At 41.8% G+C, this 144,179-nt stretch overlaps 2 protein-coding genes and 1 long non-coding RNA gene across 3 annotated transcripts; 2 read left to right on the forward strand and 1 right to left on the reverse strand.

Annotated features, from left to right (window-relative positions):
- Positions 1-5,476: 5,476 nt before the first annotated feature.
- On the forward strand, positions 5,477-14,226 carry HINT3 (histidine triad nucleotide binding protein 3). Its single transcript, XM_054980540.1, has 5 exons — positions 5,477-5,804; positions 9,233-9,350; positions 10,519-10,588; positions 11,329-11,455; positions 12,894-14,226. Exons 1-5 carry the CDS (start codon positions 5,613-5,615, stop codon positions 12,939-12,941), a joined length of 555 nt encoding a protein of 184 aa, XP_054836515.1. The 5' UTR covers positions 5,477-5,612; the 3' UTR covers positions 12,942-14,226.
- Positions 14,227-14,647: 421 nt separating this feature from the next.
- On the reverse strand, positions 14,648-17,051 carry LOC129330548 (uncharacterized). Its single transcript, XR_008597059.1, has 2 exons — positions 16,945-17,051; positions 14,648-15,478 (listed from the first exon to the last, which is right to left on the reverse strand). It is a non-coding gene; the product is annotated as an uncharacterized LOC129330548 (long non-coding RNA).
- A 92-nt stretch (positions 17,052-17,143) lies between these two features.
- TRMT11 (tRNA methyltransferase 11 homolog) lies at positions 17,144-61,580 on the forward strand. Its single transcript, XM_054979831.1, has 13 exons — positions 17,144-17,232; positions 18,683-18,748; positions 24,298-24,371; positions 24,921-25,002; positions 25,099-25,191; positions 26,467-26,601; positions 27,552-27,708; positions 31,486-31,566; positions 33,028-33,192; positions 39,489-39,561; positions 41,481-41,612; positions 43,013-43,133; positions 60,988-61,580. Exons 1-13 carry the CDS (start codon positions 17,158-17,160, stop codon positions 61,117-61,119), a joined length of 1,386 nt encoding a protein of 461 aa, XP_054835806.1. The 5' UTR covers positions 17,144-17,157; the 3' UTR covers positions 61,120-61,580.
- Positions 61,581-144,179: the final 82,599 nt, after the last annotated feature.

A 144,179-nucleotide genomic window follows, 5' to 3' on the forward strand; every position in this document is an offset into this window, starting at 1 on the left:
CTTCTGAGTAAGGCTCTGGCTGCCCTAGAGCTTCAGGAGAAACGAGGAGGGGAAGAGACATCTAGTGGTACCAGTAGGGATTCTTCAAGACCCAGAGGGTGTAAAGAATTTTTCCCAAGGGGTGACACCCAGGAGAAGGTCTTCCCTTTTCCGGAATATTTTGAAAGACAATTAAAAGCAGAATGGGTCTCCCCTGCCTCTAGCAAACAATGCTCAAGCGCCCTTAAAAAACTGTATGCATTACCTTCTTATGCATCTGAGCTTTTACAGGTTCCTCGAATTGATGCCCCGGTGGCGGCGCTTCAGTCACCTGGGCTGTTGTCGGAAGATGGCCAAGGCTCAGTCAGAGACAATCTGGATAGGAAGGCGGAAGCGGCACTCAAGAGAGCGCATGAAGCAGCAGCCATGGCGATTAGAGCATCTTCCACCGCGTCCATCGTGTCCCGGGCGGCAGTAGTCTGGCTGCGCAAGTTAATCCAGCTGCTACCTGAAAATCAAAAGCGTCTGTTAGAAGGGGCTAGTAGAGTCTTAAAAGCAACCACCTTCACGGCAGATGCTACTCTGGATGCTCTCACCTTCTCGTCCAGAGCCATTGCCTCTGCGGCAGTGGCTAGAAGGCTTCTCTGGTTGCGCGCATGGCCAGCTGACATCAGATCCAAATTTATCCTGATGGCGTACCCCTTCCAGGGGGATAAACTGTTTGGAGATGCCCTGGAAAAGGTTCTCATCGAGACCAAAGACAAGAAAAAAGCCTTACCCAAGTCGGTGAGACGGTATGACAAACGACCCTTCAATAACCAGTCCTTTCGTACACACCATTCCTTGGCGAGACCACGTCCAGATTCCAAACGGTCCTCCTGGAGTGCCAACAAACAATCGTTCAAGAGAGCTAACTTCGGTTTCAGGTCTAACAGACAACACCAACAACGAGGGGAAAGGCAGGACTTCGACTCCAAAACTCAGAAGTCCTGACTCACGGCCGCTTCCGGTGGGGGGAAGACTACAGTTCTTTCTCCAATCCTGGGTGGACTCCAAGGCGGATGCCTGGACACTGGAAGTAATCTCAAAGGGTTACTCCATAGAGTTCAAGTCGCACCCACCGGATCGCTTTCTGTCATCCCCCCTACGCCGAAACCCTCAAAGGAGATCCATCACCTTAAACGCGGTACAACATCTCCTGAACATCCAAGCAGTCGAACCTGTACCTCGTCAAGAGCAAGGCTCCGGTGTTTACTCCCTATTCTTCACCGTGCCAAAAAGAAACGGAGACTGGAGGCCCATTTTGGACTTAAAGTTCGTAAACCGTTTCATAAAGCTGAGGCACTTTCGCATGGAGACTCTAAGATCTATCGCGGAGTCACTACGACCCAAAGAATTCCTCACCTCCATAGACCTCACAGAGGCATACTTACACATTCCGGTTCATCAGGCCCATCGCAGATTCCTGAGGTTTCATGTGAATGGTCTCCACCTTCAGTTCAAAGCCCTCCCATTCGGACTTGCCACAGCTCCCAGGTTGTTCTCCAAGATCCTGATCAACCCCATCGTTCGACTGCGGGAGAGGGGGATTCATATACATCCCTACTTAGACGACCTGCTACTCAGAGCAAGCTCCAGGGAAAAGGTGGCGGCCGACACACAGACCACGGTTCTCTACCTGCAAGCGCACGGTTTCTTGATCAACTTATCAAAATGTTCTCTTCAGCCTTCTCAAAGACTGCTTCATCTAGGAATGTTGGTCGACACCAGGAAGGGTCGTTTTTACCTACCACCGGAGAAGATCCAGAAAACCAAGGAGATGACCGCTCTGGTGCTGAGCCGCAGCTCCGTTTCTCTGATGTCGCTCTCCAAGTTGATGGGAACCCTCGTAGCGAACTGCGAGGCCCTGGACTGGGGCCATCTGCACACACGGGAACTCGTGTCCTTCCTCAGACCGTTCCAATCTCTTATTGCACTAAGATGCGATCGACAACTCACAGTGCCCTTGAAGGTCAAGTCCAGCCTCAGATGGTGGACCTCAGCACCCAACCTGCGGCGGGGGAAGTCGTTCCTCAATCCTCCCAGGCTGCAACTATTCACCGATGCCAGTCTCACCGGCTGGGGGGCAGTTCTGAAAAACCGACCTGCTCAGGGTACGTGGTCTCCGGAAGAGACTGTCCTGCCAATCAATCTCCTGGAAGTCAGAGCCATTCGCCTTGCTCTCGCTTTCTTCAGCCAAGACCTCGTCGGCAAGGATGTTCTGGTACGAACCGACAACGTCTCAGCCAAGGCATATATCAACCATCAGGGGGGCACTCGGTCCCCCATGCTGCACAGAGAGGCCATGAAGATCTTACACTGGGCGGAAGCCAATCTCCTCTCTCTGCAAGCCGAACACATCAGGGGCGTGACCAACATTCAAGCGGACTGGCTCAGCAGGCAGTCCATCCACCCAGGGGAGTGGACACTCAAGAAGGAGGTTTTCCATATGATTGTGGAACGTTTCGGGACACCGATCATGGACCTGTTTGCCACTCCTGCGAACTGTCAAGTTCCGAGGTTTCTCTCCAGGTTCCTGTACCCCCAGGCAGAAGGGATAGACGCTCTCTCTACTCGGTGGCCCAAGGGGCTACTGTACGCCTTTCCACCGATCCCGGTTCTTCCCAAACTTCTACGGCGGATAGCGGAACGTCAAGCGGAGGTAATCCTAGTGGCTCCATGGTGGCCTCGGAGACCCTGGTTCTCCACGATACAGGCACTGACGATTTCCCCTCCGATGCAGCTACCAACGGTACCAGATCTTCTGCATCAGGGCCCGGTGTGGCATCCCCATCCAGAATGGATGTGTCTGACCGCGTGGAGATTGAGAGGCAGTACCTTACCAGATTGAGGTACCCTCCGCAGGTGATCCTTACCCTCCTGGCGTCTAGGAAGAAATCAACTATTAGGCTATATAACACCACCTGGAAGGCCTTCGCTCGCTGGGCTAGGAGGAAGAAGGTTAATCCTCTGCGCCCATCCATCGTTATGATCCTGGACTTTCTCCAGCAGGGCCTGGAAGCTGGACTCAAGCCGGCCACTCTCCGCAAGCAGGTAGCGGCTCTGTCTTCGGTCTTTCCTGTCCTGGAAGGTTGTCGACTCTCCCGGCATCCTCACATCCAACGCTTCCTCAGGGGTGCGACCTTGCTAAGCCCCCCAGTTGTTCATCGTTTCCCTACTTGGAGGCTTCACGTTGTCTTATCGGCCTTAACCAGGCCCCCGTTTGAACCTCTCCATTCAATTTCCTTGAGATGGCTAACCATCAAGACTATTTTCCTGGTAGCTGTCACGTCAGCGAGGCGGATCTCGGAACTGGGGGCTCTGTCAATCAAGCCCAACCTGTGCATTTTTCACCGGGATAAAGTGGTTCTCAGGACTGACCCCACCTTTGTTCCCAAATCCTGTTCCAGATTCCATAGGGCTCAGGAGATCAATCTGCCATCTTTCTGCCCTAACCCTTCTCATCCTAAGGAAAGGGACTGGCATACCCTCGACGTTCGTAGAGTCCTCAAGTCGTACCTATCTAGGACTGAATCTATCAGGTGTTCCGACTCGCTCTTCATCAATATTTCTCCTCCCAACCAAGGGAAAAAGATGTCCTCGGCAGCCATTGGGAGGAACATTCGGTCCTGCATCACGGAAGCGTACAAGGCGTGCAACAGAGAAGTGCCTCAGGGAATTACTGCTCATTCGGCAAGAAGCGCGGCAACTAACGCAGCATTCCTCAAGGACGCCTCCGTGGAAGAGGTTTGCAAGGCAGCCACCTGGTCATCAATTTCCACATTTGTCAGACACTACAAAATGAACATTTTCAATTCAGCGGACGCTGCCTTCGGAAGGAGAGTTCTCCAGCACGTGATGTTCGACGGGGAGCCTCTCCCACCCGGAGAAGATTAACTGCTTTGGGAGTACCCAAGATGTCCTCCGCCTCAGAGGGAGAACGGACCTTTGGACACTTACCGTGAAGGGTCCTTCTCCTCTGAGTGCAGGAGGACATCTTGCCCCTCCCAGGCTCCCCCGTCTCCTGTTACTCCTCTCTGATACTTCCTTATAAACGACACCTTTCCGGCTGGAATTTTCTGTCTCTCCTTCCACTCTCAACATGCCGCAGTCGTTTTTTCTCACTGTTTTTTACTTAACATAGTTCTGCACACCGACTAAGTTTTTTCCTTTTTCGGGTCGGGTGCAAGTTTTTTCTTCTTGAAAGTTCTAGTATTTGATAGTTTTTTCTTCTACTGCTTTGTGGAGTCACCAGAACTGGAACAAGGGGGCGTTCCTAGGCTCCAAGAGGAAGAGGAAGAGCTATTTTTTTGACTTCCTGCCTCCCTGATTGGGCAAAAGGAAACAACCCAAGATGTCCTCCTGCACTCAGAGGAGAAGGACCCTTCACGGTAAGTGTCCAAAGGTCCGGTATCTCGATTCTAAATAGTTTCAGATGCTCCTAAGAGATTCTGAACTTCTTTCAAAGTGGGGGGGGTTCAAATGGATGGGCATGGAAAAAATAAATTTATACCATACCAACTGCCTTCTGAGTAGACCTGCTTTGAGCTTCGTCTGACTCTCCCCCACACCTTCCCTTATTTCTGCATCTTCATAGTCACTCTCACACACACACCCTCCCTCCCTTTGTCTCAATCACAGAGACCCCTCCTTAACTGTCTCAGTTCAAGCAGGAAGGAGGGAACAGCTGCCTGCAACACCAAGTTCAGGCTGTCCCAATATGTGCCAAGCCTATTCCTTGTGATGTCTTTGGATGACAGGTAGAGGGAAGGCAGCAGTACCAGCCAGTTTGGGCAGCAACGGTTAGAATCCTGTCCACTGGTTTAGGGGGAGCAGGAACTAAGAGACAGTGGCTGCATGCAGCGTTGACGCGCACACTAAGCATCTTAGCAGAAAATTGAGAACTGGACTGGAGACCTGGGGGGAAGGAAACATCAAAGCATAGGCTGCATCAGGCTGCTTGCACAGGCAGGAGTCAAGTGGCTAAAGACAGTTGCTCAGGCCTCATCTTTTGCCATTTGTGTCTGAAAAAGGGAGCTCTGACTCTCAAAAGCTTACACTTTGAAAATCGTCTTGGTCTCTGCAGAGTAGGATTGCCAGCCTCCAGTAAAGGAGTGGAATTTGAGGCTCAGACAGCTGTGTGTGAGGTTGCTTAGACCTGCTCACCTCCTCACCCCCCACCCTCCAGGCACAGCCGTGACTCCAAACAATCATAAGAGAAGCCTCCCCTTAGGAAAGCCCTGAATTGCTTGACGCTTGGGGAGGGTATGGGCAGTACTGGTCTCCGTTCCCTTTAGAAAAGGGACTCAGCCTCACCTACTTCTCCTTTTCTCCTATTACAGAGGCTTTTACCCGGAGTGGACGCTCTAGCTGAAACTTGTCTTCCTTCCATAGAGACTAGGAGGGAAGAATGCTAGAGCGTCCCCCCCCCCCCCCCGTCCCCCGGCAGCCGGCTTGGCAACGCTCGGCACCCGCCTCCCTTTCCCACGTGAAGGGCTGCCTTTTTCTCTGCGGAAGGGCCAGGGCGGAGCCGCCGACCTGTGTTTGCAGCCGGTTTTGCCTTCGGGAGGTCAGCCTGCAAAGCGCGAGGACCGATGGCCGGGGAAGAAGGTGGCAGTTCGGGCTCGTCTCCTGCTGCGCAGCCCAGTCCCGAGGGCGAGGCTGGGGCAGGTGCAGCTGGAGAAGAAGGCGGCGGTGGTGTCAGCAGCAGCGGCTATGAGGGCAAGTGCATTTTCTGCAGGATCACCCATGGAGAGGAGCCAGGCACCCAACTGTTACCTTGCGAGGTGAGACTGCTTTCTTATCCCCTCTCCCCCGGCCTTCTGAGCCTAGAAAGGCCAGGAGTCCTCCCTCTCTCCTGCCGAACCCGTTTGCCTGCGATGCTCGCAGTGGTTCTGGGGAGCGACCCTGGGCTTAGTTTCCGTCTAGGCAAAGGTCACATCTCCAGCCCCCAAAGAGGAGCCTGGGCTATGGCGACAAAGGAGCCCTCGTTTCTGGCCTCAGGCCCAGATCCAGTTGCAAATGGGTTCTGAACAGGGATGTGCTACTTCTCGGCCCGTCTCAGTCACGAAGCGATCTGCAGTAAGAGAAACTACATTGCATGAGACGGTTTATTGAAGATCCATGGTCCAAGCGTCTACGTATTGCTTTGTATTTGCAAATTCTTTGTATTTGCACATTTACTTCTGATACAGCCTGTGAGTCTTGAAGGAAATATAGTGCAAGGTTGGTGGTAGGAGGCCGAATAAAAGCAATGAAGGGAGAGAAGGGCAAACTGGAAAGAAACCTGAGGGAGGGACAAAAAGAAGATCGCAGAGAGACTGCAAGAGAGGGAGAATGGGCGTGGGGTATCAGAGAGGCTGTCAGGGACTTCCTGCCATCCAGTCACACTGCATTGGAAGGCCTGTGAACAAGATCTAGTGTGATTCTCTTAAAGCCAGGGAGGAGTCCAGTTTGGTGAAGAAGGGATGATGACCCCGCACACACACAAACACACAGTAGTCTTTTACCTGCTATTTTATCATTTGTTGTCATTAAGTGTAAAGTGACTTGCCTTCAATTTATTTTAATATCTTATAGCCAGCTGTGTACATACAGAAAATATTGACCCTCTATTATAGGCACAAACTGCAGCATAAAATATCCTTTCCAACTCCTCCAGTTCCATTTTTCCCACATGGAAGTTGGCAGCCATCAGGAAAACATTGCATTGCTCTCTGATTGGAGGTTGAGGAACTGAATGAGGCCGAAGCCACTTTCACAACAAAGATGATTTGCAGTAGGTAGGAGTTATTCAGGAGGGTGTATCTTGGCTTTGGGCTGTTGACATGCTATTTATATACAGCAATACTTCTTTTCGTTCACCACTTTCCACTCATATGATTTTGTTCATTTGTATAATTATGTTCACTTGTATAATTTAGGCTTTAGGCTGATCCTGCACTGGGCAGGGGGTTGGACTAGATGATCTGTATGGCCCTTCCAACTCTATGATTCTATTCTAATTATCTTCCAGTGTTCTCCTAGGAAGTAGTCTCTCTGGTAGACAGATAAACTGTGGAAATATTCATAGTGTATTTGAACTGGAGAACATAGCCCTTTAACTACTTTTCTTGGGGCTGCTTTGTATGTGACAAATATATTTCTTCATTTATACCCTGCTTTTCTCTCCAGTGGGGACCCAAAACAGCTTACTTCATTCTCCCCACTTTTATTTTTTCCTCACAACAGCCCTGTGAGGTAGGCTAGGCTGAGGGTGTGTGGCCAAGGGTCATCCAGCAATCTTCCATGGCAGAGTGGGGATTCTAACCTGGGCATCTCTGATCCTAGTTTGACACCGTAACCCCTACACCATACTGTCTCTCAAGCTAATTTTATAGAAAGCATTGCTGGGTGAGAAAGGAAGAAGCAGGGGAGAGGACTAGCCATGGGCTGCCTCCTTTATGCTCTTAGAGTGCAATCCTAAAAAGAGTGACTCCAGTCTAAGCCCATTGATTTCAATAGGCTTAGACTGGAGTAACCCTTCTTAGGATTGCAATGCAAATGTGATTGCTGGGAATCAAAAACGCAACTCTCAAGTTTGGTAATGGGGTTTTACTACTAAATAGACAATGCAATAGCTAGGAAAGCATAGACTAAAAAGAATGTTAAGGAAAAAACACGTAGCAAAACAAAGGGATGTTCACTTGTGCATGCTGCATGTTAGCAACGGTTAAAATCATACACAGTCATAGCCAACCAACAGCACAGATCTCCTAGATGTGCTATTATATGGTTAGGAGTGGGTGCAGAAATAAGACGTATGACCTGTTCTGAACAGCAAAGGGTCCACGATGGAAAGTTCTCAGAAATAGCTCCCAAAGGGTAGACGTGAGGGGTTGTATCTAGTACACCCACAAGCTGGAAAAGATGTCTCATCCACAGGCACGTAGGGTGCACAGGGCATTTCAGCAGCATATTAAAAGAATACAGAAAGGGGGCAGCAAGAAAATACTGGAGATACAAAAGAAGACTAAGGCCAAAAAGAAGGCTAACAACCAGTTAGATTTTGTAAGAAGAGCCAGAAAATAAGCCAAAAGGTAAGCAAAACAGCCATGACCAAAGGAAGTCAGTAAAAAAAAGGCAAATGTGAGGCCAAAAAAACCCCCAAGCTAAAAACACCTTTTGGAATGCCATCTTTATTCTCTGCTTTACCTATACTCAATGTAAATGAGGTTGATTAATATGGACACTTGGTACATGTCTAATAGGGTAATTTGAATTCATTCAGGATAGGATTGGAAATTTGGGGTACTTGGTTATGCAGCAGATAAATAAGAGGTAGGAGCTGAAAGGAGACAGAAGTCTGGATATCTGGGGATCAGAGTTGGTAGATTCCTTTGATGGTAAATGATAATGTACTGTTAAAAGACCGTATTTGATAAGCATTTCTTTGTTTTAATTAGGAGTTTTATATAATATAAAGACAAAACCTTAAAAAATTACATCAAGTAGTCAAACAAACAAAAACACCTAACCAACATACAAGAATAACATACAAATAAAACAAACAACATAGAAAGAAAAACTAAAAGTGATTTGATTAACTATCAAACAGCAGGTATAGTTCCTGTGCCCATAAAATGTGGATGGGGAGAGTGAGACCGGCAGAATCCTTTGTTCACAAGCCTCAGCGCTTTCCCTTGCACTGAGAGAGGGAATTCCCCCAGCCGTGATTCCAGAGAGTTGAATCCCTCCATGGCCCTACAGTTCTGATGACTGGGTCCGTGGATCCAGGGCTGCACTTAACTCTTGAGGGAAGGTGGCATCATGTACTGGGTACCCCTAAACCCATGGCATTAAATGATGGGGCTGCTGTTGGGGTATCAACTTTGCTGTGACAAAATGCCAACTCCAGGTGGTGATATATCTAATTCAGTGCATTAGCATATTTCATAACAAAATGGGTGCTGTCTATCACAGATGTGCAATACATCAACAACCTATTTTTTGAGACAATCCATGTTTTTGGACTTCACAAAATATTCCTAAATGACTATTTTAAGTTGTCTGCACATCAGCTAAGATTGTATTCCTGGAAGGCACTGTGAATGTGGCTTCGTTTACAGTCTGTGATACAAATTAATATATGCTTTTATCTCGCATCTCATTTACTATTGCACAAAGACCTAAATCTGCCATCTGAGTAACAAGCTTTCATCTTCTCCTCCATTAGCATGAAGACTTAGTATGCTTCCGAGATATCAGACCTGGAGCTCCGCATCATTACCTAGTGGTGCCAAAAATGCACATAGGAAACTGCAAGACTTTAAAGAGCGAGCATATCCCATTAGGTAAGCCTGAATGTAGGATACTTAACACTACTATGGAGAAAATAAAGGTAATCCACAATGAACAGTATTTCTTTATTTACAAAAATTTATCCCCCACCTTTCTATCCCATCAGGACCACCAAGGCAGCTTGGTGTACTTTGTGGACACAGTAGGGATCAACAGCTAGAGGCCCCAATACCAATTTTTCTCTTGAAATTTGGTGCTTGAGCAACTTGATTGGAAATAAAAAATATTCACAGTTCTGTTCACACTGGGCAATCTGAATCAGGAAGCTCCTCAGTCTTTACTGCTCCATCCTTTAGAGTTTTTTCCTTTGCCTAATGCTGCTTAAAACAGCAAAATTCAGTTAAAAGACTGATTCTCTAATCACCCTTGCCTTCCTTTAAGCATAACCAGTATATCATCTGGTTCAGAGCATACAAAAGTTATGTAACAATTGCCCAGAGCACATTTTTTTGGGATGAAAAGGAGTGATGGTGGCTTACCTGGTCCAGAAAATGCTTTATTAAAATAGCCTTCAGAAGAGAAGGAAGAATGCTGTTTTGAATTGCATATTACAGATACTCTTGCCTGTTGCGAGCCATCTAGCGTGCATGGAGCTCCTGCCGCTGAGCCTTCTTTGGCCTAAGTTTTTATAAAAGTCTTCCAGCCTCATTATCTTCTTTTATCACTCCTAGACCTGAGTTGTTATAGTAAATCTTAATATAAGATTATGTATGGTGTTTTTTTTTACTGGTGAATAACAGCTCTGCTACCAACTTTAGATACCAACCTACCCCATTCCTATTGTGAGAACCAGTTTGGTGTAGTGGTTAAGAAAAGTAGAACTCTAATCTGGAGAACTGGGTTTGATTCCCCACTCATCCGCTTGAAGCCAGCTGGGTGACGTTGGGTCAGTCACAACTCTTCCAGAGCTCTCTCAGCCGCACCCACCTCACAGGGTGATTGTTTTAATATACTTTGAAAACCGCTCTGAGTGGGTGTTAAGTTGTCCTATATAAATCAAATGTTGTTGTTACTGTTCTAAAGATGTATTTTATTGTCTTATAAAATAAATCAAATTGCTATTAGAGGGGTTTGCATTCAATTTGGATGTGTCTGGGATTGAGCTGTTGGACTTTAACGCTTTGGAAATCTGATTTTATTTTTTACTCCTGGATTTGACAGTGGAAAGAATGATGGCAGTTGGCAGGAGTATCCTTCAGCGAAATATGTTTACTGACTTGAATGACATAAGGTATGTTTACAGAATGGAAAACATCTAATGTGTTCATAAAAATAGAAAAGTATTGCATAATAAATAAAAAAGGGATGTGAAGTGGTTGTGGTTCAGCTGAGACTCTTAGGACTTATCATTAGGAGTTGTTTGCCCACCGTTCCTTCACTTTCAGTTCCCTATATGGAAAGCACAATGCTTTTAGTATTGAAGTATGACTCTCAGCAATTCCATTATAACACAGAACTGAAAGCTTTTTGTAACGAAGGCCAGAACTATTGCAATGTCTTTACATTTGCTTAAGGAAACCAGTATAGTGTTGAGTTCCTCTGTCTCTCTCCCTGCGCCGCTGCCCACCCTTATCTAAAGCATCTGCAGACAAAGGTGGTATAGGGTAGTTTTCCTACATTAGTGTAGACTAGAAAAAGCCAAGTAAAAGCAAAGGCTAGTAACTTCTGTATGGCACTATAGCTTGCAGCCAGGAGTGAACTAGTTAATAGAGCAAAGAAAAATAAAACAATGGAACTAGCAAATAGGATTTTACCAATAGAATGTACAGGTGCATTACATCTGTTCAATAATGTAGAATAGATGTCATAGGATTTCTGATAGGCATAAAGTTACTTGTGTATAAGAAGTAGCTCTGCTTACTTGGTTATAGACAGTTCAGTATTTATGTTCCTTATGAACTGCACACTTTCTGCTGCATTCTTATTTTATACTGCTAAATAGTTGATAAGCTTTTTCTCTTGTTTCTCAAGGATGGGTTTTCATTGGCCTCCATTCTGCTCAATAGCCCACTTGCATCTTCATGTCCTGGCTCCAGCCAGTCAGTTGGGATTCTTGTCCCGAATGGTATACAGACTCAATTCCTACTGGTTTGTCACAGTAAGTGCTGCAGTTTGGTGACTTCCCAGTCATAAGAGGCTGCTACTTCATTGTAACTTCTTCTTCATATTGCTTCCAGCCGTAGATAGACTGGTGTGAAATACTTGCTTATTCATAATAAAACAGGATTGAGGTTCCATTGTCCATATACATACAAGTCAATATGTCAGTATACTTATTTTAAGAACGGCTGCTCTGCTAAAACTTAACTATCTTTCCTGTAAAATACTTGATATTAATTCTGGAATGAAACTGATGTTGAAGTAACCCTGTTGACCATTCCTCTGCTTTAGTTTATCATTTTGATTTTATGCTTTGAGTTTGTTAGCCATTTTAGTAACCCTTGATTGCAAAGAGATGAAAGATAATTCAAGTTTCATGTAGAATGGCTTCCACATGGAGATTTTGCTCCAGTTCAGCATTCAAATTGGAGCTGGTATATTTTTAGCATCCACATATCATCCCCCAATTGTCTACCATCCAGCTTTCCCTTTACTTTACTATGATTTTTCCCAAATCGGGTTTGATACAGTCTGTTGGGAAAGAGCATGCATGTTTAATGTCTCAGGGATAGGAAGGTGCACATTTTTGCAGATCCCACCTACTTTGGCATCATTTTCCTTGTTACTGGATTGTTGGTTTTTTAAAAATTGGTAATTGACATATGGCTGTATAGTTTGTCAACAAATATAACAATTGATACATTGCTGTAGCATTATGGTATATGTTAGTTACTGATATTAAGCTACAGCAATATGTTGGTTACCCAATCTGAACAGTGAGGAACAGTTTGCTGTATTTTAAGACTATATGTCAATTGCCAATTTTTTAAAAGACCTCCCACAGTGTGGGGCTGAGGCAAGAAGGCATGGGAGGAAGCCACCATGTGGATGCGCCCTTGCTGCTGCATATGCAGAAGGATTTGCAAAGACAGTGAGTTCCATGGAGAGCCAGTTTGGTGTAATGGTTAAGAGTGGCAGGACTCTAATCTGGAGAACCAGGTTTGATTCTTCACTTCTCTGCTTGAAGCCAGCTGGATCAGTCACAGTTTCCCAGAGTTCTCTCAGCCCCACCCACCTCTCACAGGGTGATTGTCATGAGGATAATAATAATACACTTTGTAAACCATTCTGAGTGGGTGTTAAGTTGTCCTGAAGGGCAGTATATAAAGTGAATGTTGTTATTACAGAACTATCAACATATGGAAGTGACCTAGGAAACTGCCCAGAATTGATCAGGGGCCTGAATTTGGCCCAGAGGCATGTAGTTAGTGACCACTGCTACTATCTATTAATGTTGCTAATTAACTTTGAAAGACAAGAACTCTCACGACTTTTCTGCAAGTTTTAGAGCAGTCTGTTAGCTCCAAAGAGCTAATATCAAACTTCGGAAACTAAACAGAGAAGCACTAATGTTATCTCACACTTTGTCTTAACAGGCTGAGCAACTGATGGAAAGACTGAAGGCTGAAAGTGCTATGAGTTGAAAAGCACTCGTTTCTACATGACACTTTGGTTTGTGACCACTGAACATAATTGAAGACTAGTATTAAAAATGCTGCTATACAATGGTTGAACTAATGGTTAGTGAACATGGTATCCTAAAATTCTCAGGCAAATATCTGAAATAAGAAACCCATGAGCCCTCTTTAGAGCTTTCACGTCTACAAACCAGAAAATTAAGTGTTGAGTATCTTGAAAAAGCACATTATGAAACCTGCATAAGAAAATTTCATATGTGCAACTGGACTTTTTGTTCTGCAGGGATTCTGTGCCTATGCAATACATTAGCAACTCTTGGCATCACAGTGCTAACAGTAATTATGACTATTGGTGCTAAATCCCTTAATCACTGATGCATTTATATGACTAAGCGTAACAAGAGCTGTAAACAGTTACTTAGAACTATGCTTAATGAGAGAGATTATATTGTTGGACAAGAGTAAGATTGTTTGAATGTAGACTTGGTTTATCTAGTTACTTGCATATATTTAAAAATAGGAAGTGTATTACAGGGCAGATGAAAATAAAGCCATGGTTTCTTTGAACATGGGCTCTAAAGTACATCATGTGCAAACTGTTCATGGGGCTTATGCTAGGCCTAAACTTGTCCCCTAAATATTGCTCTAGAATGTAGAGGCATTGTCACAGACATTAGGGTGCATGTTTCATGCAGCAAGAAGCTATCACTGTGTGGACAGAGCTTGGCATCAGGTTTAGGGAAATATCAAAATGGCAAAACTGGACATTATTTAAGCCTTTCCGCAGCACATATTTGCTGTTTAGTTGACTGTTGTCTTCATAGTGACATTAACACTGCAATGTTCATGTAACTTAAGTTCTCCAACATTTCTCGAAAAATAACTTGAATGAGTACTGATGGCAAATGTGCATTACTTAAGCAACATAATTACTTCATCCAGTAACTATTTGTTTTCAAAGTACACCAGAACGAAACAACCACTCTTTGTCTTTCTCTGGACATTAAGAGTTTTAATCGTGTTCCTTGACTGGATATTTAGCATGTACTTTGCTACTAGAATTAACTTATTTCTGGTTGTTTGTTGAACTCATTTAGCGGACTTTACCTCCAGTAAACTCTGGGAAGGAGAGGGATGCTGTCTACCATGTTGAAAGGTTAAAAACTAAATGTTAAAAGTATGAATAGGCTACATATGTATTGTGAATGTGTGCTTCTGTAACAGAACTGTGAGTGTACATAATGGAAGCTTTAATCAGTTGAAACTGTTATAAAAAGGAACATTTTGAACATTTTTGTATCAGATTCTGAGCCAGAAAGCTGCTTATTATATAGTGCAGAATTTTTAAAGTATATATATACCTAAAAACATCAGGGCCCTGCCAAGTATAATGTAAAAACACCTGCACTTGCTTGCTGTAGCCTTGCAGTCTACTAAAACAAACTCCTGCATCATTCAGAACTACTGGGAATCCTACACCAAGTGTGTGAGTTTGAAACTAGCTGTTGCAAAACAATAGTTGGTTGCCCTGACGTACTTCTACGTAGAATCTTAAAGCTTGTCATCTTAAATGAATCACTTGAAATGACTTTAAAAGTGTTTTTAAAGGGAAAGTGTTAATTTCAAAGTTGGCAAAAAGTGCAATCTAAGTGACAGTGTCTTCAAGATCATAGTTGTGCTATTGACACCAAAGTATTTGGTTTATATCACTCCTATTTTGTCAAGCTTTATTCAAGTTTGCATTTTCAAAATGATAACTCACTGAATACAGCCCTCTCATGCAGTGTTTTTCAGACTCATAGAACAGAATTTGGGAGTTCTTCAGGTCTTATTGTTGGAGATACATAAGAGTAGACTAGAACAGGCTGATTGGAGAATTCATTAACAAAGGTATAAACTCATTACAAAAGATCTAGTTTCTATTCCTTTTCATTTAAATAATTTCTTCTCTGTTTTTGGCCAGCCAGCATTGATTTTGTTTAAGGCTTTTAGCTGTTCTCACTACAGCACACTACAGCAATTTCACTCAAGTAAGGTAATAATCACATGGTCATCTTTTCCTTGCCAAAGCATTTCACCTTCAAAATCAACCAAGCCATGTTTCCTTGCTCTCAGTAGAACACCTACCACCTTATTAGATATGGAAACATATCTTTCAAAGAGCTGTTTGAATGTTATTTTTACACGTCCATCCTGGCTTCTTTCCCCAATACTTCTTATGACCAAGCAGAGTTCTTCCACTTCTTTGCCTATGTGGGTGTGAGCATCTTTCCCCCTCTGTTCTGTTTTGGAGTTTTCAGGGGGTCTGCCATAGGCGGCATCTCCCCTTTGAACATGTAGAGTTACTGGCCTGGTGCTGCTGAATGGATTCCGTCTCTGATAATCAACATGATCTTCTGACCAGCTCTGCCAACCTCTTGCTAGTTCTCCCACAGTACCAGCATGGGTTTTGGCTGCCTTGGTTTTCTGTACTTTGCTTCCCTCCATGTTTCAAGGACATTTGATATACAAGAAGCAGCACTGCCCTGATATACAAGAAGCAGCTGTAGAGACAATACAAAAGACTTCACTATCAATTTATCAAAACAACAAGCAAAGCAGCTCCCATGTAGTAAAACTGTACATATGTTATAGCAGAAATTATTCCTGTCAACCTAAGATCTTTTTCATTATACATTTCTATAAAAGTGGGTAGAAAGCACATTGTAACACAAGTTTTAAACAAAACATTGATTTGCAGACCTTTTTCTTTGCAAGAGCTGATGGTTTTCTTATACAGAAAGCTAATTTTCAGTAAGATCCTAGGCATATTATTTACACAGAATTAAGTAGAGTTTCTCCCAAATGAATATGCACAATTTTATAGTCATGCAGCTTAGCACTCTGCATGCTGACTTAAAAGCAAGACCCATTAAAGTGATTAAAACTTTCAAGTAAATGTCCCTAAGACTTCAGCCATCAATGTTAGCCATATCTAAGCATCAGAGCATAAGCATAACTACTCAGTCTGGAAAAAGATGCATTTGGGAAAGCTGCACTTTACAATTCTTCAGAGGTAAATCTTATCTGCAAGCAAAACAAAACGTGTCTAGTCATTTCTGTTCTTGAGCATCTACTGCATAGAAGTTACAGTAAGCTAATCAGCATAAAGATGCTCTCTGAAGGATGAGGATTTCCCACTGCTGTGTAATTTTTATTTTTAAGGTGGAAAGATTATTCACTGATCTATTAGCAGAAAATATCATTCTACTGAGTATAAAATGGCAAAAAAAGAAACCCAATTTATAAAAATGTGTGTCCGTTCTCCAGTACAATTTATTTTCCAAGCTAGTAAAAATACCTTTGATTAGGATCAACTAGAAGTGTCAAGGCAGTATGCTTTCAAATTCTTTAGAAGCTCGCTGACAGCTCTTCTGTAGGAAGAGTTTGGCATACATTTAATAGCAGAGTTACTGCTATTCTTTCTCATCATTACATCGTTTAAAAGGCACATCAAGAACTGTTTTCAAGAACTGTGTAAACTACAGTAAAAAAACTGTCCAGGTAGGATTAAACTAAAAACCTATACACACTGTGGAATAAGCCACGCTGAATACAACAGGTCTTACTTGTGAATGAAACATAAGATTACACTATAAATAAATCAAGGTGTTAGGTGTCCTTACGAACCTCTAGGTTCATCTTTCACATGCAGGTCTTAAAATTTCTCATGAACTAGGGTAGAGCAGGACATCTTAAATACATACATTCCCAGCAAGTTGTATCCATGTAATTAACAATTGCAGCTGATAAAGACCAGCAGCAGGGTTCTTCCAAAACCAGTCTCAGGGAGTTCAACGAGGCTGACCCAGCAGAGCGTTTAGAAGATTATAGCCTTAACCCTTCGAACCAGTCCCAAATGGAAATAACTCCCCTTGACTCGAATGCTGCTTGACGAGCTCAAGACTGCTCCATATGCCCTACTGAAAACACATTGCTATAAGAAAGAATTACTTGCAATTATTCTCACCTCTCTATTCGGCTTTCTAAGACGGAGAAGGTTATTGCATCTCGACGACCCCTCCAGCCCAGCCGGCCCTCTGGAAAACTCTCCGCTCCCACATCCACCCGCCTCCTCCGCGGCTTTCTCCTCTCATTTCCTCCGGTCTGGTCCCGCCTCTCCGCCAGCCCCTCCTCGCTTTGGCCGCGCGCATGCGGCCCTCAGAGACGGCAACCGGAGGCTATGGCGCTGCCCTGCGCGGGACTGGCGCGCTACCTGCTGCTGCTGGCGCAGGAGAACTTGGAATTCAGGCTGCCGGTGAGTCCGGAACAGCACTCGCTCTGGGAGCCGCGGCTTGGGCCTCCTTTGTGGCACAGGCGGTTCCAAAGGCGCGGGACTGCGCTGGTTCCTTTGTGCCTCGCCTGGGTTTCCTAGCGCGTGTAGATGCTGTGGCGAACTTGTCTCAAAGCGGGGATGATAACAGCTGCTGGGGGAGGCCGTGCAGAAACGCTAGCCTTGAGTGACTGCATGGCCGCGGGCTCTTCCTCTGACTTATTCCCGCCTCCTTCGACTAACCTCTTCAAACCAGAGTTTTTTGTGTGGATGGAATATGATTTTTGTTCTGCTAGGCTGGCAGAAACGCAGCATCTAAATACTTCCCCTGCCCCGGATTTTTTAAACAAGCGTTGAAGATGAGAAAGGTGATGCCTGTATGGTAGGTTGGCATAAACCAGAGGTGTTAACCACATTTTGTAGGCTGGTGGACTGTGACTGCCATTGTTTTATGTATCCTACTGCTGAGAAAGATTTGGGTCCAGTAGCATCTTAAAAGGCCAACTAGATTGCCAGGATGTTAGCTTTCAAGAGTCAAAGCTCCCTTTGTCAGATATTTTTTTACTCTAAAAAATTCATATCCTGGAAATCTAGTTGATCTCTAAAGTGGTACGGGACCTGAATCTTGCTTTTCTATTACAGATCAACAGGGATACCCACCTGATACTGTCCCACTGTTGTAATCCCCTCGTTGTGGATTTGAGGAGAGTGGGAAATAGTGGTTTCTGACAACCCTGCAGTGTGGCTCCACTGTTAACTATCCCTATAGGGGTTTTGGAAGGAGGCACGACAATCCTGTATCACAACCTTCCCATGTCAGAGGCTGCCACCTAATTGATCTGTATTGGTGAAGTAGGACAAAACTGCAGACTTTCAGGCACACATACAATGCTTGCTGGTCCTGGTGACTTGGAAGATCCCAAGTTCAATTCCGGAAGTTACAGTTAAAAAGATCGTGCCATAGATGATGCAAAAGACTTCTACCTGCGACCCTGGAGAGCTGCTTCCAGTCTGAGGAGACAATAGTGACCTTGATGGCCAAGGGTCTGATTCAGGAGGATAAGGCGATTTCAGGTGTTCCTTATGCACACTAAAAAAATGTAATGGGGACATTCCAGCCAAAGTTTACATCTTTCAGTCCTGTTGATTTCAACAGTGTATTTCCCACGGCAATCAAATACTTTTATTTTGGCTGGAGTGTGTACTTTTTAAAAACAAAGTGTAATGGATTACCCAACTGTTTGGGCTTCTTGTGGTGTGTATTTCTGTTGAACTTACAGGTATTCTAACTGCTGTTTCCTTGAATAAATTTGTCTTTGAATATACATAGCAATAAACAGTTTGTTTCATGGTAAAACAGTGTCATAGATTTAATATTTAAAAGCTTCAGCTCTTCTGAAACCACTTAGCTTTATTTGTTCTGTAACATTTCTAGGAAATAAAGTCTCTGATCTTCCTCAATGGTGGACAGTTTATTTGTCAACAAGAATCAAAGCTAAATGTAAGTATTAAGTCAAGGATCTACTTTTCAACTATTTCAAGATTTATGATTTTTCCCAAATGTTTTAGTGGAAAAAAATATGCTCATAGGGCAAACCTGGAATCTTGTAGACATCATGTGTAGGGTTTCTGATTCGGGTAAAATACCCGAATCGGACCCGATCTGTAAAGATTTGAGATTCCTGAATCGGGGCCAGCATGCCGAATCAAATTCTGAATCGAATCTTCAGAAATCCTGAATCAAAGCTTCCCCAAAGCATTCAGGGTGCTTCGGGGCCCAAGTTTAAAGGGCCCTTTACCTGCCTCTTGCAAGCGGAGGCAGCGGGGCAGCAAAGCAGCGGTGACTCCAGCCTTCCCCACTGCCCTGTGGTGCCGCACACCATCATATCTGGCTGCCCTGCTGGCTGCTGCAGCCCCAGAGGAGGCGGCACAGTGGTGTTGGCAGCTCGGGCCCTCCCCGCAGCCCTATGGGCCTGCGCAGCAGCAGAGAAGGCTGAAAAGGCCCTTCCTGCACCTCAAATGGCTGCCACGGTGGCCATTTGAGGGACAGGAAAGGCCAGAAGAGGAGGCCCTGGCCTTTCCCACTGCCCTGTGGGGCTGAACGCCGCTGGATCCGGTCTTCCCAACCACCCTGCGAGCTGCTGCGACCCCAGAGGAGGTGGTACGGCAGCGGCGGCCATTTGAGGGGCAGGAAGGGCCAGAGGAGACGGCTTTTGCCTTCTCTGCTGCCCTATGGGTCTGCACAGCAGCGGAGGAGGCCAAAAAGGCCCTTCCTGCTCCTCAAATGGTCACCACAGTGGCCATTTAAGGGGCAGGAAGGGCCAAAGGAAGTGACTCCGACCTTCTCTGCTGCCTTGTGGGGCCATGCGGCAGTGGAGGAGGCCAAAAAGGCCTTCCCCGCCACCCTGCGGTGCCACGCGCTGCAGGATCTGGCCTTCCTGGCCACCCTGCAGGCCACTGTGTGCCCAGAGGAGGAGGTGTTGGTGGCTCCAGCCCTCCCCGCAGCCCTGCGGGCCCAGAGGAGGCAGTGGCAGCTTTGGCCTTCCCTGCCCTGCCAGGTAAGTGGGTTGGAGGGGACGGGGGGCTAAGTGGGGGGTGAGGGTGGGTGGGGGTGCTGGGAGAAAACCCAGCCCCCTGAATCACTTTGGAATGCTCCGAATCTTTACAGAGCATTCCAAAGTGATTCAAATACCGAAATCCAAAGCAGCTTGCCCCTTCGGGTTTTGGGTATTTCCGAATGTTTCCCAAATATTTTCGGGGTGCACACCCCTAATCATGTGCTTTATATGAAGTTAGATCTTGCAGGGATGATATTCCACCATTCTACGCAGATAAGTTGTTTTTGGATCGGGGGTATAAAGACATTTGGTTAAAATAATTTCAAAAATTGAATTCAGGAACACTGACATTCCATCTAAAACTGGAGATGGTTCTGTTGGATTTTACCACATTCCAGAGGAGCCATAAAGGCAGGGCCTTCCTGATGGTGTAACAGCCTATTAGTCCACCAGTGGCTATTAGAAGAAGTGTAGTAATAATACCTTTTTTCATTGTTTCACTGCAATAATAAACAGAGTTAAATTCTTCTAAGACAGTTGAAGTTAGCGGGCTTGAAATGATGTAACTGTTTAGGATTGAACTGTAGGCTACTCAGAACTTTAACAGTGCGAAAGCAACTAGATCATCTATTAAATAAAGAAATAATACTTTTAAAATGCTGAACATTGAAATTTAACATTTATACTGCAACTTGATTTGGGGGTTATGTTTTGCTATTTTATTGGATCTTTCAGCAGTGTTCAATACGGTCGATCATGATGTTTTGACTCACTGCCTCGCCGCTGTGGGGATACGAGGGACTGCCTTGCAGTGGCTTCCTCTTTTCTCCACGGTCGGGGACAGAGTGTGGCGCTTGGGGAGAAATTGTCATCCTGCCACCCTTTTCTGTGCGATGTCCCACAAGGGGCAATACTCTCCCCGTTATTGTTTAATATCTACATGCGCTCCCTTGCCCAGTTGGTGCAGAGCTTTGGACTGGGATATCTTGTATCTCCTCCCTTCCTTCTGTGCTCCTCCTGGCTCCCATTTTGGCTTGTGTTTGTCTTTTTTCTGCCATGGCTTGAGTTGCTTCTGCTGGCTCCAAATAAGCTTTTAGCATGGGATTTGTCGAACCGGAGGGCTTAACCTTGCCCCCACCAACTTTTCCCATTACTTTTTTTATGTATAGCCGCTTGGGAGCTTGCTTTCAGCTGTGACGGAGGTAAAGGAATCAGAGTGAGTCCTTTAGTTATTCACCATGTCTGTGCGACGTGACGCCTCCCCCTCTCCCCGTTACTGTTTAATATCTACATGTGCCACCTTACCCAGTTGGTGCGGAGCTTCGGTCTGGGATGTCATCAATATGCAGATGACCCCCACTTATATCTGATGATGGACAGCCAGCCCGACTCAGCCCCCGATGTCCTTTTGAAGCCGTGACTGGATGGTTGAAGCAGAGTCGGCTGAAACTGAACCTCGCCGAAGACGGAGATCCTGCACTTGAGCTATGGGTGTGTAGGTTCAGGACTCTGGCTCCTGACCCTCGATGGGGCGCCACTTGCACCAGTTCCGAGGGTTCAGAGCTTGGGGGTGATTCTGGATGCCTCCCTGAAAATGGAGGCGTAGGTCACAGCGGTTGCCAGGTCCTCTTTTTCCCATCTACAGCAGACCAGGCAACTTGTTACTTTCGACCCACGACTTAACTGCAGTGATCCAGGCAATCGTCATCTCTAGACTGGATTACTGTAACTCACTCTACGTGAGGCTGTCCTTGAGCCTAACCCGGAGATTACCGCTGGTCCAAAATGCAGCTGCATGTGTTATTGCAAGAGTGCCAAGTGGGACTCGTATAACACCTGTACTACGTCAGCTGCATTGGTTGCCAGTGGAGTACTGGATCAGATTCAAGGTTCTAGTGTTAACCTACAAAGCCCTATGCGGACTGGGACCAGTGTATCTGTGGGACCTCCTCTCCCTATATATTCCCCTGAGGATGCTCCGATCAGGAGAGAAACAGCTTTTGGTGGTCCCTGGCCCTAGAGAAGTCAGCCTAGCCTCAACCAGAGCCAGGGCTTTCTTGGTCCTGGCTCTGACCTGGTGGAACTCTCTGTCTATGGGGCCCAGGGCCCAGCCAGATTTGTTATCCTTTCGCCAGGCCTGTAAGACAGAGATGTTCCGCCAGGCATATGGTTGAGGCTGGGCCAGGCCTCCGCCGCCCCCCGGTAAGTAGGGAGGAGAATGATCTGAACCCTCCCAATTAGGTTGTCCATCATCCTGTTTCCACATTGTTTGAATCTAAATGTTTTAAATTGTTTTTATGGAAATATAATATTTATTGTGGCTTTTAAATGATGTGATCTGCCCTGAGCCTGCTTGCGGAGAGGGCAGAATAAAAATCTAAAATAATAAATAAATAAATAAACAATATGGTACAGTTAATAGTATGTAAGGATCACTGTGAGTTGACAGACAAGGAAGACATCACCTTTCCTCATCTGTTTGTTCACTTAGTTCAGAAAACTGGTGGGGCCCAGGATGCTAGCTGGTATCTTGATGGAGAGAACTATTCTTCTCCCCCAACGAGCTTTATTTTGCATTTGTGGCTAACTTTTATACATGGATACTTAGAAGTAAATTCAGCAAAAATAAGTTCCAGTAAATGAAGGGTGCTGTCCCCCACAAAAGTGTGCATAGTATTTCAACCTTAGTTGACTGAACACAGTGTAGAGACGGGCTGTCTGCCTGGAATGGAACATACTCCTACCCTCTGGACTTGCTGTTCGATGAGTTACATCAGTGTTACTCTCAGCAGGACTGTGTTTATTCTTTTTGGAATGGTTTCTCCCTCCCCCCAATTTACTTTTGTATTTGTTTAGTGTTGTCTTATGTTGGGGAAAAAAACCTTTCTAACCAAAATTATGAAAATAATTTTACACTAAGATACAAAGTATATCCAGCCTATATAATTTGTTTAAGTCCCATCTTATGAAGCGTGATGATGAATTCCTGCTGTAGCTTCAGCTGCAGTACTCTTGATAGGACTCCATTGCATACTATTCCCCATTGTGCTAAGGTTTTACCTGGACAGTTAATTCTTCCTCTGTGCCTGTAAAAGATCTATAAATGACTGGGCACTTTACTGATTTTTTTTGCTACACAATCTATCTAAATGAGAAAGAACTATTGACTTACTATTTGGTTTCTAGCCCATAATTGCTTGGCTTCAGAGCCAACATTCTAATTTCAGTTGTGTCTTCATATACCATATATCTACTGGAGGAACTGCTTGTGTTATCTTTTGTTTTGTTCCCATTGCTTTTGCTGAGTAGATGGGGCATATTTCAGCATGTTAAATAGAAACTTGATTTCATGAGCCAGTGACTAGTGCTCCACCGTATGTTATAGTGAGGTTTGGATGGAATTATTCCAGGAATAATCTCACCTGGTGTGCTGTAGATGTGGAGAATTGCTATAGAAGGAGCTTTTACCTGAGGAAAAGCTGGAATTTTGTCTGAGTAATGTAAGCTTTCTGCAGTATTTTCTTAGGACTAAAATGACAGAGTAAAAGTTGACAACCCTCAGGAAACTCACCGGTAACATGAAGAAGGCCTAAATGTTAGCAGTACTTTCTGTGGAAGAAAATAGACATATTATATAACGAGGACTCACATGCACAGTGGACGTGTCAGATAAGCATTCTAAACTTTCTTTCTCCCTGATTGATCCAGGGCCGGTGCCTCCATGGAGGCAACCCCGGCGATCGCCTCCAGCGGTGAGGTGCTGGAGGGGGCACCGGGGGCAGGGGCACACGCCGCGGAGCTGGCGGCAGCAGAGTGCGGGCGGCTGACCAGAAGGGATGGGAAGTTGCCTGTGCGCCGCCCCAGTCGCCTGGCTCACAGCTACTGCAGCCTCCCAGCTCTCCCACGCTGCTGCCAACATGCGCCCCCGGCCGGGAGCAGCAGTCATGGGCCAGGCGCAGCAGGCGTCTAGTGCGGTGTACGGAGCAATGGAGCGGGAGGGCTGGGAGGATGCACACGTGCCTCCCCAGCCAGTCGCCGTGCCTGGCTGGGCCAGCAGCCTCTCAGTCTTCCTGCCCGCCACCCTGCAGTCCAGGTGTGTGCGTGCGCGAGAGTGGGCAGGAGCAGTCCTGAAGCTGTCCCCCTATGCCTCAGGCACCAGAAATCCTGGTGCCGGCCCTGGATTGATCCATTAGTCCTTCATTTCTGCTGCCTCTGTGCCAGCTAGGGAAAGATAACAAAGTACCTTACAACATCTCCTAGGATGAGCAAGGAAAGGCGAGCTTGGAAAAGGACAAGACTGACAGTTTTCAAATAACATTTTATTCATCAGTATGCTTGTCTGTCAGTTCAGTGTTGAAGGCAAACTTGCAGTGCATGTTCTTTACAATCTTTCTTATATGGTGTTTGTCCTCTCTCTGTATTGTAGCAGTGTTAGCAATGTAGATTTAGTCATCCTGTCTTTTCCTTAGAACTGTTGCTCTTTTCCTTTCAGTCTCCATTTTGGATTCTAAGCTTGCTTTCAGAAGAGATGGCTAGAGGACTAATGAAGCGTACAGTATGTGCCAAGTAAGAATTATCCTCTTGCTGTCCAACATACACTTCTCTCTACCACTGAGGCCTTCCCCTTCCCACCCACTCTGAAGCACCAGTTTCTGTTGGTGCTGTTGTTCTAGAGGTATTTTATTTGTATTTATTTGTACCCCACATTTCCTCCCCCATGGGGACTCAAAGCGGCTTACATCATTCTTCTCCATTTTATTCTCACTACAACCATGTGAGTAGGGTAGGCTGAGAGAGTGTGACTGGCCCAAGGTCACACAGCAAGCTTTTATGGTCCTGTTAATCAGAGATGCTTTTAATTAGCAGCGTTGGGGATTGAACATAGAATCTTCTGCATGCTCTACCATTGCATGCAAAGCCCACGCTCTACCATTCTTCTCTCTCTCTAAGGACCACAGGTTACATTTAGATAGTATATGAAAATGAGACATCTAATGAAGGGAATATGAATATTAATTCATTTTTATCTATGAAGCTTTTAAGTCTGAGACTTCCAAGAGAACTAGGTATACATTTTTGTTGTTGATGTTAATTTGATTATTGTGACATTTTCAGGTCTATATTTGAACTGTGGGGCAATGGCAGATCTGTAGAAGAACTACACTCTTCGTTAAAGAAATATCCAGTAGAGAAGATGGTTTGTATAAGAGAAATATTGGGGGTGGGTGGGAGAGCATGTTACACAGCAGAGTATTCATCATAACATAACCAAAACTGCATTGTTTTATTTTAGGAACCATATCTGCGGTCAAACTTTACATACAAAATAAAGGTGCATGCTTTTAACAAAACACTAACACAACAAGAGAAGCTTGAAAGGATAGATGTAAGTAGATGTTAATCTTTTGAACTTGTTTCATAAATGTTTTTTACAGAGTGTACATAGTAGCACAAAAGCTTGTGTGCACATTTCATTGCTACAGCATTTATTTTGAAGTCATGATTTACATATTGGAATAGTTGCCATCTGACTTTGTAGCATCATAGGGGTAAGCTGCTCTTAACCTCTGACAAAAAGGAGAAATGGTCCAAGAATATTGTATAATTTAGCCCCTTTCTGTCCCCTAAATCCTTCCCCCCTGAGTCCCAAATTTGTGGGAAAGCTAAGCTGTACTTGACTCTTCTGGTAGATATACATCCACCCATATTGATTTACATTTAACGTCAACATTTATTAATCATCTGAAGTACAATTTTTACAAGTTTATATTGCATAATGCATAACTCAGTGGTTTCCTAAGAAGCAATAAGCATTTCTCCAAAAAGGCAAACTTTGCAACTTGATAGGGGTAGAGCAAGGTGGATCATCTGTGCTGAATGTGACCATCTCCTCTAAAGAGGCAGTTTTGCAGTCTGCAAGTACTCCAGTACTCTCCTGGACCAGAGGTTGAGCTGTAGCTTCAGCTGATATGCTAGCTGTGACCCTCCTCATGGTGAGCCATGAACGCTGGAAACAACTGGGATAAATTTTTACAATGCATTCTGGAAACTTCAGCTATATTATCAGAATTTAAGAGGAGAGGTTATATTGTAGAGCAGCTGTACTATCAGCTTCCAGGCCCAGTTCAAGGTGCTTCTGCTGGTTTAAAGCCCTGTAAGACCTTGGTCTGCTGTATCCAACAAGGGCCTTCTCCTACATTAACCCATTAAGTCAGCCAGTGTGTACTTTTTGCTGCATCCCCCATCTTTTTTCAGGAGTACAAGTTGTTATCGAAAAGTATGTTCTGAAATAGACTGCTTCAGCATTCTGTTCAGGTGAAACCTTTCTCACCAAATATTTTAGTTAATTAACAGTGTGATCCTAAACAGAACTGCACCCTTCTAAGCCCATCATCTTCTATGAACTTGGAAGGGTGTGACTCTATTTAGGGTTCCATAAATAAATATCTGGTTTTTCTCTTGGTCTGCAGCTGTTTGTATGTTTTAGATGATTTTATTTTATTGTTATTATTTTGTTTTTTATTGGAGGTAGGGGTTATAGGCATACAGCTGTAATCCCTAAACACTTCTTAGTAATTATTCCCCCTAAATCAGTAGCATCTGTTTTATGCTTCAGCATTTATTTTTAATTCATGTGTTTGTATTTCTCACTTTCATACAGTCTCTAGAGTTTTTACCATTTAAAGGAAAAGTGAATTTAAAGAAACCAGATCATATTTTTTGGTTTTTGGAAGATTATGGGACAGATCCAAATAACATCCCAGAACAGCCTTTTCATTTATATTTTGGTAGATGGGTGAGTAGATAATTACATTCATAAATTAATAAACAGCTTAGAATGTTCACAGCTTTGAGAGAAAGAGCTGATGATCAGTTCTTCGTATATTTTTATCTATCAATCAATAACATTTTGAAATATTGCAAACAATGTTGAGCATGTAAAGAAAAAGCAGAAGATACTTTTATATAGCTTAAGTACCCCTTTCATTCCGACAGATGCTTATTTTGTAATAAAGCTGAGCCCTTATAGCAATGTGGGCAGAAGGCAAATATTAATCCATCAGTGGGCAACCTTGTGCTTGCTAGATGCCAAACTTTTGCAAAGGATGCTGGACTGTGTGGCCTTGGTATTGGGGAGAAAGGTAAAATATAAATGAAGTAAATAAATAAATCCAGCAAGGCATATATAGGATCGTTTAATACCAATTAGTTATGCCTAACCTGTTCAGATCTTGAGGATATATGAGATGCTAGTTTTGTGTAGTGGTTAAGAGCAGCAGGACTGTAATCTGGAGAGCCAGGTTTGATTCTTCACTCCTCTGCTTGAAGCCAGCTGGGTGACCTTGGGTCAGTCACAGCTCTCTCAGCCCTACCCACCTGACAGGTGATTGTTGTGAGGATAATAATAACATACTTTGTAAACCCATCTGAGTGGGCGTTAAATTTTCCTGAAGGGCAGTATATAAATTGAATATTGTTGTTGTTGTTACTTCGGTCTGTCCATTTAAAACCCATTAGTGGACTGTGAAGATTCTGTTTTAGGAAAAAAAATAGACCATGTGACATAATCCTGCACTTGCACTGTAGGGTGTTTGGGGCTAGAAACCTTGTTAGTATGCTATTAATCGCCTTTTTCAAAACAGTATTGTCTTTTCCAAAACAGTACCATGTTGCAATATAGCTGTGTAAATATTTTTATTAGCACTCAGTTATTAAGCCATTCCTGGTTACTCCCCTTCCCAACAGATTGCCAATGGACAAAGGGACCTTATTGAGTCATACAGTGTAAAAAGAAGACACTTCATTGGGAACACAAGCATGGACGCCTGCTTGGCTTTTATCATGGCAAACCATGGAAAAGTAAAAACAAACGATGTTGTGTTTGATCCATTTGTGGGAACAGGTATCTGGTTTATTTTACTTCTTCAGGGGAGGAAATTAAAACTTTTATATATATATATGGCCTATCTGTATTTATGTTCAGCTTTCTCCCCAGATTCTTAGTATATAGTATATCGTTCCAGTAATGTAGACGAATCTATAAAAAGGGATGATGAAAAGTTAAGAAATAACTTGGCAGGCATGCTGGAGCATTGCTTGATCAGCAACATAAGCACTTGCTGGAATTCCACCCATGCAGTGCTTGAGTGGCAGAGCTGCAGGCCCTCACAATGCAGCTCTTGGAGAACAACACTGGGAGGGGGGGCAGTTCTTCAACCCTTTAAGGACTTCACTGTCACAACCGCCTCTGACATGGCAACCCTGAGTCTAGTCATTCCTTTGATTCTAATGCTTCAGAGCAAGATTGGTTGGTTAAGGTGTCTTTGCTCTGGGAAGCCTCAATTCCTCCCCCCCCCTTAGGAACAGTGGAGAGTTGTTGGGGACACTTTTTCAGGGGCCCATAGAGTTGGACCCTTTAGTCCAATCTTCTTGTAACTTGGACAGGAAAGAATAGGTTTCCTGCAATTTTGGTGGAGCTTGCACAAAAAACACACCTCACCCCCAGTCTCCCAGATAGGTTACGTCATAGGGAATAATAGAGCTGAATATATTCAGATTCCCAAATAAAACTCAGATCTGAATACAATACCAGTATTTTTGGCCCCTAATATCAAGAATATCGAATATATATGGTATTCTGGATACCTGAATCTGAATAATACTGGCTTTATTTGTGCGCACACTCCTACTGCACATTTAATCCAAATGCAACTACAAAAGGATCTTAGTTATCCTGATTAACAGTGCTTGCTTGCAGTGAGGCTCAAGCAAGTATTTTGGATATACTCTTGAGGCCCTTTTGGTGAATATACTTTAAAATCCAGATGTGATTTTTATTTCTATTTTGCCATTTTAAAGTATAGCCCCTTTTCTCCGTGAGACTACCAGTTCATAAGGGCACTTTTTACTACAGCAACCATCAGCTCAGTGCTTTTCTTCATTCTTTTCTTGTAGCAGTTCTGGTGTGAAATCTTCACAGCTAATTTCTCATCTGTACATATTAGGAAGAATGGGAAGAAAACAAAGTAGCATCATAGCATTTACTTCAGTCTTAATCATTAAAATCTAAGGATTAGAGGTGTAAGAGGCAAAATGGTCTATATATTTGGCATGCTAGGAGAGTTTTTTCTTCACTTTCTGTTTCCTGCACAAAGAGGAGGGATAAATTTGTAGTTTGCAGGGTTATTCTAGTTTAAGTGTCTTGTGGGAGAAGTACTGTACTATCTGAATTCTGTGACATTACCTAAATAACATTTTTTTTCTTGTGTGAGACTGCATTAGAATTCAACATGTGTCAACAAAACTTTTTTTTTTCTTTCGGAAAACATAGATAAAATCCTGCTTGATGTTCAGAAACAATCCTAAAGTTTAGAGACTGTGTGATAAGAACACCTGCATAAGTCATCAGAGTACCAAGATCTTGATTATTTTGTATTTTCTTGAACGGTTCCTTCATGACCGGCATTAGGCAGTGAATTAAAGAAAAAGGAAAATGCAGTTCACTGACTGAGCTACATTCCCCTTCTAACATTATTCTGCAGACAAGAGGTGCGAGGGAGTGCCTGTTTACTTAGATTAATGAACTTTAGCGGATTATGCCAGTAGGGGGAGCTTTTATTCCACAAATATAGATTGTGTGGCCATGGCGTTTTGTGAGATGCTGCAATAAAATGCACGTTTTGAGGCAAGTTTTGCATTAAGTAGACATGAACCTAGCTTGCCATAAAGAGAATCTAGCAGGATTTTTGCTCTTATGAGGAGGCTTTTTTTAAACAGAAGAAACCAGAAGTTCAAGGAATCAAATGCTGTGGATGGCCCTTCTCTAAGTCCTCTAGAGTTTTGTGTTGAGTTTAAAAAAGGGTTCTTGCTTTTGTCTGCAGCACATTTCACTTAAATCATATGAGCATAAAACAGATATTTGTGCCAGACAACCAGTTTTAAATGTTTCTTTTGCCTAACAGAAGTGTTGCCTATGCTACAAATCAAAACTTGCTTTTTAAAACATTCAGCTGTCATGGCTTCCCACAAGTACCACAGAGATTACAGCTTTGTGAAAATATTAAAATGCTATGTTAGTGATTCCCAGGACTCTTCCATAACTTTATTTCTTAGATTTTGAAGCAGGAAAACATATAAAATTTCAAATTTTACTAGTGATGTAGCCAAAGGTTACTGATTACACTGTCCACCTTTTGGTACCAAGCAAAACAACTGTAGCTTCCAGCACTGTAAGAATTGTTTCACAAGTAGCTGTGCACTTCTGTTTTGTGGGGTTTGCTGTAAGAGTTGAAGGGGGGGCTTCTGAGGAGCAGAGACATAGGCTTTCAGTATGCATGGAAGGTGCTTCTCCCTGCATATGTTTCCCTTCAGACTCTACAAGGGAGGCATGCGGTACCTGGGCACTTTTTTGAGGAAGCCAGACACATTTTATGTGAAAATTATTTTCCCTGCCTTGTTCAAGTTTATACTAAGCAGAAATGTCTATTCATTATTTCAAGTCTGTTTGGATTCTGTGGTCTATCATGGATAGTGGTGCAACTTGAAAGATTGAAGAAAATAGATTAAACCTGTTACGTTAGGCAGAGTTAATAACATCAGAAAAGCACATTAGTTACGTTGTGTTTTAGAGCCGAATGATTTTCCAGTGGTTTAAAAAACTGGAGGAAAGAAATTTCCAAACATCTAAAGATAAAGATTGGGAGTTCAAGCCCTTTTGAATGGAGTCTCAACAGTCCTGTGGTCTCTGTTATTCCCTTTAATGTACATTGCAAAAGTTATTTTTATATTCATGATTGTAGCACATATAAAATAAAATCGAATGTCTTAGATTAGAAGTATTGTATGAATACTTTAGCAAATAAATCCCAAAGATAAAATTTGTTGCTTATTAGCCTCTCAGATCTGTGTTGGGAGGAGGGGAGGAGGACTAGAACTCAGCTTCTGTTAAGTTGTGTACTGTTGGGGATGGGGGAGGTGCTAGGAGTATTTGCATGCATGATCAGACTCTGGAAAACTTAGAGAACACCTCCTGAATTAGTATTTATGTCAGCAGTAAAGCTGTAAAAATGGCTTTCAGTTAAAAATGGTTTGTAATTGCGAATTGTTACTCAATGTCCTTGGTTACATCTTCAAGGGTTTTGTTCCTTGCAGAATAAATTTCAGTCTCTTAAAGAATTTGCTATGTTTTACAGAAGAAGCTTTGTTTTGAAACAGAAGGTTACAGACACATAATTTATGTGCTGTAGACAAGCACTTAACTGGTGCTGCGTCGTAAGTTTTCCATGGTGAATCATTAAATATGTTGTTCACTCTTGATTACTTCAAATGATAGCTCTTTTAAGATGACTGGTACCTCTTTCATGCTGGAAACTGTATCTTAAAATTCTCTCTCTTAGAAAAGAAAACATTGTGAAGAGAAAACAAATGTGTGAATATTAACATAGTCCTGACTAATTAATTGCCAGCTAGCAATAAGGGGCAACAGTTGATATGTTTACAATCTTTTATAGAGATTGGTGCATACTTTTTTTTTTTTGGTTCAAATTTTTGCTGTATTGGGAAGATGCCTTGTTTCCCCAATGCAATGTATGTTTGTCAAACGCTTTTCATTGTTGTATTACCAAGTAGTTGCACCATCAACAGCAAGCTAAACAGTTTGTCTCTTTTCTTTACTTGGCAGGTGGGCTTCTTATAGCCTCAGCACACTTCGGAGCATACGTATGTGGTACAGATATAGATTATAGCACAGTACATGGATTGGGTATGTTCCCTTCAGTATTAAGGAACAAGAATGTAATTATTTTGCATATGGTAGCAATTTAGTGTGTGCCAAACAACCACAGAATCTTGGAAGAGAACCAGAGGTCATCATGTCCAAGCTTGCTCAGAGGCAGGACCATTCCCTCACCAGTTCCACGCATATCAGCCCAAGCAATCCAGTTGTCCACTGGCAACAAGCAGACTTGCCTGCACAAAAAAGCTGCACATGAAACTTCTTCAGATGACTTGAGCGAGAGACTCATTGTTCTTAGCACTTAGTTTTGGCTCTCCTGAGTTTTCAGTCACTATTTATACATACATTTAAGGTGACATGCTAGATATTTTAAATTTCCCATTACATCTGAACTAACCTATGCCTGTCTGACTTCTGTAAAGTCCTTCCCCCCACCCCCTACTTCTTATGACTGCTAGAATATAACTTGGCAATACTCCTAGTAAGGAGATTCAGAATCCCAATGACAAATATTATAGGCTAGAATTTAAAAAATCATGCAGCGAGCACCATGTGTTCTAAAACTCTTTGTTCTGGTGTGTCTAAAATAGCAATCTTCCACGCTGTGTGGCACATCTGATTTAAAAGAAAGGAAGTTTTAAAACCAATTGTGATATGACACAGGAGCCAATTGTTTGAATTCTTCTAGGAATGCCCAATGCACAGCAAAAATCTTTAGATCCCATTCATAATTTCACATTTATGCACTATGTTTTAAAATTTCTTAATTGTTAGATCAAGTGGGTTTTTAAAAGCTTTTTGGGAATGCCAGAAAAAGATTTCTTGAAAGGGTATAGTCCAGATGAAATTAATTAAGCCTGAAGGCCTATTCAGACTGCCATCTTAGTTTGGGCCAGCCATGGAAAATGTCTGCGTATAGCAGAATTTCCATTTTGAATTATTACTATAAAATGTGCCAGTAGGGAGATTTTTTTCCCTCTGTGGAGCCATATGGGTTCTTCACACAAATATGGAACTCATACAAGGACTTGTACAGAAACACATGGTCCAGATGTTTGTCTAGCTATCTCACAAGAGAGGGTGCACAGGTCCCCACAGTGCATGTTACACAGGGAGCATGTAAAGAGGAAACATGAGTTACTCATACTTCCCTGTTGCCATTTCTTTGAATTTCTAAAGCCACTGTATAATTGCAGAAGTGGTGCTATAATCATATACAAGTGAAACAGTATGTACTGTTACACTAGTCATCTTTCTCCTGTGGTACATACGGAGTAATTCTGAGTATCTCCTATTAATAATTGCTGTTGCAGAGCTATTAAACTTCATGAAATATACCTGTTTACTCAAGCGACTAATTTGGAGAAGTGCTAGCCAGAGTTTGTGTGTTAGAGTTCTAAATTATGGTAAGACTGAAGGAACATGAGAGAATTTTAATTCTGTTTGGAATGAAGTTAACTTGGCCTTTTCCTCTCCCACCATGCCTAGGCAAAGCAAGCAGGAAGAATCAGAAGTGGAGAGGGCCTGATGAAAATATTAGAGCCAACCTTCGTCAGTATGGCTTGGAGAATTGCTACCTTGATGTATTAGTTTCTGATGCATCAAAACCCATATGGAGGAAGGGAATGAAATTTGATGCAATCATCACAGACCGTAAGTTGATGCATACTCAGAAAGATACGTAATTGCAGTTTGTGATGATGGTGATAATGGAAGATTTTTACAAGCTTATAGTATAGTTTAGTATCCAAAACGAATAATAGGACAAAGAAATCCAGGTTGAGATTGAGAAGCCTACTGACTAGATATAAGGAACTAGTGGGCCAAGAGCCCTTTACCTAGTCTTTGCTGTCAAGTGAAATTAGGGCTTGCAAAGGCAGTTTTCAATAACATGGGATTGCTAGTGGAATGAAGAACTTCTTAATGTAAGCACCTTGCTGTTTTTACCGACTGCACCTTCTTTCACATTGATATAGGGATAGTCTTAGCCAAGTTACCTGAACTGCATCTCTTAAGCTGTTGTGGCATCTCCTTCTTGAAGTAACAGGGATCATAAGTGTGCATTAGAGAATTTGGTAGTCTGTACATTTAGGTATCACTATCAGCATTCAGTGGATGCAAATTCTTAATGTGATACATGTCCTTGCAGTATTTAGTTACGTTTTGCTTCTTTTTGGCTTCTGCTCTTGTGTATATGCTTTGGAGTTGGGCTTTGGGGTCATTCTCCTGCCCCCTGGAAGAGTTTGTCTGCATTCTGGAGCTAGGCCACAGTGTTCCTGCTGCATTTACTGTCTGAAATGTTGATCTGATTGAAAATGCTTAGGTTATAGTTTGACTGCCAGTGCAGTTGTCAGCCATGTATTACATGTTTCAAAAGTACTCTCTCTTTCATTTGTAGATACTATTTATTTATGCATTGGAGACCTAGAAAAACAAAATATGGGCTAAGAGAGGAACCTTAGAGGTCAGGAAACAAAAAGTACCTATTATTTAATAGAGGTGTGCACAGGAAAAAAAATTAGTTGATTCGGTTTGGTAATATCAAACTGGGGGAAAAAATCGGAATTCAGGGAATATCAAATTTATTCTCCAGTTTGGTTCAATTAGTAGTCAAACCTGCCCTCACACTAATAGGGAAGCTTATGAATATGAAATATCATAGGCCCCTCTCCTCATGTGTTTTAAACACAGACAACCTGCCTGGCTAGGCAGGATACCAGCTCTCGGCCAGGAGGTGGAAAAATACTGGAATGTGAACAGTGAACTAAGACTAGCTTTCAGCCCCACACCCCTGGAGATGTGCAAAAGTATACAACAAAAGGGTCTTCAGAAGCTCCTGAGTTAATCTTGTCATCCATCCTGCTGATCTGTTCCTTATCTCTTTTCCCAACTTAGGCTATTCAAAACCTGATTAGTCTATCCCATCCAGCATTAGGAGTCATCAATCATCTTTTACACCTTTAGTTCTGCACAGGAAGGTTTAATCAAGATTTCCCAATTTTATTGTTTCACCTCCAGAGACAGCCATCAAGTTATTATTCCAGTAATTATTGTTATAGTTATAACCTGCCCTGAGCCTGCTTGCAGGGAGGGCGGGCTAAAAATCTAATCAATCAATCAATCAATCAATCAATCATTGTTATATGCCCCAGGATGCATTCTGGTCTATAATTGGCCCGCGCATCTGCAAGTTCAGTGTGTGTGTCCTGGGCCTCCCCTACACACCCTTAGATTCAGGTCTGAGCTACCCTCCTTCTCCCTGCCATGAAGTGCTGGTTAGGGGTGTGCAAGAAAAAAAAAAAAGTGGATTTCCCTCTTCAGAATTTCCAAAGCGGGGAAAAAAGTCGTAAATAAGCAAATTGCTTATTGACTGGCTTTGGTATGCTCCGTAAAGATTCAGAGCACACCGAAAAGCTTTTAAACTTCCATCCCAGCCACTTACTTCACCTGATGGGGGGCAGGAGGGGGTAGTTTTACCTGCCATGGCGGCAAGGTACTTTTACCTGCCTCACTGGTGCACCCGCTCTGCCTGGTGTGAATGGGGTGAGGGAATTCTCTTGCTCCTCTTGCACCGGGCGGAGCAGGCACCCCCTTCCCTCCAGCTGACTTGGCCGAGTCAGCTGGATGGAGGAGGTGTAAAAGTGTAAAGCGCTCCCTATGCCGTTTGTGCGCTGGTGAGCTGGGCAGCGGCTCAGAAAGGGGTATTTCACCCCTGCAGCCTGGATTCAGCTGTTTGTCCTGGAAACCCCTGACAAGCAGCTAGTTTGGGGGTTTAAATACCCCTTTCCATGCCGCTGCAGAGCGGCACAGAAAGGGGCATTTCACCCCCGCAGGCTGGACTCAGCCTCTTGCCAGGGAAACTCCTGACCAACAGCTGATTCGGGGGTTTAAATTTCCCTCTCTGTGCCACTGCGCAGCAGCATAGAAAGGGGCATTTAAACCCCTTGACCTGAAGCTTCCCGGAGATATACAAATTGCTTCAGGAATCTTTGATTCGGGTTTCCGAAACGGCCCCAGTACATTGGAGCTTTTCCAGAAATCCTGAGTCTTTGCGAATTGGGTCCAATTCGGGTATTTTTCCTGAATTGGAAACCCGAATCACACACCTCTAGTGCTGATTGCTCAAGGCTGCTACTCTACAGTACATCCCCCTTCTCCTTTCCTAGACTAATAAATATAACCTGATCTAGAATCTCTGTCCCTTTTTCTTCACTGTTTTCTAGTTAGCTCTGTATGTGCTGTGTATTTTGTGCAATTGATCTTTATTATTTTCTAAATAACTCTATTGATTGAATATCCACCTGTCTATTAAAAGTTTCTCTAGAGGAACAATCTGGTGGCTTGGGGGGGGGTGTCATTTTTGGATCAAATTTCACCAAATTTGCGGGGAACCTACTCTTAATTGTCCTCTACCAACCCCCCAAGTTTCATAAAGATTGGACCCCAGGAAGCCATTTTATGGGTCCCCCCCAAAGATAGTGCCTCCAGCCACCTCCAATCTTCATTATTCTCTGTGGGGAAAGCTATGGGGGGTTTCCAGGGGGGTGGGGGTGGCATTTTCAAACAAAATCCACCAATTTTTTCTAGTAGACCTACTGCCCTCTAATGACATCCCCTCCCTAATTTTCATGAATATTGGACCACAGGGGGAGGGGACAGGTATTTTATGGCCTCCTGAAGAAGGTGCCCCCAACCACTTCCAATCTCCATTATACCCTATGGGGAAAACCTACAACTAGCCTATCTTAAAAACACTTTTTAAAAGTTCACAGTTCACAACTCTCTCAGGATACCCAAAAAGTACACCCAGACACCACTAGGTTAAGTTAACAAACTGAAGCACCCCAACAAACACCCACCTAGAAGAACAACCAACAACAAGCTAACACCTGACCAAACCAAACTTCTATGCCAACAGAAAACAACTCAGCAAAAAAACCAACCAAACTTCTGAAAAGAAAGCCAAACCAAAAGGGAAAACAGCCCCCTCAGAAGAACAAGTGAATTTAATAAAAGTAACAGGAACAGGAACAAGTGAATTTAATAAGCATACTCAGAATTTGGGGGCTCAGGGCTGTGTCCCACAACAGGATAAAACAACTCCCCCAGAAGAACAAGCAGCAAAATGAACAGTAAATATAACCAACTTAAAAGACCAGAAATCAAAGTCCCGTCTACACAAAAGCCCAACCAAAGCCCCTCCACACAGCAAAAAAGCAGTTTTTAAAATGCAAACGAAAAAAAAAAACTTTTCCCTCACCCCTATTCTTCCCAGACACCAGGCCAACCCCCTCCCCACAAAGAAAGAAAAAACCAGTAAGTCTATAACTTTCAAACCAGGCTGCAACCAGGAATCTACTCCACTCACTGGGCAACAGGATCCAGTCACAGTCCAAAACAGGTCAGGAGGGAAAATCAGCAGACGCAAGTAGGTAGTATCTCTCAATCTCCAGGCCAGAACAAAATGAAGGCTGACTGAAGCAAGCCTCCTAATTTAACTTCTTGCTGCAGTTTTAAAAAAGCACTCTCCTTGAGAATCCCATTGGCTACAAAAGGTGAGCTGCTGCAAGGATTGGCCAATCACACTCTCCCTTTTGCCTCTGACCCATTCCCTTCCCTTCTCCCCCCTCCCATTTGGTTAAAAAAAGGTAGGAAGCAGTGTTTCCTTACTGTTCCTTAGCGAAGGAACAGCAGAGAACAGTGCTGTTGTGCTTCCTGGTTACCAAATAATAATAATAATAATAATAATAATAATAATAATAATAATTTGATTTATATACCGCCCTTCAGGACAACTTAATGCCCACTCAGACCGGTTTACAAAGTATGCTATTATTATCCCCACAACAAAACACCCTGTGAGGTGGGTGGGGCTGAGAGAGCTCCAGAGAGCCGTGACTAGCCCAAGGTCACCCAGCTGGCTTCAAGTGGAGGAGTAGGGGATCAAACCTGGCTCTCCAGATTAGAGTCCTGCGGTTTTAATCACTACACCAGATTTGGTAAACTTAAACTTGCGTTCAGTAATACAGATTTAAGTTTAGTAGTACCGAATTTTACCAAATTAGGCAAAATTCAGTAATTTTTACTGAATACCAAACCCGAATTGCACATTCGTATTATTGAGTATTGGTCTTCCCCTGGAGTCAAATTGTATGCAGTTAAGAAGTAATACTTTGTTAGTTTCTAACTGGAGTTTTACCATGCTTTCTAGATATTTGCTAGGGCTGCTTAAGAAACAATGTAATATTTCTTGTAAAGCTTCAGAATCCAATTAAAGAATCCTTTAATCTCTTTCCTTTGATTCCATAGCCTTCAGTTTGCAAGGGTATGGTACTGGTCATAGCAATATTTGTGAGGGGGGAAGAGGCTTTTCAAAAGCTGAAGTGGAAATTAGTTCTCTAAAACTAATTTCAAGTCAGTGTGAATTAAACACTCCACTCTTATTAGTGATTTTGAAAATATTCCCCAGGGTGCCTTCAGAAAGTCTGAAGCATCATGGAAAGCAATAAATTCAGGTTCACCCAACAGTCGGTCGCTGTGCAATAATATCTTGACTTGAGAATGGATATTTAATATTTTTTTCTGCTTATTGCTAATTAATCTGGGTGGGGGGTTTTGTGCATTCATTCCTAAATCAGACAATAAAGTATCTGGCTCTCAAGGAAGGGACAAAGAGATGCTGTTTTATTGGGAAATGTATGATGATTTGTTTATTTTAGGCTTATTTGACCATATTTTTCTCCCCAAAGAGGACTGAAATCACCTTATAAAACATACAAAAATAAAATTTAAATGGACAATTTAAACAAATGGGGCTGGGAGTGGGAGGCTAAGAATATACTGAACCACCACCTGGGTTGGTCCTGGATCAGTGAGCCAACTCATGTAGGTCATAGGCTAACATCCAGGGCTCACGTTAAAAGGCTCATGCCTCTAGCTATGTCCAAGTTAAATACCTGCACACAGAGGAGCAACAAACTCAGCCAGAATCTTTTTCAGCTGCAGTCAGCAGTATGTTCCCACCTTTCTCATTCTAGTGTTTTATAACGAAGTGTAATAGATTTAAAAGTTAGTTTTAAAACTCGATCAAATGAGTTACAAAATCAATAATAAAAGATGCTTAATGAAATATTAAATTGATCAAAAAGATATTTTTATAACTTTTCAGTGTTGATTAATAGTTGGTTTAATTAATAAAAGGTTCACAGGAGCTCCCATATCATCAATATATCTAATTCTCAGCATGGCCAAATGAACACATAAACAGGTCTTTCTACAAACTTATAAAAGTCACAGGTTTGCAGAAAAATCTGAAATTAAAAAAATTCATTGAAGGTTTATACTGCAGACTGTTTAGAATGTGTGGGGGGAACCAATCAGGCGGAATATGCAAATGACCTTGAAAGGCTGGCCCAATCAGGGAAGAGTGACCAAGCTGGCAGTGGGCAGGGGTGCAAGCAGGGAGGAGCCTGCCAACCACACAGGAAAGCCAGGCCCCACAGGGAGATTGGCAACCCTAGAGGGGAAGACTGGGAGGTGTATTTTTACCTCAGGACACATTCAATAACTCCCAACAGCAACTGTTTAGAATGTTGGGGTGATGACCAATCAGGCTGCATATGCAAATTACCTTAGGGAGGAGTGGCCAAGTTGGCAGTGGGGGGGGGAGTAGCCTGCCAGCCACACAGGGAAGCTGTATGCCTATGGGAAAACATATTTTAACCCCTTCCTCCCCTTTAGGGTGCGAATTTCTTAAAATCCCTTCTTAGTGAGTCTTTACATCATGAAAGGAATGCTCTCCCCAAATTTCACGTTTCTGGATCCAAGGGTTTGGGCTGGGTGTCTAGTAGTCAGTCAGAACACTTGTCTTTATATAGATAGATTAATGATACTTTGTATTTAAAGGGGGTGAATAATGGATAGCTGCTTAATGTAATTGTTTTGCATAGCTCCATATGGTATACGAGAAGCTACCAGAAGAACTGGATCCCAGAAGGAAATGGCCAAAGAGACAGAAAGAGGGTAGGTAAGCCTTGGGTTGACAATACGATGTGTGAGTAGAAAGGCAGCTGTCGTTTCAGAAGCATTTTTCATTTGCTAAGCATGCTAGGCTCTTGCCAAATCACTGACAAATCTAACAGCACTGTTCTTAATTATATTATGTGTATGTAGCAACCACTTTGTTAATCATTCTCACACTTTGGGATAGATTGTGACTGCTATATGGTGGGAAACTATGGCCACATACAGCACAGCATGGATGCTACATGAACAATTGTGTCCTAGTGATTTCCATCTAGCATGCATTGATAGTTGTGGATAGAGAGGTGGCTGGAAAAACCTACAGTAATAAAGTTTTTTTTTCTGAATCTTTTGCACAATGCCTACTATTACGACTCTACGTAGGCCCGGGATAGCAGTTACTGACTTAACATTTGTCATACTATGAGGACAATGCTGCTAGATTATGTTATCGATGAGCTTTAATTCTACATTAGATATTACGGTCTTCCTCCCAGTGTGATTTGACTTGCTTTAAAATATTGATAGAAAAGGCAGTATCCTAAATTTTGGGGTTGGATCCTACCAGCTTTTTTGCTGGCAAAAGAGGAGTCTTTTTTTACTACCAAAGACGACCATGTTAGGGATTATGGGATCCACATGGACAAAAAAGAGATGGGAGAGATGCTGCAGTGAAGAGGGCAATCAAATGAAATCAAGCGGAAAAGCTGGTTGTATTCAGTCTTTGGAATGAAAGTGGCCTTATATTTCTTTCTGTATGAAAACCATGCAACTTTGTATTGTCGAAGGCTTTCACGGCCGGAGAACGATGGTTGTTGTGGGTTTTCCGGGCTGTATTGCCGTGGTCTTGGCATTGTAGTTCCTGACGTTTCGCCAGCAGCTGTGGCTGGCATCTTCAGAGGTGTAGCACCAAAAGACAGAGATCTCTCAGACACTGAGAGATCTCTGTCTTTTGGTGCTACACCTCTGAAGATGCCAGCCACAGCTGCTGGCGAAACGTCAGGAACTACAATGCCAAGACCACGGCAATACAGCCCGGAAAACCCACAACAACCATCATGCAACTTTCATTTTATTAGGAAGAATTTGTAAAATCATGTTGCTAATTTGACTGTATCTATTGTTTTTCAAATATTTTCTGTTTTTAACTTTAATCAATCCTCATCAAATTGGATTCTGAATTTCTGTGCAATTTGATTCCTGTATTGCTTAGCTGTCATTAAACTTTCTAAAGCACCAATTCAAAATTTTGGCCTCTATCATTTAAAGGCCTACATGGTTTGGAACTAGGGTATCAGAAGAACTGTCTTCTCCCATATGTTCCTGCCCAGGAGTTAAGCTCACAGGGACAGGCCCCTCTTCCCATCAACCAGCGAAAGTTGGTAGGTGGGTAGACAAAAGAGGGCCTTTTCAGTGGCAGCCCCACAATTATGGAACAGTATCCCAGGAAACATGCCTGTTCCCCCTCAGGAGGCAGCTGACAACTCTTTTTTTATTTAGTATGGATTTTGTTTAACCACTTTTTAGTGTATGGGTAGTTTTTAACAGTGTTTTTAATGTATTTTTATGTTTGTTCTGTTTCATATTATAAGCCACCTTGAGCTTACAATATGGAAAGGCAGCTAATAAACATTGAAATTACATGGTCTATCCAGTTTAGCATTGTCTTCTCTGAATAGCAGCAGCTCACTGGGATCTCAAATTGAGAAAGATATTTTCTAACATCTAAGGATGTTAAATCCTTTTACTGGAGATGCCAGAGCTTGAACTTGGAACCTTTTGCATGTGAAGCATATACATGACCCATGGTCTCTCATAAGTGTTCTCAGTTGTTCTGAATGTAAAGACCATATGCTATTTAAATAAATACAAATAATATTGTAGTTATTGCCAATTAATATTTTTTAAATACTACTTAGCACAGAAAATCACATCTCCATTTCTTCAAACTACCATCTGAGCGACATCCTTTTTGACCTATTAAAATTTGCAGCTGAGTACCTGGTGATTGGAGGAAGGTTGGTCTACTGGCTTCCTGTTTACAAACCAGAGTATGTATGCATTCAAAAATGTGAATGTATGGAATACCTTGAACATATGTATCTGCCTTGTTTTAAGTCCGACCATTGATCCATCTAGTTTAGTATGGTCTGCTTTGGAGCTCTCCAGAATCTCAAGTAGAAAAATAATCTTCCAAGCTACCTGAGATGTGTGCATCTGGAGATGCCAAGGATTCTGCCTGCATTTATAGTATGTGCTGTACTACTGAGTCATGGCCTTTTCCATATGTGGAATGTGGAGTATGTTGCAAGTAAGTTACTATTTCCAGCCATCTACATTGAAAGGTAGAAGAGAACTTTCCACTTGCCACAGTGTTGGAAGAGTTCAGATGTTTTAGTGGCTTGAGTACACCAAAACAGTTTCATGGACAGATGGAATTTCTATTCACAGAGTGTAACTTCACCATCTCCTCTCTCTCACAGGAACTTACAGTGCCTCTGAAAATATTGATCATGGGGTACAGGGAATTTCAAGGAACACCATGAGAGGGGGAGTTGTTAAAAATTTCCCTCTTGAGCATGCAAAAATTCTATAGTGGATCCAAGTCAATGTGTGGAGGGAGCGAACAGTCTGAAATTTTGAATGCCCAAGTTTCTATCTTAGCTGAACTTAGCGGCAAGTTCAGCTGAAAACTATTTGTTTCATTTGTATTTAGAATTGGTGATTTGAATTTGCTAAATAATCAGAATCACAGGGTTGGCACCTCTAGGGTCATTTAGTCCAACCCCCTGCAAAATGCAGGAGCTAATGGCAAGAAAGATGTTGTCCTTGATAAGCGTACTGTTGTCATCCTTTTGGCAGAAGGATGCAAAATACATCTTTTCTAAACCCAGTGTGCATTACTTATTGTCAGCTGTCAAATCCCACAGGATTTTAGTGGCTACTAAATGAGTAAATGCTGGTATAGATTAAATTACAAGTGAAATAATGTTCTTATTGTTAGAATTATTCATGAATAAAGAATGAAGTAGCATGCTGTAGGTGAAGTAGCATGCTGTAGGATACAAAATTGAAAAACTGGCAAACATTTAATGAAGGACAATTCTTACTTTAATGGTTCTTGTCAGAAAGCTTTACAAAAATCGTTTCAAACAACTTGAGTGTTAAAGTGGACTAGAAAGCTGTATGAAATATACTTCTTATGTATATAGTCAATCTCTCACCTGTACCATCTTTTCTTGTTTTGTTCTCCCTGTGTGCTACGCATATGGCCGTGGATTCTGAAAGCAATTAGCACACATTGTTTCTGGGAAATTTAATAAGGCTATGAACCATGTAGAAGTGTATAGTCTGACTCCATTTGAATCAGTGCCTCTGGCTGTTCTGTTTCAGATTCACAAGTTACAGTTCATAAGCTCTCACAACCCTTTTGACTGTTTATTTCTTCCAGATATACAGAAGAGATTATACCCCAGCACCCATGTCTGAAACTTATTAGTAACTGTGAACAGACACTTTCCAGCCACACGTCAAGACACCTGATAACCATGGAAAAGGTGAAAGAATTTGAGGTAATTGTTTTGATGGGCTTTCATGCAAAGTAGCAGCTGTCAGATTTGTAACAGATTTTTCTAACTATACAAACTTAGGGCACCTACCATAGCATTCTAAGTGTTAAAACACTATTTTTCCTGGTCCTGCTGCTAGTAAGATTTTAATACATTGTGTTTTAGAAGGTTTGTAAAACAGTCATGAATGTCAAAACAAGAAGTTAAAATACTTGCTGTGCTGATGAACCTGGACAATAGTGATTGAAGGCAGACTTTGAATCTTATTTTATCCATACCTTCGTGCATATGGTTAGCTTTTCTAAATATGCTTGGGCTTTTGATGTGGAGGCCATTTTTTAAGTTACATTTTATTGTTTTGATTTGAGGTGATGACTAGTTGCATCAACTACTGAAGTAACAAGAATGCTAAATTCTATTGCAAGGCATGGCTGTGTATCCTGTTGGAACCTATTTTTTATCTGAGATTTAAGGAAATGCACTACTAAATTCTGGTGATAAATATGAATTTGATGTTTAGAAGCATTGATTTAGCAATTCTATCTTCTTTAATGTTCCACTCCAGACATAATGCAGGAAAACCATTAATGTGCATTTTACTTGGATCTTGAATATTGTTAAAATAAAACTGCTTCTCAGTCAGTCTCCATGCTGTGCATCTCTAAGTGATTCCTACTATATAAAATTTGGAGGCAGGAGTACTTTTTTAGAAGTCTGAACACAATTCCAGAAACATCATGCAAAGAAATACACCTGTTTTTGTCTTCTGAATGGAGGAAAGTAGCTCAAAAATATTTTTTAAACAGAACTGATGTAAAAGGTTAACACAGAGTCTCAGTATATTCTTAGATGTGAAAATGGTTTGTAGAAGTCAGTGAGATAAATAATTGGGGCAGACTTGTTCAATTTGAAACATGCTTCCCTCAGAGACCTTTAAGGTCATCTCCAGGCAGCATCTTGATAGCGCTGTCTATCTGCAAAGTTCACTGACGTAGCGTGGCATCCTCCATGGTTGGTTAAACTGTTCTTTTCTTCTTTTTTTAAATAACATCTTAAAGATACAAATATTAAACTTTAGTTAAAATAAACCAATTAAAATACAGTTAGCACACTGTAGAATAAAATATCAGTTCATGGAAAAATAGTTTATATAATATAATATTAATTGTTAACCAACAGGAACATAGATAAGCCAATAAAACCTAATAAACTAGTTTATTGATTGTTTACTTTAAGACAACATTTGGGTTCTGTGGCTTATCAGTTATATCAGAGTATCTTGAATTGGTTCCAAACCGTAGCTCAAGGTTCCAATTTTCTATGATGTTACCCTTTAAAAAAGAGAAAATGAGAGAGAACACGGACTAAAAGTGCATCTTTAGGGTGTGTTGAGAAACATGATATCACAACTTAACTGAAACTAAGTAGGTATGGGATTGGTTAATGCCTCAATGGAAGATCTGGGAATCCTGTATAATCTAACCAGTTCTATGATGCAAGAAGGGCAAGATATAAATGCAATAACGTATGGATTTACTATTACAAGATGTAACATTAGAGTTATTTAATTAGTCACCATGTAATGGAGAACTTCATTTTGTCTACCCTAGATCAAAACATTAATTGGGTATCTCAAGTCCTAGAATTATCAGAGAGGGAGAAACAGAATTCTGTCTCTTTTTTTCTCTACCGTGTGCATCATTTTATAAACATTCATGCCTCCAAGATTTGTTTTTGTTTTCTATGCTTTAAAGTCCTAAAGTCTTCAGCTGTTATTCTTAGGGAAGGTGATCCACCCTTTGATTTTTTTTTTTTTTTGCGTTCCTTTTCTAGGATCTTTAGCACACTATGGTATCTTTTTTTAAATGAGGCAACCAGAACAATACATGGTATTCCCATCGTGGCTGCATCAGATGAGGGCCAGTTTATTTCAATCCCTGTTCTGATTATCTTTATGACATTATTTTTATGCATCATCCCAAAATGCAGGAGAACTACATGTCTTGTGTTCCTAGAGTTGGAAATTGCACCAAACTGAGCAATTTCTGCTTTTAATATACTGAGAGCAGAGCAGAAATGTCACCATCATAACATCTGATTCTTACCACATTTATCATACTCAGTACCATGTAAATATTTCCATAATATTTATTTGACTTCATTATATCTAGCCTTTCTCCCTGTTGGGAACCCAGAGCCTCTTACATCATTCCCCTGTCCTCCATTTTATCCTCCCAACAACCCTATGAATTATGTTAGGCTGAGGGAGAGTCACTTGTCCAAGGTCCCCAGATTGGGAATTTGAATTTGTGTCTCCCAGGGGGTAGGACAAAGCTCTAACCACCACATATTATTACTTGTGATTGTATATTTTTATACTAGCATATCTGTCTGAAACACCATAGTCTTATTCTGTGACCTTGTGCACTGCTAATGCAGCACTCAGTGCACATTATCTTGAATATTTTTCCAAGGAATTAATTTGAGGCTTAGAATGTAAACATAAGTTGAGGGATATAGAGGCTTGAGTGTGGATTTTTTAAAAGTAGTTCTGTATTTCACTTGACAGTTATATCCATGTTGATTGATCATATTATGAGATCTCAGTCTAGCTGAGCATATGACTGCCCATTATTAGGGCAACAAAAACATCAGAATGTTTTGGGACTTCCGGCTTGGAGTTCATGGAGGGCTGAAGCAGCTCAGGGAGCTGGGCTGTCCGTGCTGCTGTTTGTGAGGGCTAGTGGGGTGCCAACTGCCCATAGCCCCCTGTTCTCAGGCGGAGAACAGGCAAGTACGCTCAAGACCCTGAGAGTGTGAGGGTCTCGGCTGTGGGGGGGGGATCTATGCAACGATAACCCACCCAGCCTTGACACCCCGCTCATAGACGGGTGGCAAAGATCTCTGCAGTAGCTCTGGAGTCAAGTTTTTGGCTTACGACCTCCATACCCAAGCTTCAGCACTAAACTGGGAATACTGGACTATCGTAACTACTGAAACAGCGATTACAACCCATAAAGAAGATTTAATAAGGTAAAGATTGCTATCTCTTTATGTGAGAAGAAAAATGGTAAAAGAAACTGAATCAAATTAGAAGACAAAAATTGCAAAAGACTTTTAATAACTTACTGTGAATATTCCGGCAAAGTAACTGAGAAAAAAGAATTTTTTAGGGAAGAGCTAACGCGGAAAATAGATTATTGTAAGAGATAGCAAAGTGTGAGAAAGTTGAAACATCGCGAGAAACGCTGTGTCGGGAAGAGAAACCGGAAGTGCGTCAGTGCAATAGAAAGACTGGCTGGAAGCGGCCTCTGAGGAACCGGAAGAGGACGTGCGCCATTTTGAAGAAGGGAAAGAGCTTGACCTCAAATTGGGCGGAAGTAGGACATTTTGGATAAGGGAAAGGGCAGAAACTTCAAGTAAAAACCATAGAGAAAAGACGCCCGACATTTTGGATGCTAAGATCGCAAATTTTTAAAAGACTTTGTTAAAATTTGACGCTTAAGGTGAGGAAAGTAAATCAGCCACGCCACGGAGTTAAGGAAAAGAGCGGACTCGTGGGAGCGAGGTAAGGCAAGCCCCACGATGTCGAAGAAAGAATGGCAAACGGCGCTGGACAGTCTTGATAAAAAAGTCGCAGAGGGGAATAAGGAGATCAAAGATATGATGCAAGAGATTGTGAAAGACATTAAGGAGCTCAAAGAGACTTTTAAATCAGAGATGGTGGAGCTGGTTAAAAATATTGATGAGGTCAAGAAAGAATTACAGTCGACACAGCAGAAAGTTAAAACAGAGGAAGGTGAAACTGACAAGTTGGCTGTATCACACAGGATAGAAACCAAGGGTTTGAAAGAGAGAATGGCCGTGGTGGAATGTAAGCATATGGAAAAACAACTTAGATTTCGCGGAGTCCCGGAAGTGGAAGGGAAATCAACCCAAGAGCAGATTTCAGAAGTACTAGCAGAATTTTTGAATAAGGAACCGGAGGAAGTGGCAGCCTTTCTGGATGCGACATACAGAATCAACTCAAAATATGCAGCACAAAAAAACCTACCAAGGGATATAATATTCCAATTTACAACGAAAAGAACAAGAGAAGAGATTGTGAGTAAGCAATTTCAAAACCCTCTGGAAATTGGTGGAAAAAGAGTGAGAATAATGAAGGAACTTCCGGGGGGGGGGGTTGTTGGAGAGGAAGAAATACAGAGAACTAGTAAAAATGTTGAAAGAATTGAACATCAGATATAGATGGGAAATACCAGAAGGATTGAGTTTTAAGTTTTGTGAGACCAGAAGAACACTCAGATCTGGACAGGAGATGGAAATGTTCATAAAGGACTATGAAAAAGACTTACCCAAAAGATCTAAAATTTGATAATGGAGTGCAAAATTATATCTTGGAACGTAAACGGACTAAATTCACCTTGGAAACGTAAAGCTACTTTCCACTGGCTATCTAAACAACATTGTAATATAATTTGTTTGCAGGAGACACATATTAGGAAACAGGATGTGAAATATTTAAAATTTGCTAAATTGGGGAAAGAATTTGCAGCGGCGTCAAAGCAGAAAAAAAGAGAAGTTGTTTTATATATTAAAGATAAGCTGCAACCGAAAGTGATTTTAAATGATTCGGAAGCTAGGTATATAGCAGTGGAAATAATTTGGAACACAAAGAAAATACTTTTGATTGGGATTTATGCACGAATGGTGCTAAAGAGAACTTTTTTAAAGACTTACAGAACCAATTGGATGGACTGACATATGCTCAAATAATTCTGGCAGGTGATTTTAATGGAGTAACAAATTTGGATGATGATAAAAAAAACTAAAGGTGCTCATAAAAAAAGAGGACTTTTGCCAAAATCCTTTTTTGGAATTAAAGATCAGGAAAATTTGGAGGATGTTTGGAGAAGAAGTAACCCCAAAATAAAACAATATACGTTTTACTCGGCGAGGCACTCGACACTATCAAGAATTGATATGATCTGGGCCTCTAAAGATCTGGCGGTATGGACTAAGGAGGCGGAAGTAATGCCTAAGGTAGGCTCAGATCACAATCCAGTAATGTGGAAATTTGGGAAAGGCACCAAAAGACGAGGATGGAGGATAAATGAAGACCTGCTGCAATCAGAAGACAATATAATGCTACTACAAAGAGAGACCAGATTCTTCTTGGAGCTTCCGGTTTGGGATTCATGGAGGTCTAACGCAGCTCCATTTGTGGAGCTGACCGGATTGCCGTTTTAAACCGGCCGGAGGGGTGAAAATAACCCGCGGCCGACTGCTCTCAGGCGGGGAGCAGGCAAAGAACGCTCAAGACCCTAGGGTGAGTTAGATCTCGGACGAGGGGGGGCTCTACACAAGGAGTCTCCCCCCCGATCCTTGAGGTCCCACCTTGCGACGGGTCGGCTATAATCTCTGCGGCAATTTTGGGGCCAATTCGGCTGGCATAAGACCTACATACCCAAGCTTCGATCGGGGAGGGAAGTCGAGAGGAGAATTTAAGATCGAAACAGCGATTACAACCCGAGAAAGCTGGAGAGAAGGTAAAGATCGCTATCTCTTGAAACGGGACAGATTGACAAAAACAGAGAGGAAAGAAAGTAGACTTTTAAACTGCAACAGACTAGCGAAAAGGAGGTGAAGACTCGGCAGGAGTTGTATTTTAGAAGAGACTAAGTTTAAAGAAGTTATTACAAAAATCGGACTATTGTTTTGAATACCTGTGGTTTTGGAGCTGTGGGAAAAAGACACCATCGCGAGACCTGCTGCGGGAAGACGGGAGACAGGAAGTGCGTAACAACAATAGAGTGGCTGGAGGGAAGCGGCCCTTGCCAAAGGACAGGAAGTGGGGAATCGCCATCTTTGAAAGTGGAACGGTCGTGGCTTCAGCGGAAGAGGAAGTAGGCCATCTTGGATTATAATAACATAGAGAAACCATAGAGAAAAGACGCCCGACATTTTGGATATAAAAAATTAATTTTGGCAAAGATTGGGACATTTAAAAAAAGGAAAACGTTTAATTATACGCCACGGAGCTGAGGAAGAGAGCAGATTCGTGGGAGCGAGCTAAAGCAAGCCCCACGATGTCGAAAAAAGAGTGGCAATCGGCAATAGAAAACTTGGACAAAAAACTTATAGACATGATGAAAGAACTTAAGGACACGAAATTGGAGCTTATTAAAGAGGTCAAGGAAGTTACACAGACAGTAAAGTCGGAGCTGTCAGAAGTGAAAAAAGGTGTGGAAACGATTAGCAGTGAATTACAAGGAACGCAGCAGAGAGTTAAAACAGTAGAAGACGCGATGGAGAATTTAATAGACACGCAACAAACAGAGATGAGGCTGGTGAAGGGGAGGATGTCAGTTGCAGAAACTAAACACATGGAGAAGCAGCTTCGTTTTCGTGGTCTGCCAGAAGTGGAAGGGAAGTCAGCGCAAGAACAGATGACTGAGGTGTTGGCTGATTACCTGGGGAAGGAGGAGGAGGAAATTGTGGCTATCCTAGATGTGGCGTATCGTGTGAACTCGAGAATTGCAACCCAGAGGAAATTACCAAGGGATGTGATTGTGCAGTTTACAACTAGAAATATGAAAGAGAGGATTGTGACCAAACAATTTCAAGATCCATTGGAGATTGATGGCAAGACGATTATTATAATGAAGGAACTGCCCAGATCAGTGTTATTGGACAGGAAAAAATATAGAGTGCTAATTCAGACTTTGAAGGACATGAATATCAGATACAGATGGGAGTTACCGGAAGGAGTGTCCTTTGAGTTTGGAGGGGCAAAAAAACGCATCAGATCTGAGCGGGAGATGGAGAGATTTATCAAGGACAATGAAAAAGACTTACCAACAAAACCATGAATATGGAGTGTAAAGTATTATCTTGGAATGTAAATGGACTAAACTCACCGAATAAGAGAAAAAATATTTTTCATTGGCTACTAAAACAAAAATGTGATATTGTTTGTTTGCAGGAGACCCACATTAGAAAACAGGATGTAAAATATTTAAAATCTGGAAAATTGGGCAAAGAATTTGTAGCGGCTTCCAACAAGAAAAAAAGAGGAGTGGTGTTGTATATAAAAGAGGAGCTGCAGCCAAAATTTGTTATGAGAGATGTGGAAGCTAGATTTGTAGCAGTGGAATGTAATTGGAACTTAAAGAGAGTGTTGGTAGTCGGACTTTATGCACCTAACGGTGCAAAGGAAAGCTTCTTTGAGGACTTAAGGAAGCACCTAGACGATCTTGTATATGACCAGATAATTCTTGCTGGAGATTTCAGTGGAGTGACAGATTTGGAATTAGACAAAAAGACTACAAAAGCACAAAAGAAAAGAGGACTATTGCCAAAGTTTTTTTTTGAGTTGATTCAACAAGAGACTCTCGAAGACGTATGGAGGAGAGAATATCCTAAAACCAAACAGTTTACTTTTTATTCTGCAAGGCATCTTACATTATCAAGAATTGATATGATCTGGGCCTCAAAGGACTTAGCGCTATGGACTAAGGAGGTAGAAATAATGCCGATGGTAGGCTCAGATCATAACCCAATTATGTGGAAATTTGGAAAAAGGAGAAAAAGGAAAGCCTGGAGAATAAATGAGGACCTGTTACAGGAAAGTGAGAATATGGAAACACTGAGAAGAGAGACTAAGTTTTTTATACAATACAACGTGAATAAAGAAGTACCAACCAGTAAAGTTTGGGACGCGTACAAGGCGGTTGTAAGGGGCATACTAATGGACTTAAATGGTAGAGCAAGGAAAAAGAAAGAGGAGAAAAGACAAGAGATTGAGGAGAAAATAAAGGCCAAAGAAGTACAGTTAAAAAAGAGACCAGGGAAAAAGAAAATACATCAGGAAATCAAAATTCTTCAAGAACAGTTAACAGCAATGAGTAACAAAGAATTGGAGTGGAACCTTAAAAGACTGAATCAAAAAGCTTTTGAGGGTGCTAATAAACCTGGGAAATATTTGGCATGGCAATTAAAGAAGAAAAGGGAAAAGAAAATAATAAATAAAATTTGTGAAGAAAACAAAACGTATTTGGAGCAGACTACCATTAGCAGAGCCTTTTATAAATTTTACGCTAAGCTGTATAATAAAAAAGAAGTAAACAAAGAATCAATAGCATCATATTTGGAGAAAACCAAACTTCCAGAGATCTCGGAAGCTTGGAGAAATAAGCTGAACAGTGAAGTAACTGATGAGGAAATAAATATGGCAATACAATCCGCAAATCTAGGAAAGGCGCCAGGGCCAGATGGACTTACGGCTAAATTTTATAAGACAATGGCCAATGAACTGGCACCATTCCTAAAAGAGGTGATGAACGGAGTTTTTAGGGATCAAAGAATTCCAGACACTTGGAGCGAAGCGAATATATCATTGATCCCAAAAGAGGGCCAAGATCTGACTAGCGTGAAAAATTATAGGCCTATATCACTACTCAATAATGACTATAAAATTTTTGCGAAGATATTGGCGGAGAGATTGAAGGGGTGGCTCTCGGAAGTCATAGAGGAGGAACAAGCAGGCTTTTTGCCAGACAGACAAATAAGAGACAACTTAAGGACAGTGATCAATGCTATTGAATACTACGACAAGCGTTGTGACAAAGAGGTTGGTTTCTTCTTTGTAGACGCTGAAAAAGCGTTTGACAATTTAAACTGGGACTTTATGTTTGCCACTATGGAAAAGCTACAACTGGGAGAAAGATTCGTCAGAGCAATCAAGGAAATCTATAGAGACCAGACTGCAGCAATTGTAGTGAATGATGAATTGACCAAAAAATTGACGATTAGTAAAGGAACAAGACAAGGTTGCCCGTTATCTCCATTGTTGTTCATTTTAGTATTGGAGATTCTGATGATACAAATTCGACAAGATGAGGAAATACGAGGAATAAAAATAAAGGACTATTCATATAAGGTCAGAGCATTTGCAGACGACATAATGTTAATTGTAGAAGACCCACTGGAGAACATGCCAAAAGTGATAGACAAGATCAAGGAGTTTGGAGATTTGGCAGGTTTCTTCATTAACAAAAAGAAGTCAAAGATATTATGCAAAAACATGACTAAGCAGAAACAACAATTGTTAATGGAAACAACGGATTGTGAAGTAACTAGTAAGGTGAAATACTTGGGAGTTGAGCTGACTGCAAAAAATATAGATTTGTTCAAGAATAATTATGAAAAATTATGGACTCAGATAGAGAGAGACTTGATCAAATGGAATAGATTGAACCTGTCATGGTTGGGCAGGATTGCAGCAGTTAAGATGAATGTGTTACCAAGAGTAATGTTTTTGTTACAGACAATACCAATCATCAGAGACTCTAAACAATTTGAAAAATGGCAGAGGAAAATATCAGATTTTGTTTGGGCAGGCAAGAAGCCTCGAGTGAAAGTAAAAGTTTTACAAGATGCAAAGGAGAGAGGCGGAATGCAACTGCCCAATCTGAGACTTTACCATGATGCAATCTGCCTAGTTTGGCTAAAAGAGTGGATGACATTAAAGAATAAGAAACTATTAGCCCTAGAGGGATATAAAAAAATTTTTGGATGGCACGCATACCTATGGCATGACAAAGTAAAGGTCAACTCGATGTTCCTGCATCATTTTGTAAGGAGAAGTCTATTTACAATCTGGAAGAAGTATAGAACTTACCTACAAGAAGGAACCCCCTTGTGGGTGGTTCCATATGAGGTGATAGATCCGAGAGCGGTGGATAATGAACAACAATGTTTAACGTACAAAGAAATAACTAAGATTGAAGTATCTAAACTTAGAATAAAGACGCAAGAGGAACTATCACCTAACTATGATTGGTTTCAGTATAGACAGATTAGAGACTTATACAACTCAGACTTTGCAAAAGGGGGCATACGAACAGAGAACTCGGAACTAGAGCAGACCCTTCTTAAAGAAGACAAGAAAAGAATATCCAAGGTATACCAAGTATTGCTGAAATGGTATACTGAGGATGAGATAGTTAAAACACAGATGGTGAAATGGGCTATAAATTTCAATAAAGAAATAACAATGGAGGCATGGGAATACTTGTGGAAAACTACAATGAAGACAACGACATGTATCAACATTAAAGAGAACATTTTCAAAATGATCTATCGTTGGTACATGACACCAAAGAAGATTGCGCTAGGGAATTTGAATACTTCTAATAAATGCTGGAAATGTAAGAAACATGAGGGCTCCCTCTATCATATGTGGTGGTCGTGTGAGGTAGCTAGGCAGTTCTGGGGGGAAATAATAAGAGAAATGAGTGAAATTTTACAGTTTCAAATAAATAAGAACCCAGAACTCCTGCTGCTAAACTTGGGAATGGAGGGAATTCCAGCCCATCATAGGACGTTGATTTTTTATATGACTGCAGCAGCTAGACTTTTGTATGCGCAGAAATGGAAAGTACAAGAAGTACCAACTATTGAAGATTGGATCTACAAATTGCTGTATATGGCTGAAATGGACAAGATGACAAGAAAACTGAGAGATCTGGACTCAGGGCAGTTCAACACAGACTGGGAGAAGCTGAAACAATACCTGGAGAAGAAATGGGAGGTGGGAGGAAAACTGTGGCAGTTTGAGAACTACTGAAATATAATAAAAGTATAAAAGAGAGGGGTGACTTTACCGGGGGAGGAAGAGAAATGTGAATTTATAAGCAGTTAGATTAATTGATTGATTGAGATATATATAGATATGTATAGGTCAACTGATAGAGAATAATTAATGATAAGGTTTAAACATGAGGATTGACTAACTAACAATATTTTCTTTCTTTGACAAGATTTATATGCACCAAACTGAATGTATAGAAGAGTTAAATTGATTGAGTATCTGAGGAGTTATATAGAATTACCATAAAAAGTTGAAATGAGTAATATATAGAGAACAAATCAAATTGTTTGATTTAAATGTGGGAAATTTTTATGGGTTTATATAGAATTATTCAAAACTGGAAAATGGGATAAATTGTTTATCTAAAGACGTATAGTTTGGGTGTATAATAATTAAAGGAGTTAATGATGCACTGCTTAATATAATGGAGAATGTATATCTGTTTTAGACAGAGGAATTTAATAGAAGTAAGGGAAAAGGGACAGAGGGTGGGAAAGCTGTTGGAAGTCAACAAAAGGGGGGGAAAGGGAGGGGGTTAGAAACGAAAAATTAGGGGAAAATTGATTGTAATGTAAAAATAAAAATGTTCTAACCCAATAAAAAAATTTTCAAAAAAAAAAAAAAAGAGAGAGACCAGATTCTTTATACAATATAATCTAAATAAAGGTGTTTCGACTGACAAAGTATGGGATACCTACAAAGCAGTAATCAGAGAACTTTAATGGATTTAAACGCAAGAGACAAAAGGAGAAAAGAAGAAAAAAGGCAAGAAATTATGGAAAAGATAAAGGCCAAGGAGTTACAATTAAAGAAAAGACCTGGGAAGAAGAAGTTGTATCAAGAAATAAAAATTCTGCAAGAACAGTTGAGAGTAATGAACAATAAAGAATTAGAGTGGGAATTGAAAAAATTGAACCAAAAATCATTTGAAGGTGCGAATAAACCTGGGAAATATTTAGCGTGGCAATTGAAAAAGAAAAGGGAGAAAAAAGTAATAACTAAGATTCAAGAAGATGGTAAGACGTTAATAGACCAACTGGCCATAAGTAGAGCCTTCTTTAAGTATTATGCAAAGTTATATCAAAGGAAAGAAGTGGATTTGGATACTATTGACCAATATCTGAATAAGATCAACTTACCAATACTATCAGAAAAATGGAAGGAAAAATTAAATGCAGAAATAACGGAAATAGAAATAAAAGAGGCTATCCGGTCGACTAAGTTAGGGAAGGCACCAGGTCCTGATGGAATTACGGCTAGATTCTACAAATTATTGGAAAACGAACTGGTACCTTTTCTGAAAGAGGTAATGAATGGAATTTTAAAAGGACAAAAGATACCAGAGTCTTGGAATGAGGCCAGCATATCATTGAGTCCAAAAGAAAATCAAGATTTGAGTAACGTCAAGAATTATCGACCTATTTCGTTGTTAAATAATGATTACGAAATTTTTGCAAAAATTTTGGCGGAGAGATTAAAGGACTGGTTAGTTGAGATTCTTGCAGAAGAGCAAGCAGGGTTCCTTCCAAACAGGCAAATCAGAGACAATTTGAGAACTGTAGTAAATGCTATAGAATACTATGACAAACATTGTGAAAGGGAAGTTGGTTTCTTCTTTGTGGATGCAGAAAAAGCGTTTGACAATTTGAACTGGAATTTTATGTTTGCCACAATGGAAAGATTGCAAATGGGAAAAGATTTTATTCAAGCAGTAAAAGCAATATATAGAGACCAATGTGCGGCAATTGTAGTAAATGATGAGCTAACAAAAAAATTGGGAATAAGAAAAGGTACAAGACAGGGGTGCCCACTATCTCCATTGTTGTTCATCTTGATTTTGGAATTGTTATTGATTCAAATAAGAGAAGATGAGGCTATAAGAGGCATAAGGATTAAAGAATTTACCTACAAGGTTAGAGCTTTTGCAGATGATGTGATGGTTATAGTGGACGATCCAATACAAAATATGCCAAAGTTGCTTGATAAGATAAAAGAGTTCGGAGATCTGGCTGGATTTTATGTTAATAAGAAGAAATCAAAGATACTATGTAAGAATATGACTAAACAAAAGCAGCAAGAATTAATGGAAATTACCGATTGTGAAGTAACACAAAGTTAAATATCTTGGAATTGAGTTAACTGTGAAGAATATTGATTTATTTAAGAATAATTATGAAAAGCTATGGCAACAGATTGATAGAGATATGATTAAATGGAATAAACTAAATCTATCATGGCTGGGAAGAATAGCGGCAGTTAAAATGAATGTGTTACCACGGATCATGTTTCTATTACAAACAATTCCAATTATTAGAGACACTAAACAATTTGAAAAATGGCAGAGGAAGATCTCTGACTTTGTGTGGGCAGGCAAGAAACCCCGAGTAGAAATGCAAGTTTTGTGTGACGCTAAAGAAAGAGGTGGACTGCAGTTGCCAAATATTAGACTATACCACAAAGCAATATGTTTAGTTTGGTTAAAAGAGTGGATGTCACTGAAAGATTGTAAGCTCTTAACATTGGAAGGTTATAAGAAGCTGTTCAGATGGCATGCCTACTTGTGGCAGGATAAAATAAAAGCTGATTCTATGTTTTTGCATCATTATATCAGAAGGAGCCTCTTCACGATCTGGAAAAAATATAAAAAATATCTGGGTGAAGGCATCCCCTCTTGGGTGGTACCGTTTGAAGTGATTGATCTGAGAGCTATCTACAATGAAGAACAATGTTTACCATATAAAGAGATATTGATTATGGAACAGAAAATGATAAGAATTAAATCGGAGAATTAAATCTTCTTGTTACGGATGGTTCCAATATAGACAGATCAGAGACCTTTATAATTCGGATTGTTCAAAAGAAGGAATTAAATGGGAAAACTCAGAGTTGGAAGAGACTATACTACAAGAAAGCAAAAAGAAGATATCTAAGATTTATAAAATACTTTTGAAGTGGTATACAGAGGATGAGACGGTCAAAGTACAGATGGTGAAGTGGGCAATTAATTGTCTTAAAGAAATAACAATGGAATCCTGGGAATATTTATGGAAAACTACACTGAAGATTTCAACTTGTACCAGTATTAAAGAGAATGTTTATAAAATGATCTATAGATGGTATTTAACGCCAAAAGATTGCGCTTGGAAATGCTAACATGTCAGATAAATGCTGGAAATGTAAAAAGCATGAAGGATCATTGTATCATATGTGGTGGACATGTGAAATAGCCAGACAGTTCTGGGGAGATATTATAGAAGTAATAAATGAGATATTGCAGATTCAAATAAAGAAGAACCCAGAACTATTGCTATTGAACTTAAGCATGGAAGATGTTCCTACTCAATACCGAACATTACTATTTTATATGACGACGGCAGCAAGACTTTTATATGCGCAAAAATGGAAGGTGCAAGAAATACCAACTATTGAAGATTGGATGCATAAATTGCTGTACATGGCGGAAATGGATAAAATGACAAGGAAGCTGAGAGATCAGAATCCAGCGGAATTTTTTACGGACTGGGGAAGATTGAAAACATATTTAGAAAAGAAGTGGGACGTAAAGGGGGAATTATGGCAATTTGAAAATTATTAGAATGGATTTGTTAATAGAAGAGATAGAGTCTTTACCATAGGAAGTGAAGTATTAGCTAATTGTTAGCCCAAATGTAAGTGGACTTAGAGTTAATAGATATTGTTAGAATTACTAAAGTAGATATTTTATTCCAAAAGTTAGTTTAAATTTAAATATATGTGGAGTTAATATAAAGTAATAGATAATAGATTTTGTTTATAACAATATTTTTGAAGTTAATAGTTGAATAAAAAGAGCTTAGTTGAATAAAAGAGTAAGTAAACATGAGATAAGGAGTTACAGAAAAAGGGGACAGATTGGGAATAGATTAGGCTATAGGGTTGGAAAGCTGTTGGAAGTCTTGGAAAAGGGGGTGGAGGGAAAGGGGGGGAAAGGATAATGAGATGCTATTTGAAAGTTGTATATTAATATTCTCACCTAATAAAAACTTTCTTTAAAAAAAACACATCAGAATGTTTTGACTAGTAGGTTGAGTTTCCTTGATGCCCTGTGTTCTCCTAAAGATTTACCCACATAATCTTTCTTCTGCTGACTCTAACCTCTTAGCTTTATGAGTTCCTCAGAAATCAGATTCATAAGCATATGGGATAAAAAGCCTGAAGATGTATGCACATTTGCATATTTTGCTTCCTTAGTGGCTGCAGTTTAAGCTCATTAACGGTTAAAGGAGGAGCACATTAAATATTTCCAGGTAATATGCCTGGTTGGTTTCTGACAGCAGTCGTGTGTGTATGTTGTGTACATATATTAGCATATTAAAAACTCTATTTTTTCTCAACAATAACTGTTTTAAGGCTGTTCTAATAGGATTATTTGAATACAAGTTCAAATGTGCTGAAAACTGTCAAACTGCATTTCTACTAAATGGCACAGCAAAGACTTTTTGTACACAGTGAATTTTTTTAATGACAACTTTCGCCCAAACTTCATCTCTTTCTTTTTCTTTGGAAAGGAAGACCTGTTTGCATTGTTTTGAGGAAATAAACTTTTGTAATACATAAAAATATATCCCCTAAAGGAATGTATATATGTTTGTAAGAATCTGAATTTGATTAAGTTAATTAAATGCAAAACATTATCAAATTTTATGTCCTTTTTTAAAGTATTTGAAGTTTGAAATTAGGTTCTTGGAACATGTTAATGCTAACGTTTGTTGAAAATCACAGCAAAGCATATAGAAGTCCAGAAGTGGGGATATGGCCCAGTGGTAGAGTATCTGCTTTGTATAGGGTTGCAAACTCCAGGTTGGGAAAATACTGGAGATTTGGGTTCCAGAGTCAATACCTATCATCAGTGATTAAAAGGTTTAGGTTACAGGTGATGTTAAAGACCATGGAGAGAACCTGAAGGGTGACTTCCCAGTCAGAATAGACATTACTGACCTTAATAGACCAATGGGTGATTCAGTATAAGGCAGTGGCATCATGTGTTCATATGTGCTTTCTTGGAGAACTGTTCACATGTGTGAATGGATTTATATATATTTAAACTGCAGCTCTCATCTATGTGTGAAAAGGGCCTACTAGATCATGCAGATTTTAACTGTTTAACAAAGTCTTAGTTTTACTGACACGTTGTTTTAAGGGAATGTGTTGAAGCCATGCTGAAGGACTCCTCCCCCATACTTTTATATGCTTAGAGCCCTACGTCACACCTGTGAAAGCTGCCTCTTGTCTCCTCTGGTAACATTTCTCCTTCATCTGCAACTGATTACTGGTGCTGAGCTCTGACCTGTGCCAGGACAATAATTCCCCTTTACACCTGTAACAACGTTGCTCTTGTGGACATGGGGATCCTGGACAAGATGGGGCGGCTGGCTGCCCCTGAACTGTCAGCTCCAGGTGGGGGGATGGAACACATGCCTCATAGCCTCCTAACCTTGATTCCTCATCTGATTGCTTAGCTATAGCTGGCTGGTGGCTGATAGGCCTGGAATCCAGCTGTCCTTCAGAGGAGTCGGAGCTGTCTCCAGGGCCTGGCTGCTCCATGACACACATTGGGTACTCTCAGTTTAACATGTAAATCAACACCAGTAGTTGTTGCATGAAACTACCGTAATTTGAATTGGGTCACTTTATTCATGGTAAAGCAATAAGGAAAAGTAGTTTAAAATGTGACTTATTCTTGCATGTTATCTGGTTCTGTTTACATTGCATGGATTTAGACATATTCCAGTTTGGTAGATTCTTGGCTCACCAGGGAGGTTGGTTTGTATGAGTTTCAGCTAGGAAAGGACAATGAAAGAGTTTGCATTGTAAAGCTATAATGGCAAAATATTTGTTCATTGAAGAGTATGCATACAAGAAGTCCTTGTTAATGTAGATTACCAAAATTAGTCCTGAATTCGGATTTTTCCTGTGCTGTGAATTTACTATGTGGCTTTTGACACCCCTCTCACACACACACACACAATTTGCAGCCTTGAGCCTTCCATTTATTTCTTACAAGATTGCCATATAAAACAATGCAGGTGAAGTACTTAGCATGTATGATGCTTCCTTTTCCTCTTTCCCTCTTCTTTGTCCTTAAATAGCAGAAATGGCACCAGAGGCATTCTTAAAATTCAAAAATAACTAACTAGTTTGTTTATTTTAGAGGGGAAATATCAGGCGAAATTAGGGATTGAAAATTTTTGAGGCAATTCAACATAGATATCTTTGCGGTAAAATCAGTACATGCACAGACTTTAGTTCTTATGCTCTTCACAGATACTTACATTTTTATGTTTAGAGGCTTTTGTTCCCATATTTTCCCCAAGCACTTTAGGATTCTCTTTCTGTTTTGGGTTTAAGAATGCTGGTACCCACTTTCTAGTACCACTAATCCCTTCTCTTCAAACACCAGTACTTTCCTTTAGTTTTTAAAAACTGATTGTTAAGGTCTCCAAAAGGCGTTTTCCAACCACACCTGCTGAGGGATCTCTTCAATTCCAGAGCTACCTCCCTATTTAACACGCTAGGGAAAGTCTCCTCTCCTTAGAAGATCTATCTCCTTTCTTTGGCCCAAATGGGAATCTGCACCTACTTCCCAAACTTCCTTGCCAACTTTCCTCCAGTTCTCCTGTCAGTGTTAAACTGCTCTCTGTTAGGACTCTGATTCCCAACTGTTCACACTGGATTCCTCTCAGCTAGGGCTGAAAACAGACTTGCCTCTTTCCAGCTTATGCTACCCAATCAGATTCCTTGGAGTAGCCTGTCACTCAAAGCTCTCTGTATCTGTGAGGGAGTAAACCTTAACAGTCCTTCAGCTGTTTGTACAGCCAGGCTTTTAAAAAAGTGCAGTCCATCACAGTGTGCTATATAAAAGTATGTAAATGTGAAGTATAATATTAATTCATCACTGCAGGGAGCCACTGTCTCACAGATTGCAGGGGAGGCTGCCCTTGTGCCTTAAAAAAGCATCATCTTTAAACACAAAAACCAGGTGTAGAGATTGTGGTGCAGACTGGGTTTTTATAATTTTGTGACATATGCCAGGCCTAAATGTTCCATCCTAAATGTCTGTTTGCTGGTGCAGCAGACCTTGGGATCAAGCCATAAGCATGATTTGGTATATTGTACATGAATCTCCTTGCAAATGTCTAAACAGTGTGTTTTAATACTATGTAGGATGAAGACCAGTATTTTCACATATTGGAAAGCCAGTATCTGTCATACAAAAGTCACAATTCCTTTCGTGAGAAATATTTTAGTGGAGTGACCAAGAGGATTGCCAAGGAAGAAAAAGACAACCAGAAATAATTGTTTTTAAAAGACTGAAACAAAGGACTCACATTTGGCTGTTAAGACATCTGGACCGCAATATTACATGGATGCTTCAGAGAACAAATACTGGTTTGCATTTTTAAAAACTCGAAGCAAAAACCACAACATAAGTTAAGAGCAGTTCTTTTTCATTAGGATTGTTTACACCAGATTTTATTGCATAAGATTTTTTTACTGTTAGTTAATTTATTTTTGTACTTCAAGTTCAAATGATGATTGACTATAACCTTTATTGCTACTATTTTTTTACCCCATTATCTCTTGCAAAAACTAGTAGTATTGTTTGACTTCTTAAACTGTGAACATCTGGAAGTCTAGATATGCATAATATAACAATCAAGGATTTCTTATTAGAAAGATTGATTTCATTTGTTTTCTTCTTTTGTAACTGATACATAATAAAGCCAACAAGGATTGTTGTGAATTTTTAAAAAGTACATTGCATGCAGCTGCCATGTATCCTTTCTTATTGACATATCCAAGGCCAAAACAAGCACCTCACCAACTGTCTAGGATCCAAAAGCTGTTAAACTCCATGAATCCTTTCATACATCTGAAGTTCATCTGTATCTTGGATATATTCTTGCATTCCACTTTTGATCAAGCCAGCTTCCTGTAATTTTGGAATGAGAACCTGATAATTAAAGTAGAAAGTTCTACAAGGGGAAAAGGGTAATGGATTCTTAATAGTATTTATTTAATCAGTTTTTAAAATCTGGAATGAATAAAACATAACAGTATCTTGCTTTTGAAAACCGCAAAACCCATGAGTCCATGATACTCAATGACTTTTCTTGCTTTTAGTGCCACTAATGCTTCAGTGGGCCATTTGATAAATAGAATCTTTCAGCTTCCTTAATATGGCTCCCATTTTAGTCTATTGGCTCATAACCTTTCTATACAACCTGTGTGTTGGAGGAGCTATTTAGAGTGGGAAAGTCAGTGAGGCTTATGTGAATTCATTTCATCACCATTGGGGTCAATTCTGGACTTCAACAGGAAGACTGTTTAAGATTTGTAACACATCACAAATTATTCTCTAAAGGATCAAAGTGCTGTTTGTGCTTGAAGCTTTTATGAATGTGTGGTGTCATGGAAGCAACTATGTTAAAGAAGCATTCATTCTCACTTTTAACTAAGTACTTGCCATGTGGCTTGCAGGCTAGATCAGCACTTAATCTAATCCCAGTTCAAATCAGTGCCATTATTCTGTCAAATTTTGAATAAAATATCTAGGCAGAGAAAGCTGCTAGTGTGAATTCCAGTATTGTTTACAATTCCTTTTCTGAGTCTCTTGTCCCTTTCTGGTTTGAATTATTTTTGCTTTCCAGTGGCTTAATTAAAGCACAGAGACAGCATATTATGTGCACATGAGTCAAATTGGCTTTTTACTTATAAAAAAATGCTGCTATTTCAAAACATGCCTTATAGACAGATGGGTAAATTTCCATCTTCTTGCCAGAAATTGCTCACTTATATCAGAGACATTTCATACTTTCTCAACAAGCTAACTGTGGCTTGCCTATAAATATTTATTTTATTTTAACAAGTGTCCTCGTCCTGGTATGTACAAGCTACACATCACAGTTTCTGAATCCATTCCCAGGAGGAACTTGTGTGGGTACAGAGCACAGTTCTCCAAATTAGTGCCTGTTGGATTGGCATCAGCTGATTCCGCACACATTGGATAATGCACTTCCAGTCCTCTTTATAGATCATTTGGAATAGATTTTTTCGTGTGCGGAACAAAAAATCCACCTCAAACGATTGATAAAGTGCATTGAAAGTGCATTATCCAACATGTGCGGAATCGGCCAGGCCAGTGTCATTAAATGTCTTTACACCAAAGCAGAAAAATAAGATAAAGTATTTTGGAAATAAAATTTGAGGCCCTGGATGTGAAACTAGTTCAGCCAATATGGTAGCACCATCAAATACTGTAGGTTTCCAATCCTATAATTGTTTCCTACCTAATGTGAATGCACTAGAGCAGGGGTGGGCAATTGTTTTGGCTCGAGGGCCACTTTGTGGGAGTGGAGGTTAGCGGAGGGCTGCACCTTTTAAAATGATTGCATTCATTAGTTAACTTTCAGTGCCAGGCGCCCGGTAGGTGACTGTCTTGGCGGGCCGCATGTGGCTCTGTAGTGGGCCGCATGTGGCCCACAGGCCGCAATTTTTCCACCCCTGCACTAGAGAGTTTTTATCATGGAGAAGCAGCAGGAAGGAAGTTGATTAACCTTTGCCCTTGACCACTGCTTTTCCTCAGCAACCTCTGCCTTCCCCGGCAACATTTCCCCTCCTTTTCCCCTTCTTAGGCTCATAAACTAGAAATAAGTCTCGCTCACAAGAAATAACCTTGCAATATCAGTGGTGACAAAGCACATAACCTCTTGCATCCAGTTATTCTCTTCAGTGAATGTGTCTTGCTCTCACATTATCATTAAACAGTAAATGTGTTTGAGAAATTTGTTTGCTGTCATTTTGCACTCACTATCTAGGAACAAAACCTAGCATTTTTGTTGATGATGTGATAATGTTCAAGAGATGAGCAAATAGTGGCATTTTCTTTGGCAATGGCATCACTTTGATTTACACTAGTGTTTTTTCAAACTATGTTCTTGGGAACTCTGAATTTCCTTAAGGATCAGTAGTGGTGGAGACACATCCTTAATAGGAAGCTTACCCACTCCTGCCAATATTACATGGTATTTGTTTACCTGGAATTACAACAGTAATGGAGTTTTGGATGTGTCCTAAGAAAGCTGGATGTAAAGACTTAACAAGACTACTCAGCAACCCTTGTGACTGAATGTGCATTCCAGTATCGTCTTTGGTGAGCAAGGATTTATCAGCAGACTAGCTGCTGTGGGAAGCATTCCCTGACATCAGAAAATTTGAAAACCACTGGCTTAGAGAAATGCATACTTAATCACAGAACATGCTTAACTCGTATACTTAATGCCACATTTTCCTAACTCTGTGAGCTGTATATACATTTTTTCCACCCTCTCCTCAAATTCCCTCAATTTAGTCATATACAGCGTATTTTAGAGCATGCATTCCTTTTTTTCCACCTCCACAAGTTCGCTCAATCCATTCTTTCAAATATGAAGACCTGGCATTTTTTTTGGCGCCATCTGAGTTCATGATATTAAAGCCCAAAGATATCATTAAACGTGTGGAAACCTTCTCTGGGTGTTTTATCTCTTATTACAGATAATCAAAATGATAGTTGGGTTCCAAAGTGACAAATAAATTTGAATATCTATTTTGCAATGAATTTTTAGTTATAGCTCTTATTTCAGTTCAAAGACACTTAAGATGATGTACAATAAAAACATTAAACAGGCCAAGATAGAGAACAATTACACAATGGCAGCAACAGAGGGCTTGAAAGCAATACCTCAGGGATAGGCACCAAATTATATTCCATTTTAAATAACAGGGCTGCAGTGATATTTCTAAAAGCAAGTAATGTGGTGCTGGGCATCTGTTAGAAGGCTTTTCCAAAACGGCTATACATTTATTTATTTATTAAAACATACCATGCCTTTTCACATGGCTCAAGGTGGCTTACAATAATAGTTAAAAAGTATTCTCAGTTAAAATCAAAATAAAATAAGCCATAATTGTCTCCTCTGCTCCCCCATTTAAAAGGTGCCTGCCATTCATAACCCCTCCAAAGTCTGAGCTGGCAACCAAGGCTTGCAGTGGTGGGATGGTCAACACATTGCTGCTTGAGGACCGTAGTTGGTGCATAAGAATATATGGAATGAGATGGTCCTTCAAATATGTGGGTCCCAGGTCATGAAGGGCTTTAAAGGTCATGACCAGCACCTTGAACTGCACTCGGAACCATAAAGGAATCCTTACCCCAAGCACTGCTAGCTCTGTCTTCTTGAAAAAAGCAGTACCTGGAGCAGGGCCTCCTTTGTTTAATCCTTGCAAGTTCTCTGTGAGCTCTTGCTTGACTAGAGATGGATACGTTCTCTTCCTGCCAGAAACTGGTCATTTGCAACCAAGGGTTCTTTGGCGCCTTCTAGCCAAACTGACTCCAGCTTGCATAAATTCCAGGTTTTTGCCCCTGATGGAAATGGTCCGTTCAGAAGCTTGCTCTGAAATCATTACTTTTGACAGTTCTTTGGGGTGCTTTGAAGATTTTTCCAGTGTTTAAAATATTGTTTTTGGAATACTTTTTTCTTACTGCTCTTTTATTGCTTCAGTAAGCAAAGGAAGGAAAGAGATTTGAAACACTTTTCACAGAGCAACGAATGTCAGTTTTCTTGCCCCCCATTAAGACAGTAAAATATTCACAGCTTCTGTGATCATTTTTTTGTTTAGTTTTGTTCTTTTTTGGTACCCTTGAGTTGTCCAGACAGTTTTGATAACGGGTAGAAGGTAAATAAAAACATTCAATTTGTATCAGCATTTAAATTTTGTCCAGCTATCAATGTCCGAGATGAAGACAGAGATAACATTTTTAGAGCATAGGTGTAACTCTGCCTCATGCAAACCCCCCCCCCCCCAAGCCTTAAGGATCAAGCTGTATTAAAAACCAGTTGTGCATGTTTGAAGCAAGAAAGTGCTGTTCCCCATGAAGTAACCAAGAAGTTTCCCCCCTCCAATCCTTAAAGAAGTTTTGCACTTTTGTAAAAGTCTCTTTTTCACTAATCAACAACAAATAAAACCGCATTGATCAGCTTTTTTGCATTTTTACATTGATCAGTATTTTTCCATTTGTTTAAAAGTAGACACCTGCACATATGAAGCCTGGGTATCCCAATATTTTATTCGTTATGTATATTTTTTAGTAGTCAAGAAAGCAGCTAGGCACATACAGGGACCTACTTTTACTGTGCTACATCTGTCTTCACCCCCAGTTTCAGAAGGGAAGTTCACTGGGAAATTCCTCATATACTTTCTCCTAGTCCCTTTGACTTCAGACACTAGTAATACAGAATTTTAAATTTCTAAGATCTTTCTGCTTTAGTAGATACTGGACTTATATCTTAAAATGAGATGTTCTCTGATAGAACAGATGGATATCTTTCGAAGAAACGTAAAGATAGGTTAACAGCCCGATCCAGCCGGGTCGCCCTCAATATAGGTCTTCCACAAGGAACCGTCAACAACATTACCATCCCTACTATGGGTACGGGTTCCAGCCTCAACGCCAATATCAGAGTCTGCAATCTACCTTCCCGAGGAGGAGGCAGGGCAATAAGAGTAGGCAGGGAAATAGCCAACACCAGCCTAAAGACTCTGGACGTTCCCAGAAACAATTCTGACAATTACAGGGACCTGACCCCTCCTTTGGGGACAGGGTCTCTCTCTTTTTTTCCGAATGGTGCCGCATTACTTCGGATGTTTGGGTGTTACAGTTGGTTAAAATTGGTTATAAAATTGAGTTTGTTCAGTGGCCTGGTCTCCGGCTCCCTGTTTTCTCAAACGCCTCAACCGGGGGTAGTTTCGGAGCTTTCGGCCTTGTTATTGAAGGGGGCTATTGAAGAGGTGACATGTTCTTCCTCTCCCCTTGGTTTCTACTCGAACCTTTTTGTAGTAGAAAAGAAAGATGGGGGACTCCGCCCTATCTTAGACCTCTGGGAGTTGAATAAATCCATAAAGGTCCGAAAGTTTAAGATGACCACGTTACAAATGGTTCTAACTTTGATACCCTCCAACTGTTGATTTGGGGTTTTAGATCTTAAAGATGCGTATTTCCACATCTCTATTTTCCCTGATCATAGAAAATTCCTTCGTTTCACCTATGGTACTCGTGTTTTTCAGTATCGGGTACTCCCCTTTGGTTTGTCCACTGCTCCCAGGGTATTCACCAAATGTGTGGCAGTGGTGATTGCCTTTCTTAGAACACAAGGCTGTTGTATTTTTCCTTACCTTGATGACTGGCTGATTGTTGGCCAGTCAGAGGAGGATGTAAACAATCAGGTCTCTATCACTGTATCCACCTGTTTGAAGCTTGGATTGTTTGTCAATCAAAAGAAATCGAAGCTTGTCCCCTCTAAAGTTACTTTATTTATAGGGGCTGTTATAGACGGGTCCCGGAATGCTGGATTTTTGCCCACGGATAGGGCAAATAAACTTAAAGCACTCATAAAGAAGTTTAAGAGATGCAGGTTCCAACCAGCTAGGCTCATTCAGGTTCTGTTGGGCTACATGGCTGCTACTACGGCTGTAATCTCCCTGGCGAGACTTAGAATGCGACCACTACAACTGTGGTTTTCTAGAATTTTTTTCCCTGAAAGGGACTCCCAGCGTAAGAAATTTAGCATTCCCCGAAGGGTTCTGCTATCTCTGGACTGGTGGTTACAAGACTCCAACCTTTTTGGGGGGATCAGTTTTGGCTATAGGCAGCCAGAGATTTCGGTTACCACGGACGCATCTTCACTGGGGTGGGGTGCTCACTGTCAGGGCTCTTATGCCCATGGTATGTGGGATGAGTCAGAGAGTGATGAACACATTAATCTCCTCAAGTTACGGGCTGTTTATTATGCACTCATTTCTTTTTCTGACCTGGTGCAGAATAGGACAGTACAGATTCTAACAGATAACACCACTACTATGTTTTATTTGAATAAACAAGGGGGCACGATGTCTCTGGCACTATGTGAGGAGATGGTAAGGATTTGGAATTGGGCCATTGATCACTCAGTCTGACTTTTGGCAGTCCATATACCAGGTGTTGACAATGTTATGGCGGACCATCTTAGCAGACTGGGGGGCGACAAACATGAATGGTCCCTTCACTACAAGTATTTACATCCTGTCTTTTCAGAATGGGGAACCCCAGACTTAGACCTTATCACCACAGAAGAAAACTGCAAGACCCCCCGCTATTGCTCCAGAGGAGGCATTGGCTTCGAGTCTCTTGGGGACGTATTTCAGTTAACCTGGTCCGGTCGCCTTCATTACATTTTTCCTCCGTTTCCCCCTGTTAGCCAGGGTAATCTCCAAGATCCAGATGGACAGAACGTCAGCCATCCTAGTGACACCTTATTGGCTGAAACAACCATGGTTTCATTCGCTCCTGAGACTCCACAGTTAAATGCACTGTTTACCCAATCACGTGGACTTGTTGTCTTTTCAGGGGGTGTTTCATCACAGAGTACATACACTCAAACTGACGACGTGGCTGATCCTTCTGGACAGGGTTTCTCTGAAGGAGTGATGCATGTGCTCCAAAATGCCCGTCGCCTGTCGACCCGACAATCCTATTCCTTGAAATGGAACAAGTTTACTGACTGGTGTAGGGGGAGGGAATTAGACCCTTTAACCTCCACTCTTTCTGATGTTTTGGACTTTTTATGGGGGCTTAAACAATCTGGCCTATCCAACTCCTCTATTAAAGTTTATTTAGCTGATATTTCAGCTTTTCACCCCCCAGTGGATCGTAAGACAGTGTTTTCCCATTACACGTCAAAGTTGTTTTTGAAGGGACTCAATAATTTGTTTCCTCCAGTTCGGGCGTTGATACCTCAATGGTCTTTGCCTCTAGTTTTGTCTAGGCTCATATCCAAACCTTTTGAGCCCTTAGCCACCTGTTCTTTGAACTTACTGACCTTTAAGGTAGCGTTTTTGGTTGCTGTCACTTCGGCCAGGAGGGTAGGTGAGCTGGCAGCTCTATCCTGTGAAGCCCCTTATTTGAACATTCATCGTGACAAAGTGGTGCTTAGGACTAAACTGGAGTTCCTGCCCAAGGTGGTCTCTAAATTTCACCTATCTCAGGAGATCTCGTTGCCAGTGTTCTTTAAAGATCACTCTTCGGAAGCGGAGAGGTCCCTTCATGCATTGGATGTTCGCAGGGCTCTCCTTTTTTATTTAGATAGGGTAAAACCCTTTCGGACAGATTCTCACCTTTTCATTTGCTTTGTGGGTCCAAAGAAGGGGAAAGCAGCTAATCCCCAGACTGTGGCTTGTTGGGTGGTTCAAGCAATTTTGTTGTCTTATAAATGTGCTAACTTACCTTGTCCTTTAGAGGTCCATGCCCATTCTACTAGGTCCCAGGCTTCTTCTGCGGCTCTTCTGAGAGGTGTCTCTCTGCAGGATATTTGCAAAGCTGCGACTTGGGCCTCGGCGGACACGTTTGTCAGACACTACGCTCTGGATGTCTTGGACAGGAGAGAAACCATAGTTGGGATGGCGGTCCTACAATCAATCTTCTTGAGATAATGCTACAGTACCTACCACCCAGGTATTTAAGCTTTGTAATCTCCCATGTGGGACTGCACAGGAAGACCGCAGATGAAAAACAGTGTTTCTTACCTGTAACTGTTGTTCACCTAGGTCTTCCATGCAGGCACACATACCCTCCCTCCTTCCCCTCTAATCCTCTTGGTACTTGCCTTGTAGTGCAGCGGCAAAAGAGGACTGAGGGTATGTCGGGGGCACCCTGCCTCTTAGGATCCGTTTTCGGCGGGAAAGATGGCTGCACATACGAGCTGGGAAGTGGGGACGCCCCCTAGTGGTTTTGAGCTATAAAAATCTCCGAAGTCGGCAGGCCTGCGCGGTGCGCAGTCCCATGTGTGCCTGCACGGAAGACCTAGATGAACAACAGTTACAGGTAAGAAACACTGTTTTTCTTTTTGCAATTTCTTGGGAGGAGGGGGATTTATGAATATACAGAGAGTAAGTCTACTACAATCTCTCTCACCTTTCTTACAATATCGCATTTTTCAGCTCTTCCAATGCAGCCTTAAAGTTCTGACATTTCCTTTTCTGACATTTCCTGTTGCAGCTGACAAAAGTGGTATGCTGCAGCAGCCCCCATCTCACTGTGGCAAAACCAGGACAGACTCCTACAATGCAATCCTGTGCACACTTACGTAGCATTGAGTCCTTATGAATATAGTGGGATTTACTTCTGAGTAAACATGCATAGCCTTGCACTGCTGGTCTAATTTGGGGACAAGCACAAGAAGGAAGTCTGATCCACACACCTGGAAGGCCTGATGTCCCATTTCACAGTTTAAGAAGCTGAGGTCTATTTTGTTAAATGGTTTGGATGCCAAAGATACTTCCTAAATCATAAGGTATGTTTTAATGGTCCTGCAATTTGCTAATGACATCACATTAAAGTATTTGTCAGTCAACATGAATTTTAGCTTGATGCAGGTTGAATATGCATTTGATTACATACTGATTACATTTCCATTCTTACTAAAGGACACTGATGCCATCTGAGGTTACTGTTATAAATTATAACTTGAACCAATTAACACTATTTTTTCTACTGAGTGACTTGCAAAAATGCAGAGGTGAACATTGCCAGTAACAAGAATTATATAGAACATGAGGGTTGTGCATATATGTGTTTATATGTTTTTATTGAATTATTTTATATATTATTTTAAATGTTGTTTTAATGTTCAAATGGTTGGGGAAACATATTTGGGTGGAGGCATAATAATTTTTTAAATAAATACATTTACAAATAGTATTTTCCCTTCCTTTTAAAATTGACAATATTTCTCCATTATTGTGAAATAATAATCTAACATCATTTTCATCTGTGCAGAAATGTTTCATAATGAAATCCGGATTGTAATTTGGATTTTTTTTAAAAAATTAAGAGACTGTTAGCTCTAAGACACTCTTGTTTTCTGCCTTCTTTGAACATTTGCTTTTCTTGTATTTGGCAAAATCAATTACAGAAACCCTTCCAGCTGTATCTAGCCAAGCTCCTTTTCTGAAGTTCCTACTAATTTGGATTAAAGTGGATGTTTGAAAGCTTCAAATTGAAAACCTGGCAGCAGAATTGCTGAGGCCCCACAGCATCAAGTATTCTTGAAGTTATTATCTACTGAGGCAATATAAATAAGCAGAACAAATTTTGGTCATCTCAGTTGTTTGCTATCTGTTCTCCTTGACCTTGTGAATTTAAGGGCTGTGCAAACGGGCGCACTAGCAGAGGCTCCATTTTCAAATAGTCTTAGGAGTCTCTCTGTTTTAAATTAAAGCATGCACATGAAAGAGCTATAAATGTATAGTGCTACTGGATATAGCTTCACCATACAAAACAAACTATAACATTCTGCTGTTGAGGGATTTGTTGTGTAATTTCCACCTTTAGTTAAGTGCAGTGTCACCTTCAATAGTGGAAGCCTCCCCATGGAAGTTTATAGATGAATATTTCCATTGCCTATTTTCATTGGCTGACTAAATTTCTGACTTTGAAAGCAGGAAAAGGAAGAAGTAGTTGGAAACATTCCTGTTCCAGCAGCAAAACAAATTTAAAGCAAATTGGCCTTTGGCAAGTGGTCTATATGTTTTTCACTTTTTTTGTGCGTGCAAAGGAGCAGTTTCTCAACTTCTTCTCAGCCAGTTGGGGACACCATATTTCAAATCTAGAAATAAAATAACTTTCTGTGTCCAGTGGCCTATTGTCCTTGGGGTCCCATGATCTTCGCCAATACTGTTACAGTGGTTATAGAGGGTCACTGTTGGAAGGAGAACCATAGGATAGTACCCAACCCTTGAACTATAGCTGCTGTTATACCCTGGCCAACCAAAATATCACAAAATATGTTTGAAAAAAATATTGGTTTTGTTTTTGGATTTTGCTTGGCTCCCTGCATAAATTATACTTCAACTTCCATTGCACTGCAGGCTTACTCTCTTAAAAGCCCTGCAGCCAGGACAAGTAGTTGCCCTTATGCATAACTCTGCCTCCTATACCTAGTACTGTTTAGTGAAGTTTCCAGCTCTTTAGTCACCAAGAATGCTTTAACTCAGGCACCCTTGACATGCTGAGAAGACAATTCAGGCAGAGAGATTATCTCTGTTGAGCAGAAAACGTCATATAGCCATAGGGCTACCAAGACTGCAAGAGACCTAATATTTTCTAGTTTCTAAATCCAGAGAGATTATGACTTAAAAAGTTCAGTGATATAGCCATTACTGTGCTGAAGCAAAAACAACAGAATATTGGAGCACCCTAAAATTCATTGTGTTCACTTTTCTCAGATGACTGATGCACTTTTTTCAATTGACAGGTATAAATAAGTATAGAGAGAAACTAACAATAGCAAGAGAATAGCATAGCTGTAACTTTTTAGGGTAGGTTCTGCATAAGAAAAAACATTGTTTCCCTCCTCTGATTCCATGTCTTTTTTGCTCATTTGCATGTGTGTTTATAATAAGTCTAAAATCAGCCAACTGAGGATAACTAAAATATATCTGATGAATAAAGCACTAATCCATAAGAATTTATGTTCCAATAAATCTTTTCATCTTTTATTGTGCTACAAGGCTTAATTGGCTTTGTAATTAAAGGTCTATAGCACTGAGTCAGTCCTTGAAACAACCTTTAAAAAATAAACCTTTAAAAAATAAACCTTATCATTTGCCTTAGCAACTCCAATCTACAAACTCAATTATATTCTGAGAAATGTTTACATTGGTTGTTCATTTGATACTTCATCTTTGTATTTTGTTCCGAGCCTTAGTACTATGTTGCCTTCAAGTACATTTGACCAAATCTGAAATCTAGAGCAGTGCTGACACTTAATTTCTACAGGGACGATAGGCCCTTCAGAACTAGTTCTATCACTCAGCAAACCTGACAAGGTGTGGATAAAAATGGCACAACATTTCAGACGTCTGTTAGTATTCTTCACAAGATATGCCACATCAGCACAAGAAAAGCAGGTGAGGAATGGGGTCCTAGCACTGTTTGCACTGCAGATTATTTTCAAAGTTTTCCTTTTTGTTTGTTCTTCCAGAAAATAATTTCCCATCTATGATGAGTGATATTCTGTTTGTAAGAGGTGAAAGGAAAGACAATACCATATAGTTGACCTATCCTGTTCATTGTCATGATAGCTTGTATTTGGTTTTAAAGGCAGTATAGAATTTCAAGACTATCATTCCCAGACTTTGAATACATACTCTCTTATTCTGAAACATACCATATAAAAATGTAAATAAAGCATTTACCCAAATATAATTACAATCTCCTTTTTGGGATGGCTGGGGAACACAAGCTAAGTCCTCCACATTTTGCTTTTTAACAATATTAGATACTTGATCAATTTGTGATGGGTGTGTGGCATTAAAGAAACATGTCACCAACATAGTTTTGCAGGATACTAACAACAAACATATTTAACAACAAATATGTAGAGGCTTAAAAAAGCAAAGACTATCAGTCCAGTCCTGGACCATCTTCACTGGCTCCCAGTTTGTTTCCTGGCACAATTCAAGGTGCTGGTCTTGACCTTCAAAGTAATATGTCCATTGGGACAAACTAGGGTTGAAGGTCCCCTTACCCTCCTGGTGGGATGTCATCATGCTGCCCCAGGAGAGTGTCCAGGAGGCCTGTTCCTCTGCCTCCCTCTCTCCTGCCAGCCAGGTTAGTGGCTGGTGGGGGGCTCCCAGGTCCTCTGGTGAGATGCAGGATCCCCCGCTCCCAGCGTCTGCCCCCCCCACCTCACCTGGCCAGTAGAGGGGAACTGCCCAGGAAGCAAAAAAGCCTCCCATGCTAGCACATAGTTGGCATGTTCCTGCCAGGCACAATGATGTTACTTCCTTAAGTGATGTCACTTTGGAAGTGATGTCATCACATCTGAGGCAACGCACATGCATTCATGCTCTCAAAAAAGACACCCCTGGTAAGTGCCAGGTCACACCACCTCCTGCCGACTGGAGGGTAAGGGGACCTGGCAATCCTACTAAGAACATTTTCCAGGGAGTAAACTCCCAGAACATGATTCTGAATAGACCTGCTTAGGATTGCTTTCTAAACCCTGTAGTTCTTTCCTTTGAAAGCACCAGTTAGTGGAGAGCATTCAATACAGTAATGAAGTTCTGTGTGGATATTCTTCAGAAAATACACTATCCTGTTGATAACAGCATGGGGATTGTGGAAAAAAGGTTGATTCCGTAGCTGAAAGTGTCTTGTGGCAGAAACTTAAAATATAGCCAGCTGCTTAGTAAGGTGCAGTCTCTGATCCAGGAACTTTATTTTCCTTCATGATTCCTCTTCTAGGGATGCAAGTACTATTGCAATAGGAAAAATCCATTTGTATTCCTAATGTATAAAAAACAAATAGGAGGAGCTATTGGACAAAATATCTTGTGTAGTTTTAGGAAGAAAGTTTGAAATGCCAAACCTCCATTTTTTGTTTAATTCTTTTTTGGTTCAGTCTTAATTTTTCTGAATGGAAAGAGTTAAGATAATTTTCCAGTTCCATAGTCATTCAAGTTTGGGGTGAAACAGAAAAGATAACTGCTTATTTCTCATTCATGCTGTCTAAGAGAGGAACATTTTCTGCATAAAGTAAGACATTGTGTAAAATCGGTTAGGTAAAAGTAATTGCTTCAAGAGTCTATGTACAGAAGCATCTAGGTCAATTTCATGAGTACATGAAAACCATGTTCAAGAATACTCAAGCCAGCAACATCTGATGATCTCCAGATGGACTGTGCTGGGATTCACACTGAAGTGTCTCACACTGCTGCATGATTAATAGAGTAGGGTATAAGGATATTGGACTTGGACCGAGGAATAGTTTCCCCCTTCCTAGCAGCTGATCAATTCTGTGAAAAACCAATTCTGAAATGTTGCCATGTTAGCTATTAGAAAGGAACGAGCGAGTCATGGTAAATAACACAAGAAAAGCAAAGCAAAAGTGCTATGATGAGCTAACTAAGAGAAAATCTATAACACAATAAACTATGAATGAAAGTAAACGTTTGTAGAATACTCACTGAAATTAACTCACAAGTCTATAGTTACACACAATAATGCCACTGAGGCAGTCACCAACAGATTTAAACCTTACAGAACATCAAAAATAGGTCACAGATTATACAACATACTCAAGGTAGTCCACATGATTCCAATAAAGTGCTAATTGCCAAATTAAAGAATCAAAATTATACATACATTAACAATATTAGAATAATGAGAATGACCAGTGCTTGTTCGTTAAAGTGACAGTGCCTCATTGAAAACCACAATAATATAAATTACAAAATCATAGTTGTCACACAAGTTCATAAATATTTCAACATTGAATCAATTCATGAAGATCAAAGTCCAAAGGGTCCAAAAGAGATATCAATCCAAGTTGTTCTGCTCCATAACTGCTGCAGGTGTGCTAGCATTCCACATCCTGTTTCTGTTAACCTTCTTCCTGGCAGTAACAAACTAGAAATATTTCATAAATTATTTATACAAAAATACAATAGTTACATAGGAATACATAAAACCATTATAAATATACTCACAGTCATAAGATACAAAATAACACAAGTATTATCCACAACATATTGTGAATTACTCCTCCTAGGAGAGAGTGTGGCCAATTTTACATCATGTAATTATACATCTCCAAAAGATTAACCCTAAATCATGGTTGTTGTGGGTTTTCCGGGCTGTATTGCCGTGGTCTTGGCATTGTAGTTCCTGACGTTTCGCCAGCAGCTGTGGCTGGCATCTTCAGAGGTGTAGCACCAAAAGACAGAGATCTCTGAGAGATCTCTGTCTTTTGGTGCTACACCTCTGAAGATGCCAGCCACAGCTGCTGGCGAAACGTCAGGAACTACAATGCCAAGACCACGGCAATATAGCCCGGAAAACCCACAACAACCATCGTTCTCCGGCCGTGAAAGCCTTCGACAATACAACCCTAAATCAATTTGCAAAAATTAAAGAGCAAGGGTACCTGATAATGCTCATATGTATGAAAATTAATTCAAGAAACATGATAGGTTCAGTGGTTTGGAGTGAAGAACAAATAAAGTGATTCACATGCCATAGCAGCCGTGATGAACACACCACTGAGAGCCAATGCAGAGATACTGTAGAGCATGTTTAGGAAGAGTGGTTTTTAAAAAGAGGGAAATGCTTAGAAAACTCTCCCATGTGGAAGCACATTTTCATTGGTGATGATGACATCAACAGAAAGAATCCTCTCCATGTGGTAGCAGACTTTGCTGGGCTAAACTACATGTTATGTTTGTTAACTAGTTAGGCCAGGGTTCCCAGTACTCAATTCACTTTCTCTTCAGTCACACAGCAGCTGAAGGGAATATCATTTTTAAAGTTGGGGAGAGGGGCTCAACTCAGCTTGGGAATGTGGTGTGAGTGGAGGACAGGATCCTGCCTTCTACTGTGCCATTTCCCCTGAGCCAAAATGGCTCCAGTGGGGAGTTATTTGTGTAACTTTGTTGCTGCATATGCTCAGAATACTCCGTGTTAAACATGCACTTTGGCTCCCATATGTATGAAGTTATCACTTAAGTGAGTGGATAAATATACCCTAAGCACAGTGAGAAGACCCTCCTCCAAATCATCACCTCTTCCCTCTGCAAGTTTTTCCCCATTAAAATTAATTTTGGTGTCAATTACATATAAATACTGTATATAACATATACATGGCATAAAGTGGGACATAAATGGCATAGGAAAAGAACAGGCAATGACAGGAACAAAAATGAGGTGAACCAAAAGTAATGAAAATGACAACATAGAAAATGGAAAATAAAGCTCATCCCTACTGTATAATTACTGCACACTCTCTGATGAATCCCAGCACACAACTTGATAGATTTCAGTTTCAGCGGTTCTCCTGTAGATCATTTTTCCAGCCATTAAATTAAGCATGCCCAAAGCCAGCATAGGGGTGGGGGGCTTTCTATAACATTGGAAAAATCTGCACATTTGGGGGATCTATGGAGGTTTACAGGAAACTCAATCTGTGCTTTGAGTTGGCTTAAACAATTACAATGCAGTATTGACTTCCAGGTGAAAAGAGCACAGAAAGAAATCTATGAATCAGGAAGTCCCTAATCTAAATCTTGTCTCTGCCATTACCTTACTAGGTGCTTGATGCAAGTCACTAAGCCTCAGAATCTATCTGTAATGTGGATTTAATACTACTAACCTTCCTCACAGGGTTGTTGTAAGGATTGCAGTATAATAATGCAAGTGAAGTGGTTTGAACACTCTAAAGTTAAGAGCTATCATTCATAGATGCTGGGAAACTAATAGATGGTTATGCCCTGTGTGAGAACTTTTGCACCTCATCTAGCTGGCTACTCTTAGAAGACAGACTACTGAGTTAGATGGATTATTGTCCTAACTCAGCATGACAGTCCTTATGTTCACATAAAAGCTGATGGTTCCTTGTTAGAAGAAATCCATACCGATCTATGACATCAGGCAGTGCAACATACCTAACATGACTAGCATTGTAGTCAGCAAAAAGAAAAGAACCAGTTCTAACTGCTGCAATCAGTTTGGAACTGATAATGATGAATATCCTACATGAAAAGACCTGAAGTTTCTTTGGATCCAGCTGCTTGCAGTGCACAAGGTTAATGTTTCTTCAATAATGGCATTCGTAATAAGCTCAACCTATGCAACCATTTAGTGCTATGCAGCCGACAGTTTACTGGCTTGTGTCGGAACTCCTGGACCATGCACAAGGACATCATTATGCATAACATATTCTGCATTATTGCATTATCATGTGTTGCTTTCAGCTCCCCTTTTCCTCTTGGAATCCTACGTAACCTGCTTTGAGTTCTGTAATGAAAGAAATTCAACTACAAACTCAATACATAAATAAAAATATTGCCAATAGCAATGTAACAAGCTATGATTTTATGCAGTTAAATTTAAATAAATAGTCTTAAAATACTGAACACTTCCAGTGCCATCCTAAACAGAGGTAAGCCCTTCTAAACTCATTGACTTCATTGATTAAGAAGGGTATAACTCTACTTAAGACTGCACAGTAAATCTTCCACAAAAGTTGATACTTATCTGCCTGCAATGTCATGGTGACATTCCTGAAATTTTATTGCAATGATCTGGATTGTCATTCTACAGGGGTGCTGTGCTTACTACCACTGATTCTCCGTGTTTATTTGCTGGAATAGCAAGTCCTGGGATTAAACTCTAGGTGATGATAAGCAGTCATGCTGTTCTGGTTAATGAACAACCAACATTCCTTTTTTATTTCTTTTCCTTTTAGAATTAGGTTATTATTCTAAAATCTACACTCAGCCAAAGTCATGGTCAGTAATCCTGAGAAAGCAGTAGGATGAGAATGTGTTCCTTTGTGTGTCACTTAGCACCAGGATGGAATTTAATCATACAAAACAGCAGGAATTTTAGTAGTATTTGCACGTTCAAAGTACTTCACGAAGATAAGCATATCATTGTATTTTACACAGATTGTTTCTTTTAATAACTGGAGAAATAAATAGGTATGGTGGGCCAAGATATTCTATTTATGAATAGGAATAGTGTGTGCCAAGATTTTAAAACTGTTTTTAAATAGCAGAGTGACTAGAAAATAAGTTTAGTTGCATATGATAGTTTTTACTTCTGAGTAAAATAATGCTACCAGGAATAGGGAAATGTTTAATGAAGGCTGTGTGCATTTTCATTTATCATCGAGAAAGCCCAGTCCTATTAGCATTGGTGCTGGTGGTGGGAGATATCCAAACACTTTAATGGACATTTTTCCTGAATTTTGTTTTCAACTGTTATTTTGTTATCAGTATGTCATTATTTATAGGTGACAGGACAGTGATTATAATAAAAAATTCATTGAGCTCACAGTCATGCTGACCTTGGGTCATAAAAGCTTTTTGTTTTTGCTTGTTCTTTCTGAGATAGTTGTTGGTTTTAATATTTTGCTGAAATAACAAATACTGAAATATATTTGAAATGCTAGTGAAATGTTGAATTGATAGAAGGCATACGTGTGCACAACAGAGTTGCATTGGCCAAATAAACAATTCTGGCACTTTGTCAGAGAAGAAGTTTAGAGCCCAGAGATAGAGAGGTAGAGTCAAAAGGAAATGCTCCATTTGTTGCACGTATGCCCAGGGCTCCTAATATCAAGCAGTAGATCCATAAATGATATTAGGCTTCCACAGATATAACTGTGTCTCAAGTACTGAGCAACAAGTAAAAGTTCATGCAGAACAGATAACTCAAGCAGGCAAGTTTTGCTGCATACTACATATCAAGTTAACATGTATAACAAACATACATGCAGCATATTAAGTCAGAATTAAGTGCTTAGAAGATCTTAAAATACCATCCTAATTCACAAATGAGAAATATTGAGGCTTTACCAAAAACGCCCTTCCATGTCCTTAGTTCTCATTTGCAACAGAAATGCACACTTTCAAATTGCTTGTAAAAATAACTCCAATGAAACTTATTTCTAAGCAGACACATAGAATTGCAACAGCTCTCTCACAGAGAGTGTCTTAGATACACAGTGCCACTCTCTCTAAAAATATAAACAGAAAAAAGAGAACCCTACATCTGACTTCAAGCATGACAAATGGCTCCCTGTATGTTCTCTATACTCTGTTGCTGCCCAACAAAGTCCCTGATTTTTTTGCTGCTTGATAAGCCACAGCAGCTGGACCATGTTTAAACTGGAAGGACATGCCAGGCTGGCACCAGAATGTGCTGGTACATTTTGGGGAAAGGAAGAAGACCTGAAGTTCTCCCAGAAAAACAGCTGATCTCTAGCCAAAAGAGAGATCCTGGAAAAAATGTCAGTTTTGGAGGGGAACACTATGGCATCACACTCCTGCTCCCTTCCTGGCACAAAATCCAGATAGAAATCATTCATAAATTGCACTTTTGACAGAGGGATTGTAATGCTTGACAGCACGGTTGATGGGCATTTTAATGGTGCTCAGAAGTGATAATGAAAGCAGACTTCACATTTTGGTTAAAAAGATACAAAATGCTTTCACAGTACTGCTTTTAGGCAGATTAAAAAAAATTAAAACCCTAATCCGGCACTTAATTTCATTTGTGTCACCTCATGAGAACGTAATCTTCTAGACAATTCTTGTTAGGCTTGATTGGGGTATAGGCATGCTGTTATGGAGCCCTGAGCTATTAGCCAGCATTCCCACATTAAATCTTTACTCTTCTGACCAGAGAGAGACACCAACATGTTTTAATTCATCCAGGAATTTAGTAAACAAATAATTGTGCTTAGAGAATCTTTGCTTCCATTTTAGCCTTTTATTATATTTAAACTAGAACAACTAAAATGCATTTCAGTAACACACACATTTCATATGTATAGTTGATTAAATTGATAGAGCAACTGAGTTCCAAGTACATGACTTCATCTAAAAACAGACGTTTCATGAGGCAAGCAGGTTTCATCAGCGAAGAGGAAACTCCAGATCTGTATAGGTAGTAGAAGTTTGGTTGGTGTCTGTAAACTAGAAAATGCCTGCTGGTCTCTTTAGCAACTGGTATTCTGAGGTATGTTGTCTCTGAAAATGGATTTCCTTTTAGCTGCCTTGGCTAATAGTCATCAGTGGACCTATCCATTAATTTTTCTAATCTAGTTTTAATGGGGATCTATACTAACTGGCCTTCATCATTACACACACTGGCAGTGAGTTGTTCAGGATTTCCTTGTACCTGGCAGATATTGTAATGTGTGAAAGTCTGAACTGTTATATGGTCTTAGGGAGGAAGACAGTGGGAAGAGGAAGAGACCCAGGACTGACTTTTTTTGGATGTCTATCAAAATTATTGTCTGGGCACTTTATTTCTGCAACCTATGAAAGAACTGCTTTGATTTTATTAGTTTGACAATTTGACCACAATAAGAAATGTGTGGAAGTCATAAACCCTGTGTTAGTCAGAACTAGATTTTTTTTAACCAAGCTGGTGAATATTAGTCTTTTGTACACAATTAGACGGAGTCCAAGTCTTTGAACATGTTCCTGTTTCATGGAAAACAAAATACTTTGTGGCTTCAGTTGGAAAAAGATCTTTCCTTCAAAATGAAAGACTATTTTTTCAGGTGAAATTATGGGCAAAATGCTCAGCCTAGATCCCCACAAGTGTAATAATCATAAATGGCAAAAAACTCTAGGCTTGTGTCTGCGCCCAGACATGGTGTACTGTTTGATTCTCAAAAGCTTGCACTAGAAAAGAAATTGTTCAAATATTTCTGAAGACTTTCTTTTGCCTGTCAGTTTAAGTCTAGATCAAATAATTGTTATTATAATCAGTTAGTGTTATATGAACACTACTTTAAAAATCATATTTTTGCAGTCATGGGGGATGGAAACTTGCTGTTTTAAAATGGAAGCTTAGGTTTTCATGTGCACCTAATACCATTTCTGCACTTTTAGTGCTTTCTTGTTGAATTGTAGTTTGCACACAAATCCAGATTATTATCTGATATGGTCCTAATGAAGACGCTTGTAGTCATGGCAGGAGGTGTAATACTGAAGGGACCTAAAAACTAAACTATCTTTATAATCCTAAGAGTCCAATGCACAAATCACATTCCCTGATACTTTTAGATGGGTTAATAGTCTATGATCTTTCCCTGCCTCTAGACCCTGTTTGTTGGTTCCCGAGGGCAACTGGTTGGCTGTTGTGTGAAACAAGATGCTAGATTAGATGGCCCACTGGTCTGAACCAGCAGAGCTCTTCTTATGTACTTATGCTCTTGTACAGTGCAATCCTAAACAGAGTTACTCCCTTCTAAACTAGGCCTATTGGTCACCACAATGGGCTTAGAAAAGCATAACTCTGCTTAGGTGTGCACCAATAGGATATGTTCAGAGGCACTGGAAGTAGTTACATGATGTTTGGAAAGTTTATAGATTACAGAATAGCATTAATCTTTGTAAATGCCATAGTTGCAGTTTTCATGAATACTAAATGCATTGATAGTATTTGATCATATTCAATTTTTTTAAAGGTTTCTACTGGCTAAATACCATATTTTGAGCTGTTTTTAGGAAAAAGTAAAAACTACAAGCTGGCAGACCCATTAGAAATAAAGGTTTATAATCGAAATGACTTGCCAATTCAAGCGCTTATGGTTTTTAGGAACACAGCTATATCTGGATTTTAATTTTGCCTTGTACATGAATTTACACATCTAGTCTATATCTTGCTTGCCCAATACAGATGATCACCTTACCCCATATTTCTGACTGGATGATATATCAATGTCATATGCAATGGTACATACTCCAAAAACAAACTACTTCGGGGGTATAGTTGATTACAAGCAGGGTTTTTTTTTCCAGGGGGTACTTACTAGTACAGTGTACTAGCATCTTGTTACAGAGTACTGACACTTCTTGGGCTGAAAGGGGAGAACATCATGAATACTGACACCTCTTTTTTAAGGAAAAAAAAGCAGTGTTTAAGGTTACTTCGCAGCTTCATAAACACAAAAGAATCACTAGAAAATCCTCAGGGCTTTATTACAATATGAGAAATAATTCTGAGCTCAAGACAAAAGATTGGAATAGGTTGGGAAATGTGACTGAAAAATGGATAAAACTCTCATATTTTGTGACACATTCAAAATGTCAGGTTTTTATTGAATGCAGAGCTATCTTGCTATGTGAACAAGAAGCACTGATGTCCAGGTCTCCTTGGAGATTTGGGACTTGGGCTGAGAGAGGAGAACATCTCATCAGCATTTGCAGTAAGATCATACAAACTGAATATAGAAACAGCCATATTAAAGAAGAGGCAATGTTGCACTGGAATTTATGCAAAAAGTCCAAGCTACCGTCTGTGAAATATTGGTGAGAATGTAAGCCCGAGAAAGTTGTTGAAAATGAGAAAATTAAGATGTTGAGAAATAAGAGATTGAAAACATAACAGAATATCAAGATCTAGGATATGAAATTCAGTGCTTTTGGGAGAAACACACAACAGTTATTCCAGTATTAATATAAGTGCTATTGATCTTCCCTTAGCCACTCTCCTATTCACAGGCGACTCAAGGAGCTGATAGCCTCACCCACCCATACTTTGCAGATCGTCAGTCATGTTGATAACTTTAGGTCCACCAGGGAAGACATTATCAAACCTTCCTAGTTCTTTGTCCCACCCCAGAGACAGTCTGCCGCTTCATTTTCTTGCCCAGAAGACAGTTTCCCAGTCCTTTGTCCCATGATGGGAACAACCATTAAGTCATTGTTTTGGGGCAGAAGCTGCAATCTTGCCCCTGGGTATGTTCCCTCTGCTATTGCTGTGTGCATGTGTGAGCTCTTCCACCTTGATGTACTGGTCGCTCAGCGCTCTGTCCCCCAGATGCCCTTTTCTGGATGGTAACCAGGGCTCATTTCGAGGGGGAATGCGCAGGAACGCAGTTCCAGTAGTTCCCCAAAGAGGTCACATGTCAGGTGGCCCCGCCCACCTGACTCTCAGCCATTTTGGGCCTGTTTCAGCCTGGATTGGGGCCGAAACAGCCTGGATCAGGCCTCGGGCAGGTGATGGATCACTCTCCCACTCAGCAGCAGCCTGATCCTAACCATTTGGGGCCCCTTTTCGGCCATTTTCAGCCCCTTTTTTGCCATTTTGGGCCCAATTTTGGCCCTGAGTGGCCAGGATAGGGGATGTTGGGGTGGGGGGCATATGCAAATCAGTTATGCTAATGACACACTTCCGGTGATGGCAAGGGGCGTGGCATATGCTAATTAGTTCCTCCAGCTCTTTTTCTACAAAATGACCCCTGATGGTAACTATCATCCAAATCCATCAAACTCTGTTCAGTTTGTTTTCTAGTTAGCTCTGAGTGTGTGTTGTGTGTGTTTTTGCATACTGTTGATCTCTATTATTTTCAATTAAAAAACCCTTTGATTGAAATATCTGTCTGGTCATTGAAAGAATTCTCTAGCCAGGACAATCCTCGTATACACAGCTGGGACAATCCTTGTATGCACAGGTGATCCCAAAGTTACCCTCTCTCACTGCCTCTCCTTGCACACTAATTCTCCCAACCTGCAAGAAAATTTCATTGGGTAACACCACCCCACTTCATTTTCCTAGTCTTACAGTGATGGACAATAAAAAACTTTTACCTTTCTGCTGAAAACTACTTGTTTGCCGTGCTTCCTTGTTGTATTCTGTTTGACAAAATAAGAAAGATCAGCAGTTTTTCCATTATCCCCTGTGGGTAACAATGGACTTTTCAGTGCTGCTGAAGTAATTGTTTTTCAACCAAATATCACCAAAATTGCTATCGAGGGTCTTCTGCCTGTCCTTCAAAGAATCTACATGTTTCAAGCAAATTGGAGAAAGGATTTGAATTCAAAGGGCCCCTGAATAAGCCCCCCTCCCCCATCATAATCGTATACCCATTATTCTCTATGGGGGACATTTTTTGTGAGGGAGGGGTGTTACCAGAACTGCTCTATTCGAATGGGGAATTAGCTTAGCAGTCTGGGTTTGAGCTAGCGTGGATCTTTAGCCAACTATACCAGAGTCAGTCTATCAGATTACTCAGACAAGAAAGAGGAGGCTAATATTCAAATAAATAATGTTTACTAAAAGTGTGGCATATGCCGGACATAGCACTTACATACAGCAGACATACAAGAACTCAGAAATAAAGGTTGGAAAGTGTTACAGAGACATTTGCATTAGAAGGAACCCACTTGAGATCGATGGAATAGAGGCAATACATTACCGGATCATGGTGAGAAGCAGAGATTTCAGCAGCGAGGTTGGGGGGCGATGTACAGTGCCATCTGGGTTGGGGATGGGGCACAGCGCCTGGCTGAGCATGGCGCCAGGCACTGGGCACGGCGCCCAGCACCGAGCACCTAGTGTCAGGCAGAACCTGCTTAAATAGCCAAACATGTACCCTGGGGCAGGGGCCTTCCATGTGGTTCTCAGGAGGGGGAACAAAAGCTTGATGGTCCTATAACTATCGCTAATGGGCCACTTTAGAATCTGATTGTTATTGTGACACCTTGGGAAGAGGGGACAAAGGAGGGAGGGGGAAAGCCGGGCAGGTTGAATGGATGTTCCAGGACACTGGGCTTGGTCGCGATGTCATCAGCTCTGGAATGTGGAGGCTGCTTTGAGATGCGTCCATTAGCTGTTCTGGACAGTCGGCACTTCCATCTCAGGGCGGCTTCCAGAGATATGCATATCAGGGTGAGGCTGGGCTCCGTGGATGTGACAGGAGCCTGGTCTGGAAATGGCTGCCGCAGAGCACACAGTCCATAGTGGTTCTTCTTTGCCTGGGAAACATGGCTTCTCCCTTGGCATGGCTTGGGCTTGCTAGCAGGTTGCCCGGTAGCGAGGGCAGACTTGGTAACCGGCCCGCGGGAGGCTCCCGGTGGGAACTGACCAGGGGGTGCCTGGCCAAGCTCGCTGAGGGCTTTCCCTGGCTGGCACCGTGCTGCTAACAGCATGGCTCTGGGCCCAGGTGAGGCAGATGTCCATAGAGGCAGGGAACAGTCAACAACATAGTCCATAGCAGATACAGGAAACAGGCATAGTCTGTAGATAATAGGCAGGAAACAGACACGTGTAGTAGAGTTCACACGTGCAGGGTAATCAGGAGACAGGTTTTTAGTGTATCTTTAAACAGCAACGCAGGAAAATGACACAGTTCATTGCAGGCCCTAAAACAGGAGAGGGGGGCTCCTTGGCAACAGGGGGGCCTGTAGTCATTATTTTTCAACCAAATGTCACCAAAATTGCACCAGAGTGTCTTCTGCCTGTCCTTCAAAGAAGCCCCAAGTTTCAAGCAAATTGGACAAAGCATTTGAATTATATGGGCCCCTGAACAAGGGAAAGAAAACTCCAACTCACAACAGAGGGGTGGAGGAGGAGAATAACAGATCTCTGCATCTTGGGATTGGCTGGGAGTGCCAAGTGCACCTCCCTTGCTATGGTCTAATTGGGAGAGATGCCATTTCCAGGAAATCAAAGATAAATGTACTCATGCTGCATGGCTGGAACCAGAAACTGGAAAAATTGGTTTTTTTGAGGAAGGGTTTTTGTTATTCTAAGCAGCTTGAATTTGTATTACTGTTCCAGGGAATCGAGGTAATGATTTAAAACAGTAATTTCTGTGTATATTTTTGGCTCAAGATGATTTTTTTTTTGCAAAATCCTAATAAATACCCACATTCCCAGATGCTGTGTGTATTTGTTTTGTTCCACTAACTGATAGCTCCTACATAGTGTGTTTCATTGTATAATATGATTAATTTCGGTTATCAAATGTGTCAAAAATGGAACACTCTTCCTGCCTCTCTGTTGGAAGCAAGTGCCATTAGGACATCAGAAGCAATACTTTGGTTTCAATATCTCCAGATTAGGATTTGTATACAGCCTATTCTGCAGGTATCACATATTCTGTAACAAAATTCGAACAGTTTTTAGTCCAATTGCTGAATAAAAAGATCTTACGGCGTATAATTTAGAGGATATAATGCAATTGTATAAAGTAAAGCAGGAAATAGATTTGCTAGCTAACATTTCTGTTCAAATTTGGATCAAGGTACACAGATACATATAGAAGGTATTACATATTTCAACATGACATCCTAAAATGACAGGTGAATGGCTGGGCCTTTGTGGTAGGTACAATGTTCACGTCAGATCTTTTTTTCATATAGGGTGGGAATGCCCAGGGAGGAAAAAACATCCAGGTCTTTTTGAACGTTTGATCAAAATCTTAAAGTATAATATATGTATCCAATAAGGAATTTGATTATAGTGGCTAGATGGTTATTAGCATAATACTGGAAACAAAAAATGGATATGTTGTTGTATAAAGCTTGGCTCATGATGTTGATGGACAAGCTTAAGGTCTATACACTTTTACAGGGTTAACTAAAATTAATCTCAATGAATATACATTAAAAACTGGTTACTGTTCATTCTGCACTTGAATAATATTAAGTGAGATGAAAATGTTAGAGGAGTATTATCTCTTTTTGATTTGCAGTGGTTGAATCTTTTTTGGTCATTCAGAATGTTAATATTATATCAAGATTTTAGAATATCTTATATATTAATAGCAAAGTGGTCCTGATCTGTGGAGACTTAAATCTGGAGATGAGTCATGAACACACAAGACAGATCTTCCTACACACCTGAAAAATGCCCCAGGTTTTCAGAAAAATCTGAAATCTAAAAAAAAATACATTGGAGGTTAAACAAAATTATTTAAGGCGCTCCTGTAGCTTTAACCAGGTTTGGTTAGTGTCAGGAAAGGCATGGGGAGGGGGCAGGGCCCTATCCAGGGCTGTTTGGGCCTTTGAGGGAGGACTCATTGAGGCTAGGCCCAGAAGCAACCACCAGGTGCCTTGATACTGCATGACTTGCATGACTCATCTAGGCCCAGCTGCTTGCTGCAGTTTAACAAGAGCGGACTAATGTCCCCGTAATGTGATCAACAATTTAACAAATACAAATAAATTACAGCATATGAATACTGTTTAATTTATATTTGCCTATTTAGTTGGGCTAAGGCATATAAGTATTATTTACATAGAGCAAATGAAACAGAATATGTTAGAGCTCTTATACCTTGGCTTAATCGTACACCCATATATATACACAGTTCTAATTCAAAACAATTGTTGCTAATGAAAGTATAGACCACAGATGCCCATTTGCAATGTCTCTATGGACTATGAATTGTATAAACGGCTGCAGTTGCCAAAATGAAGAGAGGACTCCCAGCTTCTCTCTGGGCAATCCTCAGATAATTCCAAATGGCTTCAATTGCCAATTTAAACAGCGGATTCCCAAGGTTTCACTGGGCAATCCTCAAATGATGTAAGCTTCCCAAAAGGATTCCGGTTAATGTCCTGTTTCGTGGTTATTCCTCTTTATCACAGGAATTTTGCTTATTTCTAGAAAGAAGAGTTAAATAAGGAATCTGCCACAGTTTCAACACAGTGTAACACAATTGCATCCTCTACTCACTGCGTCCCAGCATGTAAAGTCCCGACCACAGATAATGCTTGGTCTCAGACTGGTGACGCCCACCCTCACATGAACCATTTTAAATGAATGTAACAACCTTACATATACAACCTTAAAGGTACAGAGTTCCACCTCACGTCACATATCAATTACATCATGAATACAGTACATTTACCTGTATGGACAAGATTAATTCACAGGAAATGGGAATAATCAATATTGGTATTTAAACCATGTGGTCCCATACAATTCAACTCGAACACCCAGTATGCTTCTCTTCTCAGTAGTTCGTTATTAAGGTCCTTTGATCTGTCCAATTTCAAAACTTCAAGGACTGAGAACCTGAACTGTCTCTCATTTGTGTGATTATCCAAAAAATGCTGAGTAAGTGGTGCCTCAAGAGATCTATTCTTGATCCTGGAAATATGTTCTTGAATGCGGATCTTAACTGCTCTGTTAGTACTCCCTATATAAATATGGGGCAGCTGCATTCAGTTATATAAACGACACCCATGGTCCTGAAGTCCAGAAACAACATTTTAGTGGGCTGTAGTGGGAGGGAATAGGTCCCATTCTGCAAACATTGCTTCACTCAAGGCCCCAGTGTACACAAATAATACTTCCTGGTTGAGGGTTATATAGCTCAGGTGCATATCATCTATAATATAGGCATTCTGCCTTAACTGGCTGTAGACTGGCTTATATTGCACAGACACAGTCTGATCTACAAACACTCCAGTCATCAGCTGGTCAAACTGGAGAATCTGGATTGAAACTTAAATAGATCTTCCAGTTTATATGCAAGTAATATGACTCAAATATTTTTGTGGACCAGATGTTCCATATCATACAAATATGAGGGGGTTGGCAGATTAACTTCTGGCCAACTGACAGAGTTGGGAGTTGTTGGATTTCGGTAGGAGAAGGGAAAGGAGGCCTGCTGGTTATGCAAGAAGCCCATTAGAGGCTTTAGTTATTTTGAAGATCAGTAGGGTTTGAGTGCGCTCCTGTCACAAACAGTTAAAAAGTGAGAACATTTTCTGTTCCGTTTTATTAGTCTGAATCAGTGAAACAAGCAATCTGCTTATAATATTTACACTCTCTCAGGCTTCAGTTTTCAGTAACTTTGTTAATGTAATACTGAGAGCTGGAGAAGAGGAAAACAAAGAAACAACCAAGCCATACATACCTCTGAAATACGTCTGTTATTTGTTTTTATCAAGCCTACTGTGTGGTTACGTCAAGCCAATAATCCATTCATAATAGGACAAATAAATGCCAAGTGACATCCTGAGTCCAGGGCAGGGTGTTTTCCATCCTGGGTGGGAAGGGCGTTTTTGGCCTCCTCTGCTGCCCTGCAGGCCTGCGCGGGAACAAAGGAGGCCGAAAAGGGCCTTCCCACCCTTCAAATGGCCACCGTGGTGCCATTTGAGGGGCAGGAAGGACATTTTCGGCCTCCTCCACCACCCTGCGGGCCCATGCGGTGGCAGAGGAGGCCAAAAACACCCTTCCCACCCCTCGCTGGAGGAGGGGGAGGAGGCCATGGGCCTGCAGGGTGGCGGAGAAGACTGGAACTGCTGCTGCTGGGCTGCAGCCTCCACCACCCCAGCATCAGAGCCAAGGTAAGTGGGGGGCTGGGGTGGGGGGCTGGGGCTGGGGGGGTCTGTGGTGGCAGGATCCCCCCTGCCGCCTGCCAGCTGATAGTTTAAAGGGACCTGCTATGGCAGGAAAAGTTTAAATGGCCATTTCCCCACTGCTCCAAGCAGTGAGGAAATGGCCATTTAAGCTGCCCCTTTCCCTGCCACTTTGCAGCTGCACAGAAAGGAGTATTGTCCTTTAAAATGAACCAAACAGAACCAGTAGACCAGTTCCGTGGAAGTTCATGGAAAGGAGCTTCCATGAACCACTGGTTCGTATCTCACGAACCAGGCTGGTTCATGGGTTTTTTTGGTTCGTATTCAGGTTCGTGCCCATCTTCACTCCACACACTGCACACAATACTCCAAGTGAGGCCTGACCAATGCAGTATATAGTGGGACAATGATATTTTGTGATTTGGATGTTATGAGTTTTTTTAATCAAAACTCCCTTACTTTAATACTTTATTTTACTTCAAATCATAGCCAGTTTGGTGTGGGGTTAGCCAGTTTGGTGTAGTGGTTAAGAGCGGCAGAACTCTAATCTCGAGAGCCAGTTTTGATTCCCTACTCCTCATCTTGAAGCCAGCTGAGTGACCCTGGGTCAGTCACAGCTTCTTGGATTTCTCTCAGCCCCACCCACCTCAGAGGGTGATTGTTGTGAGGATAATAATAAAACACTTTGCAAACCGCTCTGAGTGGGTGTTAAAGTGTCCTGAAGGCGGTATATAAATCGAATGTTGTTCTAGCAAGTCTTCTCCTACAGCAAGAGAGCAAAGAGTTAAAGTGAGCAATTTTTAATTACACTGACCTCCACTGGTGGTGAGGTGGAAGTGGGGGAATCCCCTGCCCCCACCAGTTCATTCTACTAAATAGCATCAGGTTTAAACTAGCTGAAGCAGAGTGGGATGTCAAATTGTGAAGGAACCTGCTCTGACTCTTATTAGCACAAACACTTGAAAACAGGCAGCAACCCTAATTTGTTAATTTCTTTCTTATGTAGAAGCAATTGGAGTGCAAAAGAGCCATTCACTGGAAAACGTGTCTTTAATTTTATCTTCTTTAATTATTACTCATCTTTAGCAACATCTGGTTCTAATTTTTCATTAGAAAGTTTGCATGTTTGAATCAATTCTGGTGGATGTTTCATTTGTTCTTGTTTTCATTTGCTATAGAGCTGATTTATTCCCATGGTGGGAAAAGGCCAGGGTTGCTTTCTTTCTGAAAGGATAATAAATCAAGCAAGTGTTTGATTATTATCATGTAGACACACCCAGTTACAAATCCTACAGATTAGTTCATATACATGATTTGGTTTAAGAAGACAAGCATTACAAAGATGAGGCTGCTTTCCTGTCTGGAGGAGGCATAGAGCATTTTAGGCAAAGATGGAAAACAAAATACTTTGTGGCTTCAGTTGGAAAAAGATCTTTCCTTCAAAATGAAAGACTATTTTTTCAGGTGAAATTATGGGCAAAATGCTCAGCCTAGATCCCCACAAGTGTAATAATCATAAATGGCAAAAAACTCTAGGCTTGTGTCTGCGCCCAGACATGGTGTACTGTTTGATTCTCAAAAGCTTGCACTAGAAAAGAAATTGTTCAAATATTTCTGAAGACTTTCTTTTGCCTGTCAGTTTAAGTCTAGATCAAATAATTGTTATTATAATCAGTTAGTGTTATATGAACACTACTTTAAAAATCATATTTTTGCAGTCATGGGGGATGGAAACTTGCTGTTTTAAAATGGAAGCTTAGGTTTTCATGTGCACCTAATACCATTTCTGCACTTTTAGTGCTTTCTTGTTGAATTGTAGTTTGCACACAAATCCAGATTATTATCTGATATGGTCCTAATGAAGACGCTTGTAGTCATGGCAGGAGGTGTAATACTGAAGGGACCTAAAAACTAAACTATCTTTATAATCCTAAGAGTCCAATGCACAAATCACATTCCCTGATACTTTTAGATGGGTTAATAGTCTATGATCTTTCCCTGCCTCTAGACCCTGTTTGTTGGTTCCCGAGGGCAACTGGTTGGCTGTTGTGTGAAACAAGATGCTAGATTAGATGGCCCACTGGTCTGAACCAGCAGAGCTCTTCTTATGTACTTATGCTCTTGTACAGTGCAATCCTAAACAGAGTTACTCCCTTCTAAACTAGGCCTATTGGTCACCACAATGGGCTTAGAAAAGCATAACTCTGCTTAGGTGTGCACCAATAGGATATGTTCAGAGGCACTGGAAGTAGTTACATGATGTTTGGAAAGTTTATAGATTACAGAATAGCATTAATCTTTGTAAATGCCATAGTTGCAGTTTTCATGAATACTAAATGCATTGATAGTATTTGATCATATTCAATTTTTTTAAAGGTTTCTACTGGCTAAATACCATATTTTGAGCTGTTTTTAGGAAAAAGTAAAAACTACAAGCTGGCAGACCCATTAGAAATAAAGGTTTATAATCGAAATGACTTGCCAATTCAAGCGCTTATGGTTTTTAGGAACACAGCTATATCTGGATTTTAATTTTGCCTTGTACATGAATTTACACATCTAGTCTATATCTTGCTTGCCCAATACAGATGATCACCTTACCCCATATTTCTGACTGGATGATATATCAATGTCATATGCAATGGTACATACTCCAAAAACAAACTACTTCGGGGGTATAGTTGATTACAAGCAGGGTTTTTTTTTCCAGGGGGTACTTACTAGTACAGTGTACTAGCATCTTGTTACAGAGTACTGACACTTCTTGGGCTGAAAGGGGAGAACATCATGAATACTGACACCTCTTTTTTAAGGAAAAAAAAGCAGTGTTTAAGGTTACTTCGCAGCTTCATAAACACAAAAGAATCACTAGAAAATCCTCAGGGCTTTATTACAATATGAGAAATAATTCTGAGCTCAAGACAAAAGATTGGAATAGGTTGGGAAATGTGACTGAAAAATGGATAAAACTCTCATATTTTGTGACACATTCAAAATGTCAGGTTTTTATTGAATGCAGAGCTATCTTGCTATGTGAACAAGAAGCACTGATGTCCAGGTCTCCTTGGAGATTTGGGACTTGGGCTGAGAGAGGAGAACATCTCATCAGCATTTGCAGTAAGATCATACAAACTGAATATAGAAACAGCCATATTAAAGAAGAGGCAATGTTGCACTGGAATTTATGCAAAAAGTCCAAGCTACCGTCTGTGAAATATTGGTGAGAATGTAAGCCCGAGAAAGTTGTTGAAAATGAGAAAATTAAGATGTTGAGAAATAAGAGATTGAAAACATAACAGAATATCAAGATCTAGGATATGAAATTCAGTGCTTTTGGGAGAAACACACAACAGTTATTCCAGTATTAATATAAGTGCTATTGATCTTCCCTTAGCCACTCTCCTATTCACAGGCGACTCAAGGAGCTGATAGCCTCACCCACCCATACTTTGCAGATCGTCAGTCATGTTGATAACTTTAGGTCCACCAGGGAAGACATTATCAAACCTTCCTAGTTCTTTGTCCCACCCCAGAGACAGTCTGCCGCTTCATTTTCTTGCCCAGAAGACAGTTTCCCAGTCCTTTGTCCCATGATGGGAACAACCATTAAGTCATTGTTTTGGGGCAGAAGCTGCAATCTTGCCCCTGGGTATGTTCCCTCTGCTATTGCTGTGTGCATGTGTGAGCTCTTCCACCTTGATGTACTGGTCGCTCAGCGCTCTGTCCCCCAGATGCCCTTTTCTGGATGGTAACCAGGGCTCATTTCGAGGGGGAATGCGCAGGAACGCAGTTCCAGTAGTTCCCCAAAGAGGTCACATGTCAGGTGGCCCCGCCCACCTGACTCTCAGCCATTTTGGGCCTGTTTCAGCCTGGATTGGGGCCGAAACAGCCTGGATCAGGCCTCGGGCAGGTGATGGATCACTCTCCCACTCAGCAGCAGCCTGATCCTAACCATTTGGGGCCCCTTTTCGGCCATTTTCAGCCCCTTTTTTGCCATTTTGGGCCCAATTTTGGCCCTGAGTGGCCAGGATAGGGGATGTTGGGGTGGGGGGCATATGCAAATCAGTTATGCTAATGACACACTTCCGGTGATGGCAAGGGGCGTGGCATATGCTAATTAGTTCCTCCAGCTCTTTTTCTACAAAATGACCCCTGATGGTAACTATCATCCAAATCCATCAAACTCTGTTCAGTTTGTTTTCTAGTTAGCTCTGAGTGTGTGTTGTGTGTGTTTTTGCATACTGTTGATCTCTATTATTTTCAATTAAAAAACCCTTTGATTGAAATATCTGTCTGGTCATTGAAAGAATTCTCTAGCCAGGACAATCCTCGTATACACAGCTGGGACAATCCTTGTATGCACAGGTGATCCCAAAGTTACCCTCTCTCACTGCCTCTCCTTGCACACTAATTCTCCCAACCTGCAAGAAAATTTCATTGGGTAACACCACCCCACTTCATTTTCCTAGTCTTACAGTGATGGACAATAAAAAACTTTTACCTTTCTGCTGAAAACTACTTGTTTGCCGTGCTTCCTTGTTGTATTCTGTTTGACAAAATAAGAAAGATCAGCAGTTTTTCCATTATCCCCTGTGGGTAACAATGGACTTTTCAGTGCTGCTGAAGTAATTGTTTTTCAACCAAATATCACCAAAATTGCTATCGAGGGTCTTCTGCCTGTCCTTCAAAGAATCTACATGTTTCAAGCAAATTGGAGAAAGGATTTGAATTCAAAGGGCCCCTGAATAAGCCCCCCTCCCCCATCATAATCGTATACCCATTATTCTCTATGGGGGACATTTTTTGTGAGGGAGGGGTGTTACCAGAACTGCTCTATTCGAATGGGGAATTAGCTTAGCAGTCTGGGTTTGAGCTAGCGTGGATCTTTAGCCAACTATACCAGAGTCAGTCTATCAGATTACTCAGACAAGAAAGAGGAGGCTAATATTCAAATAAATAATGTTTACTAAAAGTGTGGCATATGCCGGACATAGCACTTACATACAGCAGACATACAAGAACTCAGAAATAAAGGTTGGAAAGTGTTACAGAGACATTTGCATTAGAAGGAACCCACTTGAGATCGATGGAATAGAGGCAATACATTACCGGATCATGGTGAGAAGCAGAGATTTCAGCAGCGAGGTTGGGGGGCGATGTACAGTGCCATCTGGGTTGGGGATGGGGCACAGCGCCTGGCTGAGCATGGCGCCAGGCACTGGGCACGGCGCCCAGCACCGAGCACCTAGTGTCAGGCAGAACCTGCTTAAATAGCCAAACATGTACCCTGGGGCAGGGGCCTTCCATGTGGTTCTCAGGAGGGGGAACAAAAGCTTGATGGTCCTATAACTATCGCTAATGGGCCACTTTAGAATCTGATTGTTATTGTGACACCTTGGGAAGAGGGGACAAAGGAGGGAGGGGGAAAGCCGGGCAGGTTGAATGGATGTTCCAGGACACTGGGCTTGGTCGCGATGTCATCAGCTCTGGAATGTGGAGGCTGCTTTGAGATGCGTCCATTAGCTGTTCTGGACAGTCGGCACTTCCATCTCAGGGCGGCTTCCAGAGATATGCATATCAGGGTGAGGCTGGGCTCCGTGGATGTGACAGGAGCCTGGTCTGGAAATGGCTGCCGCAGAGCACACAGTCCATAGTGGTTCTTCTTTGCCTGGGAAACATGGCTTCTCCCTTGGCATGGCTTGGGCTTGCTAGCAGGTTGCCCGGTAGCGAGGGCAGACTTGGTAACCGGCCCGCGGGAGGCTCCCGGTGGGAACTGACCAGGGGGTGCCTGGCCAAGCTCGCTGAGGGCTTTCCCTGGCTGGCACCGTGCTGCTAACAGCATGGCTCTGGGCCCAGGTGAGGCAGATGTCCATAGAGGCAGGGAACAGTCAACAACATAGTCCATAGCAGATACAGGAAACAGGCATAGTCTGTAGATAATAGGCAGGAAACAGACACGTGTAGTAGAGTTCACACGTGCAGGGTAATCAGGAGACAGGTTTTTAGTGTATCTTTAAACAGCAACGCAGGAAAATGACACAGTTCATTGCAGGCCCTAAAACAGGAGAGGGGGGCTCCTTGGCAACAGGGGGGCCTGTAGTCATTATTTTTCAACCAAATGTCACCAAAATTGCACCAGAGTGTCTTCTGCCTGTCCTTCAAAGAAGCCCCAAGTTTCAAGCAAATTGGACAAAGCATTTGAATTATATGGGCCCCTGAACAAGGGAAAGAAAACTCCAACTCACAACAGAGGGGTGGAGGAGGAGAATAACAGATCTCTGCATCTTGGGATTGGCTGGGAGTGCCAAGTGCACCTCCCTTGCTATGGTCTAATTGGGAGAGATGCCATTTCCAGGAAATCAAAGATAAATGTACTCATGCTGCATGGCTGGAACCAGAAACTGGAAAAATTGGTTTTTTTGAGGAAGGGTTTTTGTTATTCTAAGCAGCTTGAATTTGTATTACTGTTCCAGGGAATCGAGGTAATGATTTAAAACAGTAATTTCTGTGTATATTTTTGGCTCAAGATGATTTTTTTTTTGCAAAATCCTAATAAATACCCACATTCCCAGATGCTGTGTGTATTTGTTTTGTTCCACTAACTGATAGCTCCTACATAGTGTGTTTCATTGTATAATATGATTAATTTCGGTTATCAAATGTGTCAAAAATGGAACACTCTTCCTGCCTCTCTGTTGGAAGCAAGTGCCATTAGGACATCAGAAGCAATACTTTGGTTTCAATATCTCCAGATTAGGATTTGTATACAGCCTATTCTGCAGGTATCACATATTCTGTAACAAAATTCGAACAGTTTTTAGTCCAATTGCTGAATAAAAAGATCTTACGGCGTATAATTTAGAGGATATAATGCAATTGTATAAAGTAAAGCAGGAAATAGATTTGCTAGCTAACATTTCTGTTCAAATTTGGATCAAGGTACACAGATACATATAGAAGGTATTACATATTTCAACATGACATCCTAAAATGACAGGTGAATGGCTGGGCCTTTGTGGTAGGTACAATGTTCACGTCAGATCTTTTTTTCATATAGGGTGGGAATGCCCAGGGAGGAAAAAACATCCAGGTCTTTTTGAACGTTTGATCAAAATCTTAAAGTATAATATATGTATCCAATAAGGAATTTGATTATAGTGGCTAGATGGTTATTAGCATAATACTGGAAACAAAAAATGGATATGTTGTTGTATAAAGCTTGGCTCATGATGTTGATGGACAAGCTTAAGGTCTATACACTTTTACAGGGTTAACTAAAATTAATCTCAATGAATATACATTAAAAACTGGTTACTGTTCATTCTGCACTTGAATAATATTAAGTGAGATGAAAATGTTAGAGGAGTATTATCTCTTTTTGATTTGCAGTGGTTGAATCTTTTTTGGTCATTCAGAATGTTAATATTATATCAAGATTTTAGAATATCTTATATATTAATAGCAAAGTGGTCCTGATCTGTGGAGACTTAAATCTGGAGATGAGTCATGAACACACAAGACAGATCTTCCTACACACCTGAAAAATGCCCCAGGTTTTCAGAAAAATCTGAAATCTAAAAAAAAATACATTGGAGGTTAAACAAAATTATTTAAGGCGCTCCTGTAGCTTTAACCAGGTTTGGTTAGTGTCAGGAAAGGCATGGGGAGGGGGCAGGGCCCTATCCAGGGCTGTTTGGGCCTTTGAGGGAGGACTCATTGAGGCTAGGCCCAGAAGCAACCACCAGGTGCCTTGATACTGCATGACTTGCATGACTCATCTAGGCCCAGCTGCTTGCTGCAGTTTAACAAGAGCGGACTAATGTCCCCGTAATGTGATCAACAATTTAACAAATACAAATAAATTACAGCATATGAATACTGTTTAATTTATATTTGCCTATTTAGTTGGGCTAAGGCATATAAGTATTATTTACATAGAGCAAATGAAACAGAATATGTTAGAGCTCTTATACCTTGGCTTAATCGTACACCCATATATATACACAGTTCTAATTCAAAACAATTGTTGCTAATGAAAGTATAGACCACAGATGCCCATTTGCAATGTCTCTATGGACTATGAATTGTATAAACGGCTGCAGTTGCCAAAATGAAGAGAGGACTCCCAGCTTCTCTCTGGGCAATCCTCAGATAATTCCAAATGGCTTCAATTGCCAATTTAAACAGCGGATTCCCAAGGTTTCACTGGGCAATCCTCAAATGATGTAAGCTTCCCAAAAGGATTCCGGTTAATGTCCTGTTTCGTGGTTATTCCTCTTTATCACAGGAATTTTGCTTATTTCTAGAAAGAAGAGTTAAATAAGGAATCTGCCACAGTTTCAACACAGTGTAACACAATTGCATCCTCTACTCACTGCGTCCCAGCATGTAAAGTCCCGACCACAGATAATGCTTGGTCTCAGACTGGTGACGCCCACCCTCACATGAACCATTTTAAATGAATGTAACAACCTTACATATACAACCTTAAAGGTACAGAGTTCCACCTCACGTCACATATCAATTACATCATGAATACAGTACATTTACCTGTATGGACAAGATTAATTCACAGGAAATGGGAATAATCAATATTGGTATTTAAACCATGTGGTCCCATACAATTCAACTCGAACACCCAGTATGCTTCTCTTCTCAGTAGTTCGTTATTAAGGTCCTTTGATCTGTCCAATTTCAAAACTTCAAGGACTGAGAACCTGAACTGTCTCTCATTTGTGTGATTATCCAAAAAATGCTGAGTAAGTGGTGCCTCAAGAGATCTATTCTTGATCCTGGAAATATGTTCTTGAATGCGGATCTTAACTGCTCTGTTAGTACTCCCTATATAAATATGGGGCAGCTGCATTCAGTTATATAAACGACACCCATGGTCCTGAAGTCCAGAAACAACATTTTAGTGGGCTGTAGTGGGAGGGAATAGGTCCCATTCTGCAAACATTGCTTCACTCAAGGCCCCAGTGTACACAAATAATACTTCCTGGTTGAGGGTTATATAGCTCAGGTGCATATCATCTATAATATAGGCATTCTGCCTTAACTGGCTGTAGACTGGCTTATATTGCACAGACACAGTCTGATCTACAAACACTCCAGTCATCAGCTGGTCAAACTGGAGAATCTGGATTGAAACTTAAATAGATCTTCCAGTTTATATGCAAGTAATATGACTCAAATATTTTTGTGGACCAGATGTTCCATATCATACAAATATGAGGGGGTTGGCAGATTAACTTCTGGCCAACTGACAGAGTTGGGAGTTGTTGGATTTCGGTAGGAGAAGGGAAAGGAGGCCTGCTGGTTATGCAAGAAGCCCATTAGAGGCTTTAGTTATTTTGAAGATCAGTAGGGTTTGAGTGCGCTCCTGTCACAAACAGTTAAAAAGTGAGAACATTTTCTGTTCCGTTTTATTAGTCTGAATCAGTGAAACAAGCAATCTGCTTATAATATTTACACTCTCTCAGGCTTCAGTTTTCAGTAACTTTGTTAATGTAATACTGAGAGCTGGAGAAGAGGAAAACAAAGAAACAACCAAGCCATACATACCTCTGAAATACGTCTGTTATTTGTTTTTATCAAGCCTACTGTGTGGTTACGTCAAGCCAATAATCCATTCATAATAGGACAAATAAATGCCAAGTGACATCCTGAGTCCAGGGCAGGGTGTTTTCCATCCTGGGTGGGAAGGGCGTTTTTGGCCTCCTCTGCTGCCCTGCAGGCCTGCGCGGGAACAAAGGAGGCCGAAAAGGGCCTTCCCACCCTTCAAATGGCCACCGTGGTGCCATTTGAGGGGCAGGAAGGACATTTTCGGCCTCCTCCACCACCCTGCGGGCCCATGCGGTGGCAGAGGAGGCCAAAAACACCCTTCCCACCCCTCGCTGGAGGAGGGGGAGGAGGCCATGGGCCTGCAGGGTGGCGGAGAAGACTGGAACTGCTGCTGCTGGGCTGCAGCCTCCACCACCCCAGCATCAGAGCCAAGGTAAGTGGGGGGCTGGGGTGGGGGGCTGGGGCTGGGGGGGTCTGTGGTGGCAGGATCCCCCCTGCCGCCTGCCAGCTGATAGTTTAAAGGGACCTGCTATGGCAGGAAAAGTTTAAATGGCCATTTCCCCACTGCTCCAAGCAGTGAGGAAATGGCCATTTAAGCTGCCCCTTTCCCTGCCACTTTGCAGCTGCACAGAAAGGAGTATTGTCCTTTAAAATGAACCAAACAGAACCAGTAGACCAGTTCCGTGGAAGTTCATGGAAAGGAGCTTCCATGAACCACTGGTTCGTATCTCACGAACCAGGCTGGTTCATGGGTTTTTTTGGTTCGTATTCAGGTTCGTGCCCATCTTCACTCCACACACTGCACACAATACTCCAAGTGAGGCCTGACCAATGCAGTATATAGTGGGACAATGATATTTTGTGATTTGGATGTTATGAGTTTTTTTAATCAAAACTCCCTTACTTTAATACTTTATTTTACTTCAAATCATAGCCAGTTTGGTGTGGGGTTAGCCAGTTTGGTGTAGTGGTTAAGAGCGGCAGAACTCTAATCTCGAGAGCCAGTTTTGATTCCCTACTCCTCATCTTGAAGCCAGCTGAGTGACCCTGGGTCAGTCACAGCTTCTTGGATTTCTCTCAGCCCCACCCACCTCAGAGGGTGATTGTTGTGAGGATAATAATAAAACACTTTGCAAACCGCTCTGAGTGGGTGTTAAAGTGTCCTGAAGGCGGTATATAAATCGAATGTTGTTCTAGCAAGTCTTCTCCTACAGCAAGAGAGCAAAGAGTTAAAGTGAGCAATTTTTAATTACACTGACCTCCACTGGTGGTGAGGTGGAAGTGGGGGAATCCCCTGCCCCCACCAGTTCATTCTACTAAATAGCATCAGGTTTAAACTAGCTGAAGCAGAGTGGGATGTCAAATTGTGAAGGAACCTGCTCTGACTCTTATTAGCACAAACACTTGAAAACAGGCAGCAACCCTAATTTGTTAATTTCTTTCTTATGTAGAAGCAATTGGAGTGCAAAAGAGCCATTCACTGGAAAACGTGTCTTTAATTTTATCTTCTTTAATTATTACTCATCTTTAGCAACATCTGGTTCTAATTTTTCATTAGAAAGTTTGCATGTTTGAATCAATTCTGGTGGATGTTTCATTTGTTCTTGTTTTCATTTGCTATAGAGCTGATTTATTCCCATGGTGGGAAAAGGCCAGGGTTGCTTTCTTTCTGAAAGGATAATAAATCAAGCAAGTGTTTGATTATTATCATGTAGACACACCCAGTTACAAATCCTACAGATTAGTTCATATACATGATTTGGTTTAAGAAGACAAGCATTACAAAGATGAGGCTGCTTTCCTGTCTGGAGGAGGCATAGAGCATTTAGGCAAAGATGGAGACTTTTAAGAATAACTTTTCAAAATGAATCCAGGTTTAGGAAGCTCAGCCTGGCATACGTATAAAAATAGAGAGAATTAGAGAAAGCATTTCTGAGAAATCTCACACCTCGCACAACCATTTCTGCAAATGAATCTGGCTAACAAGATTCCCAAGCAAAGGTTGTTCAGAATGCTCTTTTCTGTAGCTACATTGTTCATCATTTTTGTTTGTATGAGATTTTGTTTACGTTGTGTGGTGGAGGAAAGAAATTATTGTATGCAGTTGTGTTACTGTTAAATGGTTGCTACAAATGGTTGCTACAAATGTGATTTGCCTTGGTTTTTTAAAAAAATTCTGCAATGTTTTGCTAATTTAACTTTTTGAAATACTAATAACACTAAGTAAATGGAATTGGAAAAGTTTACCAGGCAAAAGTGACAGTAGGATTGCTGGGTCCTCCCTGGCATCTGGCAGGGGGTGGAAAGAACTTGCCAGGTATTGGGAGATGCTCAGCTACAATATTTTCATATGGCAATGTGCTGACATTACTCCCAGTTAGGATTGCCAGGTCCTCTTACCCTCCAAGAGTGTTGGATAAGTATTGTTGCAGAGTAGAAAATTTGCACAGCAGATAAAGAATCACAGACATGTGTGTTCAGCTTCTAAAATAAATGTTTACTACATATAGAAAAAAATAAAGGGTACATTGGAGATAAAATAAAGAAGATCTAACTTAGTTCCTACATCCTTACATCCTGAAGATAACGGTCTAACTAACTGGAGAGCAATGGCGTCCTGATCAAAGGAAAGAATGTCAATTGCCCCCCAATAAACCTGGTCAGCCAATAATCAATCCTAGATCTGTTCATTAAGCATGCAAGTCTTCTTTTACCCTGGTGGGAAGAACAACTCGACATCTAACTGGTCTTATGCAAACTAGTTGTCTCTAACTAAACAGAAACAAGTTAACTCTTTCATGACTGAAGAGAATGATGCTTGTAAAAATCCCAGCAACCCCTTCTCAAGTGTTAGTAGGTGAAGTCATGAAGGCTCATCTTCTCTCGCAGGTACTCGAACTTCACTTTCACAAGCGGCTTGGTGAGAATGTCAGCAACCATTTCTTCTGAAGGGCAGTACTTGAGATCAATTATTCCTTGTTGCTGCGTCTCTTGAACAGAATGATATCTGACAGCCATGTGCTTGCTTCTTGTCTTGATGCTCTCACTCTTGGATAAAGCAATGCAAGTTTGGTTGTCTTCAAATAGAGTTATTGGTTTAGGTACATCTATGCCAAAGTCTTTCAGTAAGATGATGATCCACTCAAGTTCATCACAGGCCTGTGCAACAGACGTGTATTCGGCCTCTGTGGTAGACTTGGCAATTAAAGTTTGTTTCTGGCTTGTCCAGCTGATCAGGCTTTTTCCATAGAAGAATAGATATCCACTGATTGATTTGTAGTCAGCTTGGTTTTCACCCCAATCAGCATTCATGTATCCAACCAGCCTTGGGTTGTCACAGGCTGAAATCTTTAGTTTCAGGTCAGCTGTTCTTATGAGATATCTGGTAAGTCTTTTGACAGCATTCATGTCGTGGTGGTTGGGTGAATTTGTCTTTCTACATAGGATTCCAACTGCTGCAGATATGTCAGGTCTTGTCACTGTACTCAGGTAGAGAAGTTTGCCAATTGCTTCTCTGTATTGCTGATTACTTTCAAGTAGCATTCCATCTGTAAGTCTGAGATAAGTGGGTTCAAGCGGTGTGCTCACCCCTTTGGCATCCTGCATTTCCAGAAATTCCACAAGATCTATGATTTTGTGTTTCTGATTTAGGAGGAAACTCCCATTTTCTGTTTTCTTGATTTGTATCCCAAGATAACGTTTTAATTCTCCGAGCTGTTTCACTTTTACATCTTTGTTTAGTTTCTCAGCAATTTCATTAGCATGCTTTCTGTTCTCACAGCGCAGGATCAAATCATCCACAAACAAAAATATACTCAAACTGTCCATTCTTTAGTCTCGAAAATAGGCAAGGCTCTGCTTTTCCTTGTTGAAATCCTTGCTTCTTCAGTAGTTCAGATAGCTTTTCATTCCAAGATCTCTCAGCTTGGCGCAAACCATAGAGACTTTTGTTGAGTCTGCATACAAGGTTCTCTTTTCCTTTCTTTTTGAATCCATCTGGCTGAGTCATATAAATCTCCTCACTTAAGTCTCCATTGAGAAATGCAGTTTTGGTATCTAGATGCTCAGCATATATCCCTCTTGATGCTGCTATGCTTAGCAGGGTCCTAATTGATGTGCACTTCATGACAGGTGCAAAGGTTTCAGTGATGTCAGTCCCTGGTTGCTGTGTAAATCCTTTGGCCACTAGGCGAGCTTTGTATTTATCAATGCTTCCATCAGCATTGTATTTCACCTCGAACACCCATTTGCATCCAATAGCCTTCCTTCTAGGTGGCAACTCAGTGAGTGTCCATGTTTGATTGCTTTGTAAGAATTCAAATTCCTCATGTGCAGCTTCCATCCATTTGTTTCTCTCCTGGGTAGGCATTTCTGTCATCTCCTCCCAGCTTGAGGGTTCACACACAGGTTGCATATTTGCACAGAATTCCAATATTTGTGGTGGTACTCCTTTGTTGATTCTTTGTGAACATCTCACAGTGGTCTCAGTCTCCTCTGGCCTGGCCTCTTCTGCTCCCCCTTCTGATTCCAGGGTTCCTGCTTCCCCTTCTGATAGTGGAGCCTCTTCTTGGTGCTCCTCCTGTGGGTTGGCATCTCGGGCAGGTGGCGTAGCCAAATCATTAAAAGAGACTTCTTCAGCTTCTAGGCTGGCTTCCACTGTGGAGTCCTTCTCAAGAGCTTGGAAAGTGTCACTTCCATCAAGGTGAACCATGTTGCTTATTTTAACTGAGAATGTTTCAAGATTCATGATTTTAAATCCTTTTCCATTGGGTGCATACCCAACAAGAATTCCCAATTTTGGCTTGGGTTCAAGCTTCCCCTTTTTTTCCATGGGCACATGTGCATATGCTTTAGCCCCCCCAAATTCTGAGATGTTTGAGTCCTGGCTTTCTTCCAAACCACATCTCAAACGGAGTTTTTCCTGTAGCCTTTGATAGCACTCTATTGTAGAGATAGGCCACTGTAGTTACAACCTCTGCCCACCAGATGTCAGGCAGACTGGCCTGAAATAACAAGCAAAGACTCATTTCCAATAGGCTTCTATTAAATCGCTCAGCCATGCCATTCTGTTGAGGAGAGTAAACAACACTTGTCTCATGCATTATTCCTTCCTCCTCTAGGAACCTTTGGAACTCACTGCCACAACAGTCAGTTCCATTGTCAGTGAACAACACCTCTGGACCTTTGTTAAATGTATTTCTCATAATGGCTACATAGTTTCTGAACTTATCCAGCACTTGACTCTTAGATTTCAGTACATAGACAAATGCATATATTATTGCAGCATCCAGAAAACTTACAACATATTTATATCCTCCAAGAGAAGTCTTAATTGGTCCAATCACATCGGAACACACTTTCTGCATTGGCTTTTCAACTGGCTTGCTCTGTTTCCTGCTGTATTTGGGGGCAGTTCCCTTTGCCTTAGCACAAACTGAACAACCATTCTTCAAAAGACCACAATCAAAAACTTCAATTCCACAATCTTTCAACAATTTTTGAATAGAGTTAATATTTTTATTACCTAACCTGCAGTGCCAGGTGGAGAGACAGTCAGTGTACTGGCATTCATTTAATTTGGCTTGATACACTGGTAGACCAAAGTCCTTTAAGTAAAAGCATTCATCCATCTTTTGTGTCAAAATCTCAACATCTATTTTAGGATTATAAATGCAGAAGACATCTCCTTTCACTAAACATTCAATTCCAGACTTCAATGTCCTTCCAAGAGACACGATATTCAGCCTTAGGGGCATACATACAATTCTCTAGAGCTATTCCCACTATTTCTCCATGAACATCCATAACTCTTATTTTTGCTGTTCCAGTTCCTTCAACCTTCAATGCAGACCCATCAGCAAGGGTCATACTGCATTTATAGCCTTCATCCAAGCTTTCAAAGTAAGCCTTATTGTGAGAAAGATGGGCCGTTCACCCAGTGTCGAACAGCCATAAGTTTTTCACATTAAGATTATCATCTGAAACCATGCAGGCAAAACTCTTAGGAGGATTTGTCTTTGTTCCATGCAAGCCTCCCCTTCTCTTCCCATCAGATCTGCTTGTCTCTCTATGGCCTCTGGGGGTTGTGTGCTCAGTGGATTTGTCTCTGGCAAGCTCTACAGTACTTTCCATAATGCCCCCTCTTGTGGCAAAAGTCACACACTACAGCCTTTTGTCTATCAGTAACTTTCAGGGCTTGCATCCCCTGTGATGTTTGGTGGATGGATCTCCTTAGTGCCTCATCACGCAAGCAGCTGATGATGTAAGAAAGTTCCACCTCTCCTTTAGTCTCAAGGACGGAGATGTGGCTGGCATACAATTCTGGAAGACTATTAAAAATCATGGCAGTTACTTTACTGTCTGGTACTACAGCTCCTGCTGCCCTGAGCTCATTGACCAAAGACATTATCCAGTTGAGCTTCCATATCCCTCCCCCCATTTCGGGAAGTCTAGAGTTGTATAGCGGTCTCCTTAGGAATTGGACTTGGCTTCCTGTTTTATGGCTGTAATGTTCCTCTAAAGCTTGTCACAAACTTTTAGCGGTGGCTGCATTAATAGTAAGAGGAGCATCCTTTTTGTTTAGGGTTGGGAGCATCACAAGCTTAACCCTTGAGTCATTTTTCAAGAATGAACATCTCTTCTCATCTTGAGGTGCTTCTTGAGAGATTATGTGGCTCAAATCATGCACATATAAAACACAGGTAACACTGGCTCACCATATGAGGTAGTTATCCTCATCCAGTTTGAGGATGGAGAAAGGAATAGATTGGGTCTCACCAAATTGGAGTTGCCATGTGCTTTCTCTTCCAGCTCCGTTTCCCCTTGGGGTTCCGCTGTTGTTGGCTCCTTGATTGGTGCTCATTGTCCTCTGCTCGGGCAGGCTTTGAGTTTCTTTGAAGTGGAGAAGATCGTTCCTTCCTTTTGGCTCAGGCAAACAAACGAAGTTTGCTCTCTGGCTGTCTCACCTTGGAGCACTCGGCAGAGAGTCCTTTTTTCAATATGCAAGTCCAATAAGAAGCGTAGGAAAAAATCAAAGGGAAGGATCCCATTTTTGCTTGCCCTTTCAAGCTGAAAACACACAATGCTGTGTCTTAGAATGCCTGGGCTGCATGACCTTTTGTTGGATAAGTATTGTTACAGAGTAGAAAATTTGCACAGCAGATAAAGAATCACAGACACGTGTGTTCAGCTTCTAAAATAAATATTTACTACATACAGGGAAAAATAATAAAGTACATTGGAGATAAAATAAAGAAGATCTAACTTAGTTCCTACATCCTTACATCCTGAAGATAATGGTCTAACTAACTGGAGAGCAATGGCGTCCTGATCAAAGGAAAGAATGTCAATTGCCCCCCAATAAACCTGGTCAGCCAATAATCAATCCTAGATCAGTTCATTAAGCATGCAACTCCCCTTTTACCCTGGCGGGAAGAACAACTTGACATCTAACTGGTCTTATGCAAACTAGTTGTCTCTAACTAAACAGAAACAAATTAACTCTTTCATGATCGAAGAAAATGACACTTGTAAAAATCCCAACAAGGAGGGAGGCGGGAGACCTGGCATTCACCTGTTTAGACATCCTTTCATGTGTACTCAGCTGCGCTATGATGTCACTTCCGGAAAGTGATGTCATCATGCAGACCTTGTGCCACCCCTGGGAGTGCTTTAGCACTCTGCAGCAGGCCAATTTTGGCCTGTTTGTGGCTGAATTGGGCCTGTTTGGGGACAAAATCAGCCCACTGTGGAGTGCAGGAGTGCTACCAGAAGAGCCATGGTGAGCTCTTGTGCTTTACAGTGAGCCAAATTAGCCACTGTGGAGCACAGGAGCATGCCACACCGCCCAGGAATGTGCCCCAGGAGGCTCATTCCCTTGCCTTTCACCCCGCCAGCCAGGTAAGTGGGGGTGGGGGTGGAGGGTGGGAGCGGGGGATCCCCTGCCCCCAGTGGGGGACCGGCAACCCTACTCCCAGAAGTGATGTCATCACATTGCTGGGCCCACTGGAACTATTCTGGTATTTGAGCAAAACTCTATGTTTTTTGCCCAAATGCCAAGGCTTCACCTAGCAACATGATAATGTAACTTCCAGGCACGCTGGGAGTGACGTCAACATGTCTCCACACTGCCTGGCCTTCTCCCAGTTTCCTGCCAGTCAGCAGAGCAACAGCAGGAACAGCCAGCTGGGCAAAAGCCTGACAACCTCGAGTGACAGGGCTTTCTCATCTGCAAAAAAAAGGGGGGGGGGAAGAATGACTAGATAGTGAATGAATGAGGCGTGAAAAGGTATACGGTCTTTATAGTGAGAGTATACTTTAAATGAGATCTTAGAAAACATATATTTGGTGCAGAATATGATCCAGATTTACTCAGAATTGTATGGTAGCCATTAAAAAGATTCTTATATGTCAGTCATAAGAGAATGAGAAGTCTACAGACACAAATGAAACTCCCAGCATGAAGATATATCCACTTCCCTGAATTTTGATGCAGCTGGGGCTAGCTGTGATAATAATGCTGTCTTTCCTGCATTTTTTTGAGACTGCAGATGACTTTAACATGATAAACTTTTATATGGCTGCTACATATTTCCTATATGCATCCCAAGAGAAGTTTTAACAGAAAGAGTATTTGAGAATATTATGGTTGTCAAGCAATTAAAGAATTAGTTGATACTTAATTTACCTTTTAAGCCAATATTCAATTATATGTGAATGTTAACACTCTTGCAAGAGAAGGCCATCTTTATTTTTGGGACTATTTTGTTTCAGATGGGTGGTATAATAATTTAAAATAATCAGTTTTTAAAGATCAATCAAATGGGGCCCCTTCTGATCAGGGGCGTCGCCAGGGTTTCTGGTGCCTGCAGCTGCCCCTACATGCGCACACAGGCCACACTGTTTGAGGCCACATTGTTCTACCTCAAGGCCTGCTTTGCTATGATGATCAACAATTCCCAGAGGCAGACACTGAAGATGGCAGGAATTGACTTGCGGGAGGTTTGCTACTCACATGGGCAGTTCTACGTGGCCTGCTCCAGAGTGAGCTCACCCAGCAGCCTGGTGATCCTAGCACATGAGGGGAAAGCCACCAATGTGGTCTACATAGAGATCTTTCAGTAGAAAAATAACGGTTGTACATATTTTTCACTTTTTTTCTTGCACTACAATCTTGCACTAAAATCTCTTCAATAAATGTTAAATTTTGAAATTCATTTCATCAGTTTTTGGCATCAACATGCTTCGCTTTATTCAAACACTTTTGTGAAGCTCAGGTACTAAGCTATTATACTACAAAACCAACTCAACCCCGCCCCGTCCTCCACAAACCAAAAACTGTTACATATGCATAAATATTATAACTGGATTTAATGTAGTTAAATACCATAGCGAAACATGGGCATCAAGCTAGTCTATATATATAAAGACAAGTGTCCTGACATGCCCAACCCAAACCCCTGGGTGTAGAAACATGAATTTTGGGGAGAACATTCCTTTCATGATGTAAACACACACTAAGAAGAGATTTTAAGAAATTTGCCCCCTAAGGGTACTAAAGCTCGGGTACTAAAAGGGGTAAAATATGTTTTAGTACCCCTGAGGGTACTAAAGCTCAGGTACTAAAAGATACTAAATATGTTTTCCCAAAGTGATCCCTCTGTGGCTGGCAGGCTGCTGCCTGCTTGCGCCCCCACCCACTGCCATCTTGGCCACTCTTCCCTGATTGGGCAAGCCTTTCAAGGTCATTTGCATATGTGGGCTGATTGGGGCTCACAACATTCCACACCTCATTCTCCCCTCCCTCAGAGACAGTTGGAATACAGAGATCATTTGCGTATGCGGCCTGATTGGTCCTCACCCCCAACATTCTAAACAGTATACACTTGCTATTGGGAGTCATTGAATGTGTCCTGAGGTAAAATGCACCTCCCAGTCTTCCCCTAAAAGTTCACTAGTTTTGCCAATCTCCCTGTGGGGCGAGGCTTTCAGGCTCTTGCCTGCTTGCACCCCCCTCTCTCTGATTGGTCAGCTGTGGAACTCTGTGTTCTGAGGTAAAAATCAGGTCAAGGAAGCTGCAGGTAGTTTAAGAAAAATGATATAAGACTCCTGAATAGGGATAACACACTTGGTAGGGTTGCCAGCTCCAAGCTAGGAAATTCCTGGAAATTTGGGCGGGGGGTGAAACCTGGAGAAGGCAGGGTTTAAGAGGAAAATGATCTCAGCATGATATAATTCCATAGAATCCATCCTCCAAAGCAGCCATTTTCTCCAGATGAACTGCTCTCTGTAGCCTGGAGATCAGTTCTAGGAGATCTCCAGTCACCACCTGGAGGCTGGCAACCCTAATTCTTCACTTTATTCACACTCCTTTGTAAAGCTCGGGTACTATGTATTATACTATAAAACCAATTTAAAAACCCCCCACAAACCAAAAAATGTTACATACTCATAAGGATTATAACTGGATTTAAAGTAGTTAAATATCGTAGTGAAGCACAAGTATCAAGCTTGTGAGAATATAAATATCAGCATTCTGGATTTGCCTGATAGATCAGTGAGCTGGGGCTGATGTGAAAAACAAATTTTGGAGGAGCTGGGATGAACTCTCAACTCCCTTTCAATTGTTCCTGTCATCACATCAAGATCTCGTGGCAAAGGGCTTTGCCTCTGAGAATAGCAGTCAATGTGTCTTGGAGGCAGAGACTATTTTCTTTGTAGGAAAGACAAGAGTGGTCCAAGACTTAGAATTAATATATTATCCCGTTCCATTTTATGACCTATAATTTTTGCTGCAGTGATAACAGTTGGAAAAAAAACCTTGATGACTCCAAACTTGCAAAGTACAGAATTTATCTCTAATAACCACAAACATTCCACACAACAGCACAAACAGTTCTTATTTAGTCCTGTACATCTTGCCTGCTTGTAACAGACTTGCAATTTAAGGACTTCAGTGTACTATGATAATGTTTATCCTTTGCTTGAGCATTTATATGATCAGTCAAAGCATGTTCATAGTCTGTTTCTCATCCTTTGTAGGGCAGTCATGAGTCCAAAGCTGACTACAGTGCCATCTTCATTTTGTATAGTGCTCCCATACTGGTAAAAGATTGCATAGATTTTTTGCTATGCTGACTTCTTAGGAGTCCAGCACCTGAGTATATTTTTGTTCCAACTTCTTGGGAAAAAGGATACAACAAAATGTTTCCATGCTACACTAAGTTCCATGCTACACTAATAACTGTGTTGTTATACATAAAAGCTCATACTGAACTAAGTGTTTTGTTAATCTTTAAAGTGCCACTTGTCCCGGTTGTTCTTAGAGCACCAGCAGATAACCTCTAGTGGAGCTGGTGATTCCACAATCACCCAGGCAGGACTGAGGCTATTTATGAAGACAAATGCATACAGCTGTCACTAGAGCCATACTTCTGCAGGTACTTACAGCTGGACTTTGTACAGATTCCTTTAAACTCTCATGATGCGTATTGATCATCACAAGCCTTGTGGGTGGAGGAGAGGTCCAGGACAGCCTACCAGGCACTTCTCTGCTGGAGTTGAGCCTCTACCTGGCCTTTCTGTCTCCTCCTCTCCAGGGACTCTGGGGATGCCCCTGAAATGTATAGAAAAGAGTGGATTTCACTGATAGTATCTTCTGTAACCCCCATCTCTGATTTCATGTGCCTTTTGGTTTGCTGGTCCCATAGTCTTGGCAGGTGGCCTGTTTGAATCCTGGGTGTTTTAAGGCCTAGAGACTGTGAGTCTGCTCCTTGATCTCCAGAGGGTCTGCTTCCATGAGAACTTTTCAGGCCCAATCCTGATACCACTGGACTTTACTTTTATTTTGCTGCAGCAGACTAACACAGCTACCCATTTGCAATCTACTGGTAAAGGAATGAGTATGAAGTGAACATGGAGGAGTAGAAAGGGAGAAAAACAGATCCAGATGAGCACAAATTAGAAAAGGGATATCTTGAAGTAGTTAGCCCGCATCCCTCCATTCTTACTGATTAAGTGGGCTTTGTCCAAGAGCCACTGAAGTCTTGAATCAGATCCTCACTTAGTATTATTATTCTTGTAAAGCCATCCATCTCTGCATCTCTTGTGAAAATTTTCAGGCTCCTCATTTTGAACTTCTCTGGGAATCAAAAATTCTCTTCAAAACAGGCATTTCACTTCACAAGTTGGTATTCTTATATAAAGGAAAAGATTCAAGGGAAACAAAGAACACTAAGTGGAAAATAAATTTATTCTAAATCTTAATTGCTAAGCTCAATGTTACACCGTTATCTTCTATAATTTTTTTTTGGAATGGAAACTTGATATGCTAACGCTATAGCAGTGTCTGAATTCATTCTCATGTGTATCCCCTATTTATTTCTATTTTCGGATGATATCCCATTCAAAGAATCCCTGATGATCTCTTTATTGCAGAAAATTAGGGATCATTTAAAAAATCTTCCTTGAAAGCTATACATTCAATACAATTGAAATATTCCATGGATGGAGCGTGGCTGTTGGATGTAATAGCTGCTTGTACTTGTATAATTTAAGAACTTTTTCAGCACGGGGAAGATTATGTCTTTAAACTGATCACTAGGGTTTTATTGAATACAATTTGTTAGTTCTTCATTTTCTATGCAATTCTGAGTAGTAAAATTGATACTTTTCGATTTGTTTTTGTTAAGCAGAAGAAACAAGAGCATATTTTAAATCAGGAATATAATTTCCTAGGAGGACACATATTAACAGCAACAGAAATGGAGAAGAGTGATGAGTGTAAATTATAAGGAAGATAAGCCATACTGGAAAATTGTCATGGTAGACTTGATAAAAATGAGGAGCCTGTTTTTGAATAGTCAGCCATTATATTTTGGTGTTTAGCAGGACATGTTTGAGTGAACGGCCCCAATTTTAAATATTTCACTGAGATAGTCCAAGATACTTTTTCAGCTTAAAGCAGAATATAAATGGGCTCCCCGATGATAAAAATATAATTATAATCAACCACTTTCTGTTCTTTAATAATATCCTAAAATTAAGATGCATCATCTTAAGAAGCAAATTAATTTTGTAGAGTTAACAAAGAACACGGACTCCATGTTGAGATAGAAGTGCTACTGCAGTCTTCTCATAGCTATTGTGAATTTGCTTTGTTTATGGCCAACTGGTTTTGACCTTCAAGGCCCTTAGCAGACTGGGACCAACAGACCTGCAGGACTGTCTCCCACCCTATATTCCCCAGATATTGCGCCGATCAGCAGACATATGGTTACTGGTGATCCCTGGCCCCAAAGAGCTTCACCTTGCCTCAACTAGGGCCAGGCAAGAAAAGGTGGAGAGACCACAATTGGAGGGCAGGGGGTTTAAGGGACCCCCGATTCGAATAGAATAAACAGTAATAAATAGTAATAATTTAATTAGATAAATAGTAGGTAAAAAAGGTAAAGGTAGTCTCCTGTGCAAGCACTGAGTCATTGCTGACCCATGAGGGACGTCACATCACGATATTTTCTTGGCAGACTTTTTACAGAGTGGTTTGCCATTTCCTTCCCAGTCATATAAAGGATTTAAAGTGACAAGATATTTTTAAACTTCCATAGGTTTTAGGAGAACAAGTAACTTAAAAGATCATATTGTGCATTCAGATTTTAGAACAGGCACAGTGACCACTACACATCCTGTTGGTCATTTTCGATGCGGCCATTGTCGCCTATGCCCACTTGCCCTGACAGGGAATCATTTTGTTATTCCTGGAACCAATGTAACAATACATCTAAAGAACTTTACAACACACCAATCCCCAGCAGTAGTTTATTTGATCATTTGCAAATGTAATCTTTTGTATGTTGTCACAACAGAGAATCTCCCGTGTGGTATTATGTCTTCACAATTGTTTTAATAAAGGATATATTAATTGAGTACTGTTTCACAAATTTGTTTATACAGAGTAAGGGATGTAATAAACAATTTGTATATTCTTTTGTTTCTCTTGACACAACCATATACTACACCATATATTGCAACCTCCCTAGACCTCAATTATACAGGCATCTTATGCGTTCTAAAAACAATTCATTAAAGTGTCCCGTGCTCAAAGTGCTATCATGGATGTTATTAAAGTGCAATTGCTTTTGGCATCTTATGACACTATTTCTCATATAGAACTCGATTTGCCTTGCATACAGGTACAATACAGGTACAGTATAAGGGTAATTCCAGACACTGTGAATGTCACAGATCAAAAGGACCTATAATCATAGGTTCACGTAGTTGGTTCTGTGACTGCATTCTCTAACGGACGGTCCAGATCCTTGTAAGGTCCGTTTCCAAGCTTCTTTCTCAAAGTGCACAGATGTCAAAGATTCATCATAGTTAACCTTCCATATCCCTCTTTGATTTGTCAATTACTTCCATTCCACTTGATTTGTCAATTACTTCCATTCCACTTTGATTTGTCAATTACTTCCATTCCACACTTCCAGTTGTGACAATTACATTACCGTGTTGCTCTATTTTGTTGTACACTGTAATTGGAGCCATGTCTAAAGTTGTGACAATTACATTACCGTGTTGCTCCCTTTTGTATGTTGGCAGCACCACTCGCCCCTTGAAAATCCGGTTGTCTGAACATATATCACATATTTTAAAAAAGGTGGTGGATGCTCCACTGGTAGAGCATTTTAATCGTACTCGTGACTAGAGATGGGCACGAACAGCAATACGAACAAAAAAAAGCCACGAACAGCCCAATCTGCTGTTCGCGAACAAGCTGTTTGTGAGGCCCCATTCTAAACAAACAGGTGGTCATTGCAAGCCTCGTTCATTGCTGTTCGCCTTGCTGTTCGTCAAACCAAACAGTGGCACCTGCAATCAATTCCCTTGGCAACTTAGGTAGGGATTGTCTGAACTCTGTCTGAATTCCTGTTGTTGCCCTGGAAACCCCAATCGAAGCCCAATTTAGCTTGATAGACAGATCTTCCTTTCAAGTGTGGACCTCCACATTTGTTACAAGGGAGCAAAGACCAGGAGGGAGGGGGCTCCTAGCTCTGGTTTTGCAGACAGTGGAGAGGGAGAGACAGTTGCTGTTGGCATTTTTATAGAGAGAGTGCATTGGAGCTTGAATTTTCTTTGTGTGCGGTGGGATAGGGATCTAACCCTTCATGTTCCAGGGCTGCTGCCAGGCTCTGGGCTATTATTTATTATTGGTAACTTTCCTGCTGCCTGCTCAGGTAAGGTTTCTGGGAGTGGTGCGGTAGGGATCTACCCCTTCAAGTTCCAGGGCTGCTGCCAGGCTCTGGGGCCAAGCTATTATTTATTATTGGTACCTTTCCTGGTGCCTGCTCAGGTCAGGTTTCTGGGAGTGGTGCAGTAGGGATCTTGTTGATGCCTGGAGGAGAGCCTGCTGGCCCCCACGAACAGCCAACCATGAACATGTTCGTGAACAGGACCATGTTCGTGGTTGTTCGTGAGTCCCTGTTTGTGGATGGCAACGAACAACGAACATCATGGGTTTTTTTTTCTTGTTCGTGCCCATCTCTACTCATGACAGAGAGGATAATTTCTTGTTTACTGTTCTATAGTCAGTCACTAAGGGACCTTCTAAATCAATTCAGAGAGAGCTTTTACGTAAGGAATCCTATTGGATCCATACCCTGGATACCTTAAGACCTCATGGATTAAATAATGAATTGAATCTCTCATGTTACTTGCGAACTGTTTCATTGTACCTTTGTAGATATATGTTTACTATCCTTGTGAGCATAGTACATATTGGTAAGTTATTTGTATTGGTCCCTTTAAGATTCTTCAATATGTAATTACCAAGCAATATATATAAATGATTAGCTGTTGTGAATGGTGTTGCTTTCAGCCTCCAAGAGAGATAAGCTAGATGCTTTATGTGAGAATAACATTCTAAGTTATGGTGAGTTGTATCTTCATTTTATTAATATTTATTCTTCCACACTAGTTTAAATGCAGAGCCCCGTGGTGCAGAGTGGTAAGCGGCAATACTGCAGCCCAAGCTCTGCTCACGACCTGAGTTCGATCCTGGAGGAAGCCGGATTCAGGTAGCCGGCTCAATGAGTACCCAGTTTCCTGGGGGTAAAGTGTAGATGACTGGGGAAGGCAATGGCAAACCACCCCATAACAAAAAGTCTGCCAAGAAAATGTTGTGATGCGATGTCCCCCCATGAGTCAGTAATGACTCGGTGCTTGCACAGGAGACTACCTTTACCTTTACTGGTTTAAATATTTTAAAGTAATTTATTGTATATTTATAGAATGATTCAGGTGAGCCTTTTAGCTGCCCCTGAGGAAGTCCACAGATGAAACATCAACATTTGTAACCAGTCCTGTGTTGGGCGGAGGGGTAGAGTCCTTTCTGGGCATCCCTACTTCTACGGCATCACCTGCAAAAAAAAAATAGAATACATTAGGTTATCATCACCATTCATGCTTCTTTGGATACATACCTGATTGGATCTGGTTCCAGTTTGCCCCTTCAACCACGCCTACAAAGAAAAAAGAAAATGATTAAAAATGAACGAAGTACATTACTTACCTTGGTGCGGAGGAGGATTTTTGGCGACTCCAACAGGGTTTATTTGATGTATATTTGCACATATCTGACAGTATAGGAATAGTCTGTATATATATTTTGTATATGTTATTCTTTGAGCACTTGTCACTTTAAATCTTTATATATTTATTACTATTTATCTAATTAAATTATTACTATTTATTACTATTTATTCTATTCGAGTTGGGATCCCTTTAACCCCTTGCCCTCTAATTGTGGTCTCTCCACCTTTTCTTGCCAGGTTATTTTTGGAGGAGTCTCTGTTCTGAAAAGTCAGCTAGGGCTGGACTTTTCCGGTCCTGGCACCTACTTGGTGAGACTCTCTGGCTGTGGAGACCTGGTCTCAACAAGACTTATCATTTTGCTGGACCTGTAAGATGGAGATGTTCTGCCAGGCTTATGGGGATTGAGGCAGGCTAATCATTCCACTGGCCCCCTCCAGTGGGGGAGATACGTGCCCAATTCTGTGTTAAATCTCAGCCACCCTGCCCCATGGAACTTGAGGATGTTAGATGTAGGGTGCAATGTGGGCTGTCTGAATATGTATTTATACGATTGCTACCAGAGTTTTATCTCTTTTATTATATATATTTATATATTGTTAATCCACTCTGACCCTGCTTGTGGGAAGAGTGGACTATAAATAAAAATAAAAATAAATACTTAGTGGGCAGTAGTGAATTGGATATGAACACTGCTGAAGAATTGTGTTTAGCATCTAGACCTAGGAACTATTATTAATTTGCATGACAGCTAGCTTTTTTTTACTACTACTACTACTACTACTACTACTACTACTACTACTACTACTACTACTACTACTACTACTACTACTACTTGTTCTGGACTAAGTGAAAATTGCCAATCTTTCTTCTTCTTTTTTGTTGTATCATTCTTCAGTCTCCTTTTTTGTACATCATTACTTTCCTCTCTCTCTTTTGCTCAACAAAAGATTATTATGATGCAATTCCGATCAGGAAAGATTTTTATCTGTTGCTGAAAATTAGTGTACAACACAGCAGAAGACAATGCTCTAAACTAGGGGTCGCCAACCTAGCTAAAGCTGTAAGTACTTCTGAAATTTTGAGAAACAGTAGTTGTTGCCACCACAAATGGGTTACATTTTTAAACTAAAGTTTTATTTAAATGAAACATTCACCAGGGGAATTGAAATATTTAGTTTTTACAGTAGTCCAAGGGCATTTTTATTCTCTTGAAGCTGAAGCTGGCGGAAGGGGTGGAATGGAATCAGGGTTAAGGACAAAGACAGAAGAGGAGCAGAGAAAGAGGAAGGAATGTGAAAGGAGACAGAAGGGAAGTGAAAGGAGAAAAGGAAGTGTGTGATTAAGGAAGAGGAAGACTGATGGCTTGGATCCTGAAGAACATTTTCACTTTTAAGAAGGGACTTTTGCCAGTGGAGTGGACTTTCCTTGCCTCTTCTTCCTACTGCAGCCCCAGTCCCCTCCCCGCAAATGCTTTTCCCAAGGGTCAGGGAACCCCGCCCCCCCCCAGAGACAGCATGAGGGAGGAGCCATAAGTCTGCTGAGGGAAGGGGAATTGGATCCAACCCAAGGAGAAAGAGAGAGCTGAAATCAGATGGAATGAATATGGAAAAGGAGGACAAGCAAGCACCAGGAAATATATCATTGAGCACAATGGCACCCAGTGGGAATTGCCAAGCTAGGTATTCTATTCTTCTGCAAATATTAAGAACATGACAATATGAGAAAACACACTGCAGTGCAAAGAGCTGGGGAGGCTTTGTTCAAGTCTATTTGACCAAAAGACTTTGCAGGCATCTTGGGCACATTTTCTCTTGTTCTGACCTCTTTACAGAGAGAAAAAACGTATAATGCTCTGAACCTAGAAAAGTTCTACTAAATTTATTTTAGCGCTGTTGGAAGAAGACAAATTCCTCTCAGTGGCTGTTGGTCGTGGTAATTCATGCTTAGAGGAAGTGTCTCACTGATTGCCAACTAGTGGGGACAAAAAGAGAGGATGGCTGTTTTGAATGTTAGATTCTGGGGCCTCTGGCTGGCACTCTTGCAAGCAGAATGCTATTGATGGCAGTTTCATCTGATGCACAAAGCAAACCTTGTATTATTTGTGAAGTATCTCTTTACCTCTTTTGTCCTGGCACTAAGAGAAGGCAATGGGATATCACCGAAACCAAAACAGTATTAAATGCCTGTTATTTAAAATGACCATATCAAAAAGAAATTCAGATTTGAGGCCAACATGATATTTCTGCTACTTCTTCCCCAACAGAAATAGTATAAGCTACAATGTGAGCATAAATATTGATTTTCCAGATTGGCTCGCTCCCAACTTTTTGGTTTGCTTTAATATTATTAAAATATCCAGTGTGTGCATGCAGGGGTACCCTTTTAATGTGTGAGTAATGGTCAGTGGGCCTATAACAGTGAAAAATGCCTCTCTTAAAGAAATTTCCATTTCAGCTTTTTATTTTGCTGCTAAAATGGGATTGCAAATAAACATTTCCACAGCAGTCATTTAAAGAGCTTCATAGTACTTTATCAAATACCACAAATCACAATCTGAGTGCAGAATATTATTCCTGGTGGCCTTGTTCGTAATAAACTTTTCTCCTCACTTCCATCTCACATTCTCAAGCCCCATGTCATTTTAGTAGACATTTCATATTCCTATTGACAGAAAATAAATCTTTCTTCAACTTGGAGAGTTTAATCATATTTACCTTCAAAAGTTGGATCAACATAAGGAAGGGAAATAGAGTCAACAACATGATTAAATGAGGTCTAATAATTTGCAATCATCACTGGATTTTCATAAACTGTATTAATGTTGGTTGTTGTGGGTTTTCCGGGCTGTATTGCCGGAAATGTGGCTATGTTCAGCCACTGCTGATTTTTCAGGTTGTCCAAGTCTGCAGTGTCTTTCATGTTCTTTTATTCTTGTCTGGATGCTATGCTTCGTGGTTCCGATGTAAACTTGTCCACAGCTGCAGGGTATATGGTATACTCCTGCAGAGCTGAGGGGGTCTCTACTGTCTTTTGCTGATCGTAGCATCTGTTGTATTTTTCGGGTGTTGTATTTACATCGGGACCACGAAACATAGCATCCAGACAAGAATAAAAGAACATGAAAGACACTGCAGACTTGGACAACCTGAAAAATCAGCAGTGGCTGAACATAGCCTAACTCAAACAGGGCACAGTATCTTATTCCAGGACACCAAAATACTGGACAACACTTCCAACTACTTTGTCAGACTGCACAGGGAAGCCATTGAAATTCACAAGCATAAGCAAAACTTCAACAGGAAAGAAGAAACCTTAAGAATGAACAGAGCATGGTTTCCAGTTCTGAAAAACACCAGGCTAACAAAACACTCTATACCCGACAATAGCCCTGCAGAGAAGATTAGCACATCAAGCACCAATCCATATGCAAAAGAACCTCCTCAGGATACAGTGAAGCCTCCCGCCATTAGCATTCCACACCCTGGGAAACTCTTACAGGATGACTCAGCTCAACCCCACCCCTCCTGAGTAGATGTAAATGACCTGCCAACATCTTTTCCACACTGTGACACTGAGAGATCTCTGTCTTTTGGTGCTACACCAGTGAAGATGCCAGCCATAGCTGCTGGCGAAACGTCAGGAACTACAATGCCAAGACCACGGCAATACAGCCCGGAAAACCCACAACAACCATCGTTCTCCGGCCATGAAAGCCTTCGACAATGTATTAATGTTACGCATTGGTGAGGATATTAATAATTGGTGGTAGGACATACAAATAAACTTCCACAAAACATTTGTATATATTTAAGCTCTTGTTAGATTAACATTAACACAGCTTAAATAATGTGGGTAATACCTTCCTCATGAGTAGGAAAAGATAATTAAAGGTTATCTTCTGAGACAGTGACTGTTTCCCCACATCTTAAACACTCATGGAACGCTGGCAGCTTCTTTGCATGATTTCTGATGTCACCGTTTCCAAAATGGAAGCAGGCAGTTATGATTCTGTTTTTGTGGTGCCACAAAAATGGAATCATAACTACCTGCCTCCGTTTTGGAAATGGTGACGTCAGAAATCATTCAAAGAAGCCACCAGCATTCTGTGAGCAGGGCTTTATCTTTAGAATGTGGGGAAATGGCCAGTGTAAAGTTGCGTTATTTTTTAAAGATAGCTTTTTTATTTATTCAAAATATATGTCAATAATTTTCACTTATGTTTCCTAAATATATGTTTTCGTCTGTCCTAAAAACTGCATCAAGCCACAGGATACCTTCGTAATTCCCATCCCACCTAGTGTTTCCTCCCTTTCAAAATAGATCTTGATGTGGTTGGTCAAATCCTTCCCTACTCAGAATAGGTATATGGATATAAGTGTATATCTATACAGGCGTTTGGAACAAAGACTGAACATCTGAATTCCATCATGGAAGTAAAGGATAAGTATGGCTGAAGGACAGTGTCTATGCATCTCCAGTGGTGCATACTTCAGTTTGTTCTACCACAGCCATAATGGCCTGTCACACCTAGTGGAACACAAGTAATTCAGATCAGGTGTTATCTGCCCCTTGCCATAGAATGGTATTAATGTTAAGGAGGATTGTGACTTAGTGAAAGGGCACACACTTTGCGTACAGAATGTCCCAGTTTCAATCCTTGGCGTTTCAGGTAGCATTTACAAAAGACCTTTCTCTACACGAGTCCCTAGAGATATGCTGCCATTCAGAATATATGATACTGAGCTAAATGGATCCATTTTAGGATTCAGTATTATGCAGTTTCATATTCAAATGGACAGCCTACTTGTTTTCAGTGGGCCACAAAGGCCCTCAGGATGCTGAGAAGTACTGGGAGGAAGCCTGTTTTCCCTCTTATCCAGCTGAATCTATGTGTGTACCTTTGCTGCATGATAGATGTTTGTGTACAAGCACTCTCTCTCTCCATTCTTCAGTGGTGTCCAGAGTAATTTAAGTATTTGAAGAAGTATTCTCTTGTTATTTTTGAGAAGCACAGTTTCTTTGCTATCTTCTCTGGAGTTGGAAGAAAGACAGTCACTTTTTTGCAATCCTCAAAAGAACATTCTGAGCTTCTTATTGAACCTGTTTTTGTGTTGTTTAAGGTTTTCATTCTGGTTCAGGTTTAAAGCAACTCAGTTTAAAGCTGTTATGATTGCTAAATAAAAGCTGAAATGAATCTGCTATTCAGAGTATTAAATGCTTGGAATAGTGGTTACTGTTGTGTATTGGCCCTAGTTTCAATAAAAGTTAGGCTCCTCTGGCTTTGCTTCTCATTGGTTGGCAGCAGACAATCACTATCATGTAAATATGTTATATTGTAAATAGTTTATGCAAATGATGGTATTCTAGGGTGCATGTGTCTATTGATTGATGGTTAATACAGGGGCAGGGTTTGTGTGTATATATTGGGCTTTTGTTGAACTGGGTCTGTCTGTCTGTTCTTGCTTGCAATAAAGCATGTTGTGTTTAACTGAAATCACTCTGGGCTGAAATCATTCTGAGCTCCAAGCTCAGTATGTAATAGTTACCCTTCCTGTTAGGTTGATATTTCCAGTCAAAAACTGGAAGTGTTATTATTACAGTGTGTATGTTGCCAGTTTTTCCTCCCTTTTCCGCCATTGAATTTATCAGTAGTGAGCAAAAGGTTGTACATGAAGTATAGACAAACAGCAGGTAAATGGCAACTCTACTTCATGGTCTTCTAGAGCAGAAGGCTTTATTCTTTATTAATCTTCTTCTGATTCAGCAAATGTGGATGTTTTTATGTTCATACTTATGGAGATAAGACTTACTGATAAAAGAATTCAGATAGTGACCAACATGTTTGTGGTCCTTTTCCTGTTGTTCCTTTGAATCTCTCTACTAAACATCAAAATCAGAAAGAACAGCATATTTCTGACTGATTTTTTTTCTGAATGAAAAGCCAGTTACAGTTCATAATTTAAAATACAAGCCTTTAGAAATTTCAACTTAGTTCATAGTTTCACTAAAAACTGGAGCATATGGTTGTATTCTAACACTCTGCAACATGTTGCTCCTGGTAAAAGAGCCGTGCAAAAGCCTTCCCACTACTGCAAGAGTCTGTCACATCAGAGAACATCTTCTCCTACCTTAGGGTTGTATAATAACTGCCTTTTCAACACACAATCTTGCCCATCAGTGAAGATGCAAGTTTATAATCTTTTCACAAGGATACATTTACAAGCAATGCCTGTTTCTAGTGAGGAGTTCAGTTCAATGACTCTTGAGGGACCATCCAACCACATGTTTCTATAATTCTATGAAAGTGAGAACACTAAACTTCTGGTATTCCTACTAAGTCAATTGGCACTGTTTGTGATTGAATCTTCCAAAGTTCAAGGCATCTTAAATTAGGCCATTCAAAAATCTAGCCATTCCAAATGGCTAGAGCAATAGTAGTGCCCAAATGAGTTGCTTAAGCTTATCCAACATGTCAAGGTAAGGGTTAGGAGTTTTATTTTTTGTTTTTTGCCTTTTTGTTTAAACCATGTTGATTGACTGGTTTGGATAAAAATTAAAGTCAACTGTCAAGTTTGATACTTATGCCATATGCGAAAAACATCATAACAAATCTGTTGGCCATATAAGAAAGACACCACACATGGGAACAATAACCTTTCCTTGAAAACCACATAATTTTGATCTAAAGCCACTATGCTCCATTAAGGACTAATAATGCACCCATTTTGTAAACAGACACCAGTTTTTGAGATGGGGTAGAAGGAAATGGAATATAAAAGAACATTTTAAAAATGTGAAGAATGCTGACTCAAATTTAACGATGCCTCTTCTTTGACATGTGGTGCCTACCTAGTTACAACTCAGACAAAATGCCAGTAACATCTGAGCCTTTACAAACAGGGGATATAATAAAATGGTATCTTCTACCAACTCAACAAAAACAAGGCATTATGGCTAAATATAACATAATTAATAGTGGAAACCTAATGATGAGTTACACACTTCTGAGCCCACATTGACTCAGTTTAGGATTGTACTCTAGGGTTTCTCCCACGTGAGGGTGATCCCCTCCCCCCACCTTTTCTTTCTTTGCCACTGTGGATTCAAAGGGATCTGCAGTGGCAATAAAGTATTTGAACAGGAATTTATTTCCTTGCTCTCCCCACCATTTTCCATCTTCCCAGTTTCCTCAAACCCTAAGAGGTTGTGTGGTTTTTTGTCCCCTTGTAGTAGGTGTGATGGGCTCCCATAAATCAGCCAAGGAGACCCACACAGACTCTTAGGGCTTGGGGGAACTAGGCTCTTTCAAAATAAAACCTTCCCCTCACTTGTTTCCTGTGGTTATAAGGTATAGATGAAGTACCAGGTATAAATGCTTTGGGTTCATAAGTTTTATGGTGAGTAAGAAGTACTCAGAGATTACAGAAGCAAGAGGTTTATAAGAACAACAAAGAAGGCTTATTTATATACAGGTTGTTTTTAAAAGACAAGTAAGCAGCCAACTCTCAAAGGAGAAAACGTTGAAGTACATAAATTTAAGCTACTGATGACTTCAGATTGTAATTTTAATTCCCTTTATATAGGCAGGGTTTTGCTGACTAGCCACCAGATTACAACTTTTTACACTCCACCCATACCAGCTTACTCCCTCCCAAGCATCAGTCTGTGGTACCAGGTCTGCTCATGACAGTCAGGTCTCCTGACTGGGTACTCAGGTGGCTGTTTAAGCTGCCAGGGGCAAGACAGCCTCCTGTCTATCATAGTATGCATATCACTGCAGTGTCAGGACACAACAGTGTTTACATTTCTACTACTGATTTTTAAAAATGCCAAAAAAACCCTGCCATCAAGTAGTAATATAAAGGCAAGTATGGAGGACACAGGGAGGAAATGGCACTAGATGTAAGTAGGAAAGTACAGAAATCCACATCTTTCCATCCACCATGTCCCTAAGTCTGCTTTGAGTACAAAGTATAAGGAAAGATCGTATCAAAAGCAGGGATGGGAAGCTGCAGAATGGAGCTGAGGAAAACATGCAAGGTGGGTGACTGCACAATGATGTTGCGCTGAAGACCCTCGTTCTCCCAAATAAACTACTGCATTTTGTGAGCTCTGTAAACAATAGCTCAGTGTAGAAACAACCTAAACATCTACAAAATTATCTTCTGAAAAGTCATGTGTAGAGACTTTTGCAATGTGTTCTTCACATGCCAGGAGATGCAATCTTAGCCAGGAAGCATAGTTTTAAATGACAGAGCCCACGGAGATCCTACAGAGTGAATGGAGTCTCTCACAGCCCTTTGCCACCTCTGGCATGCCAAACTGTCTTCCCTTCTGGATCCTTTGCCCTGCCACTCTCACTACTGAAAACTTTGAATTAACCAAGCCTCAGCTGAGCAACGGCTGTAGAAGGGGACACAATCTAGCACACCAGAGACGGTGGAGGGCTGTGAGAGAGTCCATCCCCTCTGGAGAAATCTCTGCTGGCTCTATCTTTTAAAACTATGCTTCCCAGCTAACATTGTGTCTCCTGGCACTTGATGAACACATGCCCAGGTGTCTCTTGTATAGAGATACTCTCTGTTCTCACAAGAATAAAATTTCAACTTGCCACTTCCTGTTGCTCATTTCCAAAGTCCTACTTTTCCTCCACCCCTTCCCAACACTTTGAATATTATTGTAATAAGATAGACCTTGGGAGTACAGAAACACTGTGTGTGGAGTAAGATCTTATTAATACAGGGAAAAGGCACATAGAAAATGCATGGAAGTGGAAGAGAAAGCATAAGAACAGAGTGGAGGTTTTCTAGCAGCTAAGAAAAAGATTTCTCATAGGCCTGGTCACAATGAAGGATTCTGAAACTGAACTCCTCCAGCATTTGTAAGAAAGGGAGAACAGCCAAGAGAGCACTCCCTACTAGGAGTTCACATACCAGGAGTTTGTAATTTGCAAAATGAGTACAGTTAGTCCTAGAAGAGAGTTACAGACTGGATGTCTGATGAGGATGTAAATGGGGTTTCAAGGAGCTGGAGGTTGAAGACAAAAATACAGGAATTCTACCTGGGAAAATAGGATCAAGTTCTATGAGTCTAAGCCTCTTGAATTTGTTTCTATTTCTGATATTTTATTTGCTGGATGAAGGTTTTTTCTGAAATGGTCATGTTCCCCAGTGAAAGATTTATTTTCTTCAGCAGGACAATGGAAATTTATATCCTATTCCACTGTGCGTCTTCCATTTGCTACGTAGTATAGAAAAATGTGATTATTGTTGGCCATGATTCTAGATAAATATATACAGTGCACATTCCCTCCTTATAGTAATAATTTGTTCTCTGAATATTAAGCAAGCTCAGGCTTGCTAACACAACGGTGTTTTCCATATGAGGACAGACTTGTGTAGTTTCCCTGTTGCTGCTGCAACTGCTAATACAGTGCAGCAGCATCAGAGCTCCCCAAACGGCATATTTCCCTGAAGTTTCCCTATTCCAGTCCCCTAGCAGAGGCCTCCCTTCTCCCTGGCCAGGGCTTTTTCAAGATTTTTAAAATCAGCAATTGAATATCATTTTGTATCATAATATAACAATCTGTGTATCAGGTTCTCTGTATTCTAAGCTTTCATTTTAAAAAGCCTCTGGCACTTTTTGTTGCAGACCTATAAGAAGAAATAAATCTCTCTTTTTGAAAATGAAAACTGGGACTTCAGAGAACCTGATACACAGATTGTTGTAACACTATAATGATATTGAATTGTCCATTAAAAAAAAGCCCCCAGTGACCCGGCGGGGGGGCGGGGCGGGGCGGGGTATGACCACCATGGAGACAGGGGATGGGGAAATGGCTGCCATGTTGGTGGGACTGGGAAAATCCAAACTTTCCCACTCACCTGGTAGCCATGTAGGCTTTGCTGCGATCTTCTCCCAAACTTCACATTAAAGCAGTTTTGGGAGAGGTTGTAAAAAAAAACCAGGAAGACCTCAGGAGGAGCACAAATGAAGCAGGATGCTGGGGAAGCAGGAATCCTCCCCTCATTTCCTAACAGCATTGAACCTGAGGCAAATAATTTGTGTGGAATGGCCAGCCATCTACATTTTGTACCTTTGTTGCTTTTGTACAGCAACTGTCTTTGAAAACGTAGTGTGAACCCTTTAAATTACGTAGAAGCTATGAGCGATTGCTTCATAGGAGCTCCATAGCTATACTGTGGATTCTATTCTCTCTGCTCTGAAGGGCTGGAATTCATTGGGTCTTCGGGAAGCAAAAGCAGGGATTTGGACTGCTGCTCTCATAATTTGGGGGCTATGGAAGGCTGACTATGATGTTTTCAGCACTATGGTAGCCATGTTTCTTCATATGTCCCATTGATTTCTGTGAGACTTCCTTGCAAATAAATATGTTTAGATTTGAAGCCTTGGTGTTCCTGCTTTCAGGAGAGCAGCTAAGGATGAAAATGAAGTGGTCTCCTGAGAGTGTGGACTTAGGTACAAAGACATTATCTTGGACTTTTCCTATCCTTAATTCATTCTAATTCAGTTCAGATTTTTTAAAACAACAAAACAAAATATTCCATTCCTGAGTCAGACAATGGACCTGGTAATCTGAAAAAAAAATTGAATAAGGAATGGAACTATCAATCAATGGGAGGAGTCCATGTTAAAAACTTGGGTATTCAGCATTCCATTTGGAAAAGGTAATTCAGCTTGTTGGATGGGCGAAGGAAATGTATCTTGATAGTGGCTGATTTCACACGTTCTTATTATAGCACCACAGTATCACAATTGTTCCACTATACTCACAGCTGTACACACATCCTCGTAATCCACCCGTGAAAAACCCATCATTCTTTTGTCATTGTTGTGCTTTCTTTGAGAATGCAGATTTCCTGTTTATTCCGCTATGTAACACATTTTTAGCACTTTTTTTTACATACATGAGAATTCTTGGAAATGTTTCTCCAGAGGCCGGCCACTCAACCTCTCCTCCTTTCTCAGTTTCTGCACCCTAGGAAGAAATTCCCCTGGCCATGACTTGTGGCCTCCTGGCGACAGTGATGCCCCCCATTTTTTTTTAAAGGACACCTGCCTGCAAAATGGGCTGGAACGTGATTTTGTCAGCTGTGACACGAGCTCTTCCATTGCCCACAATAGTGCTTTTTCTTCTGCATGTGAACTTCTGGAAGCGCAATGAAGCCACACAAGTCAAGGCAATGTGAACGGTGCATCATGATAGCAAGACTGCAACTAACAGGCTCGTAGCACAAAAAAAAAAAGAAAAGAAAGAGGAAATTAAGGACTTGTGAAAACAGCCAGTGTGTCTTGTCTTCACAACCTGATTAAGTTCAGAATGTGCTGTTGCATGTGTTGATTCTCCAAAATCTGCTGTAGGTTATTAGTTGAGTTTTTAAAATAAGATTTAAAAATGATTGTATCTGCTGTTTTCTTAACTAGTTTGATTTGTTTCATTTTATACATGACATTGAATAAGTCAAAAGCAGTCAATTATTCTAACGGGAACTGCCTTTTGTGATACAGGATTAGGAAACATTTTCTCCTGTACACATGAATAGGGAACACATGAACACAGGGAAAAGACCGTTGGTGCTCTTTACCTGATTATAAAAATAAGAGGTACACCATGCATACACAGTGCATATCCATGGCAAATTATATAATTTGTGTGACTCTTTGGGTGGAGAACTCACTAGTTTTGGCCATGTGTACATGCAACAGATGACTGGGATCAATGCTACTTTAGGCAAAGTAAAAAAAAAAGGCAAGTACTACAGTGTATCCCTTGGTTAAGCACAATATTAATTCAGGAAACTACATCTGGCAGCAGATGAAAGGGGCAGGGGAAAATGCAGACACCCAAGTGGAATGAGTTGAAAAACATGGAAGCATTCTGGGGGGAGAGAGAGAAGAGACCAGGAAGTCAGCTTTTCACATTCCCTGGCCTCAATAGGAATGAAGAGCTCACTGAGAAAAAAGAGAGCATCTCAACAGTACCCAGGAACATGATGTCATAGGACATAGAACCTACAAAGCAAAGGAGGATAAGCTACTTCGCCTAAACTAAGTGGTCCTCTAGATGGGTCTTTCAATTCTAAATCACCTGCCTCCTTGTTAGGGACGGAACCTTATAAGCTCTCCCCCTTTGGGCAGGTCTTAAGAGATCCCAATTTGGTTAGTCATTGGACAAGGTCCCCTTTGAAGCTCCACAAAATTTTTATATAGTAAAGTAAACATTCCTCCTTAAAAGCCTTATTTCTCTGGGTGTTTCAATAAGAAACACTGAAAATCATAATCTTGCTTGTCCTTCTGTACTTTCCCCCAATGTGAACAATACATGTCTTTTTCTCAGAAGATAATGGTAGTTAATTATGAACTTACTCCATCTGCATAATTCTAAAAGGTTTCCAGCCTTTATCTGCTTCTGTTGTATCTCCTGAGAGTTTCTTACTCCATTAAATTGGATAGGAATGTTACAGTTATTGCAGACTTGCTACATTGTTTTTAATTTTTCTGTCATAGAGAGATTGGGAGTGGAGTTGTATTGCTTTTCAAAATTAGATGCAGAGGAGTTAGCCGTGTTAGTCTGTAGTAGCAAAATCAAAAAGAGTCCAGTAACACCTTTATGGAGATCAGTTTGCTTCTGTTGCCAACATCCAGAAACCAGTGGGAGAATACTTCAATCTACCAGGACATTCCATCAAGGACTTAAAGGTCACTGTAGTTCAACAGAAACCTTTCAAAAACAAAATCCAATGGGAAGCTGCTGAACTGGAATTCATATGTAAATTTGACTCAATCAGGCTGGGATTGAATAGAGACTATGAATGGTTATCTCATTATCAGAAGTAACTGACTTCCTTAACTGAAGCAAACTGATCTCCATATCAGAAGCTACTGTTTGCATCTACTCCTCCCTCCCCTCTCCACTTATATCTGACCAGTTTTTTCTTGCCCTCCATGTATCTGATGAAGAGAAGGCGACTCACCCTGCAGCTGCTTACAGCCTTGGCAGGGAGTCGTTTTTGCCACCCTGCGTGGAGGAAAGGAGGCAGGCTCCCTTCCCTTCCGGGCATCCGGGGCTTTGGCCAGGGGGCGGAGCCAAGTGCCGTTTTGAGGTGGCTCCGTTTTTCACCTGGCCGCAGTTGCAAAACCGCTCAGCTGGAGAAGGAGCATGTTTTTCCTCTCCTCTCCTCCCGAGTGCTTTGAAAGGGACGGCTCAGAGCCCGGCCGCGGTCACTTTCGCAGATCGCGGTGGGCATGAGCTGTTTTTCCCTCGGCCGCTTTTAAGCACGGCAACGGTTTTCGGCCACTTTTGCGGCCGTTTAAGGGGGACATCGGCGGCCTGGTCCCAGGCAGCCCCTTGCAGCAGCGGCGGGAGGCCTTGCTTCGGCGGAGGCCTTGTGACAGCGGCAGTATCGGCTCACATTTTGCGGTGCCAGTGGCTTTCCTGTGGCAGCTGCAACTTGGGGCTGCAGCTCCTGGTGGAGTGGGGGTGGGGTGTCGTTCCCAGACGCCCCCCCGCTCCCCCTGAGGGCCAGTTAAGTCTACACCCAATTTTGTTGTCAGGTTGTATAGGTGAAACAAGAACACACACAGTCTACACCCCCCCTGCTCTTGCATTAACTTAGCCTGGGTGGAGGTCTTGGGGGAGGGTAGATTCACTTGGGTGGCCAGACGCTGGAGATAGGCCTCATTCCCGGCAGTGTGCCTGCCTGGGGGCCATTTTGGCTTTGTCTTCATTTGGTGGCTAAGTCTGCTTGTTGCTGTTGACGGCAGCCATTTTGCTACATGGTGTTGGGCTGGGCGCCACCCGGTGGCTGGTGGGGGTCAGTGACGGGCTGAATTAGTCAGCATATCTTTTCTGGCTGTGGCTGTGAGCCACTTGCGCAAGATATAGGTTAAGTAGTTGGGCTGTGAGCCAGTGGGGACATAAATAATTTTATAGCCGGTGGTTGGTAGTGAGTCTCATACCATAGTTAATAACCAATTTGATACAGTAAAACTAATTGGGTTGGGACATTGGCCGGCGTGTGCCCATTTATAATGCCTTCCAAAAAGGGAACTGGCCCATCTAAGGGCAAACAGCCGGCTAAGAGGTCTGCGCCTAGGAAGCCCCCGCCTACCATTTCCTCATCAGAGGAGGATGACAGTGGGCCCACTAGGTGTGAGCTTATGGAGAGAATTGCAGCTTTAGAGAAGGACAGGAGACCAGGGCAATTAACGATGCCGGTGAAGCCACGCCAGGTCGCAAAGAAAGTGCCTAGGAAAGAATTTTATAATGATTTCTTCTCTCGTCTGTCCGCTCTGGAGGGATCGTCCAGGGACATGGCTGGGGATGAAGGTCCTTTGACCGCGTTGCCCAAGGGTGTCGTGGACGATGAGGCGGAAGGGGCTGCTGATGGAGGTCAGGTGGCCATAGCAGTGGAGCTGCCTTTGCCAGAGGGTAAGTCAATTACGCCTCAGCAGGCAGCCAGTTGGCCATGGGGCCTTGTGGGGCAGCAGGAGGCATCTGGGTTTCCTCAGCCGGTCTCCTATCTTTCGCTTACGCCGGGCTGGCCTACATACGATTCGCATGTACAGGGCGCCCCTTCCGTAGCACTGCCTTTATGGCCGGGTTATGCCTCTGGGCAGCAGACCTATGGTTTTCCGGCCTGCGGGGGGCCAGCCAGGATGGGCAGCCACAGTCTGCCTCTTTCTACCCCCGGATGGCCGGGGGGGTATGGGGCTCCTTTGAGCTCCCCCCCTTTGGGCTTTTCCCCATACGGCACTGTCTCGTACAGTGCTTTGCCCCCCGGAGACACGGCTTTGCCGCTGGGGGATCATTTAACTCAGGCAACATGGGAAAAAATTATAAGGGGCGAATATGTGGACGTTTTTACCCTTCTCTTCAGGGAACTGGAGAAGAAGGATAAAGATGACATAGATGAAAGGGATAAGGAAAAGATCCGTCACAGGCGGATTGACAGGTCCTGGGCTCATTGGCTGCCTGGGTTCCTGATTTACGCTGGAGTCCTGGCCAGGGCGCAGCCTGCCAGGGCTCTCCCCCTGTTTCAATATATGAACATTATATACAGGGGTTATACTGACTTTGAGGGGGTGGCGTGGCTCCGGTATGATGAGGAGTTCCGCATGCATGCGGCTTTGACCCCGAGCCTTCCCTGGGATCAAATATTGATCCAACTTTGGGTACAGGTGATGGGACCCTCCAAGTCAAACATTGAGGATAGGACTGATAGTGGTCACGTGATTATCCGGCCCACGCAGGGTACAGGTTCCCACACCTCTGCGGGGCAGCAGGTTCCATTACGGCTGCTCTGCTGGGACTTCACGTCCAGAGGGGTGTGCAACTGATGGGGGTGCAGGTACAGGCACGAGTGCCCTAACTGCACTGGCCCCCACGCCCATTCCGCCTGTCCTAAGGTACGACAGGGAGGACAAGGTGGAAAATGTTTTGGCGGTGGCGGGGGTAAGCAAGGGCCTGGTAAAGGGGCCCAGTCCAGTAAGGCTGAGGGTACTTGAGCGGTTGCTTCAAGTATACCCAAGGTGTGTGGATGCTGAGTATTTGCGTTTAGGTTTTAAGTTTGGGTTTAGGATCCCTTTCCAGGGTCCCAGGACAGCTTTCATGGCAGCCAACCTTAGGTCAGAACACAAATGCAATAATATGTATTCTTTCTTCCCCTCTGTTCTATATTCCTCACCTCCTCCAAGAACTTTACGATAGTGTACATGGAGGGATTGTCCTATTTCCCCTGCTTGCAACTACCCTATAAGGTAGTTTAGGCTGGTTCAAAGTCACTGAGTAACTTTGAACTCAGGTCTTCCCAATCTGAGGGCAACATTTCTACATCTTCACCATACTGTCTCTCTTTTTATCCAAGCCCTTTTTTTCAACCCAGCACTTTTTATATACAGATAAGTAATAGACGCTTTAAAAATACTTCCTGGCCAATCTTCCTGACATTGGTTAAACATTTAATATATTGCTCAATGCCACTTTCTCTGACATTGTTAAATTCTCCTTTGTTATCTGTTCTGTGAAATGAAGCATGAAGATTAATTTGTAAGATGTTTTCTAGTGCTGTGTGGTCTTGCTGCAACAGCATTTCTCTTATCAATGAAATAATTAATTGATTTCTTATTCAGGTGTGATTAATTTTTGTTGTTTTCTCCTGCACCATGTCCTTTTACTACTTTGCTAAAAAACTGAGTGATCTAATTTTGAAAATCTAAAAGAGTCCAGTAGCACCTTTAAGACTAACCAACTTTATTGTAGCATAAGCCACCCCAGCCGGAATGAAGAGACAGACACAGGCTTGGAATTAAAGGGCCGTTTATTAAATGACCATAACATAAACAAGGCAAGGGCCAACTAAGTGGTACAGGTCAAGCCCTGGGGTCAACTCCAGACCTCCACCTTGACCTGTCTGGGCGAGCCCCACGCCCCCGGGTGTAGGCCATCCTATGAATGGCTGCAACCCGGGCTGCCAGGCAATGGATCCCCCCATCAAGCACCTAACGCCCCAGCCATACGGCATGAGGGAAGGCCTTGTGCTTGGGGATCCCCGCAGGCTTCTGCCAGTGTACAGTAGCCGTAAGCAGGCATACCACCCTTAATGGCGGCCCTGTCCCCATTCAAGGGGAAGTGCCACAGGGTGCTCAGCAGCCCACACCCTATTCCCAAAATCTCCTGCCACCGCAAGGGTCAAGCCTCTGCTTAGACCCTCGCGCCCCACAGGTGGCCTAGAGCCACCCGGAGCCCTTGCCACAGGTCATCCATAAAAATGTCATTGCCTACATGTGACAAATGCACACCATTGCCTCGGTAGAGGTGGGCAAATTCAGCCCTAATGTTGGGGTGTGGCAGATAAATCCCCAAGCCTTGCACCAAAGATTTTTTGATGGCGTGATTGGCCTTACGTCAGGTCCCCTCTATGGCCTTGGGATTTAAGGCTTCCCACAAAACCCGTCTTTGTAGCGTCTCTGACCAAATTATAAGCACGCTCAGCCATCGGCTGCTTATATATCTCAGGTCCTCAGCTACTTGCAATGACAGGGCCTTGCCCTGTACCAGCCCAAGGTCATTACCATCCAGGTGAATGACCAAAATGTGTGGGGGAGGACCCATCCATCCCCGAAACAGAAGGGGCAGCAGGCCTGGCCATTTAAGGCCATGCCAGCCCTGCCACTCCACGGTGGCCACAGCACTCAAACCCAGTTGAGATCCAATCGGCGTTCTCCTGGCTTGGTGGGCTGCCCAGAACATCATGCTGTGGCCACAGATCAGGATTCTCTTCCTCGCTTGGCCCGACACGGCACCTGAGGAAAGAGCAATTAGTTTGCCATTTAAAGTTGAGGCAGGGGCCGGATGTAGGAACGATATGCCCCAGACCGCCACCTGCCCACTCTCTGTATTGCCTGCTGAGGGTACCCCATAGCAGCTACCATCGAAGCTGCCCCAATCCGGAAGGAGTGGGTGCCGAATTTGACCCCTGACAGGCCAATTTTCTTAAGTGCCCTCTCAGTCACAGCCCAGAACTGAAACTTAGTTAACGGGGACTGATCTTTGTGGTGGAACAAGACCCCCCAGTCTTCCTCACGAAGCGTGACATATTCCCTGAGGGCCTTAATGGAGCACAGCTCCTGCTCATCGCAAGAGTTGAGAAACAAAGTGTTCCCTTGCTGTCACTGGTCGGTCTTGGACCGCCGAATCACAAGGGAGACTTTATCCCCTACAAATGTAACGTCTTTGGCAGCCAGGGCACAGCCAGAAGCATCCCCACGGGACGAGGGCACCAGCTCACTGATTCGCAGAGCTCCAAAGAAGGCTGTCAAGGAAGCTGCGTGAAATAGCTTACTTTCAAATGCTGAGGAACATACCTCACCCCAAGCAGTCCCCAGCCCCCTCAAAACAGAAGGGGAGATAGGCTGCCTGGGGTCACTTGGCGTTCTCACTTCCCTGGTCCACCCCTCTAACATCTTTCTAATCTTGAAAGCACCCGTGAATTCAGGAAGGCCGTGCGCCTTACTGGCAAAGGCCAAGGCAGCTAGCTGTCCCCTGATAGTTTTTACCGAAAGACCTCTCCCACGCTGCACTAACCAAAAGTGCATCAGGTGCTCAGGGGGGATGGGCCACGACTGCCGGAGTCCCGCCGATGCCCTGAACTGGTAAAGCTGCCCTACCGCACGGTCGTAGGCCCGGCGTGTGCTGGGGGCAATGGACAGCTGGATTGCTCTATTTACTTCCACCGTCCAAGCTCCCACAGCTCCTGGGGCATCCTTGCTGGTTGCCTGTCGGCCCAGGGGGCAAGCTGCCAGAATCGCTCCATCTGTTGGCGAGACAAAGTGTCTGCCGAACCATTGTTAATGCCTGGAACGTGTCTGGCCCTAAACAAAATGTTCCTCTGCAAACATTTCAATGTAAAGGCCCTTACCAGCCTCATCACCCTGGGGGATCTAGATGCCATGGTGTTGACCACATGCACCACAGCCAAGTTGTCACATGTGATCCCCAAAGCCACACGGCCACTACCAAGGGAAAGAATTCCAAAAATGTAAGGTCTTTGGACAGTCCCTGGGCTAACCAATCTGCGGGCCATTGGTCAGCACACCAATGCCCCCTGAAAAAGACCCCAAAGCCCATGGACCCAGAGGCATCAGAGGTGACCTGGAGTTCAGCTTCTAACAGCAGATCCTCCCTCCAAAAGGCCACTCCATTGAAGGTGGCAAGGAATTCCTTCCACACCAATAAATCCTCCTGCATCCCTTTGTTAATTCACAAGCGATGATGGGGCAACTGCAAGTTCCCCATGGCATCGCACAACCGCCTGAGGAAAGCCCTCCCAGGTGCCCCTGCCTTACAGGCAAAGTTTAAATGGCCAACTAATTGCTGTAACTCAAGGAGAGATACCTTGTCTCTACTCAAGCAATCCTCCAACCTATCTCTCAGGTCTACCACTTTCTTCAACGGCAACCGCAAGGTCTGATGAACCGTGTCAAGTTCAATGCCTAAAAACGTCAGGACAACAGCTGGTCCCTCCGTTTTCTCATGAGCCAAGGGAACCCCTAGTTCCTCAGCGAGCTCTATGAACCCTGCCAGTAGCCTGGCATACTGCCCAGTGCCAGCAGGCCCAGACACCATAAAGACATCTAAATAATGAACGGTGTCTGGGCAGGCACAGCGGAAACACAACTCCCATTCCAGAAAGGAACTGAAGCACTGAAAAGAAGAGCAAGATATGGAACACCCCATAGGCAGGGCCCTGTCCATATAAAACTTGCCGTCAAATGCAAAACCCAGAAGATCAAAGTCTTCTGGGTGAACAGGGAGCAGGCGAAAGGCGGACTTGATGTCGCTCTTTGCCATTTCAGCTCCCACTCCACACCAGTGCACAACCTTGACCGCTTGGTCAAAGGAAGTGTAGTGCACCGTGCAGAGTTCATCAGGGATGCCATCATTCACCGATCCCCCTTTGGGGAAAGTCAGGTGGTGAATGAGGCAAAACTCACCCGGCGCCTTCTTTGGCACCACCCCCAAAGGAGAGACCCTCAGGGACGGGACAGGAGGGGTATCAAAGGGGCCTAAGACTCTGCCCTCCGCACACTCCTTTAAAATCTTGTGGCGGATCACATCTTCTGTCTATTTTCTGGCCTTCTATGATTTTGTCTTCATGACAAACCTATGAAACACATTAGACAAAGACTAGTCCAAAGCTGCTCAATGAGCTTCTCTGTCCAAGTTCCGTCAGCCTGCCTTCCATTCCACACCAATACATGAAATTCTAGCTGTCTATACGTAGTTCACAGATAAGTCAAGTAGTCATTGTTTTAATGTTATAAGAGAAAACAGCAGCTCAACATGTTTCTCTCTCTCTCATAAGATCTAAAACAAAAGGTCAATTTCCCTGTCCTGAGTTATGGCCCCCAAGATGGATTGGGAACAGGGAAACTCAAAGCATTTTATTATGTCACTCCATTTTCCTTAACAAAGGTTATTGGAAAGAGAGACACTGGAAAAAACAAACAAACAGGACTGCTTCTTTCAATTAGCTGCTGTACCATATTGTGTTTGTTCTGTCCTTTCATTTTGACTACAATTAGTAGGCAACTTTGGTTGCAATAGCTCTTTACTGTGCAATGCCAGTTTGAAATCTGTCTAGCATATATGGAAATTATATAGAAACTGGGGTGCATGCATGTTAGTGAAGTCAAAATTACATGGGTTTAAAGATGTCCCTACTTCAATTTACTTCCACTAGGAAGGAGTAGAAACCTCATGAGCTTGTCCAAATCCCCAGGGGATGTGGTAGAGGTTTTTAGCCACTGACAGCCCTGCTGTAGTCAAATGGCTGAAAATGAACAAACTGAAGCTGAGCCCAGACAAGATAGACATTATGTTGGTTGGGGAAGAAGATATCCTGAAGGACATTGTTCTCCCCGCTTTCAATGGGGTTCAATTGACCCTTGCAGACTCAGTTAAGAGCTTCAAGTTTATACTGGATCCAGCACTGCAGCTAGAGAAGCAAATTAATGCAGCCTCAAAAAAAGACCTTCTCTCAACTCAGTCTAGCCTGCAAGATTGCCCCCTACCTTGACACGAATGATCTGTCCACCTGGATCCAGGCTACGGTAACATCGAAACTCTACATAGGTCTCCTCTCAAAGTCAACTTGGAGACTCCAATTAGTGCAAAATGCTGCAGCTTGATGAGCTAGGCAGTGCATGTATATTACTCGCATTCTGCAGTCCCTCTGTTGACTGACCATTAGTTACTGGGCTCAGTTCAAGTTTTTGACTATCTCACACAAAGCCCTTCATCATCTTGATCCCTTGTATCTACAGGACCACCTTTCTCCCTATGCTACGCCACATCAGCTTTGTTCAATTGAAGATGGTCTTCTGTAGGTACCACCCTATAAACGGATGGTATCTGCACATTCTGTGTTGTGCCCCCCCCCATTATAGAATGGCCTGCCTGATGAGGTTAGAAAGGCTCCCTTTTTCCTGGATTTCGGCAATGTATGCAAAACTGAATTATTCAAGACAGCTTTTTTAATGCAGGTAGGGAGGGCTGTACTGTATTGAAATGGTTCAGAGAGATACTTTGAAAAAGGGACAGGGATTGCAGACTATACTATTGTCTACTGACTGTTGCAGTAACTTATTGCATTGTTTATGGGATGTTCTAGCTGTAGTTCATGTTTACTTACACTATGTAATCTATCTTGAGTCTCACTGAGAAAGGTAGACTATAAAAAACATAAATAAAGAATAAAAATAAGTAAATATTGAGTGTCCCAATGGACAGCTTTTTCTTCCTATTGCCTGGTTTGTCTGCTGTTGTACTATTCTTGTCTTTGCTAAAGCAAGAAGAGAAATCATAAACAATGATCTATGATATTGTCTGTAGTGGAATCTCACTAGAATATTGATGCACCTTGGGTGATTTTTCTAATTGAGTTCTTGCTGCTTTGTGAATTGTTTAGTGTAGTCAAGGCAGGTCCATTCCATTAAATTTATTCCAGAGGAAAATTGCAGAATTAAAGAATCCTAAATGGCTTTCTTTTTTGCTCCTATGGGAAGAACCCTAGACAGGATATGCAGAACTATTTCAAATACTATATAATGTTTATGGTAGTCTTAATTACCAGGTATGAATTCCACAATATTATATTTTGGATTGGACTTTGTTCTATTTGAATAAAACTGTAGTGAAACAATTTAAGGGTTAAAGGTGGAAATATACGTTTCCTTTTTATTACTGAAACAAAAGAATTTTAAAATTAATTTCATATAGAGTCATAAAACTATAATGGTAATATATAGAGTATTGCACATTTCTCCATTTGTTACATGCTGTGTGTATAAAAGGAAACTAAAGTTTTAGGGGGAAATATAAATTGGGTTATGAAATTATCAAGCTGTGTCTAAATGGAACCACATTGTAGAATGGAAATGTGAAAGAAAACCAGAATATCAATGTGGGATGGAAGTTCTGAGGAAAACAATAATAATTCTGACTTGATTTCTGTATGTTTTGGAATATAGTTTAAACTGAATAATATATAATAAGTAATTCTATAACTTGCTAGGGAAAACTGCAGAATATTAGGAATTAACTCTAAGGGTATACTTAGAAGAAAGTTTGTTCCGAGATGCTAGTCCCGGGTGCAAGAAAAGTGCTATAATTGCTCATGGTACCAGAGGTTGTTTATATAGGTTAATAATTAAAAATTACAATTTCAGTAATTCAGTTATGTTCTAAAAATATATATCTGAAAATCACTGGGAGAATGGATTTTGGATGTTCCATGTGTATTCCATGTGTACAGCTATTTACTGATTTAATTTTTACCCCATTTATTCTTTACATTAAATAGTTTACTAAATGAAATAAGTTACAACTGTGCAACTCAACAGACAACAATCAACATCAAACAGACTCAGTTCAGGCATAACACAAAATCATTGTTTATTTTAACTGTGGTTAATTTGTGAAACTGGCCTGACCTGGATAGCCCAGGTGAGCCTGATCTTGTCAGATCTCAGATGCTAAGTAGGGTTGGCTTTGGTTAGTAATTGGATGGGTGACCTCCAACGAAGACCAGGGCTGCAGAGGCAGGCAATGGCAAACCACCTCTGTTAGTCTCTTACCTTGAAAACCTCACCATAAGTCAACTATGACTTGAGAGCACTCTCCACTACCAACTTATGAAACCAGGATTCACCTAGCAAATGATCACTTAAACCCTGATTTGTTTTGAGAAATGCTAGTTTCATCACCTTCACTCTGTAGCTGGGGAGAACAGTGTCAGGGAACAAGCCAGCTTTGTCAGTGTACATATACTACAGAATACTATAGTTAAAACTAATTGTGGTTAATAAACCAGCTTCAAACCCTGGTATGACAGACCCTCATTAACTGTAGACAAAGGAGTGACTCATATTTAGGCAATCCCATTAACAATAGTTAGTTTAATTAAGCAATGGATTAATGTGATGTCTTAACTGAGCCAATGGAACTAACAAATACAAAGATGCAGCCCAAACATATATACCCAACAACAAAGAAACCAAACGTAACTATGTGCCAAATCTACATATTTAGTCTATGGAAGAAAAATGTTATTTGGAGCTCTGCTATATCTTGTTAACTCCTAAAAGGCTTTCAATAAAGCTACCAGGTGGTAAAATACTAGCTGTCCACTGCCACTGCACTGCTATATAGCAACAGTAATGGTTGTATTACTCAACACCCATTCCAAGATGTTTCAGAGATAGATCAGATTTTATTCAAAAACCTTTGAACTGCTGTAGACAATGTATCAATCATCCTAGGATTGGATCACATTTGCTGCCAAATTCTGTACCAAGTGTAGAACCCAAACATCTTCAAATGTAGAACATATTACAGTAATCGAGTTAGAACCTATCTATTGTATATTGAGATTAACAGCTCTTTATTATGATAAACATATTTATTGAAAAATGGAAGCAGACAGACTGAAGCCTCAGGCTCAATAGTAACCAATTTATACTTGCAGAAACCACACCCACTTGTACAACAACCAATACAATGTAAGCAGCTAGAATCCTTCATTTGATTGAACTGTATACAAGTATCTATGTTTCAGCACAGAGATTGGCTACAAGGCAACAGTTCTGATTGGCCGTGCCAGCACCCAAACAGCAATAGCTTTGTAGGCCTCAGGAGTAGAGATGGGCACGAACCGCATTACGAACCTCAAAAACTCACGAAAATGGCGATCGCATGATCGTGACCCGGCGGTTTGTGATTGTCCACGGCCAACGAACCAGCGTCCGGGAGAGGCCTGGTTTGTTGGATTTGGGTGCAGTTCGGGAAGCCAGACAGTCAGGTGCCAGAAATCTATTCCCCTGGCAACGGAGCCAGGGGAATGCCTGAGCTCTGTCTGCCCTCCTTCTGTCGCCCTAGAAACCCAAATGGAAGCCCAGCTTTCCTTGATCAGCAGGGCTTCCTTCCAACCATGGAGCTGCAAAGCAGTTACAAGTTGGGAGAAGACACCCAGGGGAGGGAGGGGGAAGGTGGTGTTCTGTAGCCATGGGCACTCCAATCGCATCCCTGCAAACCCTGATAGGCAGCTCTGACAGCCAAACATAGACCTCCTGTGTTGCTGAATGGGACCCATGCTTATAAATAGCCATGGTCTCCCGGGCTGGGTTTCACTTTCTGCGAGCAGTGGAGTGGGACAGAGCTCTTGCTTGCCACTTGCTAGCCTTTGGGGAGAGAGACTGAGAGTACAATTGAGCTTGGCTTTGGGGGATAGGGATCTATCTCCTCTGGTTCCAGGGCTGCTGCCTGGCTCTGGGGCCAAGCTCAGTGGGCACCTCGGCTGAGGGCTCACATTGATTATTGATCAGAGCCTGACCGGGTCAGGTCTGTGGGAGTGGTGGGCTAGGGCTCTAGTCCCTCCTTCCCTCTGGTGCCAGGGCTGCTGCCAGGCCCTGGGGCCAAGCTCAGTGGGCACCTCAGCTGAGGGCTCATGTAAGTGCCTGATCTGGTCAGGTCTGTGGGAGCGGTGGGCTAGGGCTCTAGTCCCTCCCTCCCTCCTTGGTGCCATGGCTGCTGCCAGGCCCTGGGGCCAAGCTCGGTGGGTACCTCAGCTGAGGGCTCACATTATTATTAATCAGTGCCTGATCTGTTCAGGTCTGTGGGAGTGGTGGGCTAGGGCTCTAGTCCCTCCCTCCCTCTGGTTCCAGGGCTGCTGCCAGGCCCTGGGGCCAAGCTCGGTGGGTACCTTGGCTGAGGGCTCACATTATTATTAATCAGTGCATTAATTATTAACGCACAGCCCTCTGAGCAGGGGGGAATGGGTCGCTTGACTGATGTCCTTCCCACAAAGGCAGGAAGGTGGCCGATGTCAGCTGCTGCTGCTGCTGTCCCGTTTCTGTCTCCCCCTCTCAGGAACCACTCTGACCCGTCCAAACAATGCCTCCTGTCCTGCCCATCTCCTACTTTTTGCAAAGGTAGGACGGCGGATCAGGTCAGCCCCTGCTTCATGAGGGACTATCCTGTTACTGCTCCCTCCTTGGTTACACAGCTCGGTTGTGCTTGCGCAGCTGATTGTATTGTGTACAGATACAGTCAGTTGACAATGTGGCGGCACCCCTGTCAACGGGACTGACGGGACCTCTTTCAGCTAGGTGGGAATGTGTCCCGAAACTCCCGTCCTTTCCGTCAAGGCAGGAAGGTGTGTACTGTTGGCTGCTGCCGCCGCACTGTTCCTCAGTGGGACCCTCGGGTGAGGACCCGTGGTGGCTAGGGGATCAGGCCCCTGGTCTGAATGACACGTCCTCTCCCACCCACTCCAGGAATACCAGCGCACTCCTCTTTGGCCTGGAGGTTGGGGTGGGATCTTCCCACTTACCCCCCACATGACAGGTCCTCTCCCTCCCATACTTTCCAGCAAGGCAGGAAGGTGTGAGCTGCTGGCTGCCACCACCGCCACACTGTTCCTCAGTGGGACCCTCAGGTGAGGACCTGCGGATGCTGAGGTATAGTCTCCCTCCCCCTTCTCATGATGACATGTCCTCTCCCTCCCATCTTTTCTGGCAAGGCAGGAAGGTGTGTACTGTTGGCTGCCTCCGCCACACTGTTCCTCGGTGGGACCCTCAGGTGAGGACCCATGGATGCTGGAGGATATTCCCCCTCCCCCTCCTCATGATGACAGGTCCGCTCACACCCACTTTGGGAATACCAGCACACTCCTTTTTGGCCTGGCAGGTGGGCACATGGGGGGTGCCACTGGCAAGCGGCCAGATCCCCCGCCCCCTGATGGGAGGCGGCTCGTCACTGTCTCCCTGTGCCCGCCAGACCTGGCAGCTGCCGTCGACACCCACCTTTTGTACACTGGGCCAACATCAACCGGTGGCTCTAATTGTATCAAGTGGGAGTTTCCTGGGGCCTTGGATTGGAGAGGGTATAACTCCAAGATCCCTTTTGCAATCTTGTACAAACTTGGGTGATGGCTGTAGGAGATCGTGCAAAAGACTCCCCGGGAATATGGGCTGTGTAAGTGCCAACGGGGGCCATTCTGCCCCCCACGAACCGGTTCAGCAACGGAAAATGTTCATTGTGGTTCGCGATCTCGGGTTCGTCATTGGCACTGAACCTCTAACCACTGGTTTGTTAAATATTTTTGGTTCATGCCCATGTCTACTCAGGAGCCTTCGTTCTACTCAAGCAATACATAACACTATCTACCCATTGCATTTTTATGTCAGTCCTCCTACATGGAGCTCAGGGAAGTGTACTTCACAAAACCCTGTGAGGTAGATTAAGCCAAGAGATACAGCCTGGCCAAAGGTCACCCACTGAGCTTTATGGGTGAGCGGGGACCCAGGTATTAGTCCAGTACTTTAACTCCTACACCACACTGCCCTTCCCTGGACATTATCAAAGCATTTGTTATTGAGGGTAGGTTTGCTTTCTCCAGGAATGGCTGCTGCTGTCATGTCCATCTACCTTAGTAAAAGGCACTCCTGGCAACGTCAGATACATACTTATCCAAAGACACCCCCCAAGTTGCATACCTGCCCTTTAAGGAGAGTATAACCCTGTCCAGAACCAGTTGAACACCTTTACTTCCAAGTTTACTTCCAGCCTACGCCATGCCCACTTTATTTGCTGTTTTAAACTTGGGATTTTATTCAGAGGGGTCACATATAGATGTACTAATAGACACATGAATTAATTTCTTTGTGTCCAGATTGCCTATACATTCAGTTCTGTAAAATAATACCATTAGCCATCTGAGTTTCTCAGAGTTATTGTGGTCTTATAAAATTCTCGCTGCTTTGCTAGGGAGAACATAACATTAAATAAGGAGGTCTATTTTTATGTTTTCTTCACTTTGGAAAGAAATATTACAGTATTATTCTATTATCTCATTTAATGGTGGGGTTAAGACTCGAATGTTTTATCCAATTCTGCTGCCTCACTTTACTGATTCAGATAAAATGGAACTAAATCCCAAACTGACTTGTACTTGTTTTTGTTTTTCAGAGCCAAACCTGAATGCTGTGGCTTGGCAGAAATGAAAGCCAAACAGCTCTTTTAACCATATTTATTAAAGTGATGTAGCAAGCCCCAAGCCTTTTATCTCAATCCTCCACCCTCTGTTGGACCTTTGTGGTTGGAAACTGGAAGAAAACCATTCTTGATGATGGGTTTTTCAAATGACAACCTGAATGCTGTAGGCCTCCAAACCTGAAGTTTTCTGCTTATTCTGTTTAGCAGAAGTTCATGATGTTGAGGTGAAGCATATAGGACTACAAACCTGGTGCTTGTTCTCAGTAACATTTCATGCCTCAAGCAATATTCCAAATGAAATAAGGCACATCTGATGCAATGCACCTGTATAAAAGAGCGGGGGGGGGGGGGAATGGAATTGCCACCAAGTAGATCTGTAACAGATATTTACAAATATAACTCTGAAGTGCCTTCATTTGAGTTCAGAATGTGACATTTCAAATTTGAAAGTCAAATATGAATATTAATGTGAAACATTAAACTGCTCACATTGGGTCATGGGAAAAATTAAAGTGTGTTTTGAATCAAAAATCAAATGTCATTTAAGTAAACCTGTCCTTAACTTGAGATGTATATTTGCTTCAGTAGGTACAAGTTGAAAGAAGAAAGGGGAGCATTACATAGCCAGTGTCCATAAGAATATTTGATGTTGCTTTGCATTCCTAGACTAAAGTTGTAGTTTCAGCTCCAGGGAACTTAACTAAATGGACTATAGGGATGCTGAGAAAGACCTTTATTTGGCTGAATCTTGGGAGAGTCACTGCTAATCAGAATATATATTTCTATAAAAGATGAACCAATGGCATGGGTCAATATAATCCTCTTCATATATTTACCTATATCCATGACCAGTAGGATCATCCCTTTAACTATTCCTGTAATTGAGACAACCTAGCAGTTATAAGAATCTAACGTTAAAATAGTAACAGAACCAGAACAGATAATAGAGAACAGCCAGGAAAACAATCACAGCAAAGAGTATTTTTTTAAAGGACATTTGCACAATTTAAAGATTTTCAGGAACTATTCCTTTCTATCTGGAAGCACTACTTTTGATCAGAAAGAAAAAAAAGGTGAATATTCATAACACTAATCCATAGTGATGTTGTTTCATATTTGGTTTCATCCTGAGAACTCCAGAGCAGGAATGACTTGAGTACTAAGAAAAGCAAGAAATGGTGCAAAGAAAAATCCATTGTATATAGATAACTAAAGACAGAAGCAGCAGCTTTTACTTCTTAGCTGACCATTAGGGAAAAAATAGAAGAGAAGAACAGTGAATACATGTCACAGTGAACATAGAAGCCTTGTTCACTTGTTACAGTGAACATATGTGTAACCTGCATGTACTTGCATACATTTGTTTGTAAGAAAGACAGACTCTAAGATAGACACATTCATGTTACAAATGAAATCATGGAACAATGCCTGG

This window comes from Eublepharis macularius, chromosome 1 (genome assembly GCF_028583425.1).
Source record: "Eublepharis macularius isolate TG4126 chromosome 1, MPM_Emac_v1.0, whole genome shotgun sequence".
In the NCBI taxonomy this organism is placed as follows: Eukaryota; Metazoa; Chordata; class Lepidosauria; order Squamata; family Eublepharidae; genus Eublepharis; species Eublepharis macularius.

What these genes read in the sequence shown, in the direction of transcription:
- HINT3 (XM_054980540.1), top strand. Translation starts at nt 5,613, where the DNA reads ATGGCCGGGGAAGAAGGTGGCAGTTCGGGCTCGTCTCCTGCTGCGCAG. An exon ending in CCCAACTGTTACCTTGCGAG is followed by an intron (nt 5,805 to 9,232) that starts GTGAGACTGCTT and finishes CTCCTCCATTAG; the next exon opens with CATGAAGACTTAGTATGCTT. An exon ending in GAGCGAGCATATCCCATTAG is followed by an intron (nt 9,351 to 10,518) that starts GTAAGCCTGAAT and finishes TGGATTTGACAG; the next exon opens with TGGAAAGAATGATGGCAGTT.
- TRMT11 (XM_054979831.1), top strand. Translation starts at nt 17,158, where the DNA reads ATGGCGCTGCCCTGCGCGGGACTGGCGCGCTACCTGCTGCTGCTGGCG. An exon ending in AATATCCAGTAGAGAAGATG is followed by an intron (nt 25,003 to 25,098) that starts GTTTGTATAAGA and finishes GTTTTATTTTAG; the next exon opens with GAACCATATCTGCGGTCAAA. An exon ending in TGATCCATTTGTGGGAACAG is followed by an intron (nt 27,709 to 31,485) that starts GTATCTGGTTTA and finishes TTTACTTGGCAG; the next exon opens with GTGGGCTTCTTATAGCCTCA.